This window comes from Aegilops tauschii, chromosome 6, assembly GCF_002575655.3.
Source record: "Aegilops tauschii subsp. strangulata cultivar AL8/78 chromosome 6, Aet v6.0, whole genome shotgun sequence".
Classification (NCBI taxonomy): Eukaryota; Viridiplantae; Streptophyta; class Magnoliopsida; order Poales; family Poaceae; genus Aegilops; species Aegilops tauschii.
Window position 1 is genome coordinate 211,244,175 of NC_053040.3, and position 144,179 is coordinate 211,388,353.

At 44.1% G+C, this 144,179-nt stretch overlaps 2 protein-coding genes across 3 annotated transcripts; both read left to right on the top strand.

The window, feature by feature from the left end:
- The first annotated feature begins 8,678 nt into the window (after positions 1-8,678).
- LOC109772012 (uncharacterized) lies at positions 8,679-83,203 on the top strand. Its single transcript, XM_020330706.2, has 4 exons — positions 8,679-9,432; positions 46,395-46,403; positions 81,673-82,417; positions 83,188-83,203. Exons 1-4 carry the CDS (start codon positions 8,679-8,681, stop codon positions 83,201-83,203), a joined length of 1,524 nt encoding a protein of 507 aa, XP_020186295.2.
- A 10,810-nt stretch (positions 83,204-94,013) lies between these two features.
- On the top strand, positions 94,014-103,754 carry LOC109772007 (serine/threonine protein phosphatase 2A 55 kDa regulatory subunit B beta isoform). 2 transcript variants are annotated; one of them, XM_020330702.3, is made up of 14 exons: positions 94,014-94,365; positions 96,278-96,381; positions 96,460-96,555; positions 97,045-97,164; positions 98,115-98,318; positions 98,493-98,584; positions 100,236-100,354; positions 101,103-101,226; positions 101,384-101,507; positions 102,034-102,102; positions 102,188-102,279; positions 102,375-102,452; positions 102,836-102,903; positions 102,993-103,754. In XM_020330702.3, exons 1-14 carry the CDS (start codon positions 94,017-94,019, stop codon positions 103,127-103,129), a joined length of 1,776 nt encoding a protein of 591 aa, XP_020186291.2. In that variant the 5' UTR covers positions 94,014-94,016; the 3' UTR covers positions 103,130-103,754. The 2 variants fall into 2 exon arrangements, with proteins under 2 accessions (XP_020186291.2, XP_020186292.2); XM_020330703.3 differs by having other exon boundaries at positions 98,115-98,315.
- Positions 103,755-144,179: the final 40,425 nt, after the last annotated feature.

The following is a 144,179-nucleotide window of genomic DNA, read 5'->3' on the forward strand; positions in this document are numbered from 1 at the left end:
AAACCCTAACCCGCGGACGAAGTGGGGGATGAACACCACCCTCTCATTGGGCTTCGGAGTGGGGACGAGCTGCCCCTTGGCCAGAAGTCGGTGGGTGATTTCCTTGGCCAGATAACTGGCCTCCTGAAGCTGGATGATGTCCTTCTCCCTGACGGAGGAGGCCATCCACTTGCCTTGCGCTCTAGATCTGGACATGATTGAGTGCTTTCTTGGGGCGGAAAAGACGAGGACTTGGGCGCTGGAGCTTGAGAATGGATGGGCAGAGAAAGAGAGAAGGTGTGGGTGAAAGAAAGGAATCCTTATCTCCTTATAAAGGCAGTGAATATCAAGCGCCTCCCCACTCGCCTTAAAACTCACCTGTTCCCAAGGGCTGTGTTGACGGCACGGTTGGATTACCCACACCCGTATTGATGAGAATCCCGTAATAAGGGGACACGATCTCTGCTGCGACAAGACGTGCCAATAGAAACCGCATTTTGAAATGTGAAGTGGCAGGCCGAAAAACGGTTCGAAATAATAACTGGGCAGGGATGTGATGTCACGCTACAAAAAGTTGTCAGCGGATTGGACTCGTGAAATATTATACTCTCTGCGGTTGTGCGTGGTACTTGTTTTGTAGAGCCGGACAAGTTCATTGTGTTCGAAGACTGTGTTGGAGTATTCGGAGAAGGAACCCGCCTTGCAATGCCGAAGACAATATGCGCGCCGGACACCTCGTCATTGAAGCCTGGTTCAGGGGCTACTGAGGGAGTCCTGGATTAAGGGGTCCTCGGGCATCCGGACTATGCTACGTGGGCCGGACTGATGGGCTGTGAAGATACAAGACCGAAGACTCTCTCCCGTGTCCGGATGGGACTCTCCTTGGCGTGAAAGGCAAGCTTGGCGTCCTGATATGAAGATTCCTTTCTTTGTAACCGACATTGTACAACCCTAGTCCCCTCCCGTGTCTATATAAACCGGAGGGCTTAGTCCGTAGAGGCAAGAATCATAATTATAGTCATACAGGCTAGACTTTTAGGGTTTTAGCCATTACGATCTCGAGGTAGATCAACTCTTTTAATACTCATATTCATCAAGATCAATCAAGCAGGAAGTAGGGTATTACCTCCGTAGAGAGGGCCTGAACCTGGGTAAACATTGTTTCCCCCGTCTCCTGTTACCATCAACCTCAGAAGCACAGTTCGGGACCCCCTACCCGAGATCCGCCGGTTTTGACACCGACAAGGGGGGCCACCAGGGGGCACAACCCACCTGGGCGCGCCCTGGGGGTTGTGACCTCCTCGGCCCACCTCCGATGCCCATCTTCTGGTATATAGGTCATTTTGACCTAGAAAATATAAGAGGAGGACTTTCGGGACGAAGCGCCGCCGCCTCGAGGCGGAACTTGGGCAGGAGCACTTTTGCCCTCCGGCGGAGCGATTCTGCCGGGGGAACTTCCCTCCCGAAGGGGGAAATCATCGTCATCATCATCACCAACAACTCTCCCATCTTGGGGAGGGCAATCTCCATCAACATCTTCAACAGCACCATCTCATCTCAAACCCTAGTTCATCTCTTGTGTGCAATCTTGTTACCGGAACTATAGATTGGTGCTTGTGGGTGACTAGTAGTGTTGATTACATCTTGTAGTTGATTACTATATGGTTTATTTGGTGGACGATTATATGTTCAGATCCAATATGCTATTTAATACTCCTCTGATCATGAGCATGTTTATCATTTGTGAGTAGTTACTTTTGTTCTTGAGGTCATGGGAGAAATCATGTTGCAAGTAATCATGTGAACTTGTAAAAAACATGCAAAAAACAGCAATTGTCACTTAGCACTATGTCAATAGGTTAGTCCCAAAAAATGATATAAAATGACTATAAAATTATTATAAAACATCCAAGAATGATAATATAACATCATGGAACAATAAAAAATTATAGATACGTTGGAGACATATCAGTTGACATCATATTTAGCAAACAATTTACGAAAAAAGCACCATTAATAAAATGTGAACCACCATTATTCATTAAATATCTAGGGACTCCAAACCTTGGGAAAATAACTTCTTTAAGCCTCTTAATGGAAGTGTTACGATCATCACTACTAGTTGAAATAGCTTCTACCCACTTAGTGACATAATCAACAGCAACCAAAATATGTGTATACCCATTAGAGGAAGGAAAAGGTCTCATATAATCAAATCCCCAAACATCAAATGGTTTAATAACAAGTGAATAATTCATATGCATTTCCTGACATCTACCAATATTTCCAATACTTTGACATTCATCACAAGATAAAAACAAACTTACGAGCATCCTTGAAAAGTGTAGGCCAATAAAAACCAAATTGTAATACCTTGTGTGCAGTTCTGTCTCCCGCACGGTGTCCTCCGTAAACTTTGGAGTGACACTTCTGTAGGATCTGTTCTTGTTCATGCTCAGGTATACAACATCAATAATACCATCTACTCCTTATTTATAAAGATGTGGGTCATCTCAAAAGTAATGGCTTAAATCAAAGAAGATTTCTTTTCTTTTGTTGGTATGTAAAACTAGGTGGTATAAATTTGGCAATAATATAATTAGCATAGTTTGCATACCAAGGAGTATTACGAGAAGCATGTATAACTGCTAGTTGTTCATCGGGAAAGCTATCATCAGTGGGTAGTTGAAAGTGCAACTATCCCTGGGTGGTTTTCGTAATTACTAACAACATATAGCTCATTGAGCTAATGCTATCTCAAGATAAATATTTCAGGAAAGCTCAATGATTGGCATGGCATGGATTAGAAAGTGGACCCCTCAAAATGCTAAGGACACATGTTGGCTCAAGCTCAAGACTCTACATTTTACTTTTAGTGATCCAAGATCACATTGAGTCCATAGGAAAAGCCAATACTATTAAAAGGGGATGAGGTGTTGCTTAATGAGTTACTTGCTCAAAATGCATAGTGATATGCTCCAAAACCCTCAACTACTTTCTCATATCCACATATGTCCCAAACCAAAAGTCAAACCCGGCCCCACCGAAATTTCCTATCCGGCACCACCGAGTTCACTTAACATAGCCACTGCCACAAACCCTAGTCACTTCGGTCTCACCGATAGGGATCTCGGTCTCACCGAGATGGGATTGCAGCCTCTCTGTTTCCCTTCCTAACGTTTTGGTCTAACCTAGATGAGCGATCGGTCCCACCGAGATTGCAATGCAAACTCTCAGTTTCCCCTTCGTAATGTTTCGGTCTAACCGAGATGAGCGAATCGGTCCCACCGAGTTTGCCTGACCAACTCTCTATTTGCTTATTACCAAAATCGGTCCACCGAGTTTGTTTTATCGGTCTCACCGAGATTACGTTATGCCCTAACCCTAATGGAATCGGTCCCACCGATTTTACATGTCGGTCCCACCGAAAATCCTAACGTTCACATTTTGAAATAAATCGGTCTGACCGAGTTTTCTAATTCGGTCCTACCGAGTTTGGTGATTTGCGTGTAACGGTTAGATTTTGTGTGGAGGCTATATATACCCCTCCACCCACTCTTCATTCGTGAGGAGAGCCATCAGAACATGCCTACACTTTCAGCATACATTTTCTGAGAGAGAACCACCAACACTTGTGTTGAGGTCAAGATATTCCATTCCAACCACATAAATCTTGATCTCTAGCCTTCCCCAAGTTGCTTTCCACTCAAACCCTCTTTCCACCAAATCCAATCCTATGAGAGAGAGCTGAGTGTTGGGGAGACTATCATTTGAAGCACAAGAGCAAGGAGTTCATCATCAACACACCATCTATTACCTTTTGGAGAGTGGTGTCTCCTAGATTGGTTAGGTGTCACTTGGGAGCCTCCATCAAGATTGTGCAGTTGAACCACGGAGTTTGTACGGGCAAGGAGATCGCCTACTTCGTGAAGATCTACCCTAGTGAGGCAAGTCCTTCGTGGGCGATGGCCATGGTGGGATAGACAAGGTTGCTTCTTCATGGACCCTTCGTGGGTGGAGCCCTCCATGGACTCGCGCAACCGTTACCCTTCGTGGCTTGAAGTCTCCATCAACGTGGATGTACGATAGCACCACCTATCGGAACCATGGATAAAAAATCTCCGTGTCTACATTGCGTTTGCTCCCTCCAAACTCTTCCCTTTACCTTTATATGCAATTGTTTTACATTCCGCTGCTATACTCTTAGAATTGCATGTATAGGTTGATTACTTGAATTGTGCTAAGTTGCTAAAATCTCCCAAGACTTAAAATTGGGAAAAGGCTAGATTTTTATTTGGTCAAGTAGTCTAATCACCCCCCCTCTAGACATACTTTCGATCCTACAAGTGGTATTAGAGCCTTGGTCTCCATTTGCTCTGATTTCCATAGCTTTTGGTGATCATAGCCTTGGTTTCACAACCTAGGAGAGTATGGCGTCTAGCGAGGGAAATTACCACCGTAGAGGTCCTTACTTTGATGGCACTAATTTTGCTAGTTGGAAGCATAAGATGAAAATGCATATTCTTGGACATAACCCCGCCGTTTGGGCTATTGTGTGTATTGGCTTGCAAGGTGAATTCTTTGATGGGAGAGAACCGAACCGTGAAGCTACCGCGGAAGAGTTGAAGATGCTGCAATACAATGCTCAAGCTTGTGATATTCTCTTCAACGGATTGTGCCCCAAAGAATTCAACAAAATCAGCCGCCTTGAGAATGCAAAGGAAATTTGGGATACTTTGATTGATATGCACGAAGGTACTGACTCCGTCAAGGAATCCAAATTGGATGTGCTTCAAAGTCAACTTGACAAGTTCAAAATGAAGGATGGTGAAGGTGTCGCTGAAATGTACTCTAGGCTTGCTCTCATCACAAATGAGATTGCCGGATTAGGAAGTGAAGAGATGACCGATAGATTCATCATCAAGAAGATCCTAAGAGCCTTGGATGGAAAATATGATACCGTGTGCACATTGATCCAAATGATGCCCAATTACAAAGATCTCAAGCCAACGGAAGTCATTGGAAGAATTGTTGCTCATGATATGTCACTTAAGGATAAGGAAGAGCCCCACAACAAGTCAAGTGGTGCTTACAAAGCCTCATGTGAAGCTCCCACATCATCAAGTGAGAAAAAAACCTTCAATGAAGAATTGAGCTTAATGGTGAAGAACTTTAACAAGTTCTACAAGAGTAGAAGCAAGGAAAGAAGCTCCAAGTCAAGGTCCTACAATGACAAGAGATCTTCAAGTCGTGAACGAAATTGCTACAATTGTGGAAGACCCAGACACTACTCCAATGAGTGTACGGCTCCCTACAAAAGAAGAGAAGATTCTCCCAAAAGAAGAAGTAGAAGAGAAGAATCACCACCTAGAGAGAGAAGGAGTAGAGATGATCGTTATGAGTGAAGACCCTCTTGGAGAAGCAAGGGTTCGGAAAGGAAGGACAAGTCATCAAAGAGCTACACAAAAAGAAGACATCAAGCTCATGTTGGTGAATGGGTATCCGGCTCCGACTCCGACCATCACTCTGAAAGAAGTTATCACTCTGACTCCGAATATACTCAAGATGAAGGTGTTGCCGGTCTAGCTCTTGTGTCAACCAACTCCTATGACATATTTGACTCACCAAATGAAGGAATTGGAAGATGCTTCATGGCCAAAGGTCCAAAGGTAACACACCTCGAGTATGTCGATTTCAATAGTGATGAAGATGATTTGCCAGGAGATGATGATTTACTTGTTGACAACTCTAGTTATGAAAACCATGATGAACTTGCTATTAATCATGTTAATCAAGATAAAACGAATGACGATGATAAGAAGGAGATTGAGCGTCTAACTAAAGAACTAAACACTCTTAAGTTAGATCATGAAACTACCTTGGAAGATCATCGAGAACTTTTAAAGACTCATGAGAAGCTACGCTTTGAAAAGCTCAACCTTGAGCAAGAGCATGAGTTCTTAAAAGAAATCAATGATGATCTTCGCAAAAAAGTTCTTCTTACATTGCCAAGCGTTTACTCTTGTCTACTTACATGCCACAAGTTAAATCTAGCAACAAGAACAAGAAAGATTCTTCCTCTAGTAGTAACAACAATCATGCTAAATCCAATGATGTTGCTTCTAGTAGTTCTCTTGATTCCACTAATGATTCTCTTAGCCAAGTTACACTTGAGCAAGAAAATAGCTTATTGAAGGGAATTATAGAGAAAGGTGTTTACAAGAGCCTTGCCGGATGTAAGCAATTTGAGGAAATTGTACGCAAGCAAGGAAGACACCGGAAGAATCAAGGTGTTGGTTTTGAACGAAAGTTCAACGCCAATGGAGTTGAGTGGAAAGAAGATCAATACCCCAAGACGAAGTTTGTTCCTCAACAACAGAAGTATGATCCTACTTCTTTCCAAGGAACACAAGCTCAAGATGATCTTCCACCACAAGACCACAAGCTAAAAGGCAAGGACAAACTTCAAGAGGAGATTGATGCATTTGAAGAAGCTCCTAAGGCCTTGGTCAAGTGGGTTCCCAAGACTACATCAAGTTCCACTTCATCAAGTACGACTACAACTCCAAGGATTCCCATCAAGATGGTGTGGATCCCGAAGAAGAAGAACTAGAGAGTTCTTGAGGGTGACTCCGCCAACATTCTTCACTCTTATCATTTTGGCAAGGACAAGTGCAAACAATTTCCATATCTTGCACCAGTTCAAGGAGTCACAAACCCTCTTGTTGGTAAGGCAAGGGACAAGGTAACCTAATTCATTCATAGACATCATCTCATGTGAATGTCACTCTATGTCTATGGATATCCTTGTTTGTTCCTTGTGGGACTAACCCGTGTAGGTATTGAAAGTGCAACTGACTCCAAAGGATTGCTCCGAATGATCTACATCAACATTGAGCATCTACATCTTCAACACCTACATGAAGTCATCATTGACAAAACCCAAGGTTAGTTCATCCCTCTTAGGGGGGATATCACATCTAGGGGGTGCTTTACTCTAATCAATTGAGTTAAAGCAAATCTAATGATGTGAACACAACAATGCTTTATGTAAAAGCGGTAACCCCACTTGTGCCTAAACGATGAGTATGACCTATGATCAAATGTTCTCATTTGACTCCTAAGTCAATATACTCATATATAGATGACCTAGTCATCGCCAAATTGCTTGATAGATGCTAAAGTGATTGCGCATGCTTTGTCACATATTTCATTTGCCATCTTATTGTGTGAGCATGTTGGATGCATATTTTACTCATTCGAGGACATCCATTTGTTGCTTTGATTGTTTGGCTCTTTCTCTTTTGCCAAATGGATGGACAAGAATGCCTAAGGACTCCCTCTAGCTATCTATGCTTTTCCCGTCTCAAACTCTATTCATGCTACATCACAAAGTTTGATCAAGTCAGATTCGAACCACTCTGTGTGAGGAGCACTCGGAGTCCCCGATTCGTCATAGACTTAAACTTCCAAAACCTCTTTGTGCATTTCGGTATGACCGAGTCATCCATTTCGGTCACACCGAGATCACTAAGTTGATCTAGGTTTTCAATCTCGGTGCAACCGATTTGAACTTTCGGTCACACCGAGTTGCAGTAACCGCTTGCGATCTGCATCTCGGTGCCACCGAGTTGTTCCACTCGATCACACCGACGGGGTCGGGATATATAAACCCACGGGTGAGATTTTGGAAATTTCTTCGAAACCTCTCAGCCCGCGCGTATCCTACTCTGCCGCCTCGGGTCTCCGGATCGTCTCCTTTTTCGCCGCCAGCGACCTCCCGCCGCTGGTCTCCATCGTTGTCAACGGAATTCTGCCTCTCCATTGTCGCCGTAGCTAACTCCGCCGAACTAGGGTACGAGTTCGTCTCTTTGTGCTATTCCTTTAACTCTGATTCGTAGCACATTGCTTTGCCATGATCATGACCACGTATGCAAACACTCTATCCATTGAAAACATCCTTTAGACTAGATTGGATTTGAAATTTTAGGGTTAGGTCTCCGCCGAACTCATCTCGGACCGACCAAGTTGTAGAAATCGGTCTCAACGATTTGGCTTAGGCCATAGCACTTGCGATTTTCGGTCTGACCGAAAACTACAAATTGGTGTGACCGAGTTTGATTCTCTGTGAAACCCTAGCAGTCTTGGTGCCACCAAACTGTGACTCGGTCTGACCGAGTTCACTAGTTTAGGTTCCAAAAGCTGCTTCGGTATCACCGAGTTTACAAATCGGTAGCTCCAGGATGCTTTCTGTGGAGAACTAAAACTAAGTTTTTAAGTCATCTGTTTTGCAAAATCTCTGCACTTTGTGATACTCATCCACTCTACCTCATCTACATATATTCACAAGGTCTGTTGTCAGTAAGTTTGCAGAAATGTCTGATCAGAGTGACAGTCAGAACAGGTCTGAGGAACATGTGCAGCTGAGTGAGGGTTCAGATCCCTCAAGCACTTCTGATGATGGCAGCAGGAGCACTCCGAGCAACTTGCCAAAGGCAGCCACCAGATCTAGGAAGAAGAGAACCTCGGAATCTGAGGATGAGGATTATGTTTCCACTGAGGAGGAAGTAAGCTCCAAGAAGAAGGTGCTGAAGAAGGAGTACGGCACAGCTGCTGCAACAAATCCAGGCTTAAATAAGAAGGCACCCGCAAGGAGGATCCCAATGTCAAAGCCAAGGAAGGTGGCAACAGGAGAAACAATGAAATTAACCATAGAGTCAGATGATGGTGAAGCAGCAGGTGATGACAAGAAAAAGAAGAGGGCAAGAACCACTACTGCTAAAGTTCTTGGCAAGCCCTCAATGATGAGAGATCCCTCTGAAGAAGAGGAAGAGGAAGAGGATGCTGCACCAGCACCCAAAGCTCAGAAGATTATGGGAGATGCTATAAAGGCAGGGGATGCTCCATCAAAGCCCAAGTCTGCTCCCAAAGCTCAAGCTCAGAAGCCCCCAAAACCCAAGAGGAACACCAGAAGTATACCTACTAAAGAAAAGAACAAGGCCCCAGTGCCTCAAGCTGAAGAAGAGGATGATGATTCACTTGTTTTGAGGAAGTTGAAGCCCAAGATTCCTGATCATAATGATGCTAATCCAGTAGCTGAAGACATGCATATCAGAAAGGATGCTGGACTGAGATTGTGGAGACAGTCTGATCCTTATGCTGTGAGGAGGAGGACAGCAGTTGATTACAGGTTTCACACAAAGGAACAGCAAGACTTTTATGAAACTTTTTTGCTTGACAAGAAGCCCATTGTATGTGACATGAGATGGGTGGATTGGGAATACATCAAGGAAGAAGAAGATCACTTTCCAGGAGTTTATGACAGCTTCAAGGCATGTGGAGTTGACAAATTTGTTGGGCATAAGCTCACCAAATGGAATGATGAGCTGATCATGCAGTTTTACTCCACTGCCCACTTCTATCCAGATGGGAGGATAGTTTGGATGTCAGAAGGTACTAGGTACCAATCCATAGTTGAGGAGTGGGCCAAGCTGATAAATGCCCCTGAAGAACATGAAGATGACTTGGATGTGTATGCCACCAAGAAGAAGGACCACAACACTATGGCAAACATGTACAAGGAGATCCCAGATAAGGCTTTGGAGACTCACAAGCTTGGATCAGTACATTACTTGTTGTCTGGTCTGCCTACCATCAACACAATCCTTAGGCACACTCTGCTACCCAAGTCAGGAGATCAAAAGATGATCAGAGGGCACTCTATCAACCTGCTACAGCTTTTTGATGTCCCTCAGAAGTTCAAGGTTATGAGTCTGATTGTAGAAACAATCAAGAGGATTGCTGCTGACCAGAAGAGAAACTGTGGGTATGCTCCACACAATTCAGGAGCTCATCAACTCCAAGATGGGCACAGGAACATATCTGTTGGATAAGGAGCATCTACCCTTACATCCTAATTTTGAAGACAACACTGTAGTGATGAATGAGGAGGAACCATCATCAGTTCAAGCACAGGAGAAGAGAGCCAAAGCAAAGGCTGAGAAAGCTGCCAAGATGCCCAATGTTGAAGAGGCATCTCAAGTTTTCCTGAAGAGCAAGCAAGATCAACTTGGATATCTGATCCAATCTACACTAAGGATTGAGAAGGGCTTGGCCACCATGACTCAAAACCAGGAGAGTCTGGAGAGGATCATAGAGACAAAATGTTATGATCTTGATCTGAAGGTAACTGAGATTCAAACAGCAGTTGAGAAGCTTCAGGAGGAAGAAGAAGAGAAGAGAGGCAAGGCAACTACTGATGCATTTGAGCGAGTACCTAGAGGACAGAGGTCTGCTGCAGTGCATGTACCTGATACAAGAGCAACAGCATCAGCACCAGCAGCTACAGCTCCAGTGCCACCTCCAGCAGCCACTCCACCAGCTCCAACTACATCAATTGATGCCTTCGTCCTTGGAGTTCTCTCTACACCACCTCCCGAAGACCAAGCCTGAGAGACGCATAGCACTATGCATATTTGAACTTTTTGGTAACTTATTGCCAAAGGGGGAGAAATATGTATAGATCATAGGCCTCGAGAGAGTGTTTTGATTCTTTTCCTTTGGTTGAACTTTTTTCTTGTGTGAGATACTTATTTGATCATGTGTTTGATCATTTGCTACCTTAATGCTTGTTTGGATGATATTATCTGTTATATCTCATATATGATCATTCACTTGCTTGGTGATGAGTGCATGCTTTTAGTTTCTATCATTTTGAGCGCTCCACAAAGATGTATGTGACATGGAAGAGTAACCCATGATCCTAATCGATTGTGCATTTGCATTCAAAAGCAAATTTAAATAATCCACAAATTTAGGGGGGAGCTCTTGCTTACCACATACTTCTCAAAGCGACGATGTTTTTCAATCTTATTATCATTTGTTGGAGCTTTGATCTATATGTTGTCATCAATTACCAAAAAGGGGAAACTGAAAGTGCAACTATCCCTGGGTGGTTTTGGTAATTACTAACAACATATAGCTCATTGAGCTAATGCTATCTCAAGATAAATATTTCAAGAAAGCTCAATGATTGGCATGGCATGGATTAGAAAGTGGACCCCTCAAAATGCTAAGGACACATGTTGGCTCAAGCTCAAGACTCTACATTTTACTTTTAGTGATCCAAGATCACATTGAGTCCATAGGAAAAGCCAATACTATTAAAAGGGGTTGAGGTGTTGCTTAATGAGTTACTTGCTCAAAATGCTTAGTGATATGCTCCAAAACCCTCAACTACTTTCTCATATCCACATATGTCCCAAACCAAAAGTCAAACTCGGCCCCACCAAAATTTCCTATCCGGCACCACCGAGTTCACTTAACATAGCCACTGCCACAAACCCTAGTCACTTCGGTCTCACCGATAGGGATCTCGGTCTCACCAAGATGGGATTGCAGCCTCTCTGTTTCCCTTCATAACGTTTTGGTCTAACCTAGATGAGCGATCGGTCCCACCAAGATTGCGATGCACACTCTCTGTTTCCCCTTCGTAACGTTTTGGTCTAACCGAGATGAGCAAATCGGTCCCACCGAGTTTGCCTGACCAACTCTCTATTTGCTTATTACCAAAATCGATCCCACCGAGTTTGTGTAATCGGTCTCACCGAGATTACGTTATGTCCTAACCCTAATGGAATCGGTCCCACCGAGTTGACATGTCGGTCCCACCAAAAATCCTAACGTTCACATTTTGAACTAAATCGGTCTGACCGAGTTTTCTAATTCGGTCCCACCGAGTTTGGTGATTTGTGTGTAATGGTTAGATTTTGTGTGGAGGCTATATATACCCCTCCACCCACTCTTCATTCGTGAGGAGAGCCATCAAAACATGCCTACACTTTCAGCATACATTTTCTGAGAGAGAACCACCTACACTTGTGTTGAGGTCAAGATATTCCATTCCAACCACATAAATCTTGATCTCTAGCCTTCCCCAAGTTGCTTTCCACTCAAACCCTCTTTCCACCAAATCCAATCCTATGAGAGAGAGCTGAGTGTTGGGGAGACTATCATTTGAAGCACAAGAGCAAGGAGTTCATCATCAACACACCATCTATTACCTTTTGGAGAGTGGTGTCTCCTAGATTGGTTAGGTGTCACTTGGGAGCCTCCGTCAAGATTGTGGAGTTGAACCAAGGAGTTTGTACGGGCAAGGAGATCGCCTACTTCGTGAAGATCTACCCTAGTGAGGCAAGTCCTTCGTGGGCGATGGCCATGGTGGGATAGACAAGGTTGCTTCTTCGTGGACCCTTCATGGGTGGAGCCCTCCGTGGACTCGCTCAACCGTTACCCTTCGTGGGTTGAAGTCTCCATCAACGTGGATGTACGATAGCACCACCTATCGGAACCACGGATAAAAAATCTCCGTGTCTACATTGCGTTTGCTCCCTCCAAACTCCTCCCTTTACCTTCATATGCAATTGTTTTACATTCCGCTGCTATACTCTTAGAATTGCATGTATAGGTTGATTACTTGAATTGTGCTAAGTTGCTAAAATCTGCCAAGACTTAAAATTGGGAAAAGGCTAGATTTTTATTTGGTCAAGTAGTCTAATCACCCCCCCCTCTAGACATACTTTCGATCCTACAGTAGTGGGTCATCAAGAATATTTTGTAACCTAGACAAGTTATCATCTACGGGATTCTCAGCTCCCTTCCTATCAGTAATATGCAAGTCAAATTCTTGTGGCAAAAGAACCCGCCTAATAAGTCTAGGTTTAGCATCTTTCCTTTCCATAAGGTATTTGATCGCAGCATGATTGGTGTGAACAATTACTTTAGAATCAACAATGTAAGATCTGAATTTATCACAAGCAAACACCACTGCTAAGAATTCTTTTTCAGTAGTGGCATAATTTCTTTGGGCACTGTCTAGAGTTTTGCTGGCATAGTGTATAGCATTTAGTTTCTTATCAACTCTTTGTCCTAGAACAGCACCAACAACATAATCACTAGCATCACACATAACTTCAAAAGGCAAGTTCCAATCAGGTGGTTGAACAATAGGCGCAATAGTTAAGGCTTTCTTAAGTGTTTCAAAGGCTTCTACACAACCATCATCAAAAAACAAAATGGAACATATTTTTGCAAGAGATTAGTAAGAGGCCTAGAAATTTTAGAGAAGTCTTTAATAAACCTCCTATAGAAACCAGTGTGACCAAGGAAACTTAGGATACCTTTAATATATTTAGGACATGGCATTTTCTCAATTGCATCAACTTTGGCCTTATCCACTTCAATGCCACGCTCAGAAATTTTATGTCCCAAGACAATACATTCATTCACCATAAAGTGGCACTTCTCCCAATTCAAGACAAGATTAGTTTGTTCACATCTCTGCAGAGCTCGATCATGGTTGCTTAAGCAATTACCAAAAGAAGTTCCTTAAACGGAAAAATCATCCATGAAAACCTCAACAATCTTTTCAGAAAAGCAAGAGAATATAGCAGTCATACATCTCTGAAAGATAGCGAGTGCATTGCATAAACTAAAAGGCATATGTCTATAAGCATAAGTTCCCAAAGGACAAGTAAAAGTGGTTTTCTCTTGGTCGGGTTGTGATACAGGTATTTGAGAGAAACCGGGATATCCATCAAGAAAGCCAAAGTGTGTATGCTTAGACAATCTTTCTAACATTTGATCAATAAAAGGTAATGGGTAACGATCTTTTCTAGTAGCTTTATTTAGTTTTCTAACATCATTTACCATCCTATAACTAGTCACAATTCTTTGTGGAATAAGTTCATTTTTGTCATTAGGAACAACTGTAATGCCTCCTTTCTTAGGGACACAATGAACAAGACTTATCCATCTACTATTAGCTATAGGATAAATTATACCTGCTTCCAGAAGATTTAATATTTCAGTTCTTACCACTTCCCTCATCTTAGGATTTAATCGTCGTTGATGATCAACAACTGGTTTAGCATCAGGCTCCATATTAATTTTATGCTGACATAGAGTGGGACTAATGCCCTTAAGATCATCAAGAGTATATCCAATAGCAGCACGGTACTTCCTTGGAGTTTTTAACAATCTCTTTTCTTCATGCTCTGAAAGGTTAACACAAATATTAAGATGATATATCTTCTTTTCATCAAGATAAGCATATTACAGTTAATTAGGCAATTGTTTTAATTCAAACACACGATCACCTTTAGGTGGAGGAGGACCTCCAAGAGTTTCAATAGGCAAATTTGTCGGATCAAAAGTAGGTCTAGAGGGGGGTGATTAGACTACTTGACCAAATAAAAATCTAGCCTTTTCCAATTTTAAGTCTTGGCGGATTTTAGCAACTTAGCACAAGTCAGGTAATCAACCTACACATGCAATTCTAAGAGTGTAGCAGCGGAAAGTAAAAAACATTGCATATGAAGGTAAAGTGAAGGGTTTGGAGAAGGCAAACGCAATGTAGACACGGATATTTTTGGCGTGGTTCCGATAGGTAGTGCTATCGTACATCCACGTTGATTGAGACTTCAACCCATGAAGAGTAACGGTTGCCTGAGCCCACGGAGGGCTCCACCCACGAAGGGTACACAAAGAAGCAACCTTGTCTATCCCACCATGGCCATCGCCCACGAAGGACTTGCCTCACTTGGGTAATCTTCACGAAGTAGGCGATCTCCTTGCCCTTACAAACTCCTTGGTTCAAATCCACAATCTTGACGGAGGCTCCCAAGTGACACCTAACCAATCTAGGAGACACCACTCTCCAAAAGGTAATAGATGGTGTGTTGATGATGAACCCCTTGCTCTTGTGCTTCAAATGATAGTCTCCCCAACACTCAACTTTCTCTAATAGATTTGGCTATGGTGGAAAGATGATTTGAGTGGAAAGCAACTTGGGGAAGGCTAGAGATCAAGATTCTTGTGGTTGGATTGGAATGTCTTGGTCTCAACACATGAGTAGGTGGTTCTCTCTCGGAAAATGAGTAGTGGAAGTGTAGGCACGTTCTGATGGCTCTCTCTTGAATAGAGAAGGGGGGTGGAGGGGTATATATAGCCTCCACACAAAATCTAACTATTACACACATTTGACCCAACTCGGTCAGACCGAATAGGTGAACTCGGTGAGATCGATTCAGTTCAAAATGTGAACGTTGGGATTCTCAGTGGGACCGACATGATCAACTCGGTGGGATCGATTTACTAGGGTTAGGGCAAAACCTCATCTCGGTGTGACTGATTGCATGAACTCGGTGAGACCAATTTCGGCAATGAGCAAATAGAGAGTTGGTCAGGCAAACTTGGTGGGACCGATCGCTCCTTTCGGTAAGACCAAAACGTTACGAAAAGGGAAACAGAGAGTTTGCATTCGGTGGGACCGATCGCTCATTTCGGTGAGACCGAAATGTTACGAAGGGAAATAGAGAGTTTGCAATCCCATCTCGGTGATACCGAAATCCCTATCGATGAGGCCGAACTGATTGGGGTTTCTGGCTATGGCTATGTCAAAGGAACTCGGTGGTGCCGGATAGATCAAATCGGTGAGGCCGAGATTGACTTTAGGTTTATGACATATTGGGATTTGAGAAAGTGGTTGAGGGCTTTGGAGCATATCACTAAGCATTTTGAGCAAGTAAACCATTAAGCAACACCTCATCCCCTTTTAATAGTATTGACTTTTCCTATGGACTCAATATGATCTTGGATCACTAAAATAGAAATGAAGAGTCTTCAGCTTTTGCCAATATTTGTCCTTAGCATTTTGAGGGGTCCACATCTCTAGTCCATGCCATGCCAATCATTGAACTTTCTGAAATATTCAACTTGAATGGATATTACTTCAGTGAGCTATATGTTGTTATGAATTACCAAAACCACCCGGGGATTAGTTGCACTTTAAATCCCCCCTTTTTCATAATTGATGACAACATATAGATCAAAGCTTAGACAAATGATAATAAGAATGAAATATATCGTCGCTTTGAGAAGTATGTGATAATCAAGAGCTCCCCCTAAATTTGTGCATTATTTAAAATTTGCTTTTGAATGCAAATGCATACAATTGATTAGGATCATGGGTTACTCTTCCATGTCACATACATCTTGGTGGAGCGCTCAAAATGATAGGATATAAATGACATGCACTCATCACCAAGGCAAACATGATTGATCATACATAAGTATTAAGATAACATCATTCAAGCACACATTAAAGCATAATGATCAAACACATGATCATAAGAGTATCTCTCACACAAGCACAAATATGGTAGCAAGCAAATGATCAAACGACAAGTAGCAAGAGAGCCAAACAAAAGCAAAATACACACACTCTCTCTCTCTCTCGAAGCCTATGATCTATACACTATCTCCCCCTTTGGCAACAAGTTACCAAAAAGCTCGAAAATGCATAGTGCTACGCGGGACTCTAAGCATGATCTCCAGGAGCTCCGATGTGCGAAGATGGCGTGAAGAGGACAACATCTGCAAAAGCTTCTGATGATGTCTGAGGAACTGGAGGATTTGCAACTGGATGGGCAACCGAGGCAGTGGTAGCTCTCGTATCACTGGCTGGCACACCTACAGACCTATGTGCTCTAGGCACTCTCTGAAATGCCTCTGTGGTTGGCATGTCACTCCTGTCCTCAAGATCTTCCTGAATCTTCTCAACCAAGGTCTGAATCTCAGTGACCTTCACATCTAAGTCATGCCGCTTTGTCTCAAAGATCCTCTCAAGGCTCTCTTGATTTCGAGTCAGGGTGGCTAGTCCTTTCTCTATTCTCACTATGGCCTCAAGAAGATAGCTGAGCTTGTCCTGCTTGGTCTTGAGATTTACAGCTGAGACATCTGGTATCTTGGAAGTCTTTGCTGCCTTTGCTTTCTCTCGCTTCTCCTGAGCCTCTACAAATGTAGGATGTCATGCATCCATGACAACAACACTGTCCTCAAAGTCTGTCCTCAAGGGAAGGTGCTCTCTGTCTAGTAGATATGTGCATGTTCCCATCTTGGAGTTGATGAGCATCTGAATGTGGGGGGCATATCCACATGACCTCTTCTGATCTGCAGCAGTCCTCTTGATCGTTTCAACAATCAATGTCATCACCTTGAACTTTTCAGGCACATAAAACATATGCAGCAAGTTGATTGAATGACCATGGATCATCCTATGATCCCCAGACTTGGGCAGCAGGGTGTGCCTCAGTATAGTGTTAATGGTGGTCAATCCTGACAGCAGATAGTAGATGGAGCCAAACTTGCGAGTCTCCAAGGCATCATAGGTATTTCCTTGTACATATTAGCCATGGAGTTATGGTCTTTCCTGGGCTTGGCATAGACATATGTATCATCCTCAACCTCTTCAAGGGCATTGATCAATTTGGCACACTCAGCAATGGAGGATTGGTACCTAGTACCTTTTGTCATCCAGACTATCTTGCCATTTGGGTAAAAATGTGCACTGGAATAAAATTGCATCACCATCAGATCATTCCATTTAGTCAATTTCTGACCAACAAAAGTGTCCACTTCATTCATTCTGAAGCTCTCATGAACTCGAGGGAAGTAATCTTCATTGTCATCAATGAACTTCCAGTCAACCCATCTCATGTCACTGACTATGGGCTTCTTGTCTAGAAGAACTGTTTCATAAAAGTCTTGCTGCTCCTTGGTGTGAAACCTGTAATCCACAGCAGTCCTTCTCCTCACAGCATATGGGTCTGCCTGTCTCCATAGTCTGGGACCTGCATCCTTTCTCACTTTCATGTTTTCAGCAATTGGATGATTGTCATCATGATCTGGAATTTTTTGTTTGAGCTTCCTGAGCACTTGCTGCTCCTCATCCTCTTGAACTTCAGGCACTGGGGACTTGTTCTTCTCTGCGGCTGAAATATTTCTTATGGATCTCTTAGGTGTTTTTGGCTTTGGAGCTTGAGTTTGTGAATATGCTTGGGAGCTGTCTTGGGCTTAGATGGTGCAGCCCCAGACTTGATAGCATCCCCCAAGAGTTTCTGAGACTTTGGTGGAGGTGCAGCAGCTTCTTCCTCCTCCTCTTCATCATCCTCAACCAATTCCTTCATCATGGAAGGCTTTCCAATTACTCTGGCCATCTTGACCCTTTCCTTCCTTTTCTTGCCCCCAGCAGCCTCTTCTTCTGTTGATTTCATGGTACCAAGAGTGGAGGCCCTGGCTTTGGACATGGGCTTCCTCTGAGCAAGAGCCTTCTTCTTCATTCCAGGCTTGATGCCAGCAGCAGCAACTTGCTCCTTCTTGATCACTTTCTTCTTGGAAGTGACCTCCTCATCAACCAAAAAATCTTCAGATTCAGATTCAAAGTTTCTCTTCTTCCTCTGCCTAGTTGTAGCCTTAGGCAGATTGCTTGGGGTGCTTCTACTACCCTCATCATAGCTGCTATTTGAGGGACTAGTGCCCTCACTGAGATTCGCATGCTCTTCTGACCTGTTCTGGTTGTCACTGTTGTCTGACATGGCTGACACTGACCCTGTGAATAGATAGGTTGAGATAGAGTAGATGAGCATCACAAAGCACGGCTATTTTGGCAAAAAGTTGAGACAAAAACTTAATTTTAGATTTCTACAGAAAGCATTTCGGAGCTACCGATATGACAAACTCGGTGACACTGAAGCAACTTTAGAGTCTAAAAATGTGAAATCGATTAGACCGAGACACAGTTCGGTGACTCCGAGATGCTAGGGTTTCACATAGAAAGTGAACTCGGTCACACTGATTCGTACACTTCGGTCAGACCGAGTAGTACATGTGCAATGGCCTGGGCCAAATCAGTGAGACCGGATACTCCAAATCGGTCGGTCCGAGATGACTTCGGCGGAAACCTAACCCTAAGTTTTTGCATCAAAACTAATCTAGAGGAAGTTTTGGTTTGATAGAAGGATCTCAATCGTGGCTAGATACATGGCATTGTCCTTTGTGCAAGAATCGGAGTTAAGGAATACACAAAGGGATCGAGTTCATAATCTAACTTGGCAATGAACTCGCTAGAGCGACAACGGCGGTGAAGATTCCTGTTGACGGCAGCGGAGACCAGCGACAGGAGTTCGTTGGCAACAACGGCAATGATCCGGAGATCTGGAGGGGCGGCAGAGCTGGGCAGGCGCGGTTGGAGGTTTGAAGTGATTTCCAAAATTCAACCCGCGTATATACATACCCGGTCACTGTCGGATTAAGTCAAGTGACAAGTTCTCTACAACTGGACATTAACAAATTCCCATCTGCCTCATAACCGTGGGCACGGCTTTCGAAGGAAGGTTGGCTTGACAGGCTTCATTCTGGATGTTGTAATCTCTGTGACCGAGTGGAACCACTCGGTGGCACCGAGATGCCGAATAGCAAGCGGTTACCGCAACTCGGTGAGACCGAACAGTTCTAATCGATTGCACCGAGATGAAAACCTAGATCAACTCAACGAGTTCGGTGAGACCGAAGGGAATGAATCAGTCAGACCGAGATGTCATTGAGAGATTTTGGAAGTTAAGCCCTTGACGGATCGGTTGCTCCGAGTGCTCCTCACCCGGAGGGTCCGAATTCGACTTCATCAAACTTTGTGATGTAGCATGAATAGAGTTTGAGACAAGAAAAGCATAGATAGCTAGAAGGAGTTCTTAGGCATTCTTGTCCATCCATTTGGCAAAAAGAAAAGCCAAACAATCAAAACAACAAATGGATGTCCTCGAATGGGGAAAAATATGCAACCAACATGCTCACACAATAAGATAGCAAATGAAATATGTGACAAAGCATGCACAAACACTCTAGCGTCTATCAAGCAATTGGCGATGACTAGGTCATCTATATATGAGTATATTGACTGAGGAGTCAAATGAGAACATTTGATCGTAGGTCATACTCATCGTTTAAGCACAAGTGGGGTTACCACTTTTACATAAAGCATTGTTGTTTTCACACCATTAGAGTTGCTTTAGCTCAATTCTTAGAGCAAAGCTCCCCCTAGATGTGATATCCCCCCTAAGAGGGATGAACTAACCTTGGGTTTTGTCGATGATGACTTCATGTAGGTGTTGAAGATGTATATGCTCTTCTGGTCAAAAAAAAGATGTAGATGCTCAATGTTGATGTATATCATTTGGAGCAATCCATTGGAGTGAGTTGCACTTTCAATACCTACATGGGTTAGTGCCACAAGGAACATGCAAGGATATCCATAGACATAGAGTGAAATACACATATGATATTGTCCATGAAAGCATTAGGTTACGTTGCCCCTTGTCTTACCAACAAGAGGGCTTGTGACTCCTTGAACTAGTGCAAGATGTGAAAGTTGATTGCACTTGTCATTGCCAAAATGAATATGAGTGAAGTATGTTGGCGGAGTCACCCTCAAGAACTCTCTAGTTCTTCTTTGGGACCCACATCAACTTGTGTAACATCCCAAAATTCTAAATTTTGGAACGTTATATTAAATAAATAGTTTTGATTGATTGTTTGATTGTGGTGTGGTTGCTTGTGTGAACTTGAGTGAAATTTGAAACTTTTTGAAAGTTAAATGAGAGGGAATAAAAGAACTTTCCCAAACTTTCACATTGCATTTCTGATCTCCATGAATTCAAATTCATTTCATCACAAAACCCTGGAGTGAAGATGATATGACTTCTTTCATTTAAATAAATGAAAAGGGTTTTGAAAAGATTTGAATTCCATTTGGAAATATTTTTAAATTCAGAAACTTTAAGCAACTCAATGATTTTCATGAGAGAAGATAAAATGACTTCTTCAAAACATATGAAATATGAGTTGGAAGTTTAAAAGAATCAAATTTAAATTCCTTTTGAAATTATTTTCAATTTGGAGTTATTTGGGTTTTATTCAAATTATTTTTCTCCAAAAATAAATATATGGAAATTAGGGTAAAATGATTCCCTACATTAGAAAATTGGAGAGAAATAAAATTGAAATTATTTGGTATTTTTAAAAATGCTTTTTATGAGGTTTTATTGCAATTGTAGCACTCTTTGCTTTATTTAAATTGTTGTGGATTTTATTTAACGTTAAGAAAATGTTCATGTTGTAGAAAATCTTTTTCTGAAAATTTTGATATATTATATGCCTATAGTATATTTTTATTTTATTTTGTTTTATTTTTTTCTTGTCTGTAAAATTATTTTAAAAAAAAAACTCTTCGGGCCGACCGAACTGGGCCGCGCCCAGCCCAGCGCCGCGCCACCGTCCCAATCTCCGGCTCGGGACAGAGTCCTGAGCGAAGCCGCCGCCGGACTCTCCCCGCCACCTAGCCCCTTCCCCACGCCACCTCGCCCACTCCTATAAATACTCCGCCCCGGGCCCCGTCTCTCCTCCACAACTCGCAGCGCCGCCGCATCCCACAACCGCGGCCGCCACCAGCGTCGAGATCCGCCACCTCACAACCGCGCCCCGCCACCGCCTTCGCGCCGCCCCGTGCAGTCGCCGGAGCCGCCTCGCCTCGCCTCCGCCCGACCCGCCGCTCCTCGTCGACGCCGCCGCCGCAGAAAACCGCCGGGAACCGCCGCCGCCGTCGAACCGCCTACCCCGACCGGTATAAACCGACCGCCCGACCCGGTTTTTTTTCAATTTTTTCTTTTTAATCGGTTTATTTAGTTAGGTTAGTTTAATTAGAGGACGTTCGTCCATTAGTATTCATTAGCAAACAGTTTTCGTCGGATTAGGTTCTGTAGCAAACGTTCATTCATTAGATTTATTCTTTTATTTTAATTTTCGGCCAGGGACCCATCCGTGAATATTTTTATTTACAGATTAGCCCCTGATCTTTTAGCGATCACAACTTTCACACCGTTTATCCAAATCGAACGAAACCAACGCCAATTTCTTTGTTATGATCCCCTTTATCCATTAAAATAACTTAAACATATTTTTGAAAGTTTAAAATTTGGTTTCGAACAGATTTGAATTCAAACTTCTTTTGTTCATAACTCGAGTTTTATATCTCCGATTTAATTGATTCTTTTGCTATTTGAAGCTCTTGACCTAAACTTTCTGATAAGGTCAAATTCACTTAATGTTGGTACTGTTAGAAATTGTTTTCTGTTGCAAGAGTTAATTGCTTGTTTTCAAAGTTTTCCAAGATCTTTTCTTCGATTCCTTTGCATGAGGGCTTATGTATGCAATTGCTTGCTCACGATAGATTGAACGGAGTGTGACGAGTAGAACTATCAGGAGTTATGAGTGTGAATCATCTTCATCAACAGTACAAGGTAAGTTCACACTTTGATCATACTCTTCATACCCAGTTTTTATGCATTAGTTTCAACCCTCAAACATTGCATGAGTAGGATTTTGATAACATGTGGGTATTGGGAAGTAGTTGATGAGGTAGAACCTATTGTCTTATATCAAACCTTGGGTATTTACTGCGATATGCTTATACTGCTATGCTATGCTCGTAGACGTGGTTTGGTTTGAGAGAATTCATGACAGATGTGAGAGTTATTGCCAAACTAAGGTTTAAACTTAAGGTGGCTACTTTAATACACATCTGGGTGGATTGTTTGTGGGCACCTGGGGAATCCAGTGTTGTCCAAGGAGATCACGGGGAACCCGTGTGATCATCCTATGGTTTGCCACCCAGGCTCAAAGGGATCATAAGATTATTCATGCTGGAAACTTCCGTGTGCAGCCACAAGCCATTATGGGCCCTGGCATAGTTGAGTATGTTGTGTGACCTCTTACAGTGGTAGACTAGCAGATGTACGGGATGTAGGTGGTACTGTCTACCCGTCGTAACGAGCTAACGCTTCTGAAAGACTGTGTCTCGGTCATCCATTTCTCAAACATCATGTAGTGCGAGATATTTAACGGAGGAGATCGAGTCTTGTGGGGAAAAGTGCGGAAACCTCTGCAGAGTGTACAAACTAATCATGATTAGCCGTGTCCCCGGTTATGGACATCTTGAGTATCTGGTTCTTGAATTATCATGTTGATCTCATCACTTTACCTAATGAATTTGTTGGGTTGTTAATATTATTTTGGGATTGAGCTGGGGTTACCTTCTCAATATATTTTTAAAAAACTTTGTAGTTAAATAAAATTTATTCCTTTGTTGTAGGGAAAAAATAGCTTTATGCAAAAATTAAACTTAGAGCCTCCACCAGCCAAATATGCATATAGAGATAGACATTCTCATTATTACTCTATGGTGTGAAATTTCCAGTTCATTCAATGTACTGACCTACATGGTTGCAACGTCTCATGTTGCAGGAATCTTATGATGAGTAAGTGATACGTTAGGGTTACGATGCCTGCACTCAACTTTGCCGTTGGCGTTGTTGGGGACTCCACAACCTTGTTGTTACTTCCGCTATATGGATTGAGGTAATAGTATTTATGTTATTTATACATGTGATTTACCTCTGTTATAAATACTCGAGTACTGTGTGTGTCAGCATACTAATCCAGGGATGACACTTAAGCATAGAGACTTGATCCATTCGGGTCTGGTCGCTACAAGATGGTATCAGAGCACATGTTGACTGTAGGACGTGACCCCTAGAAACTAGCAAACCCATAGGAAAGACTTTCTCTAAAACCTTATTTTTCAAAAAGATCTTTTACATCTCTTCTTTTCGGAGCTTTATCAAATATTCCCTTTTAGTTAGACTATACCCTTTCTCCTTTTGACCACACGAAGATTCGACTCATGTGACTACTCTGAGAAGGACAAGATATCGGACAACTAAGACCACTTCGAAATGAAGAGGATTTTACCGTGCATTATAATAATGGAAACTACAACGGTTGAAGACTCCGAAGACTAGGAGAATTTGAAGGCTCTGAAGAATTTCTAGATTGGTATGACCTAGGAAGGCTACCCTTATGGAACTTGCCAGACTATTGAAGCTGTCAATACCCGAAATCAAGGTGTGTCGGAGAAAGACCGGAACATGGAGAGTTAAAACTCAAAGTTTTGTCAAGAAAACCCTAAGGTAGGAGATAACAACTATGGAATGATAACTCATGACAACAACAAGTGCAGAAACACAGCTATCCATGATGATATCGCCCGCTTATGCTATTGTCACCGTGCTAAGCTAAGCATGCATTTCTTTGAAGGATTGGATTACAAAAGGGCTAATGGAGCACCTATCAGCAAAAGATGAAGTCTTAACCTTAGCCGGTGTATCGCCAGGATCTCGAGTATTACATCAAGAATTTTAAGATGGACCTGCAGGAAGCCGTATTTGACAAGGAAGCATTTCGTGAAGAACTCAGGACCCAGAAGATGAAAGTAGCCAAGCTAGAGGAGCAAAACCTCGAGCTACCGGAGATTCGTTAGGAACTGAAGGACAGTAGGACCATGGTTCATGCCAAGGATGTTGAAACCCAGAAGTTTGGAACGCAACTCTTAACGGACATCACGAGAGATTTCGCGTCAACGAAAATGACCTGGCAGAAGAACTTGAGAAGGATAAGCACGATCGGAAGTAGCCATCGGAGACAGGAACAAGACTTGAAGAGTTTGGTGAATTTTTGAAGATTTATTGACCTTTAGAAGACCAAACCCCTGTTATATACTTATGTTAGATGCGACGTTTGTGAGTTGTCATTTGTTTGATGTTTTCCGACAGCCACAAATAAAATTTGTCTTTTCAAAACTTTTGTTTGTATTGTGTGTATCCCTCCCTATCTCTCTTATCTCACCCCAAAACCCTTGGAACCAATAGAGGATGAATGGAGATGAAGTCACCTTTCCGGGACCGATAAGTCAATTGGAGACGGACCGATGGATTCAGAACATGGAAGATCACATGAAGAATAACTCTATGGCCGGAAAGGATATGGCCCAGCATGCTCTTCAGTGCTTGGAAAGAGGTGCTGCTACTTGGTGGATGATGTACCAAACCATCAATGGATGGCAAGGAGTAACCACTTGGAAGGAATTTAAGTTGACTTTGCTTAAGTCTCGTCTTGTGTCCCCGAATTTGAAGCCTTATGGAAATGATATGAAGAAACCCTATGCATGCAAGCTTTGTGGAGAAATAGGACACAACCATAAAGAACACAAGGATGAATGCCCTAATTGTGAAGGAAGTCACCCGGCTGAAGAATGCCCAACTAGGCAGAGTACTTGTTTCTTGTGTGAAGGAACTACCCACTACCCTGCTCAGTGTCACATTTACCCCATGGTACAAAGAACCATCCAGCAAAAGAAAGAAGCTATGAAAGGAGCCCTCATGGAAATTTTGGAAGAATCGGTGATGGAGGAAGAGGTGGAGGACACACCCAAAGAAGAACCAATTAAACCTTGCACCAAGTCATGCTATTCATGTGGAGAAGAAGGACACATCTCCCAAAATTGTCTGAATGGGGACCTAGTAGAATTCCCGAAAGACGAAGTAGAGTATGACCCACAGGAAATAGAAGCCCTGATTGGCACGGAAAAGTCCAGGAAGAGAAATAGATTGGATCCTAGGAAAAACCGAATTTCTACAAAGAAGGACCTAAGTCATATCACATGTTTCAGGTGCAAAGATTCAGGGCACTACTTCAATGATTGCCCAAAAGGGAAGATGAGGACCCTAGGAGGCTATATAATCACAAGGAAACCTCGACACTTGTCAGAAGTAATATGTTCCCGTTGTGATGAAGCGGAGCACTTTGCCAGAGATTGCCCCAAGGAGAAGGAGACTTGTGATAAATAGTTAAGTTGGAGAAAGAAATACAGTAATAGTAGTGGAAACAATTCTTTTATATTGTGGTGTTGAGTTGAGGCATGTAATGGAAATGCAGGAGATTGTAATAATTTGAGAATCAATAAAGTTAGCATCGTTGGTACCAATTTGTATTTTAAGAGTTGTTATTCTATATATGAAGAAAGATTTTGACCATTTTCGAGGATATGAGAAATATGGTCTATGGAAGAATTTGTGCATTTCAAGGGTGGTAGTACCCTGTGAGGACACTTGACCCCTGGAAAAGTTAATGATATTCCACTAAGTGGACTTTGGACAAAATAAGTATGAGTTTTATCTCGATATGTGGAATACCCCAAGAATATGAAGGGATGAAGTACTATTGGATATAAAGGAGGTATAATGTTGGTAATATGGAGCAATTGTAACCCCAGGATGAGTTGAAGCTATAAATGTGATGAGGTGAGCCCATAACCCACAGGCTCCAGGACCTGCCAAGAAGCAAGCACACTCTTGCTGAAGGAAAAACCCTTGAAGAGGATATGCCTTTATCAACAGACGATCTTATAGAAGTTACGCAAAACCTAAGAGTTGTGAAGAAACGATAGATGTTTGTTTAGCTTGCAGAATCAATGGATTTATTCGAACTTGGTTCATCGACAAGAGAAATTCTGCAATGCTTGTGAGGATGACCGAGTGTTAGAATGCGAGATTTGCTAAACCATATACAAGATAATGATTTGGGTGCGGGATGGATTGATCACCATACCGACTTACTCTTATTATTCTCCTTGCTATATGGGATGGTAAATCGTGACATACCCATAGTAGAGCGACGATGATCAAAACCTTGTTTGAACCTTAGAAAGGTATGACAATTTTCCCTTGTACAAGGCAGCTGTTGCCAACCATAGGTCATACGGTGAGAATGAAGCCCAGACCCATTTTCTGCAAGGACCCAGTCAAATTGTTTGATGACCACCATGAGATATCGATAGTTGTTTAGTATTGGCGCCAGACCTATCAGATAAGAAGACCCAGTCTCGGAAGAACCTTACCAAGATGAAAGGACACGAGATTTTGAGGAAAAGAAAGTTTATGCCCCACCGAAAGAGCCCAAAGAAGGAATTATCCTGAAGATCTGAGAAGATCGACACTGCCAACAATAAGGATGTGCGACCTGCGTCTTGATGGAACCGTAACCATGCTTCTAAGGGTGGTAGCACCCCAGACCCCCCTATGACAATCGATGGATTTTGAGGAGACCCCGAACTAACCTATTTCTTGCTAGCCTCTCCGAATCTCGAGGGCAAGATTCATTTTAAGGGTGGTAGGTTTGTAACATCCCAAAATTCTAAATTTTGGAATGTTATATTAAATAAATACTTTTGATTGATTGTTTGATTGTGGTGTGGTTGCTTGTGTGAACTTGAGTGAAATTTGAAACTTTTTGAAAGTTAAATGAGAGGGAATAAAAGGACTTTCCCAAACTTTCACATTGCATTTATGATCTCCATGAATTCAAATTCATTTCATCACAAAACCCTGGAGTGAAGATGATATGACTTCTTCCATTTAAATAAATGAAAAGGGTTTTGAAAAGATTTGAATTCCATTTGGAAATATTTTTAAATTCAGAAACTTTAAGCAACTCAATGATTTTCATGAGAGAAGATAAAATGACTTCTTCAAAACATATGAAATATGAGTTGGAAGTTTAAAAGAATCACATTTAAATTCCTTTTGAAATTATTTTCAATTTGGAGTTATTTGGGTTTTATACATATTATTTTTCTCCAAAAAATAAAACATATGGAAATTAGGGTAAAATGATTCCCTACATTAGAAAATTGGAGAGAAATAAATTTGAAATTATTTGGTATTTTAAAAATGATTTTTATGAGGTTTTATTGCAATTGTAGCACTCTTTGCTTTATTTAAATTGTTGTGGATTTTATTTGACGTTAAAAAAATGTTCATGTTGTAGAAAATCTTTTTCTGAAAATTTTGATATATTATATGCCTATAGTATATTTTTATTTTATATCATCTTATGTTTTTTCTTGTCTGCAAAATTATTTTAAAAAAAACTCTTCGGGCCGACCAAACTGGGTTGCGCCCAGCCCAGCCGGCCCAGCGCCGTGCCACCGTCCCCATCTCCGGCTGAGGACAGAGTCCCGAGCGAAGCCGCCGCCGCCGGCGACCCGTGTCGCCGCCGGACTCTCACCACCGCCTAGCCCCTTCCCCACGCCACCTTGCCCCCCCTCTTATAAATACTCCGCCCCGGGCCCCGTCTCTCTTCCACAACTCGCAGCGTCGCCGCATCCCACTACCACCGCCGCCACCGGCGTTGAGATCCGCCACCGCATAGCCGCGCTCGCCACCGCCTTCGCGCCGCCACGCCGGAGCCGCCTCACTTCGCCTCCGCCCGACCCGCCGCTCCTCGCCGACGCCGCCGCCATGGGAAACCGCCGGGAACCGCCGCTGCGGTCGAACCGCCTACCCCGACCGGTATAAACCGACCGCCTGACCCGGTTTTTTTCGGTTTTTTCTTTTTAATCGGTTTATTTAGTTAGGTTAGTTTAATTAGAGGGCGTTAGTCCGTTAGTATTCGGTAGCGAACAGTTTTCGTCGGATTAGGTTCTGTAGCGAACGTTCGTTCGTTAGATTTATTCTTTTATTTTTATTTTTGTCCAGGGACCCATCCGTGAATATTTTTATTTATAGATTAGCCCCTGAACTTTAAGCGATCACAACTTTACACCGTTTATCCAAATCCAACGGAACCAACGCCAATTTCTTTGCTATGATCCCCTCTATCCAGTAAAACAACTTAAGGATATTTTTGAAAGTTTAAAATTTGGTTTCAAACATATTTGAATTCAAACTTCTTTTGTTCATAACTCGAGTTTTATATCCCCGATTTAATTGATTCTTTTGCTATTTGAAGCTCTTGACCTAAACTTTCTGATAAGGTCAAATTCACTTAATTTTGGTATTGTTAGAAATTGTTTTCTGTTGCAAGAGTTAATTGCTTGTTTTCAAAGTTTTCCAAGATCTTTTCTTCGATTCCTTTGCATGAGGGCTTATGTATGCAATTGCTTGCTCACGATAGATTGAACAGAGTGTGACGAGTAGAACTATCAGGAGTTATGAGTGTGAATCATCTTCATCAACAGTACAAGGTAAGTTCACACTTTGATCATACTCTTCGTACCCAGTTTTTACGCATTAGTTTCAACCCTCAAACATTGCATGAGTAGGATTTTGATAACATGTGGGTATTGGGAAGTAGTTGATGAGGTAGAACCTATTGTCTTATATCAAACCCTGGGTATTTACTGCGATATGCTTATACTGCTATGCTATGCTCGTAGACGTGGTTTGGTTTGAGAGAATTCATGACAGATGTGAGAGTTATTGCCAAACTAAGGTTTAAACTTAAGGTGGCTACTTTAATACACATCTCGGTGGATTGTTTGTGGGCACCTGGGGAATCCAGTGTTGTCCAAGGAGATCACGAGGAACCCGTGTGATCATCCTATGGTTTGCCACCCAAGCTCAAAGGGTTCATAAGATTATTCATGCTGGAAACTTCCGCGTGCACCCACAAGCCATTATGGGCTCTGGCATAGTTGAGTATGTTGTGTGACCTCTTACAGTGGTAGACTAGCAGATGTAGGGGATGTAGGTGGTACTGTCTACCCGTCGTAACGAGCTAACGTTTCTGAAAGACTATGTCTCGGTCATCCGTTTCTCAAACATCCTGCAGTGCGAGATATTTAAAGGAGGAGATCGAGTCTTGTGGGGAAAAGTGCGCAAACCTCTGCAGAGTGTACAAACTAATCATGATTAGCCATGTCCCCGGTTATGGACATCTTGAGTATATGGTTCTTGAATTATCATGTTGATCTCATCACTTTACCTAATGAATTTGTTGGGTTGTTAATATTATTTTGGGATTGAGTTGGGGTTACCTTCTCAATATTTTTTTAACAAACTTTGTAGTTAAATAAAATTTATTCCTTTGTTGTAGGAAAAAATTAGATTTATGCAAAAATTAAACTTAGAGCCTCCACCAGCCAAATATGCATATAGAGATAGACATTCTCATTATTACTCTATGGTGTGAAATTGCCATTACATTCAATGTACTGACCTACATGGCTGCAACTTCTCATGTTCCAGGAATCTTACGACGAGTAAGTGATACGTTAGGGTTACGATGTCTGCACTCAACTTTGTCGTTGGCGTTGTTGGGAACTCCACAACCTTGTTGTTACTTCCGCTATATGGATTGAGGTAATAGTATTTACGTTATTTTATACATGTGATTTACCTCTGTTATAAATCCTCGAGCACTGTGTGTGTCAGCATACCGGTCCAAGGATGACACTTAAGCACAGAGACTTGATCCATTCGGGTCGGGTCGCTACACTTGATGGGGATCCTTGGAGTTGTAGTCGTACTTGATAAAGTAGAACTTGATGAAGTCTTGGGAACCCACTTGACCAAGGCCTTAGGAGCTTCTTCAAATGCATCAATCTCCTCTTGAAGCTTGTCCTTGCCTTTTAGCTTGTGCTCTTGTGGTGGATGATCATCTTTAGCCTGTGTTCCCTTGAAAGAAGTGGGATCATACTTCTCTTATTGAGGAACAGACTTCGTCTTGGGGTATTGATCTTCTTCCCACTCAAGTCCATTGGTATTGAACTTGAGTTCAAAACCAACCCCTTGATTCTTCCGTTGCCTTCCTTGCTTGCGCACAATTTCCTCAAATTGCTTACTTTCGGCAAGGCTCTTGTAGACACCTTTCTCTATAATTCCCTTCAATAAGCTATTTTCTTGCTCAAGTGTAACTTGGCTAAGAGAATCATTAGTGGAATCAAGTGAACTACTAGAAGCAACAATATTGGATTTAAAATGATTATTGTTACTACTAGAATCAATCTCATTTGTGATGAGAGCAAGCCTAGAGTACATTTCAGCGACACCTTCACCATCCTTCATTTTGAACTTGTCACGTTGACTTTGAAGCACATCCAATTTGGATTCCTTGACGGACTCGGTACCTTCATGCATATCAACCGAAGTATCCCAAATTTCCTATGCATTCTCAAGGCGGCTGATTTTGTTGAATTCTTCGGGGCACAATCCATTGAAGAGGATATCGCAAGCTTGAGCGTTGTATTGCAACATCTTCAATTCTCCCGCAGTTGCTTCACGGTTCGGTTCTCTTCCATCTTTGAAGAATTCACCTTGCAAACCAATACACACAATGGCCCAAACGGCGGGGTTATGTCTAAGAATATGCATTTTCATCTTATGCTTCCAACTAGCAAAATTAGTACTAGATGCCATACTCTCCTAGGTTTGTGAAACCAAGGCTATGATCACAAAAGCTATGGAAATCAAGGAAAATGGAGACCAACGCTCTGATACAACTTGTAGGATCGAAAGTAGGTGTAGAGGGGGGTGATTAGACTACTTGACCAAATAAAAATCTAGCCTTTTCCCAATTTTAAGTCTTGGCAGATTTTAGCAACTTAGCACAAGTCAAGTAATCAACTTACACCTGCAATTCTAAGAGTGTAGCAGCGAAAAGTAAAACATTGCATATGAAGGTAAAGGGAAGGGTTCGGAGAAGGCAAACGCAATGTAGACACGGAGATTTTTGGCGTGGTTCAGATAGGTGGTGCTATCGTACATCCACGTTGATGGAGACTTCAACCCACGAAGGGTAACGGTTGCGCGAGTCGATGGAGGGCTCCACCCACGAAGGGTCCACGAAGAAGCAACCTTGTCTATCCCACCATGGCCATCTCCCACAAAGGACTTGCCTCACTTGGGTAGATCTTCACGAAGTAGGTGATCTCCTTGCCATTACAAACTCCTTGGTTCAACTCCACAATCTTGACGGAGTCTCCCAAGTGACACCTAACCAATCTAGGAGACAGCACTCTCCAAAAGGTAATAGATGGTGTGTTGATGATGAACTCCTTGCTCTTGTGCCTCAAATGATAGTCTCCCCAACACTCAACTTTCTCTCATAGATTTGGCTATGGTGGAAAGATGATTTGAGTGGAAAGCAACTTGGGGAAGGCTAGAGATCAAGATTCTTGTGGTTGGATTGGAATGTCTTGGTGTCAACACATGAGTAGGTGGTTCTCTCTCAGAAAATGAGTAGTGGAAGTGTAGGCACGTTCTGATGGCTCTCTATTGAATAGAGAAGGGGTGGAGGGGTATATATAGCCTCCACACAAAATAAAATCTAACCGTTACACACATTTGACCCAACTCGGTCAGACCGAATAGGTGAACTCGGTGAGACCGATTCAATTCAAAATGTGAACGTTAGGATTCTCGGTGGGACCGACATGATCAACTCGGTGGGACCGGTGTGCTAGGGTTAGGGCAAAACCTCATCTCGGTGTGACCGATTGCATGAACTCAGTGAGACCGATTTCATCAATGAGCAAACAAGAGAGTTGGTCAGGCAAACTCGGTGGGACCGACCGCTCCTTTCGGTAAGACCGAAATGTTGTGAAAAGGGAAACAGAGAGTTTGCATTGCGAACTCGGTGGGACCAATTGTTCATTTCGGTGGGACCTAAATGTTACGAAGGGAAACAGAAAGTTTGCAATCCCATCTCGGTGAGACCGAAATCCTTATCGGTGAGACCGAACTGATTAGGGTTTCTGGCTATGGCTATGTCAAAGGAATTCGGTGGCGCCGGATAGATCAAATCGGTGAGGTGAGATTGACTTTACGTTTAGGACATATTGGGATTCCAGAAAGTGGTTGAGAGCTTTGGAGCATATCACTAAGCATTTTGAGCAAGTAGACCATTAAGCAACACCTCGTCCCCTTTTAATAGTATTAGCTTTTCCTATGGACTCAATGTGATCTTGGATCACTAAAATAGAGATGAAGAGTCTTGAGCTTTTGCCAATATTTGTCCTTAGCATTTGGAGGGGTCCACATCTCTAGTCCATGTCATGCCAATCATTGAACTTTCTGGAATATTCAACTTGAATGGATATTAGTCCAATGAGCTATATGTTGTTATGAATTACCAAAACCACCAGGTTAGTTGCACTTTCAAAATTGTGTTTAAGAATAGGTTGTTGATCAAAGAACATCTTATCTATTTCATTTCTTTCATTCAAGTTCATATCATTTTCATGGCGTAGCAAATATTATTCTAACGGATCAGTAGGAGGTACGACAATAGAAGCAAGACCAATAATTTCATCTTTACTAGGCAATTCTTTATTATGAGGTTGTCTACGAAACTTAGAGAAATTAAACTCATGAAATATATCACCAAAGTTAACACTGAAAGTCTCTTTAACGCATTCAATCTAAGCATTAATAGTGTTCAAGAAAGGTCTACCAAATATTATGGGATAAAAATCATCTTGTGGAGAACCAAGAACTAGAAAATCAGTAGGATGTTTTATTTTCCCACACAAGACTTTAACATCTCTAACAATCCCAAGTGGTGTAATAGTGACTCTATTAGCAGGCTTGATAGTAACATCAATGTCTTATATTTCAGCAGGAGCAATATCATTCATAATTTCTTGATTAAGGTAAACGAGATACCACTCACACGATCGCCCAAATCACATAAGCCATGATAACAATGATCTCCTATTTTAACAGAGACAACAAGCATGCCAACAACGGGTTTATGCTTATCTTTATCATCAGGTTTAACAATTCTAGCAGCTTATTCACCCCATAAATAAATAACATGCCCATCAATATTATCAACCAAGAGATCTTTAACCATAGCAACATTAGGTTCAACTTTAATTTGTTCAGAGGGTCTAGGTACTTTAATATTACTTTTGTTAACCACGGTTGAAATCCTAGCATGTTCCTTTATCCTAACAGGGAATGGTGGTTTCTCTATATAAGTAGTAGGCACAACTGAATCAACATTGTAGATGATAGTTTCTTCTTCATCCACATAAATTAGGTGCATATCATGATGTAACGTTCCATCTCCTGCATAAGGATTAGCTAGCAGTTTTCTCTATCATACCCGAGGAATCTCATAATAAATATTTTCAGTAGGTGTAGTAGGTTGAGGAGCAACTCTTTGTGCTTCCGGTCGAGGTGAAGATACCCCGAACAAACCCCTCAAAGGATGATTTTCCATAGTAACAAGTGACAGTAAATTTCAGCACATAATGTAAATTTTTCCTTACCAAATTCCACTCACCAGAAGCACTACACTCCTCGGCAATGGTGCCAGAAAAGATCCTCGATGACCCACAAGTATAGGGGATCTACCGTAGTCCTTTCGATAAGTAAGAGTGTCGAACCCAACGAGGAGCAGAAGGAAACGACAAGCGGTTTTCAACAAGGTATTTTCTGCATGTACTAAAATTATCGGTAACAGATATTTTGATAGCAAGGTAATTTGTAACAAGCAAGTAATATTAATGGTAACAATAGTGCAGCAAGGTAGCCCAATCCTTTTTGTAGCAAAGGACAAGCCGGAACGGTCTCTAATAATAAGTGATACGTCCATTTTGCATCATGTTTTCCTACTGTTATTTATGATGTTTTTATGCATAATAATGCTTTTTCGAGTAATTCTAATACCTTTTCTCTCATAATATGCAAGGTTCACACAAAGAGGGAGAATTCTAGCAGCTGGAAATCTGGACCTGGAAAAGGTATGTCAGGCCACTTATTCTGCACAACTCCAAACAAGCTGAAACTTCACGAGGATTTTTATGGAATAAATAAGAAATACTGGAGCAGCTAAGTACCGGAGAGGGCCACCCTGGTGAGCACAAGACACCAGGGCGTGCCTAGGCCTCCAGGCATGCCCTGGTAGGTTGTGCTCATCCAGGCCCACCTTCGGTGCCCATCTTCTGGTATATAAGTCAATTTGCCTAGAAAAAATAAGGAGAGGACTTTCGAGACGGAGCGTCGCCATCTCGAGGCAGAACTTGGGCAGGAGCACTTTTGCCCTCCGGTGGAGCGATTCTGGCGGGGGAACTCCCCCCCCCCCCCCGAGGGGGAAATCATCGTCATCATCATCACCAACAACTCTCCCATCTTGAAGAGGGTAATATCCATCAACATCTTCAACAGCACCATCTCATCTCAAACCCTAGTTCATCTCTTCTGTTCAATCTTTGTACCGGAACTATAGATTGGTGCTTGTGGGTGACTAGTAGTGTTGATTACATCTTGTAGTTGATTACTATATGGTTTATTTGGTGGAAGATTATATGTTCAGATCCAATATGCTATTTAATACCCCTCTGATCTTGAGCATGATTATCATATGTGAGTAGTTACTTTTGTTCTTGAGGTCACGGGAGAAATCATGTTGCAAGTAATCATGTGAACTTGATATGTGTTTGATATTTTGATAGTATGTATATTGTTATTCCCTTAGTGGTGTCATGTGAACGTCGACTACATGACACTTCACCATATTTGGGCCTAAGGGAATGCATTGTGGAGTAGTTATTAGATGATGGGTTGCGAGAGTGACAGAAGCTTAAACCCTAGTTTATGCGTTATTTCGTAAGGGACCGATTGGATCCAAAAGTTTAATGCTATGGTCAGAATTTATTCTTAATACTTTTCTCGTAGTTGCGGATGCTTGTGAGGGGGTGATACGTCTCCAACGTATCTATAATTTTTTATTGTTCCATGCTATTATATTATCATTCTTGGATGTTTTATAGTCATTTTATATCATTTTTTGGTACTAACCTATTGACATAGTGCCAAGTGCTAGTTGTTGTTTTTTGCATGTTTTTTACATCGCAGGAAATCAATACCAAACGGAGTCCAAACGCAGCAAAACTTTTTGTGGATTTTTTTGGACCAGAAGACAACCAGTGGGCCGAAGAAGCACCTAGGGGGTGCTACCAGGGGAGCACAACCCACCAGGGCGCGCCTAGGCCTCCTGGACCGCCTCTTTACTCTATAAATACCCCAATATTCCAGAAACCCTAGGGGAGTCGACGAAATTCAATTCCAGCGGCCGCTGAGTCCAGAACCACCAGATACAATCTAGACACCATCATGGAGGGGTTCACCACTTCCATTGGTGCCTCCTCGATGATGCGTGACCTTCGGGTCCGTAGTTAGTAGCTAGATAGCTTCCTCTCTCTCATTTGATTCTCAATACAATGGTCTCTTGGAGATCCATATGATGTAATTCTTTTTGCGGTGTTGAAAGCACATGTGCTCCCTGGGTGGTTTTGGTAATTAATGTCAACATATCTCTTGTTGGACTAATGTTTTTATCTAGTATATTTTAGATAAGTTCAACAAATGGAGTGGCATGGACAAGAGGATGTGGAACCCCTACAAGATGCTAAGAACAAAGGATTGGCAAAAGCTCAAAAGCTCAAGACTCTACGTTTTCATTTTAGTGATCCAAGATCACATTGAGTCCTTAGGAAAGTCAATACTATTAAAAAGGGATGAGGTGTTTCTTAATGGCTTGCTTGCTCAAAGTGCTTAGTGATATGCTCCAAAGCCCTAAACCACTTTCTCATATCCACATATGTCCCAAACCAAATGTCAAACTCAGCCCTACCGATTTGATCTATCCGGAGCCACCGAGTTCACTTGACATAGCCACTACCAGAAACCCTAATCAGTTTGATCTCACCAATGGGATCTCAGTCTCACGGAGATGGGCTTGCAAACTCTCTGGTTCCTGTTGCAATAATTTTGGTCTTACCGAGATTTGTAATCGGTCTCACCGAGTTTGCTTGACCAACTCTCTGGTTAGCTCATTACCAAAATCGGTCCCACCGAGTTTGTGTAATCGGTCAAACCGAGATGAGGTTTTACCCTAACCCTAGCACATCGGTCCCACCGAGTTGATCATATTGGTCCCACCAAAAATCCTAACATTCACATTTTGAACCAAATCGGTCTGACCGAGTTTCTCGATTCGGTCCCACCGAGTTTCGTGATTTGTGTGTAACGGTTAGATTTTGTGTGGAGGCTATATATACCCCCTCCACCCACTCTTCATTCGAAAGGAGAGCCATCAGAACGTGCCTACACTTCCAGCATTCATTTTCTGAGAGAGAACCACCTACTCATGTGTTGAGACCAAGATATTCCATTCCAACCACAAGAATATTGATCTCTAGCCTTCCCCAAGTTGCTTTTCACTCAAATCATCTTTCCATCAAATCCAAATCCGTGGGAGAGAGTTGAGTGTTGGGGAGACTATCATTTGAAGCACAAGAGCAAGGAGTTCATCATCAACACACCATCCATTACCTTTTGGAGAGTGGTGTCTCCTAGATTGGTTAGGTATCACTTGGGAGCCTCCGACAATATTGTGGAGTTGAACCAATGAGTTTGTAAGGGCAAGGAAATCGCCTACTTCGTGAAGATCTACCCTAGTGAGGAAAGTCCTTCGTGGGCGATTGCCATGGTGGGATAGACAAGGTTGCTTCTTCATGGACCCTTCGTGGGTGGAGCCCTCCGTGGACTCGCGCAACCGTTACCCTTCGTGGGTTGAAGTCTCCATCAACGTGGATGTACGATAGCACCACCTATCATAACCATGCCAAAAATCTCCGTGTCTCCAATAGCGTTTGCACAATCCAATCCCATCCCTTTACATTCTTGCAACTTGCATGCTTTACTTTCTACTGCTCATATACTCTTGCCATGCTTGCTTGAAATGTATTGTGAATGTTTAAACTTGTGCTAAAACTCTACCTTAACTTGAAGAAAATAAAAATTGCTACTTTTACTTGTTAAGAGTCTATTCACCCCCCCCCCTCTAGACACCTCTTCTCGATCCTTTCAATTGGTATCAGAGCATTGGTCTCCATTGCTTTGGTTTAATCACCATTGGAGGAAGATGGATCAGTCTACGTTGGGGAGTCTTAGACATAGAGTGCCTATACTTGATGGAGAGTTCTTTCATGAGTGGAAGAATGAGATGCTTGTGATTTTCAATGAATATCATTTGAAAAAGTACATTACTAGCCCTTGTGCACCTCATGTTGATCCTTTGCATCCTACCCTTGATGAATCTATTGACATGATCCGCAACCTTAGAACTGTTAATCTTATCACTAAAGGTTTGCCTAGAAATTTGCTTGGTTGCTTGCCTACTCTTGATTGTGCCTACACCATATGGAGATTTCTTGAGGAACGATTTCCAAACTATTTCTTGCAAAACTTAAATGAAATTCTTCATAAGTCTATTGCCTTAAGTAAGATGAGTTCCAATGATCCTAAGTTTGGTGATTGTCTATTTGAGCTTACTAACCTCATGCGTGCCAAAGGAGATGTTGGAATCATTAGCAATATCATCTCCGAAGCCATTAGGATTCATAAAGATGGTTATTGTGATGATCATTTATCTAATGAATCACTCTCTCTAGGAATTGATTCATCACAAGACGATGTTGAACATGGATACTATGATGAGGATGATGATAGTGACTTTGATCTCGATGAGTCTATGAGACACTTTGGTCTTATGGCTAATCTTCACGGCTACATGGCTGGAGGAAAGGAATGGGTCCTTGATAGTGGATGTACCGATCACATGACCGGAGATAAGGATATGTTTCGTGAGCTTGCTGAAAACGGCGCCCCTCGAAAGTATGTCACCTTTGGTGAGAACTCGAAGGGTAAGGTGGTTGGCCTTGGTAAGGTGGCCATCTCACATGATAGCTCCATACAAAATGTTATGCGTGTTGAATCTCTTGGCTACAATTTACTTTCTGTATCTAGACTTGCTGACTTTGGCTTCAATGTCCTATTTACTTAAGTAGATTGCCAAGTGTTTTGTAGAGATAATCATAATATGGTCTTTATCGGTATACGTAGAGGTGATCTATATATTGTTGATTTCACTAAAAAGGCTCAACCTAGAACTTGCTTAATTGCTAAATCTTCCAAAGGTTGGTTGTGCCATAGAAGGTTAGGTCATGTGGGCATGCGAAATCTTGATAAGCTTATTAAAGGTGATCATATCCTTGGAGTAAAAAATGTTATATTTGACAAGGATAGATTGTGCAGTGCTTGTCAAGCAGGAAAACAAGTTGGAGGAAGTCACCCTGTGAAGAACATCATGACCACGAGAAGACCGCTCGAGCTACTTCATATGGATCTCTTTGGTCCCAATGCCTATAAAAGTCTCGGTGGTAACTCATTTGGTCTAGTCATAGTCGATGATTTTTCAAGATTTACGTGGGTGTTCTTTCTTGATGATAAATCGCAGGTCCAAAAGATCTTCAAGAACTTCGCTAGGAAGGCCCAAAATCAATTTGAAGTGAAGATCAAGAAGGTTCGGAGCGACAACGGAACGGAGTTCAAGAACGCAAATGTGGATACCTTTCTTGATGAAGAAGGGATTTCACACGAGTTCTCGGCTACGTACATGCCTCAACAAAATGGAGTTGTTGAGAGGAAGAACTGGACTCTTATTGAGATGGCAAGAATGATGCTTGATGAGTACAAGACGCCAAAACACTTTTGGGCGAAAGCGGTTGAGACGGCTTGTCATGCAACAAATCGCTTGTATCTTCACAAGCTACTCGGCAAGACGGCATACGAGCTTCTCACCGGTAACAAACCCCAAGTTGGATACTTCGGGTATTCGTCTCAAAGTTCTACATTCTTGATAAGCATCGTTGTTCTAAATTTGCTCCTAAATCTCATGAGGGTTTCCTACTTGGTTATGGCTCAAACTCTCACACTTACCGTGTCTACAACAATTTCACCCAAAAGGTTGAAGAAACGGTAGATGTGAAGTTTGATGAATCTAACGGCTCGCAAGTAGAGCAATTGCCAATTGATGTAGGAGACAAAGACCCTTCGAAAGCAATCCAAGACTTGTCTATTGGCAAGATTCATCCAATAGAGGTAAAGGAGAGTACCTCGTCCATCCAAGTGGAAGCTTCTACCTCACGTCAAGTGAACCAAGAGTTGACATGGAAGCATCCACAAGTGGGACACACCAAGATGAAGAAAACGAGGAAGTACACCAAGATGAACCTCATCAACCTCCTTCTCCACCACGACAAGAGAGTGACAACGCCAACAATTAAGAAGGCCAAGAAGAAGAACAAGATGATGAAGAAGATGTTCCACCCCGACCCAAGCAAAAGCTCTCACGAGTTCGAGCAAGAGTCTCAAGAGACTATCCCGTCGAACAAATCTTCAATGATATCCAAACCGGGAGAATCACTCACTCTAAAACTCGTTTGGCTAATTTTTGTGAACATTATTCATTCATCTGTAGCATTGAACCTATGAAGGTTGAAGAAGCATTGGAAGATCCGAATTGGATAAATGCCATGCATGAAGAGCTACATAACTTCAAGAGGAACTAAGTGTGGACATTGGTCGAGAAGCCCGACAACAATAACAACAACATCATCGGTACCAAATGGGTGTTTCGCAACAAGCAAGACGAAGATGGACAAGTCGTTCGCAACAAAGCACGTCTCATTGCCCAAGGCTACACTCAAGTCGAAGGTATGGACTATGGTGAGACATATGCCCCCGTTGCAAGACTTGAGTCATTCGCATCTTACTTGCCTATGCTAATCACCATGATATCACCTTGTACCAAATGGACATTAAAAGTACTTTTCTAAATGGTGAAAAATTGAGGAGGAAGTTTATGTTAAACAACCTCCCGGCTTTGTTAATCCTAAGAAACTCGATCATGTTTACAAACTTCACAAAGCTCTTTATGGTCTTAAACAAGCTCCTAGAACGTGGTATAAATGCTTGACCAAGTTCCTTATTGAGAAAGGCTTTGAGATTGGAAAGATTGATTCTACTCTTTTTACTAAAAGGGTTAATGGTGAATTATTTGTGTGCCAAATTTATGTTGATGATATTATATTTGGTTCGACTAACCCTCATTTTAGTGAAAAGTTTGGAAAGCTAATGTCGGAGAAGTTTGAGATGTCTATAATGAGTGAACTCAAGTTCTTTCTTGGGTTGCAAATCAAGCAAACTAAGGAGGGTACCTTTATTTCCCAAACAAAGTATACCAAGGACTTATTCAAGAAGTTCAACATGCAAGAAAGCAAAGGTATGAAAACGCCCATGCCTACTAGTGGACATCTTGACTTGACTAAGGATCGCAAGCCGGTTGACCAAAAGGTTTACCGCTCTATGATTGGTTCATTATTGTATCTATGTGCCTCCCGTCCCAACATTATGCTAAGTGTGTGCATGTGTGCACGATATCAAGCGCCCCCCAAAGAATGTCATCTTAAGGCTGTGAAAAGGATAGTGAGATACTTAATCCATACACCAATTTGGTATCCTAAGAGGTCTTCTTTTGATCTTGTTGGCTACTCCGATTCGGACTATGCCGGTGACAAGGTTGATAGAAAGTCCACTTCGGGTACTTATCAATTTCTTGGTAGATCTCTTGTGTCTTGGTCCTCCAAGAAACAAAACTTGGTATCCTTATCCACCGCCGAAGCGGAATACATTGCCGCCAGTTCATGTTGTGCTCAATTACTTTGGATGACCCAAACTCTTAAAGATTATGGGATCTATGTGAAACATGTTCCATTGCTTTGTGACAATGAAAGTTCTATTAAGATTGCTCATAATCCCGTTCAACATTCTCGAACTAAGCATATTTAAGTTCATCATCATTTCATTAGAGATCACGTTGCTAAAGGGGACATTGATCTTAAGCATGTTCGTACCAATAAGCAATTGGCAGATATATTCACCAACCCGCTTGATGAGAAAGTATTTTGCCGTTTGAGAGGTGAATTGAACATCATTGATGCCTCAAACTTGGAGTAGAAACTCCATTTGGATACATGCAAGGCATGAGCCTTTGACTAATCCTTGATATTTTTCTTATGATGATGATCATATGTCTTGGATATATTTGCACCCTTGCATGCTATCTAACCCTTGTAGGTACTTGGGAGAATCTAAATCTATGAGATTGCAAATCATTCACATCTTGAGCAATCTCTACATCACCAAGTCTATACAACATGGTGGTTGAAGACAAGGAAGCATGAAACCTTTCAACATATCCTTTGACAAAATCTTTATATCAAATTTCATTTGGTATCAAATTCATGGTTGTCAATTTGGATACACAAGTGCTCTTCCTTGCAATACTAACCCATATAGGTAGATGAACTCAAACTACAAGTAGTGCTCCCAATCATTGATGAGCTACATCAACCTTGAGCATCCCACATAAGTTCAAGTACTTGATCAAGATCAACACCACCACCCAAGGTATGTTATTCCATCTTAGAGAAGCTTTACCCCAAGTCATCGGTCAAAGCAGCTCAACAAGATGTGAATACATCAAAATGCTTAAACAAAAAATGGTAACCCCATTTTGAGCTTAAACGATGAGTATGACCTATGATCAAGTGTTCTCACTTGACTCCTAAGTCAATATACTCTAACATAGGTGACTTTGCCGCCGACCATTTCTAGATGAAGTTCTCTAGTGTTTCTCCGTGTTCTTGCATATTTGTTCCTCTTCATCTAGATTTTTTTTCTTTTCTATGTTTTGTGCTGCATTCCCTGCATCTAATTCATAGCAAATCGTTCAGTTAATTCCTTACAAATTTTGTGAGATCCTATTTGCCTAGTGAGCTGAAGTGACAAAATGTTGTCTCTGTGTTGAACTCGGACACATCGGATTGCTACTTTCGGTCAAACCGAACCATTTCGATGCTACCGAAGTAAACAACTCGGTGCTACCGATTTCAGTGATGAGCAGACACTTTGTCATTTGCATCCTGCATATTTGTTCCAGCTCCACTCAATGATTCTTGTCCTCTACCAGCATCACATTCTATATGCTACTTTGCTCTGTGACTCAAGGACCAAACCTATTTTGGCTCACAATCCAAAAGATCCCTTCTTGGAAATTGATGTCAAAGGGGGAGAGAGAGATCACATCAAAGCTTAATCACTTCAAAAAGGGGGAGAGTACCTCAAAGGGGGAGAAATCACATCAGAGCCCCAGATGCTTGGTATTCAAGAGGAGAGAAGTCACATGTCTTTAGAGGGGAAAGACATGTTAGTTTGTGTTATGTTTCTGTGTGATCTGATTTGTTTTGCTCTGATTTTCTTTTCCCTATATTCTCCCATTATCCAATATAAGATTCAGGGGGAGAAAGACTTCTAGGGAAGGAAATCTTTGAATTCATTGCATATCTTTACCTTTGGGGACATGTCTATATCCAATAGGAGTACCTAGTACTCATTCTCTACATGTCATCCCAGTCTTGGTACTCTTGTGGTTTGCAGTTCTTGCTCTGTTTAGTAGATGTATCTGTGTTATCTAACCTTGTTTACTCAGGTTCATCTCTTCCTAAGCCAGCTTAAGACCACAACATAGTATATGCATCAAATTCATGTGCATGATGATCTCTTGCTGATGTACATATTGTTTGCAAGAAGGAATCATGAACATGAAGTTACAATTTCTATATTCACATCATTTGCTCTGATGCATATAGCCAAGATACATGTAACTCATTGCTTGCTTTGTCATGCTTATGCACTCACCTGCTCTTATACTCTATATTTACATGATTGCATACATGTAGGGGGAGCCTATGCATGTTACATGTCTTTCCAAAGCTTTACCTGCTATTCTTTATATCTCTATCTAAAGCTTTGATGTATGTTGTCATCAATTACCAAAAGGGGGAGATTGAAAGCACAAGTGCTCCCTGGGTGGTTTTGGTAATTAATGTCAATATATCTATTGTTGGACTAATGTTTTTATCTAGTATATTTCAGATAATTTCAACAAATGGAGTGGCGTGGACAAGAGGGCGTGGAAACCCTACAAGATGCTAAGAACAAAGGATTGGCAAAAGCTCAAAAGCTCAAGACTCTACATTTTCATTTTAGTGACCCAAGATCACATTGAGTCCTTAGGAAAGCCAATACTATTAAAAGGGGATGAGGTGTTGCTTAATGGCTTGCTTGCTCAAAGTGCTTAGTGATATGCTCCAAAGCCCTCAACCACTTTCTCATATCCACATATGTCCCAAACCAAATGTCAAACTCAGCCCTACCGATTTGATCTATCCGGAGCCACCGAGCTTGACATAGCCACTACCAGAAACCCTAATCAGTTTGGTCTCACCGATGGGATCTCGGTCTCACCAAGATGGGCTTGCAAACTCTCTGGTTCCTGTTGCAATAATTTCGGTCTTACCGAGATTTGTAATCGGTCTCACCGAGTTTGCTTGACCAACTCTCTGGTTAGCTCATTACCAAAATCGGTCCCACAGAGATTGTGTAATCAGTCAAACCGAGATGAGGTTTTACCCTAACCCTAGCACATCGGTCCCACCGAGTTGATCATATCGGTCCCACCAAAAACCCTAACGTTCACATTTTGAACCAAATCGGTCTGACCGAGTTTCTCGATTCGGTCCCACCAAGTTTGGTGAATTGTGTGTAACGGTTAGATTTTGTGTGGAGGCTATATATACCCCTCCACCCTTCCTTCATTCGTGAGGAGAGCCATCAGAACATGCCTACACTTCCAGCATACATTTTCTGAGAGAGAACCACGTACTCATGTGTTGAGGTCAAGATATTCCATTCCAACCACATGAATCTTGATCTCCAGCCTTCTCCAAGTTGCTTTCCACTCAAATCATCTTTCCACCAAATCCAAATCTGTGAGAGAGAGTTGAGTGTTGGGGAGACTATCATTTGAAGCACAAGAGCAAGGAGTTCATCATCAACACACCTTCTATTACCTTTTGGAGAGTGGTGTCTCCTAGGTTGGTTAGGTGTCACTTGCGAGCCTCCGACAAGATTGTCGAGTTGAACCAAGGAGTTTGTAAGGGAAAGGAGATCGCCTACTTCATGAAGATCTACCCTAGTGAGGCAAGTCCTTCGTGGGCGATGGCCATGGTGGGATAGACAAGGTTGCTTCTTCGTGGACCCTTCGTAGGTGGATCCCTCCGTGGACTCGCGCAACCGTTACCCTTCGTGGGTTTAAGTCTCCATCAAGGTGGATGTACGATAGCACCACCTTTGGGAACCATGCCAAAAATCTCCGTGTCTCCAATTGCGTTTGCACACTCCAATCCCATCCCTTTACATTCGTGCAACTTGCATGCTTTACTTTCCGCTGCTCATATACTCTTGCCATGCTTGCTTGAAATGTATTGTGAATGTTTCAAATTGTGCTTAAACTCTACCTTAACTCGAAGAAATTAAAAATTGCTACTTTTACTTGTTAAGATTCTATTCACCTCCCCTCTAGACACCTCTTCTCGATCCTTTCAGGTGTGTTTGTTGGGATCGGATGAACTTTGAGTTTATGATCAAATCTATCTTTTTATCCATGGAAGTTATTTGAATCTTTTTTGATCTCTTATATCCATGATTGCTTATAGACTCGTATTTCTTCTCCGATATTTGGGTTTTGTTTGGCCAACTTGATCTATTTATCTTGCAATGGGAAGAGGTGCTTTGTAGTGGGTTCGATCTTACGGTGCTTGATCCCAGTGACAGAAGGGGAACCGACACGTATGTATCATTGCTACTAAGGATAAAACGATGGGGTCTATTTCTACATAAATAGATCTTGTCTACATCATGTTATCGCTCTTATTGCATTACTCCGTTTCTCCACGAATTTAATACACTAGATGCATGCTGGATAGTGGTTGATGTGTGGAGTAATAGCAGTAGATGCAGGCAGGAGTCGGTCTACTAATCTTGGACGTGATGCCTATATAATGATCATTGTGAAGGAAATATGCCCTAGAGGCAATAATAAAGTTGTTATTTATATTTCCTTATATCATGATAAATGTTTATTATTCATGCTAGAATTGTATTACCCGGAAACTTAGTACATGTGTGAATACATGGACAAAACAGAGTGTCCCTAGTATGCCTCTACTTGACTAGCTCGTTAATCAAAGATGGTTAAGTTTCCTAACCATAGACATGTGTTGTCATTTGATAAACGGGATCACATCATTAGAGAATGATGTGATGGACAAGACCCATCCGTTAGCTTAGCATTATGATCGTTTAGTTTTATTTCTATTGCTTTCTTCATGACTTATACATGTTCCTCTGACTATGAGATTATGCAACTCCCGAATACCGGAGGAACACTTTGTGTGCTATCAAACTTCACAACGTAACTGGGTGATTATAAAGATGCTCTACAGGTGTCTCCGAAGGTGTTTTTTGAGTTGGCATAGATCAAGATTAGGATTTGTCACTCCGTATATCGGAGAGGTATCTCTGGGCCCTCTCGGTAATGCACATCACTATAAGCCTTGCAAGCAACGTGACTAATGAGTTAGTTGCAGGATGATGCATTACGGAACGAGTAAAGAGACTTGCCGGTAACGAGATTGAACTAGGTATGATGATAGCGACGATCGAATCTCGGGCAAGTAACATACCGATGACAAAGGGAATAACATAGGTTGTTATGCGGTTTGACCGATAAGATCTTCGTAGAATATGTAGGAGCCAATATGAGCATCCAGGTTCTGCTATAAGTTATTGTCCGGAGATGTGTCTCGGTCATGTCACATAGTTCTCGAACCCGTAAGGTCTGCACGCTTAACGTTCGATGACGATTTGTATTATCAGTTGTGTGTTTTGGTGACCGAAGTTTGTTCGGAGTCTCGGATGAAATCACGGACATGACGAGGAGTCTCGAAATGGTCGAGAGGTAAAGATTCATATATTGGAAGGTTATATTCGGACATCGGAATGGTTCTGAGTGATTCGGGTATTTTATCGGAGTACCGAGGGGTTACCGGACCCCTCCCCCCCCCCCCCCGGGAAATCATGGGCCTTATGGGACATGGGAGAGAAGAGGTGACATCCCACAAGGGGGAGGCGCCCCCCCCCCCCAAGGGGAGTCAGAATAGGAAGGGGAGGGGCGCGGCCCCCCTTTCCCTCTTCCTCTCCTCTCCTTCCCTCTTTCCCCCTCCATTGGAAGGAAAAGGTGGGGGCGAATCCTACTTGGACTAGGAGTCCAAGTAGGACTCCCCCCTTGGCGCGCCCCTCCTAGGCCGCCGGCTTCCTCCTCCCCCCCCCCCCTTGTATACGGGGGCGGGGGGCACCCCAAAGGCACACCAAGAGTTCTGTTAGCCATGTGCGGTGCCCCCTCCACAGTTTACTCCTCCGGTCATAGCGTCGTAGTGCTTAGGCGAAGCCCTGCACGGATCACATCACCATCATCGTCGCCACGCTGTCGTGCTGACAGAACTCTCCCTCAACCCTCTACTGGATCAAGAGTTCGAGGGACGTCATCGAGCTGAACGTGTGCTGAACACGGAGGTGCCGTACGTTCGGTACTTGGATCGGTTGAATCATGAAGACATTCGACTACATCAACCGCGTTAATCTAACGTTTACGCTTTCGGTCTACGAGGGTACGTGGACACACTCTCCCCGTCTCGTTGCTATGCATCTCCAAGATAGATCTTGCATGATCGTAGGAAATTTTTGAAATTGTATGTTACGTTCCCTAACAGTGGCATCAGAGCCAGGTCTATGCGTAGATGATATGCATGAGTAGAACACAAAGAGTTGTGGGCGATAATAGTCATACTGCTTACCACCAACGTCTTGCTTTGATTCGGCGGTATTGTTGGATGAAGCAGCCTGGACCGACATTACATGACCGCGTTCATGAGACTAGTTCTACCGATGTGCTTCGCACACAGGTGGCTTGCGGGTGTCTGTTTCTCCAACTTTAGTTGAATCGAGTTTGACTATGGCTGGTCCTTGTTTAAGGTTAAAACAGCACACTTGACGAAAAATCGTTGTGGTTTTGATGCGTAAGTAAGAACGGTTCTTGCTAGAAGCCCGTAGCAGCCACGTAAAACTTGCAACAACAAAGTAGAGGACGTCTAACTTGTTTTTGCAGGGCATGTTGTGATGTGATATGGTCAAGACGTGATGAGATATAAATTGTTGTATGAGATGATCATGTTTTGTAAAAGTTATCGGCAACTGGCAGGAGCCTTATGGTTGTCGCTTTATTGTATGAAATGCAATCGCCATGTAATTGCTTTACTTTATCACTAAGCGGTAGCGATAGTCGTAGAAGAAATAGTTGGCGAGACGACGACGACGCTATGATGTAGATCAAGGTGTCAAGCCGGTGAAAATGGAGATCATGACGGTGCTTTGGAGATGGAGATCAAAGGCACAAGATGATGATGGCCATATCATGTCACATATTTTGATTGCATGTGATGTTTATCCTTTATGTATCTTATTTTGCTTAGTACGGCAGTAGCATTATAAGATGATCCCTCACTAAATTTCAAGGAACGAGTGTTCTCCCTGAGTATGCACTGTTGCAACAGTTCCTCGTGCCGATACACCACGTGATGATCGGGTGTGATAAGCTCTACGTTCACATATAACGGGTGCAAGTCAGTTTTGCACATGCAGAATACTTGGGTTAAACTTGACGAGCCTAGCATATGCAGATATGGCCTCGGAACACTAAGACCGAAAGGTTGAACGTGAATCATATAGTAGATATGATCAACATAGAGATGTTCACCATTGAAAACTACTCCATCTAACGTGATGATCGGACATGGTTTAGTTGATATGGATCACGTGATCATTTAGATGACTAGAGGGATGTCTATCTAAGTGGGAGTTCTTAAGTAATATGATTAATTGAACTTTCATTTATCATGAACCTAGTACCTGATAGTTTTTGCATATCTATGTTGTTGTAGATCAATGGCCCGTGCTACCGTTCCCTCGAATTTTAATGCATTCCTAGAGAAAGCTAAGTTGAAAGATGATGGTAGTAACTATACGGACTGGGTCCGTAACTTGAGGATTATCCTCATTGCTGCATAGAAGAATTATGTCCCGGAAGCACAGCTAGGTGCAAGACCCGCTGCAGGAGCAACTCCGGACGTTATGAACGTTTGGCAGAGCAAAGCTGATGACTACTCGATAGTTCAGTTTTCCATGCTTTACGGCTTAGAATCGGGACTTCAACGACGTTTTGAATGTCATGGAGCATATGAGATGTTCCAGGAGTTGAAGTTAATATTTCAATCAAATGCCTGAATTGAGAGATATGAAGTCTCCAATAAGTTCTATAGCTCCAAAATGGAGGAGAATAGTTCTGTCAGTGAACATCTACTCAGAATGTCTGGGTACCACAACCACTTGACTCAACTAGGAGTTAATCTTCCTGATGATAGTGTCATTGACAGAGTTCTTCAATCACTGCCACCAAGCTACAAAAGCTTCATGATGAACTATAATATGCAAGGGATGGATAAGACAATTCTTGAGCTCTTCACAATGCTAAAGGCCGCGGAGGTAGAAATCAAGAAGGAGCATCAAGTGTTGATGGTTAACAAGACCACTAGTTTCAAGAAGAAGAGCAAAGGGAAGAAGGGGAACTTCAAGAAGAATGGCAAGAAAGTTGCTGCTCAAATGAAGAAGCCCAAGTCTGGACCTAAGCCTGAGACTGAGTGCTTCTACTGCAAAGGGACTGGTCACTGGAAGCGGAACTACCCCAAGTATTTGGCGGATAAGAAGGATGGCAAAGTGAAAGGTATATTTGATATACATGTTATTGATGTGTATCTTACTAATGCTCGTAGTAGCGCATGGGTATTTGATATTGGTTCTGTTGCTCATATTTGCAACTTGAAACAAGGGCTACGGATTAAACGAAGATTGGCTAAGGACGAGGTGACGATGCGCGTGGGAAATGGTTCTAAAGTCGATGTGATCGCCGTCGGCACGCTACCTCTACATCTACCTTCAGGATTAGTTTTAGACCTGAATAATTGTTATTTGGTGCCAGCGTTGAGCATGAACATTATATCTGGATCTTGTTTGATGCGAGACGGTTATTCATTTAAATCAGAGAATAATGGTTGTTCTATTTATATGAATAATATCTTTTATGGTCATGCACCCTTGATGAGTGGTCTATTTTTGTTGAATCTCGATTGTAGTGATACACATATTCATAATATTAAAGCCAAAAGGTGCAAAGTTAATAATGATAGTGCAACTTATTTGTGACACCGTTGTTTAGGTCATATTGGTGTAAAACGCATAAAAAACTCCATGTTGATGGGCTTTTGGAATCACTTGATTATGAATCACTTAATGCTTGCGAACCATGCCTCATGGGCAAGATGACTAAGACTCCGTTCTCCAGAACAATGGAGCGAGCAACTGACTTATTGGAAATAATACATACTGATGTATGCGGTCCGATGAGTGTTGAGGCTTGCGGCGGGTATCGTTATTTTCTGACCTTCACAAATGATTTGAGCAGATATGGGTATATCTACTTAATGAAACATAAGTCTGAAACATTTGAAAAGTTCAAGGAATTTCAGAGTGAAGTGGAAAATCATCTTAACAAGAAAATAAAGTTTCTACGATCTGATCGTGGAGGTGAATATTTGAGTTATGAGTTTGGTCTTCATTCTAAACAATGTGGAATAGTTTCGCAACTCACGCCACCTGGAACACCACAGCGTAATGGTGTGTCCGAACGTCGTAACTGTACTTTATTAGATATGGTGTGATATATGATGTCTCTTACCGATTTACCACTATCGTTTTGGGGTTATGCTTTAGAGACGGCTGCATTCACGTTAAATAGGGCACCATCTAAATCCGTTGAGACGACACCATATGAACTATGGTTTAGCAAGAAACCTAAGCTGTCATTTCTTAAAGTTTGGGGTTGCGATGCTTATGTGAAAAAGCTTCAACCTGATAAGCTCGAACCCAAATCGGAGAAATGTGTCTTCATAGGATACCCAAATGAGACTGTTGGTACACCTTCTTGTTGGAAATATGCCCTAGAGGCAATAATAAAATGGTTATTAGTATATTTCCTTATTCATGATAATTGTCTATTGTTCATGCTATAATTGTGTTATCCGGAAATCATAATACATGTGTGAATACATAGACCACAACATGTCCCTAGTGAGCCTCTAGTTGACTAGTTCGTTGATCAACAGATAGTCATGGTTTCCTGACTATGGACATTGGATGTCATTGATAACGGGATCACATCATTAGGAGAATAATGTGATGGACAAGACCCAATCCTAAGCATAGCACAAGATCGTGTAGTTCGTTTGCTAGAGCTTTTCCAAATGTCAAGTATCATTTCCTTAGACCATGAGATTGTGCAACTCCCGGATACCATAGGAGTGCTTTGGGTGTGCCAAACGTCACAACGTAACTGGGTGGCTATAAAGGTGCACTACGGGTATCTCCGAAAGTGTCTATTGGGTTGGCACGAATCGAGACTGGGATTTGTCACTCCGTATGACGCAGAGGTATCTCTGGGCCCACTCGGTAATGCATCATCATAATGAGCTCAATGTGACCAAGTGTTTGGTCACGGGATCATGCATTACGGTATGAGTAAAGTGACTTGCCGGTAACGAGATTGAACAAGGTATTGGGATACCGACGATCGAATCTCGGGCAAGTAACGTACCGATTGATAAAGGGAATTGTATACGGGATTGATTGAATCCTCGACATCGTGGTTCATCCGATGAGATCATCGTGGAACATGTGGGAGCCAACATGGGTATCCAGATCCCGCTGTTGGTTATTGACCGGAGAGTCGTCTCGGTCATGTCTGCATGTCTCCTGAACCCGTAGGGTCTACACACTTAAGGTTCGGTGACGCTAGGGTTGTAGAGATATTAGTATGCGGAAATCCGAAAGTTGTTCGGAGTCCCGGATGAGATCCCGGACGTCACGAGGAGTTCCGGAATGGTCCGGAGGTGAAAGTTTCGGGAGTCACCGGTATTGTACTGGGACCACCGGAAGGGTCCCGGGGGTCCACCGGGTGGGGCCACCTATCCCGGAGGGCCCCATGGGCTGAAGTGGGAGGGGAACTAGCCCGTGGTGGGCTGGTGCGCCCTCCCTTGGGCCTCCCCCTGCGCCTAGGGTTGGAAACCCTAGGGGTGGGGGCGCCCCACTTGGCTTGGGGGGCAAGCCACCCCCTTGGCCGCCGCCCCCCTTGGAGATTGGATCTCCTAGGGCCGGCGCCCCCCCCCCAGGGCCCTATATAAAGAGGGGGGAGGGAGGGCAGCCGCACCCAAGCCCCTGGCGCCTCCCTCTCCCTCCCGTGACACCTCTCCCTCTCGCTGAGCTTGGCGAAGCCCTGCCGAGATCCCCGCTGCTTCCACCACCACGCCGTCGTGCTGCTGGATCTCCATCAACCTCTCCCTTCCCCTTGCTAGATCAAGAAGGAGGAGACGTCTTCCCCAACCGTACGTGTGTTGAACGCGGAGGTGCCGTCCGTTCGGTGCTCGGTCATCGGTGATTTGGATCACGACGAGTATGACTCCATCAACCCCGTTCACTTGAACGCTTCCGCTCGCGATCTACAAGGGTATGTAGATGCACTCTTTTCCCTCCCGTTGCTAGAAGACTCCATAGATTGTTCTTGGTGATGCGTAGAATTTTTTTAATTTCTGCAACGATCTCCAACAGTGGCATCATGAGCCAGGTCTATGCGTAGTTTCTATGCGCGAGTAGAACACAAAGCAGTTGTGGGCGTCGATATTGTCAATTTACTTGCCGTTACTAGTCTTATCTTGATTCGGCGGCATCATGGGATGAAGCGGCCCGGACCGACCTTACACGTACGCTTACGTGAGACAGGTTCCACCGACTGACATGCACTAGTTGCATAAGGTGGCTAGCGGGTGTCTGTCTCTCCCACTTTAGTCGGATCGGATTCGATGAAAAGGGTCCTTATGAAGGGTAAATAGAAATTGGCATATCACGTTGTGGTTTTGGCGTAGGTAAGAAACGTTCTTGCTAAGAAACCTATAGCAGCCACGTAAAAAAATTTGCAACAACAATTAGAGGACGTCTAACTTGTTTTTGCAGCATATGCCGTGTGATGTGATATGGCCAAAAGGATGTGATGAATGATATATGTGATGTATGAGATTGATCATGTTCTTGTAATAGGAATCACGACTTGCATGTCGATGAGTATGACAACCGGCAGGAGCCATAGGAGTTGTCTTAATTTATTTATGACCTGCGTGTCAACATATAACGTCATGTAATTACTTTACTTTATTGCTAAACCGTTAGCCATAGTAGTAGAAGTAATAAATGATGAGACAACTTCATGAAGACACGATGATGGAGATCATGATGATGGAGATCATGGTGTCATGCTGGTGACGACGATGATCATGGCGCCCCGAAGATGGAGATCAAAAGGAGCAAAATGATATTGGCCATATCATGTCACTATTTGATTGCATGTGATGTTTATCATGTTTTACATCTTATTTGCTTAGAACGACGGTAGCTTAAATAAGATGATCCCTCGCAATAATTTCAAGAAAGTGTTCCCCCTAACTGTGCACCGTTGCGAAGGTTCGTTGTTTCGAAGCACCATGTGATGATCGGGTGTGATAGATTCTAACGTTCGAATACAACGGGTGTAAGCCAGATTTACACACGCAATACACTTAGGTTGACTTGACGAGCCTAGCATGTACAGACATGGCCTCGGAACACGGAAGACCGAAAGGTCGAGCATGAGTCGTATAGAAGATACGATCAACATGAAGATGTTCACCGATGTTGACTAGTCCGTCTCATGTGATGATCGGACACGGCCTAGTTGACTCGGATCATGTTTCACTTAGATGACTAGAGGGATGTCTATCTGAGTGGGAGTTCATTGAATAATTTGATTAGATGAACTTAATTATCATGAACTTAGTCTAAAATCTTTACAATATGTCTTGTAGATCAAATGGCCCACGCTAATGTTGCCCTCAACTTCAACGCGTTCCTAGAGAAAACCAAACTGAAAGATGATGGCAGCAACTATACGGACTGGGTCCGGAACCTGAGGATCATCCTCATAGCTGCCAAGAAAGATTATGTCCTAGAAGCACCGCTAGGTGACGCACCCATCCCAGAGAACCCAGACGTTATGAACGCTTGGCAGCAGCGTGCTGATGATTACTCCCTCGTTCAGTGTGGCATGCTTTACAGCTTAGAACTGGGGCTCCAAAAGCGTTTTGAGCAACACGGAGCATATGAGATGTTCGAAGAGCTGAAAATGGTTTTCCAAGCTCATGCCCGGGTCGAGAGATATGAAGTCTCCGACAAGTTCTTCAGTTGTAAGATGGAGGAAAATAGTTCTGTCAGTGAGCACATACTCAAAATGTCTGGGTTACACAACCGCTTGACTCAGCTGGGAGTTAATCTCCCGGATGACGCGGTCATTGACAGAATCCTTCAGTCGCTTCCACCGAGCTACAAGAGCTTTGTGATGAACTTCAATATGCAGGGGATGGAAAAGACCATTCCTGAGGTATATTCAATGCTGAAATCAGCGGAGGTGGAGATCAAAAAGGAACATCAAGTGTTGATGGTGAAAAAACCACTAAGTTCAAGAAAGGCAAGGGTAAGAAGAACTTCAAGAAGGACGGCAAGGGAGTTGCCGCGCCCGGTAAGCCAGTTGCCGGGAAGAAGCCAAAGAATGGACCCAAGCCTGAGACTGAGTGCTTTTATTGCAAGGGAAGTGGTCACTGGAAGCGGAACTGCCCCCAGTACTTGGCGGACAAGAAGGCCGGCAACTCCAAAGGTATATGTGATATACATGTTATTGATGTGTACCTTACCAGCACTCGTAGTAGCTCCTGGGTATTTGATACCGGTGCGGTTGCTCATATTTGTAACTCAAAGTAGGAGCTGCGGAATAAACGGAAACTGGCAAAGGACGAGGTGACGATGCGCGTCGGGAATGGTTCCAAGGTCGATGTGATCGCCGTCGGCACGCTACCTCTACATTTACCTACAGGATTAGTTTTAAACCTCAATAATTGTTATTTAGTGCCAGCTTTGAGCATGAACATTGTATCAGGATCTCGTTTAATTCGAGATGGCTACTCATTTAAATCCGAGAATAATGGTTGTTCTATTTATATGAGAGATATGTTTTATGGTCATGCCCCGCTGGTTAATGGTTTATTCTTAATGAATCTCGAACGTAGTGTTACACATATTCATAGTGTGACTACCAAAAGATGTAAGGTTGATAATGATAGTCCCACATACTTGTGGCACTGCCGTCTTGGTCACATTGGTGTCAAACGCATGAAGAAGCTCCATGCAGATGGACTTTTGGAGTCTCTTGATTACGAATCATTTGACACGTGCGAACCATGCCTCATGGGTAAGATGACCAAGACTCCGTTCTTCGGAACAATGGAGCGAGCAACCAACTTATTGGAAATCATACATACTGATGTGTGCGGTCCAATGAGTGTTGAGGCTCGCGGTGGCTATCGTTATGTTCTCACTCTCACTGATGACTTGAGTAGATATGGGTATGTCTACCTAATGAAACACAAGTCTGAGACCTTTGAAAAGTTCAAGGAATTTCAAGTGAGGTTGAGAATCAACGTGACAGGAAAATAAAATTCTTACGATCAGATCGTGGAGGGGAATATTTGAGTCACGAATTTGGCACACACTTAAGGAAATGTGGAATAGTTTCACAACTCACGCTGCCTGGAACACCTCAGCGAAATGGTGTGTCCGAACGTCGTAATCGCACTCTATTGGATATGGTGCGATCTATGATGTCTCTTACCGATCTACCGCTCTCATTTTGGGGCTATGCTTTAGAGACTGCCGCATTCACTTTAAATAGCGCTCCATCGAAATCCGTTGAGACGACAACGTATGAATTATGGTTTGGGAAGAAACCTAAGCTGTCGTTTCTAAAAGTTTGGGGATGCGATGCTTATGTCAAGAAACTTCAACCTGAAAAGCTCGAACCCAAGTCGGAGAAATGCGTCTTCATAGGATACCCTAAGGAAACCATTGGGTATACCTTCTACCTCAGATCCGAAGGCAAGATCTTTGTTGCTAAGAACGGATCCTTTCTGGAGAAAGAGTTTCTCTCGAAAGAAGTAAGTGGGAGGAAGGTAGAGCTTGATGAAGTACTGCTTCTTGAAGCGGAAAGTAGCGCAGCTCAGGAAAATGTTCCTATGGTGCATGCACCGACTAGAGAGGAAGTTAATGATGATGATGATCAAGGTACTTCGGATCAAGCTCCTACTGAACTTCGTAGGTCCACAAGGACACGTTCCGCACCAGAGTGGTACGGCAACCCTGTCTTGGAAATCATGTTGTTAGACAACGGTGAACCTTCGAACTATGAAGAAGCAATGGCGGGCCCAGATTCCGACAAATGGCTAGAAGCCATGAAATCCGAGATAGGATCCATGTATGAAAACGAAGTATGGACTTTGACTGACTTGCCCGATGATCGGCGAGCCATAGAAAATAAATGGATCTTTAAGAAGAAGACAGACGCGGATGGTAATGTGGCCATCTATAAGGCTCGACTTGTCGCTAAGGGTTATCGACAAGTTCAAGGGGTTGACTACGATGAGACTTTCTCACCCGTAGCAAAGCTGAAGTCCGTCCGAATCATGTTAGCAATTGCCGCATTCTATGATTATGAGATATGGCAAATGGACGTCGAAACGGCATTCCTTAACGGCTTTCTTAAGGAAGAATTGTATATGATGCAGCCGGAAGGTTTTTTCGATCCTAAGAATGCTAACAAGGTATGCAAGCTCCAGCGCTCCATCTATGGGCTGGTGCAAGCATCTCGGAGTTGGAACATTCGATTTGATGAGATGATCAAAGCGTTTGGGTTTACACAGACTTATGGAGAAGCCTGTGTTTACAAGAAAGTGAGTGGGAGCTCTGTAGCATTTCTCATATTATATGTGGATGACATACTGTTGATGGGAAATGATATAGAATTCTTGGGAAGCATAAAGGCCTACTTGAACAAGTGTTTTTCAATGAAGGACCTTGGAGAAGCTGCTTATATATTAGGCATCAAGATCTATAGAGATAGATCAAGACGCCTCATTGGTCTTTCACAAAGTACGTACCTTGACAAGATATTGAAGAAGTTCAATATGGATCAGTCCAAGAAGGGGTTCTTGCCTGTATTGCAAGGTGTGCAATTGAGCACGGCTCAATGCCCGACCACGGCAGAAGATAGAGAAAAGATGAGTGTCGTCCCCTATGCCTCGGCCATAGGGTCTATTATGTATGCCATGCTGTGTACCAGACCTGATGTAAACCTTGCCGTAAGTTTGGTAGGAAGGTACCAAAGTAATCCCGGCATGGAACACTGGACAGCGGTCAAGAATATCCTGAAGTACCTGAAGAGGACTAAGGATATGTTTCTCGTTTATGGAGGTGACGAAGAGCTCGTCGTAAAGGGTTACGTCGATGCTAGCTTCGACACAGATCTGGATGACTCTAAGTCACAAACCGGATACGTGTATATTTTGAATGGTGGGGCAGTAAGCTGGTGCAGTTGCAAGCAAAGCGTTGTGGCGGGATCTACATGTGAAGCGGAATATATGGCAGCCTCAGAGGCAGCACAAGAAGCAATCTGGGTGAAGGAGTTCATTACCGACCTAGGAGTTATTCCCAATGCGTCGGGCCCGATGACTCTCTTCTGTGACAACACTGGAGCTGTTGCCCTTGCCAAGGAGCCCAGGTTTCACAGGAAGACCAGGCATATCAAGCGTCGCTTCAACTCCATTCGTGAAAATGTTCAAAATGGAGACATAGATATTTGTAAAGTACATACGGACCTGAATGTAGCAGATCCGTTGACTAAACCTCTCCCTAGAGCAAAACATGATCAACACCAGAACTCTATGGGTGTTCGATTCATCACAATGTAACTAGATTATTGACTCTAGTGCAAGTGGGAGACTGTTGGAAATATGCCCTAGAGGCAATAATAAAATGGTTATTATTATATTTCCTTGTTCATGATAATTGTCTATTGTTCATGCTATAATTGTGTTATCCGGAAATCGTAATACATGTGTGAATACATAGACCACAACATGTCCCTAGTGAGCCTCTAGTTGACTAGTTCGTTGATCAACAGATAGTCATGGTTTCCTGACTATGGACATTGGATGTCATTGATAACGGGATCACATCATTAGGAGAATAATGTGATGGACAAGACCCAATCCTAAGCATAGCACAAGATCGTGTAGTTCGTTTGCTAGAGCTTTTCCAAATGTCAAGTATCATTTCCTTAGACCATGAGATTGTGCAACTCCCGGATACCATAGGAGTGCTTTGGGTGTGCCAAACGTCACAACGTAACTGGGTGGCTATAAAGGTGCACTACGGGTATCTCCGAAAGTGTCTGTTGGGTTGGCACGAATCGAGACTGGGATTTGTCACTCCGTATGATGGAGAGGTATCTCTGGGCTCACTCGGTAATGCATCATCATAATGAGCTCAATGTGACCAAGTGTTTGGTCACGGGATCATGCATTACAGTACGAGTAAAGTGACTTGCCGGTAACGAGATTGAACAAGGTATTGGGATACCGACGATCGAATCTCGGGCAAGTAATGTACCGATTGACAAAGGGAATTGTATACGGGATTGATTGGATCCTCGACATCGTGGTTCATCCGATGAGATCATCGTGGAACATGTGGGAGCCAACATGGGTATCCAGATCCCGCTGTTGATTATTGACCGGAGAGTCGTCTCGGTCATGTCTGCATGTCTCCCGAACCCGTAGGGTCTACACACTTAAGGTTCGGTGATGCTAGGGTTGTAGAGATATTAGTATGCAGAAATTTGAAAGTTGTTCGGAGTCCCGGATGAGATCCCGGACGTCACGAGGAGTTCCGGAATGGTCCGGAGGTGAAGAATTGTATATAGGAAGTCCAGTTTCGGCCACCGGGAAAGTTTTGGGAGTCACCGGTATTGTACCGGGACCACCGGAAGGGTCCCGGGGGTCCACCGAGTGGGGCCACCTATCCCGGAGGGGCCCATGGGCTGAAGTGGGAGGGGAACCAGCCCGTTGTGGGCTGGTGCGCCCCCCTTGGGCCTCCCCCTACGCCTAGGGTTGGAAACCCTAGGGGTGGGGGCGCCCCACTTGGCTTGGGGGGCAAGCCACCCCCTTGGCCGCCGCCCCCCCTTGGAGATTGGATCTCCTAGGGCCGGCGCCCCCCCCCCCCAGGGCCCTATATAAAGAGGGGGGAGGGAGGGCAGCCGCACCCAAGCCCCTGGCGCCTCCCTCTCCCTCCCGTGACACCTCTCCCTCTCGCTGAGCTTGGCGAAGCCCTGCCGAGATCCCCGCTGCTTCCACCACCACGCCGTCGTGCTGCTGGATCTCCATCAACCTCTCCCTTCCCCTTGCTGGATCAAGAAGGAGGAGACGTCTTCCCCAACCGTACGTGTGTTGAACGCGGAGGTGCCGTCCGTTCGGCGCTCGGTCATCGGTGATTTGGATCACGACGAGTACGACTCCATCAACCCCGTTCACTTGAACGCTTCCGCTCGCGATCTACAAGGGTATGTAGATGCACTCTTTTCCCTCTCGTTGCTAGAAGACTCCATAGATTGTTCTTGGTGATGCGTAGAAATTTTTTAATTTCTGCAACGATCTCCAACACTTCTATCACAGATCCGAAGGCAAGATATTCGTTGCTAAGAATGGATCCTTTCTAGAGAAGGGAGTTTCTCTCGAAAGAAGTGAGTGGGAGGAAAGTAGAACATGATGAGGTAATTGTACCTTCTCCCGAATTGGAAAGTAGTTCATCACAGAAATCAGTTCAAGTGATTCCTACACCAATTAGTGAGGAAGCTAATGAAGATGATCATGAAACTTCAGATCAAGTTACTACCGAACCTCGTAGGTCAACTAGAGTACGGTCCGCACCAGAGTGGTATGGTAATCCTGTTCTGGAGGTCATGTTACTTGAGCATGACGAACCTACGAACTATGAGGAAGCGATGATGAGCCCAGATTCTGCGAAATGGCTTGAGGCCATGAAATCTGAGATGGGATCCATGTACGAGAATAAAGTGTGGACTTTGGTTGACTTGCCCGATAATTGGCAAGCCATAGAGAATAAATGGATCTTCAAGAAGAAGACTGACGCTTACGGTAATGTTACTGTTTACAAAGCTCGACTTGTTGCGAAAGGTTTTTGACAAGTTCAAGGAGTTGACTACGATGAGACTTTCTCACCCGTAGCGATGCTTAAGTCTGTCCGAATCATGTTAGCAATTGTTGCATTTTATGATTATGAAATTTAGCAAATAGATGTCAAAACTGCATTCCTTAATGGATATCTTAAAGAAGAGTTGTATATGATGCAACCAGAGGGTTTTATCGATCCTAAAGGTGCTAACAAAGTGTGCAAGCTCCAACAATCCATTTATGGAATTGTGCAAGCCTCTTGGAGTTGGAATATACACTTTGATAGTGCGATCAAAGCATATGGTTTTATACGGACTTTTGAAGAAGCCTGTATTTACAAGAAAGTGAGTGGGAGCTCTATAGCATCTCTAATATTATATGTGGATGAAATATTATTGATTGGAAATAATACAGAATTTCTGGATAGCATAAAAGGATACTTGAATAAGAATTTTTCAATGAAAGACCTCGGTGAAGCTGCTTATATATTGGGCATCAAGATCTATAGAGATAGATCAAGATGCTTAATTGCACTTTCACAAAGCACATACCTTGATAAAGTTTTGAAGAAGTTCAAAATGGATCAGTCAAAGAAAGGGTTCTTGCCTGTGTTACAAGGTGGGAAGTTGAGTCAGACTCAATGCCTGACCACTACAGAAGATAGAGAGAAAATGAAGGTCATTCCCTATGCCTCAGCCATAGGTTCTATCATGTATGCACTACTGTGTACCAGACCTGATGTGTGCCTTGCTATAAGTTTAGCAGGGAGGTACCAAAGTAATCCAGGAGTGGATCACTGGACAGCGGTCAAGAACATCCTGAAATACCTGAAAAGGACTAAGGATATGTTTCTCGTTTATGGAGGTGGCAAAGAGCTTGTCGTAAATGGTTACGTCGATGCAAGTTTTTACACTGATCCGAATGACTCTAAGTCACAAACCGGATACGTATTTATATTGAATGGTGGAGCTATAAGTTGGTGCAGTTCCAAGCAGAGCGTCGTGGCGGGATCTACGTGTGAAGCGGAGTACATAGCTGCTTCGGAAGCAGCAAATGAAGGAGACTGGATGAAGGAGTTCATATCCGATCTAGGTGTTATACCTAGTGCATCGAGTCCAATGAAAATCTTTTTTCACAATACTGGAGCAATTGCCTTGGCGAAGGAATCCAGATTTCACAAGAGAACCAAACACATCAAGAGACGCTTCAATTCCATCCGCGATCAAGTCAAGGAGGGAGACATAGAGATTTGCAAAATACATACGGATCTGAATGTTGCAGACCCGTTGACTAAGCCTCTTCCACGAGCAAAACATGATCAGCACTAAGACTCCATGGGTGTTAGAATCATTGCTATGTAATCTAGATTATTGACTCTAGTGCAAGTGGGAGACTGAAGGAAATATGCCCTAGAGGCAATAATAAAGTTGTTATTTATATTTCCTTATATCATGATAAATGTTTATTATTCATGCTAGAATTGTATTAACCAGAAACTTAGTACATGTGTGAACACATAGACAAAACAGATTGTCCCTAATATGCCTCTACTTGACTAGCTCATTAATCAAAGATGGTTAAGTTTCCTAACCATAGACATGTGTTGTCATTTGATAAACGGGGTCACATCATTAGAGAATGATGTGATGGACAAGACCCATCCGTTAGCTTAGCATTATGATCGTTTAGTTGTATTGCTATTGCTTTCTTCATGACTTATACATATTCCTCTGATTATGCGATTATGCAACTCCCGAATACCGGAGGAACACTTTGTGTGCTATCAAACGTCACAACATAACTGGGTGATTATAAAGATGTTTTTTGAGTTGGCATAGATCAAGATTAGGATTTGTCACTCCGTATATCGGAGAGGTATCTCTGGGCCCTCTCAGTAATGCACATCACTATAAGCCTTGCAAGCAATGTGATTAATGAGTTATTTGCGGTATGATGCATTACGGAACGAGTAAAGAGACTTGTCGGTAACGAGATTGAACTAGGTATGATGATACCGATGATCGAATATTGGGCAAGTAACATACTGATGACAAAGGGAATGACGTATGTTGTTATGCGGTTTGACCGATAAAGATCTTTGTAGAATATGTAGGAGCCAATATGAGCATTCAGGTTCCGCTATTGGTTATTGACCGGAGATGTGTCTCGGTCATGTCTACATAGTTCTCGAACCCGTAGGGTCCGCACGCTTAACGTTCAATGACGATTTGTATTATGAGTTGTGTGTTTTGATGACCGAAGTTTGTTCGGAGTCCCGGATGAGATCACGGACATGAGGAGGAGTCTCGAAATGGTCGAGAGGTAAAGATTCAAATATTGGAAGGTTATATTCGGACATCGGAATGGTTCCGAGTGATTCGGTATTTTATCGGAGTCCCGAGGGGTTACCAGACCCCCCCCCCCGGGGGGGGGGGAATCATTTGCCTTATGGGCCATGGCAGAGAAGAGGTGACGGCCCACAAGGGGGAGCCCCCCCCCCCAAGGGGAGTCCGAATAGGAAGGGGAGGAGCGCGGCCCCCCTTTCCGTCTTCCTCTCCTCTCCTTCCCTCTTTCCCCCTCCGTTTGAAGGAGAAGATGGGGGGTGCCGAATCCTACTTGGGCTAGGAGTCCAAGTAGGACCCCCCCTTGGCGCGCCCTTCCTAGGCCGCCAGCATCCTCCTCCCCCCCTTTATATACGGGGGCGGGGGGCACCCCAAAAGCACACCAAGAGTTCTCTTAGCCGTGTGCGATGCCCCCCTCCACAGTTTACTCCTCCGGTCATAGCGTCGTAGTGCTTAGGCGAAGCCCTGCGCGGATCACATCACCATCACCATCGCAACACCGTCGTGCTAACGGAACTCTCCCTCGACCCTCTACTAGATCAAGAGTTCGAGGGACGTCATCGAGCTGAACGTGTGCTGAACACGGAGGTGCCGTACGTTCGGTACTTGGATCGGTTGAATCATGAAGACATTCGACTACATCAACCGCGTTAATCTAATGCTTCCGCTTTCGGTCTACGAGGGTACGTGGACACACTCTCCCTGTCTCGTTGCTATGCATCTCCTAGATAGATCTTGCGTGATCGTAGGAATTTTTTTTAAATTGCATGTTACGTTCCCCAACAGTGGCATCAGAGCCAGGTCAATGCGTAGATGATATGCACGAGTAGAACACAAAGAGTTGTGGGCAATAATATTCATACTGCTTACCACCAACGTCTTACTTTGATTCGGCAGTATTGTTGGATGAAGCGTCCCGGACCGACATTACATGACCGTGTTCATGAGACTGGTTCTACCGACGTGCTTCGCACACAGGTGGCTTGCGGGTGTCTGTTTCTCCAACTTTAGTTGAATCGAGTTTGACTACGGCCGGTCCTTGTTGAAGGTTAAAACAGCACACTTGACGAAAAATGGTTGTGGTTTTGATGCGTAGGTAAGAACGGTTCTTGCTAGAAGCCCGTAGCAGCCACGTAAAACTTGCAACAACAAAGTAGAGGACGTCTAACTTGTTTTTGCAGGGCATGTTGTGATGTGATATGGTCAAGACATGATCAGATATAAATTGTTTTATGAGATGGTCATGTTTTGTAGAAGTTATCGGCAACTGGCAGGAGCCTTATGGTTGTCACTTTATTGTATGAAATGCAATTGCCATGTAATTGCTTTACTTTATCACTAAGCGGTAGCGATAGTCGTAGAAGAAATAGTTGGCGAGACGACAACGACGCTACGATGGAGATCAAGGTGTCAAGCCGGTGACAATGGATATCATGACGGTGCTTTGGAGATGGAGATCAAAGGCACGAGATGATGATGGCCATATCATGTCACATATTTTGATTGCATGTGATGTTTATCCTTTATGCATCTTATTTTGCTTAGTACGGCAGTAGCATTATAAGATGATCCCTCACCATCACCGTCGCTACGATGTCATGCTGACGGAACTCTCCCTCGACCCTCTACTGGATCAAGAGTTCGAGGGACGTCATTGAGCTGAACGTGTACTGAACACGGAGGTGTCGTACATTCAGTACTTGGATCGGTTGAATCGTGAAGACGTTCGACTACATCAACCACGTTAATCTAACGCTTCCTCTTTCGTCTACGAGGGTACTGGACACACTCTCCCCGTCTCGTTGCTATGCATCTCCTAGATAGATCTTGCGTGATCGTAGGAATTTTTTTGAAATTGCATGCTACGTTCCCCAACACATTGCCTAGATATCGTCATGATTATTTGAAGTTCTATCAATTGCCCAATAGTGATTTGTTTACCCACCATTTGCTATTTTTCTCGAGAGAAGCCACTAGTAAAACCTACGGCCCCGGGGTCTCTTTCTCATATTATTTGCCTTTGCGGTCTATTTTCCTTTGCTTTTATTTTCAGATCTATTAAAACAAAAATACAAAAATACCTTGCTGCAATTTATTCTTATTTATTTTATTTGGCATCCGATCTATCAATTTACTACAATTTATTCACGCCCGTTTGCCAATTTCTGGCACCGTTACCCGAAAGGGATTGACAACCCCTTTAATACGTTGGGTTGCGAGTATTTGTTATTTGTGTGCAGGTGCCATTTACGTATTGTTCCTTGGTTCTCCTACTGGTTCGATAACCTTGGTCTCATCACTGAGGGAAATACCTACCGTCGTTGTGCTGCATCATCCCTTCCTATTTGGGGAAATACCGACGTAGCTTCAAGCCGCATCAAAAGGAATTTCTGGCGCCGTTGCCGGGGAGGATCTTCAACATATACCAGGTTCCTAATCACAATCTCATCTCCTCGCAATTTACATTATTTGTCATTTGCCTCTTCTTTTCCTCTCCCCCACTTCACAAAATTTGCCGTTTTATTTGCCTTCTTTTTTGTTCGCCTTTTTCTCATCAGATCTCTTGTTTGCTTGTGTTGCCATGTGCCTTCTATTTGCTTGCATCTTCGCTTGCTAAAAAACTATTGATATGGATCCTCATCCACTTGCTAATCTTTTTAAAAGATCCAATTATCATGAACCAATTGCTAGTGAATTGAGTTCGCTAGATTATCTTTATGAAGTTTTGCTTGAGATTTGTGAATCTGAAAATTGTGACGAAGTGTTAAAAGAAGAAATTTATAAAGTGGTTCATGATAGCTCCTTGAATCAAAAGCATGATTGCAATAATATTATTATAAGCTCTGTTAATGTCAATGATGTGCAAAACCCCAAGCTTGGGGATGCTTGTTTTGTCATGTCCACTACTTATTGCAATGATCATGATTGGGGTGATGATGATTCTTATGATCTTGATAGTTTATTTAAGCCTTATGGTGAATATGTTTGCAATAATATTGAAAGTGGGTTCGGAAGAGTGTCAACTCTAGGTTAAAATAATCCCACATATTTGGAGAGTGTTCAATCTTATGAAATTTTTGATAAAAGTGGGTTCGGAGAGGTCATGACTTTAGTTGATGTTAATCCCACTATCTTGGAAGATTATAAAACTTTTATGCATGTGGATCATGAAGAGAATATTTTATATGATAGCTATATTGTTGAATTTGATTATGATCCTACATGTAATTATTTTCACAGAGGGAAATATGGTTGTAGAAATTTTCATGTTACTACCTCTCGTTATGTTGAGATTGCTATTGTTTCTTTCTTCTTCCTTGCATATGCTAGATATTTCTTGCCTTGATGATTTGTTTGCTTATAAAATTCCGATGCATAAGAAGTATGTTAGACTTAAATATGTTTGTCATATATTTCATGATGCTCTCTTTGTGTTTCAATTCTTATTTTTCGTGTGAGCATCGTTGAAATCTTATGCCTAGCTAAGGGTGTGAAACAATAGCGCTTGTTGGGAGGCAACCCAATGAAATAAAATTTATTTTTCTTTTTGCTTTCTGTTCTTGAGTGTTAGCACAATTATGCTACTATTATGATTGTGTTTTTTGTGTTTTAGTTAGTGTTTGTGCCAAGTAGAGCCATTAGGATCATCTTGGGTGATAGTTGTTTGATCTTGCTGAAAAACAGAAACGTTCGCGCTCACAAAAACAATTCTCATTTTTAACTACAGCGTGATAAAACGCCAATTATTTTTTGCAGAAGATTAATATACAAATTGATCACGTGGTCCTAATTTTTTCAGAATTTTTGGAGTTTCAGAAGTACGCGAAATTTCCAGATTACTACAGACTGTTCTGTTTTTGGCAGATTCTGTTTTCTTTGCGTTGTGTGCTTGTTTTGATGATTCTATGGTTTTCTTTGATGAATGTTTGCCATAGAAAAGTTGGAATACAGTAGATATAATGCAAGAATAAAATATGAATTGGCTTGCTACAGTACTTATAGTAGTGATTTGATTTCTTATACTAACGGATCTCACGAAGGTTTTGTTGAGTTTTGTGTGATTGAAGTTTTCAAGTTTTGGGTTATCTTACGATGGATGAAGGAATGAGGAGTAAGAAGATCCTACTTGGGGATGCCCTAGCATCCCAAGCTATTACCCAAAGAGAGCAAGCAACTAAGCTTGGGGATGCCCCGAGTGGCATCCCTTCTTTCTTCTAACGACCATCGGTATTTTACTCGAAGCTATATTTTTATTCGTCACATACTATGTGTTTTGCTTGGAGTGTCTTGTATGATATGAGTCTTTGCTTGTTTTATTTTGTGTCTTAAGTCTTGATTCCTTGCTAGACACACCTATTTGAGAGAGCCAAAATTATTTCATGACTTGTTAGAATTGCTCTCTATGCTTCACTTTAATTTTTATGAGCTATGGACTTGCTCTAGTGCTTCACTTATATCCTTTTGAGCACGGTATGCTTTAGTATTTTTGAAGAAATGCTCTCTTGCTTCACTTAGATTTATTTGAGACTTAGTAAAATTTTCAAGAGATTCTCTCTTGCTTCACTTAAATTAATTTGAGAGAAAGAAATATTATGCTCATGATCTTCATTTATATTTGTTTGAGCTTTCCAAAAGCAACATATGAAAATTAGTTCCAAAGTGATAGATATCCAAGAAGGATATAATAAAAACTTTCATGAAGATCATTGGACAAAATAAACTTGATTCTTAGTAATAGTTCTGAGATATGATGATGTAATATGTGAGTCATCTTGATGAGTAATTATGCTTTAGTAAGAATATTGGTGTTAAGGTTTGTGATTCCCTATGCAAGCATGAAAGTCAATAATTATGCAATGAAATTATATCCTACTTGTGGTGCATTATTCGGTGTTAATTATGCATAATGCTCGCTTATGAGATTATTCATTTCTTGGTTGGTCGCTTCTCAATCTTTTGCTAGCCTTCATTTTGCACCAAGTATGATCACTACTTGTGCATCCAAAATCCTTTAAACCAGTTTTGCCACATGAGTCCGCTATACCTACCAATATGCGGTATTCTTTTGCCGCTCTAAGAAAATTTGTATGTGCCATCTCTAATATTCAAAATAAATTTCTCTTTTGTATGCTTGAACCGCTCGCGAGGCGGTGAGGGGTGGCTAATATTTTCCATGCTAGATGTGTTATTCTCATGATGAGTGTTTATTCACTTGTCACTGCACGAGAGTAAGGCAAAGGTATTACGGATGCCCAGTCCCAAAATGAAAAATGAATTTACTTTATGTTGTCAAATAATGAATTCCTTGGAAAGTGTTGGTACGGAAGGCACCCGTGGATACGGTTAACCATGGAAAGTGAAAGTATGGTGGAAAAAGGAATAAACTTTAATTTCTGTTTGGGAACCGCCTATGATATATCTAGCATGGAAAGTGTTGGGAACTCTAAGTCGTTTTTGTTGGTGGGAAAAGTATGCCTCTCAAAATGTTGTTATCTCTCAGTTTTCGCTTTGAGCTCTGGCACCTCTTCAAATCCCTACTTTCCTCCACGAAGGGCCTTTCTTTTACTTCATGCAATTTTTATTTTTGAATTTGAGTCTCCATGTTCTCTTATAAAGCACAAACTAGGGGGCACTATGATCGTACTTGAGCATTGGGTGTAGTTATATGTGAGTGTGTTTCATGAATGGATCAATGATTGAGCATGATGGGCTAGGGATAGCTTATTTTAGCGTGGATATTTTGAAAGACATGGTTGCTTGTCGATATGCTTGAGTATTTAAGTTATCATGTCAAAACTAGACTATTGCTTTGAACTATATAAAAGTCCAAATGTCCATGCCATAAAGAAAAGAATATGAGATGACATGTTAGGCAGCATTCCACATCAAAAATTCCATTTTATCATTTACCTACTCAAGGACGAGTAGGAATTAAGCTTGGGGATGCTGATACGTCTCCAACGTATCTATAATTTTTTATTGTTCCATGCTGTTATATTATCATTCTTGGATGATTTATAATCATTTTGTAGTAATTTTATATCATATTTTGGTACTAACCTATTGACATAGTGTGTAACGCCCACGATGCGGCTATATCTCCCATGTGTCGAGGCACGACTTAGAGGCATAACTGCATTGTGGTTTGGTCGCAAGAAGGGTCATCTTCACACAATCCCATGTAATGAACAAGAATGGGATAACGAGAGTTGGCTTACAATCGCCACTTCACACAATACATAATTATAATTCATACATCATCCAAAATACACACATAGACCGACTACGGTCAAGATCCATATGAAAATAAGATAACCCCAAATGCCAGATCCCCGATCGTCCCAACTGGGCTCCACTACTGATCATCAGGAAAAGACACATAGTAACGACCACGTTCCTCATCGAACTCCCACTTGATGTCGATCTCATCAACTGCACCTGCAACTGTTTTGGTAGAATCTGTGAGTCACGAGGACTCAGCAATCTCACACCCGCGAGATCAAGACTATTTAAGGTTGTAGGAAATGAAGGTGAAATGAGGTGGAGCTGCAGCAGGCACTAAGCACATATGGTGGCTAACATACGCAAATGAGAGCGAGAAGAGGAACAACGGAATGGTCGTCATCTAGTAATGACCAAGAAGTGATCCTGAACTCCTACTTACGTTCATGCATAACTCAAACCGTGTTCACTTCCCGGACTCCGCCGAGAAGAGACCATCACGGCTACACACACGGGTGATGTATTTTAATTAAGTCAAGTGACAAGTTCTCTACAACCGGTCATTAACAAATTCCCATCTGCCTCATAACCGCGGGCACGGCTTTCAAAAGATAATACCCTGCAGGGGTGTCCCAACTTAGCCCATCATAAGCTCTCACGGTCAACGAAGGATAAACCTTCTCCCGGAAAGACCCGATCAATCTCGGAATCCCGGTTTACAAGACATTTCGACAATGGTAAAACAAGACCAGCAAAGCCGCCCGATGTGCCGACAAATCCCGATAGGAGCTGCACATATCTCGTTCTCAGGGCACAACGGATGAGCCAGACGTTGGGTTGGCATAGACCCTGGTTGCCCAGGGGGCGCCGGACATCGCTCGGTTTGGGCCAGCACTCGAAGGAGCACTGGTCCGGGGGTTTAAATAAAGATGACCCTCGGGCTCGCGAAAACCCGGGGGAAAAAGGCTTAGGTGGCAAATGGTAAAACCAAGGTTGGGCCTTGCTGCAGGAGTTTTATTCAAGGCGAACTGTCAAGGGGGTCCCATAAATCACCCAACCGCGTAAGGAACGCAAACTCAAGGAATATAATACCGGTATGACAGAAACTAGGGCGGCAAGAGTGGAACAAAACACCAGGCATAAGGCCGAGCCTTCCACCCTTTACCCAATATATAGATGCATTAATTAAATAAGAGATATTGTGATATCTCAACATATCCATGTTCCAACATGGAACAAACTTCAACTTCACCTGCAACTAGCAACGCTATAAGAAGGGCTGAGCAAAAGCGGTAACTTAGCCAAACAACGGTTTGCTAGGAAAGGATGGTTAGAGGCTGACATGGCAATATGGGAGGCATGATATAGCAAGTGGTAGGTAGCGCAGCATGGCAATAGAACGAACAACTAGCAAAGCAAAGATAGAAGTGATTTCGAGGGTATGGTCATCTTGCCTGCAAGGTTCTCAGAGTTGTCGAAAACTTGATCCTCGTAAGCGTACTCAACAGGTTCCTCGTTCACGAACTCGTCTCCCGGCTCTACCCACAACAAGAACACAAGCAACGGAACCACAATCAATCACGGGAAATGCACAAGCAACATGATGCAATACATGAATGATATGCAAGATATGATATGCGATGCATATGCGTGCTCCGGAAGGAAAATGATGAACAAGGCATTAACTTGGCAAACCAAGCATGCCACTGGAAAGATGAGATGATTTCGGTCGAAATCGATATAAAGATCACCGGAAACGGATGCACGGTTTGCAAATGGCAAGCAAAAGAAGAATGACACGAATCTGCGATTAACAGCATGATAGCACTTAGAATGCAACAAGTAACAATGCTACAGCACAACAACGTAGCAACAAAGCATATGGCAGTAATCTACAGGAGATGCTTGACAAAAGATGAACACTGAGCTACGGCTAGTTCACACCACAGCAGGTCCAAACAGGCATGGCAAAAGTGCAAAAGATAACAGGTTCACGGACTTAGTGAAATTACTGGACATGCCTGAAACAGCATCAGCTAGCAATGTTCAGATCAAGAAAACAACATGCTACAGAAACTTAACATAGGAAAACAAGGCGTGGCAGTATTCTACTAAATGCATAAGACAAAAGTCTCTTACTGTCCATAAGCCAAAAAGGAACAGAAGATATGATGGCAACCATGTAAACATAGCAAGTTTCGTTAACAGGTTTCAGACTTAGCATAAAATAGAGCATGGCAGAAACAGTAATATGAAGGCATCTTGGTGAGCTTGAAGCACTCACCACAAAGCAATGCATGACAAAACAAGCATACCTACAGCAAGATGGCATGTTTATAAAGCTATCCATGGCAAGAGCAATTACATAGCATGTATGAAACAACTACAACAACCTTGGCAAAATTAAATAACACGTAAACAATCTGCCAGAAATATTTTATAGCAAAAGTAGAGCAAGATTGAGTCATGCTACGGCACTCCACAATTGCAAACAAGGGCATTAATGGATCACTTACAACAATAGCTACAAAACATCCTTACTGAACATCTCCAAAATAAGCATGGATCTCTCTGTAGCCACATGGATACATAGCAACAAAATAACAGCAGTCACAGACAGAAAAACTACCAAGTCTCTGAAATCAGAAACATTACGGAGCCTAGTTTGCATGCTTGTGCTAGTCACCACCAAGATCACAAAAATACATGGCATACACCTCTGTAAAGATGGCATGGCATACAACAAAACACATGTAGAGCTCATGCCAATAAGATGCACAGATTAAATGCGACAAAAATAACAAATCCATAAGTTCTGATAAGTAACAGCAGATAACAGCAACTAGCACTCTTGCACCAGAGATTTGGGCATCAAGATGGACTCAAATGAACATGGTGCAATGGAACAAAATGAAGAGCATAACGAGACGAACATTTCGATATATTACACGCACGAAACGGAGCTATATGCAGAGAGTTATGATGCGATGAACATAGCAATATACTGTAAAAATATAAGGACAGGATTTTCGGGGAGAGGAGAAAAAGTGAACCCGAGGCTCTCTGGATCCAGATCGGGCGGTGGTTGCTCGAGCTCGGGCCGCCGGAGTGCTCGCCGGAGGGAGGGCGACGGCGACCGGTAGGGAAGAAGAGGAGGACGGCCGGGCGGCGACCGGAGCAGGAGGCGGCGGCGGCGCGGCGCTGGAGGCGGCGGGGTCCGGCGACGGCGAGGCGGCGGCGCGGCGGGAGCGGCGGCCGCGGAGGGCTCGGGCGCGGGCGACGGGGCTGGAGGAGCGGGCTCGGGGGGGCCTCGCACGGGCTCCTGCGGGCTGGCGGCGATGTGGGCGCGGGGCGCCACGTGGCGGCGTCCCGTTGGCTGCGGGCGTCGGTGGAGAAACGTCCGGCCGGCGGCGGACGTGTCCGGCGGCGCGGAGGAGCGGGTTAGGGTTTTGGACTGCGAATGTATTTCGGGAGGGGAGGTGTATATATAGGTAGAGGGAGCTAGGAGACTCCAAACGGAGTGCGGTTTTCGCCCACACGATCGTGAACGAACGACCTAGAGCATGGAAGTGACTTAGATGGGTTTTGGGCCGCTAAGAGGGGGGGTTTTGCTGCACACACAAATGGACTTTGCGGTTACCCGGTTAACCGTTGGAGTACCAAACGACCTCCAAATGGAACGAAACTTGACCAGTGGTCTCCCGGTGGTATACCAAGGCCACTTGACAAGCCTCGGTCCATTCCGAGAATGTTCAACACCCGCTCATGAAAAGAAACAAGAGGGGTGCGCCGGAGGAGGTGGGAGTGCCGGATTGCAAAACGGACAATGGGGAAAATGCTCGGATACATGAGACGAACACGTATGCAAATGCAATGCACATGATGACATGATATGAGATGCATGACATGAACAAAATGTAAAACGAAAGACAAAACCCGACCATGAAGGGAATATCATAACACATAGCCGAAAATGGCAAGAGTTGGAGTTACAAATATGGAAAGTTACATCCGGGGTGTTACATAGTGCCAGTTGCTGTTTTTACATCGCAGGAAATCAATACCAAACGGAGTCCAAATGCAGTGAAACTTTTTGTGGATTTTTTTGGACCAGAAGATAACCAATGGGCCGAAGAAGCACCTGGGGGTGCTCTGAGGGGAGCACAACCTACCAGGGCGCGCCAGGAGGCCCAGGCGTGCCCTGGTGGGTTGTGCCCACCTCGGGTGCCCCCTGGACCGCCTCTTTACTCTATAAATTCCCCAATATTCCAGAAACCCTAGGGGAGTCTACGAAAATCAATTCCAGCCGCCGCAAAGTCTAGAACCACCAGATCCAATCTAAACACCATCACGGAGGGGTTCACCACTTCCATTGGTGCCTCTCCGATGATGCGTGAGTAGTTCTTTGTAGACCTTCGGGTCCGTAGTTAGTAGCTAGCTGGCTTCCTCTCTCTCATTTGATTCTCAATACAATGGTCTCTTGGAGATCCATATGATGTAACTCTTTTTGCGGTGTGTTTGTTGGGATCGGATGAACTTTGAGTTTATGATCAGATCTATCTTTTTATCCATGAAAGTTATTTGAATCTTCTTTGATCTCTTATATGCATGATTGCTTATAGCCTCATATTTCTTCTCCGATATTTGGGTTAATTTGGCCAACTTGATCTATTTATCGTGCAATGGGAAGAGGTGCTTTGTAGTGGGTTCGATCTTACGGTGCTTGATCCCAGTGACAGAAGGGGAACCGACACGTATGTATCGTTGCTACTAAGGATAAAACGATGGGGTCTACTTCTACATAAATAGATCTTGTCTACATCATGTCATCGTTCTTATTGCATTACTCCGTTTCTCCACGAACTTAATACACTAGATGCATGCTGGATAGTGGTCGATGTGTGGAGTAATAGTAGTAGATGTAGGCAGGAGTCGGTCTACTAATATTGGACGTGATGCCTATATAATGATCATTGCCTAGATATCGTCATGATTATTTGAAGTTCTATCAATTGCCCAACAGTAATTTGTTTACCCACCGTTTGCTATTTTTCTCGAGAGAAGCCACTAGTGAAACCTATGGCCCCCGGGTCTCTTTCTCATATTATTTGCCTTTGCGGTCTATTTTCCTTTGCTTTTATTTTCAGATCTATTAAACCAAAAATACAAAAATACCTTGCTGCAATTTATTCTTATTTATTTTATTTGGCGTTCGATCTATCAATCTACTGCAATTTATTCATGTCCGTTTGCCAATTCCCGGCGCCGTTACCCGAAAGGGATTGACAACCCCTTTAATACGTCGGGTCGTGAGTATTTGTTATTTGTGTGCAGGTGACGTTTACGTATTGTTGCTTGGTTATCCTACTGGTTCGATAACCTTGGTCTCATCACTGAGGGAAATACCTACCATCGCTGTGCTGCATCATCCCTTCCTCTTTGGGGAAATACCGGCGTAGCTTCAAGCCGCATCAGGGGGTTAATCATAAGTAGGAGGCTTTTTCAAGTAAGAACAACACCTAAGCACCGGTCCACCCACATATCAAATTATCAAAGTAGCGAACACGAATTGAACCAACATGATGAAAGTGACTAGATGAAATTCCCGTGTACCCTCAAGAACGCTTTTCTTATTATAAGAGACCGTTTTGGCCTGTCCTTTGCCTCAAAAGGATTGGGCTACCTTGCTGCACTTTTGCTACTATTATCGTTAATTGCTCGTCACAAATTATCTTGCTATCAAACTACTCTGTTACTTATAATTTCAGCACTTGCAGACATTACCTTGCTGAAAACCACTTGTCATTTCCTTCTGCTCCTCGTTGGGTTCGACACTCTTACTTATCGAAAAGGCTAAAATTGATCCCCTATACTTGTGGGTCATCAAGGCCATTTTCTGGCGCCGTTTCCGGGGAGTGAAGCGCTCTTGGTAAGTGGAAATTGGTAAGGAAAAATTATTACTACGTGCTGAAATTTATTGTCACTCGTTACTATGGAGAACAATCCTTTGAGGAGTTTGTTCGGGGTATCTTCACCTCGACTGGAACCACAATTAGCTACCCCTCAACCTACTACACCTACTGAAAATATTGAATATGAAATTCCTTCGGGTATGATAGAACAACTGCTGGCTAATCCTTATGCAGGAGATGGAACCAAACATCCTGGTATGCACTTGATATATGTGGAAGAAATTTGTGGATTGTTTAAGCTTGCAGGTTTACCCGGAGATGAAGTTAAGAAGAAGGTTTTCCCTTTATCTTTGAAGGGAAAAGCATTGGCATGGTATGGGCTATGCGATGATATTGGATCTTGGAATTGGAATCGATTGAAATTGGAGTTTCACCAAAAAAAGTTATCCTGTGCATCTAGTTCATCGTGATCGGAATTATATATATAATTTTTGGCCTCGTGAAGGAGAAAGTATCGCTCTAGCTTGGGGGAGGCTTAAGTCAATGTTACATTCATGCCCCAATCATGAGCTCTCAAGAGAAATTATTATTCATAATTTTTATGCTCGGCTTTCTCATGATGATCAATCCATGCTCGATACTTCTTGTACTTGTTCTTTTATGAAGAAGACTATTGAATTCTGGTGGGATCTTTTGGAAAGAATTAAACGCAACTCCGAAGATTGGGAACTCGACGAAGGTAAAGAGTCAGGTATTAAGCTTAAGTTTGATTGTGTCAAATCTTTTATGAATACCGGTGCTCTTCTAAAGTTTAGCACTAAATATGGATTTGATTTTGAGATAGTAGCCTCCTTTTGTGAATCATTTGCTACTCATGTTGATCTCCCTAAGGAGAAGTGGTTTAAATATACCCACCTATTAAAGAAGAAATTAAAGAACCGGTACTAGCTAAAGAGGAAACCATAATTTATAATGTTGACCCAGTTGTTCCTACTGCTTATATTGAGAAACCACCTTTCCCTGTTAGGATAAAGAAACATGCTAAAGTTCCAATTGTGGTTAACAAAAGTTATATTAGAACACCTAAACCTGATGAACAAATCAAAGTAGAACCTAGTGTTGCTATGGTTAAGGATCTCCTGGAAGAAGATATAGATGGGCATGTTATTTACTTCTGTAATGAAGCCACTAGAATTGCCAAACCTGGTAAAGAGGAAAAACATAGACCCATTGTTGGCATGCCCGTTGTCTCAGTTAAAATAGGAGAACATTGTTATCATGGTTTATGTGACATAGGTTCTAGCGTGAGTGCTATCCCCTTTACCTTATATCAAGAAATTATGAATGACATAGCACCCGCCGAAATAGAAGAAATAGATGCTAATATTAAACTTGCTAATAGAGACACCATCACACCACTTGGGATTGTTAGAGATGTTGAAGTCTTGTGTGGGAAAATAAAATACCCCACTGATTTTCTTGTTCTTGGTTCCCCACAAGATGATTTTTGTCCCATTATCTTTGGTGGACCTTTCTTGAACAACGTTAATGCTAAAATAGATTGTGAGAAACAAACTGTCGGCGTTAGCTTTGGTGATGAGTCTCATGAGTTTAATTTTTCCAAGTTTAGTAGAAAGCTTCATGAAAAAGAATTGCCTAATAAGGATGAAATAATTGGTCTTGCTTCTATTGTTGTGCCTCCTACTGATCCTTTAGAATAATATTTGCTAGACCATGGAAATGATTTACATATGCATGAAAGAAATGAAATAGATAAGATTTTCTTTGAACAACGTCCTCTGCTTAAACACAATTTGCCTATTGAAACTCTAGGAGGTCCTCCTCCACCTAAAGGTGATCCTGTGTTTGAATTAAACAATTGCCGGATACTTTGAAATATGCTTATCTTGGTGAGAAGAAGATATATCCCGTTATTATTAGTGCTAACCTTTCAGAACATGAAGAAGAAAGATTATTGAAAGTTCTAAGGAAGCACCGAGCTACTATTGGATATACTCTTGATGATTTAAAGGGAATTAGTCCCACTCTATGTCAGCACAAGATCAATATGGAACCTGATGCTAAACTCGTCGTTGACCACCGACGTCGGTTAAATCCGAAGATGAAAGAAGTGGTAAGAACGGAAATATTAAAACTTCTGGAAGAGGTATAATCTATCCTATAGCTGATAGTAGATGGGTAAGTCCTGTTCATTGTGCCCCTAAGAAAGGAGGTATTACTGTTGTTCCTAATGATAAGAATGAACTTATTCCACAAAGAATTGTTACATGCTATAGAATGGTAATTGATTTTAGTTAATTAAACAAAGCAACTAGAAAAGATCATTAACCTTTGCCTTTTATCGATCAAATGCTAGAAAGATTATCTAAGCACACACATTTTTGCTTCCTTGATGGATACTCTGGTTTTTCACAAATACCTGTTTCTCAACCTGATCAAGAAAAGACCACTTTCACTTGTCCCTTTGGAACTTATGCTTACAGACGCATGCCTTTTGGTTTATGCAATGCACCTGCTACCTTTCAAAGATGTATGACTGCTATATTCTCTGACTTTTGTGAAAAGATTGCTGAGGTTTTCATGGATGACTTCTCTGTTTATGGGAAGTCTTTTGATGATTGTTTAAGCAATCTTGATCGAGTTTTGCAGAGATGTGAACAAACAAATCTTGTCTTGAATTGGGAGAAGTGCCACTTCATGGTTAATGAAGGTATTGTCTTGGGTTATAAAATTTCTGAAAGAGGTATTGAAGTGGACAAAGCTAAGGTTGATGCAATTGAGAAAATGCCATGTCCTAAAGATATCAAAGGGATTCGTAGTTTCTTAGGTCATGCTGGTTTCTATAGGAGATTTATCAAAGACTTCTCTAAAATTTCTAGGCCTCTTACAAATCTTTTGCAAAAGGATGTTGCTTTTGTTTTTGATGATGATTGTTTAGAAGCCTTCGAAACACTCAAGAAAGCCTTAGTTTCTACACCTATTGTTCAACCACCTGATTGGAACCTTGTTGAGGATATAACCATTAGAGTCAACTGCCCAGGAGGGGCCGGGTTACGTTATAATGATCATCCCGTGAAGCCCAGTACCAAGCTTGAGGACGGCGGGACAGTAATGGGCTTAAGACCCGGAGATGGCTTAAGGCCCGTAGTGATAAACCGCCGTTATGGTGAAACTTGTAGTGTAAGGTAAGAATAGTTAAGAGTCCGAGCCGGACACTGTTATAAGCCGGCCGGGACTCGGAGAGCCGCTGGGCGTCAACCTCTCTATATAAAGGGACGACCCGGCGGCGGTTCAGGGACAAGTAAGATCAAATCGATAACCAGGCAGGGCGGTTTAGCTCCTGGTCGTCGAAACCCTAATCAATACAACCTCAACTGGACGTAGGCTTTTACCTTCACTGTAAGGGGCCGAACCAGTATAATCCTCGTGTCATTTGTCCCGCTTAACCCCTTTAAGCTTCCTAGCTGCGATGGCTCCACGACTAAGTCCTTGCACGAGGACATCTGCCGTGACAATTCCACGACAGTTGGCGCCCACCGTGGGGCTGGTGCACGGTGGATTTGAGTTCTTGAAGGGCAGCTTCGAAGGGCTCAAGGGATACGCTGTGGGCCGGATGACCAAGAGTCGTCGCGGCAAGCTCTACATTGACGATGCAAAATGGGGCCCCGACGCCGGCTCAATCGAGTACGGGTACCGGGTCCCCTTCGGCGGAATCCATGTCTTTATTGGCATGATTGGTGAGCCGGGCCTTGAGCCGGACCTCTGCGCCGATCTCATTGAGACGGCTCAGCGTGCACGACCCGCCCGAACTCTGCCTGCCTTGAAGCATGCTTTCGTGGGATGCGTCCATGGAGGACTCTCTGAAAGATCTGGATCTGGCGAGGAGACGGCCGCTCGCTCTGACGGCGAGTCATCCACAGAGGAGACCGACTCGTTATACCAACTTCAAGATGGCAGGCTCAGGGGTTGTTCCGATGGCGACAGTATTCCGGACCCCTTCGAGCCGCCGAGCCGGGTTGGAATCTTCATGGCTGGCGCACAACCTGTTCAAAGCCCCGCCGCCGGGGCAGGAAGCCCTGTGCCCTCGCCGGCTCAGGTGCTGATGGATCTCACAGACAAGATGACGGCCCTGTTAACCGCTACGGTCGCCCCAACGGATCAAGCTCAGCATGACGCGGAGGTGGCACAGTTAAAGTTGGATCTAGCAAAAGCCAAGGAGGATCTGACGGCGGAAGGGATCAGGATGGCTGCGGAGAGGGCGGCTCTCGACGCCCAGACTCAGCTGATTCAGGCACAGTCTTTCTGGCTCACGATGGATCAGAACGCGTCCAATGAGGTCATGAGAAGGAGGCATCAAAAGGCCCAATCTCGACTCCCTCCGGTTTACGATCCTCGAAACCTCTTCAACACGCCTGGTGCAGGGCCCAGTAACCCGCCAGAGATCACGACGCTCGGGGCTGGAACGTCAATTCAGCCCCAAGTGATGGGGCCTCCCCGGGTGAACGCTGCCCCGCCTCAGTACGTACCAATACCACCGGGTCATTATGCCAACCCGTTGGAAAACATGGTCGCCGCGGCGGCGCGACTGGCGACTCTCCAACGGCGGTTGAAACCCGCCGGGTCAGAGAACTCCTTCAGACGGCTCTGGCGCAGCAGGAGGCATTTTCTTATAGCCGGGACAGGATTCATTCAACCCCTCGTCCAGGCCGGAGCCCGAGTTATAGCATACACATGGTCTCAGCGACCGGCTCAAGCAATGTCCGACGCCATGACTTGCCTCCTGGCCACGGCCCGGCTCATAACGGAGCCTTTCACGCGGTAGACCAAGATAGAGCACGGCAAGAGGTGGAGCAGGCGCCTCAGTTGACGGCTTACCAGCCACCCCCGGCTTATCCGACGGCTTCTGTCGATGCGGGTATACCTACGAGGACTGGAGGTGTCCCTTGTCTGGTGGCGGCTCTCCGCAATGAACGTCTGCCCAAGGATTTCAAAGGGCCTTGGAAGGTGCCTAATTACACGGCTGATTTACAACCCGGAGCATGGATCGAGAGTTATGAGATGGCCATGGAGTTGCTGGAGGTCAGTGAAGCGGCAATGGCCAAGTACTTCACCATGATGTTAGATGGGACTGCCCGCACTTGGTTGAAAGGACTGCCGCCTAACTCTATCAGGTCTTGGGCTGAGCTAAAATCCAGGTTCATCCAAAACTTTAAAGATACATGTAGGCAATCTATGTCAATTGTGGATTTGACTAACTGCAAGCAGCAAGAGGGTGAGTCTACAACCCATTGGGTTCACCGGGTCAAGGAGATAATACATTCATCTGATAAGATGGATGCCGGCTCTGCAGTCTTAATGTTGGAGCAGAATTGTCGTTTTGCGCCCCTGAAGATGAAGCTCGGGCGGCTCAAGCGCGACTGCAATGATATGGGTACGCTGATGGCGGCTCTGGTCAAGTACGCCGATTCTGATAGTACCAAGGATCCCGCGTCGGATGATGAAAGGGCAGGGAAGGGAAAACAGAATGGCAATGGCAAGGGCCCCCAGCATAACCCGGCGAACCAGGGAGGTAACAAGCGTAAGGCTGATGGCAGTATGGAGTTTATGGCCAACGCCAATTCACAGGGTAACAACCACCGGCGTAAGGGGAGACCACCTCCCCGAGCCGGCGGGTCAGGCCCGACGCTTGAACAGTTGTTGAATGAGCCTTTCCCAAGGCATGGCTCTAGGGAAAAGCCGGCCACTCATTTATGGAAGGACTGCGCAATCATGAAGGCCTTTAAAAATTCCAATGCTTTCAATGGAAACAGTGGCCCGGGCGGCGGCTCAGGTGGTGGCGGCTTTCATGGCCCGGGCAGCGGTTCAAATTCCAATTCTCAGAATGTTCAAGGGGGCTTTAATCAACAGCCCGGCCAGGGTCATCAGCAGCAGCAGGGGGGATACCAAACCAATCCAAAGCAGCTCAATGGTGGACAGTATCATGTGTTTACCACCAGTCTGTGCAAGCGAGATCAGAAGCTTCATAAAAGGGCTGTGAATGCTGTTGAGCCGGCGGTTCCACGCTATTTAAGATGGTCTGAGCAGCCGATTGTGTGGAGTAGGGAAGATCACCCTCCCCAGGTTGATAATCCGGGTCACCTGGCCCTGGTGGTGGCTCCTCAGGTGGGGGGATATAAATTCACTAAAGTGCTCATGGACGGAGGCAGCAGCATCAACATCCTCTATTATGAGACCTTCCGTCGTATGGGGTTGATTGATAAGAACCTCATCCAGTCCAATACTGTTTTCCATGGTGTGGTGCCTGGTAAGTCGGCATATCCAGTTGGTAAGATCGAGCTGGAAGTGGCTTTTGGAGATGAGTACAACTACAGGGCGGAAAAATTAACCTTTGAGGTGGTTAAGATAAGAAGTCTGTATCATGCTTTATTTGGGCGGCCGGCTTACGCCAAGTTCATGGCACGGCCGTGTTACGTGTATTTGCAGCTCAAGATGCCGGGTCACAATGGGACCATTACGGTTCATGGCAGCCGAAAGATAGCCTTGGAGTGTGAGGAAGGTGACGCGGCTTACGCGGAATCTGTTTGTGCCACAGAGGAGTTGAAGTTTTACAAGGACAATGTTGACCCGGCAGATATGACGTTTTTGAAAAAGCCAACCACGGAGCATGAGCCGGTAATGAAATTTAAATCAGCTGATGAGACTAAACTTGTTGACTTTGTTCCAGGTGACTCATCTCAGCAGTTCAGCATCAGTGCCAATCTGGATCCGAAATAGGAAGGCGCGCTCATCGAGTTCATCCGTGAGAACAGGGACATCTTTGCGTGGAAACCTTCTGACATGCCAGGTGTACCTAGAGAACTCACTGAGCACACTCTCAACATTGATCCGAGATTTAAGCCGGTCAGGCAATTCCTCCGGCGGTTTAATGAGGAGAGGCGGAAAGCCATCGGTGAGGAAGTAGCCCGACTCTTGGCGGCCGGGTTTATTGTTGAAGATTTTCATCTAGAATGGTTAGCTAACCCGGTGCTCGTGCTCAAGAAGAACGGCACCTGGCAGATGTGTGTGGACTACACGGATTTAAACAAGGCTTGTCCGGCTGATCCTTTTGCTCTCCCCCGTATTGATCAGATTATTGATGCTACGGCGGGTTGTGAGCGCTTAAGTTTTTTGGATGCTTATTCTGGATACCATCAGATTAAAATGGCAGTTAAGGACCAGGAGAAGATGGCATTCATCACTCCCTTTGGAGCCTTCTGTTATGTGTCTATGCCTTTTGGACTCAAGAGTGCACAGGCGACTTACCAGCGTTGTGTGCAGAATTGTCTTCATAACCAGATTGGGCGCAACGTTCATGCCTATGTGGATGATATTGTGGTTAAGTCCAGGGAGAAGGAGACCTTGGTAGATGATCTTAAAGAAACCTTTGACAATCTCCGGGTTTACAAGATGATGCTTAACCCGGCCAAGTGTGTTTTTGGTGTTCCCGCAGGCAAGCTCTTGGGTTTTCTGGTTTCTCACAGAGGCATTGAAGCTAACCCGGAAAAGATCAAAGCAATCACCTCTCTGGCTAAGCCGGCGTGCATAAACGACGTCCAGCGTCTGGCGGTCCGCATCGCTGCCTTGAGCCGGTTTATAAGCCGTTTGGGTGAAAAGGCCATGCCACTGTACCAGTTGATGAAGAAAACAGATGACTTTATCTGGAATGATGCTGCTAATGCTGCTTTTGAGGATTTGAAGAGACAGCTGGCTGAGCCCCCAGTCCTTGCTGCTCTTGTTGACAAGGATCCCTTATTGCTGTATGTAGCCGCTAACACACGAGCTGTCAGTGTGGCTGTGGTGGTGGAGCGTAAGGAAGCAGGTAAGGAGTATCCGGTTCAGCGGCCGGTTTACTACGTCAGCGAAGTACTCATTGAGTCCAAGCAACGGTATCCACATTGGCAGAAGCTTGTTTATGGGGTATTCATGGCAAGCTGGAAGCTTAAGCATTATTTCCAGGGTCACCCTATCACTGTGGTTAGTTCTGCTCCCCTGGGAGATATCATCCAAAACAGAGAAGCCACAGGAAGAGTGGCTAAGTGGGCTATAGAACTTGGGCCTCATGGTCTGAAATACGTGCCACGCACTGCTATCAAATCTCAAGCATTGGTGGATTTCATCAACGATTGGACAGAGCTGCAGGTGCCTGAAGAGAAGCCGGATAATACATACTGGACTATTCACTTCGACGGGTCTAGGCAATTGGAAGGCTCGGGGGCTGGAGTTGTATTAACTTCCCCTCGAGGTGACAAGTTTTGCTATGTGCTACGGTTGATGTTTCCCTGTACTAACAATGCGGCTGAGTACGAGGCCTTGCTCCATGGTCTTCGGATGGCTAAGGAGATGAGCTTGAGCCGGGTAAGGTGCTTTGGCGACTCAGATTTAGTGGCCCAACAAGTGTCAGGCAAGTGGGATTCCAAGGACCCTCTCATGGCGGCTTATCGCCGCGAAGTTGATGCCATTGCCGGACATTTTCAGGGTTACCAAGTAGAGCACATCGATCGCAGGAAGAACGAGGCGGCTGATGCGTTAAGCCGGCTGGGCTCTCAGCGAAAGCCGGTGCCGCCTAATACTTTCTTGGACATTTTGCATAACCCTTCTGTTAAGTTGCCTACAGAGGAAGACTTGGCTGTTCCTGACCCGGAGGCACAGTTGGTGGCGGCTCTCCACATTACCCCAGACTGGACAATACCATACTTGGCTTACATGACCCGGGGAGAATTGCCTGAGGATGAAACTTTGGCCAGACAAATAACCCGGCGGTCTAAGTCAATGATAATTATCAATGGCGAGCTGCATCGTCGCAGTGTCACTGGAACTTTCCAGCGTTGTGTTTCCCCTGAGGAAGGTCAAGAAATTTTACGTGAAATTCATGAGGGGGATTGTGGCCATCATGCCGGCTCAAAATCCCTTGTGGCCAAGGCTTTTCGTCATGGTTTTTATTGGCTGACGGCACATGCTGATGTAGAGGATTTGGTCAGTAAATGTGACGGTTGCCAGAGGTTCTCGCGACGGGCTCATGTGCCGGCTCAAGAATTGAGGATGATTCCAATTACTTGGCCATTTGCGGTCTGGGGGCTTGATATGGTTGGGCCTTTTAAAAGATCCAAGGATAAGAAGACCCACCTCTTGGTGGCGGTCGACAAGTTCACAAAGTGGGTTGAAGCAGAGCCAGTTAGTAAGTGTGACGCAGCCACAACGGTTCAGTTCATGAAGAAGGTGATATTTCGCTTTGGTTTTCCACACAGCATTATAACTGACAATGGTACCAATCTGTCTAAAGGCGCCATGGAGGAGTTTTGTCAACAAGAGCATATTCGGCTTGATGTTTCATCAGTGGCTCACCCTCAATCCAATGGTCAAGCTGAGAGAGCCAATCAGGAAATCTTGAAGGGCATCAAGCCCCGGCTTTTGGTCCCTTTGCAACGGACGCCGGGTTGTTGGGTGGAGGAGTTACCCTTCGTGTTATGGAGCATCAATACTACTCCTAACAGGTCTACGGGTTACACGCCTTTCTTCATGGTTTATGGAGCGGAGGCGGTCCTCCCTAGCGACATCCGTCATGACTCGCCTCGAGTGGCGGCTTATGTTGAGGCGGATAATGAGCGGGCGCGCCAAGATGCTCTTGACTTGTTGGACGAACAGCGTGATGTGGCAGCAGCTCGCTCGGCGATTTACCAACAAGACCTGCGCCGCTATCACAGCCGCCGGGTTAAGTCCAAGGTCTTCCAGGAAGGTGATCTGGTGCTCCGGCTCATCCAAGATCAAACAGATGCACACAAGTTATCCCCGCCTTGGGAAGGGCCCTTTTTGGTCAGCAAGAACTTGTACAACGGGTCATACTACCTTATCGATGTTCGGGAGCACAAAGATTCACGTAAGTCGGAGGAAGAGACCCGTTGGCCGTGGAACATAGCCCAGCTTCGGCCTTATTACACTTGAGCCACCGGCTCTCATAATGTACATATTTCTATAGCCATGTATATATTATGATAAATAATAAAGCAGGACCTCTGTCCTTTTCTCCTCCAAAGGTAAATGTGTTATTTCCATTACAACATTACATGGTCACTTGGAGGTGGATCCGGCTTACGATCGTATTCGAATCTAGCCGTTAACAATATGATCACCTGGGGGCTTCCTGTTCAAACATAGGTCGTATTCGAACCAAAGAGAACATAGCTGTCGATACCCACTTGATTGGCAAATTGCCGAGCTCATTGGGGAGTTTTTCTTGATCATATTTGAATCATGGCTCAACCCCCTTTGGGAACCGACGTGGATCGTATTCAAATCAGCATCGTTAAACAACTCTTAAGGTCATTTGGGGGCTTCCTGTTCAAACATGGGTCGTATCCGAAACCAAGAGAACATAGCTGTCGGTACCCTCTTGATAGGCAACGCCAAAGCCACTGGGGGCTATATGATCGCATTCGAATCTTAAGCTTAACCCCTTTGGGACGGTTCTCTGGTCGTATTCGAACCAGAAGCCCCTAAGTTTTGATCTTTTGGTTTGCAACAAGTTCTCTTGATCATATCAACAGTGTGCAAGGGCGGTTCTTACTCTGTCGGCTTAACTTTGATTAATAATGTTGATAGCACACAATAGGCATTATAGGTGCTGATGAACCGGAGTTGCGTTCTCAACCTCATTATTTGGGTTACATAAGCCGAAGGTGTACTTGCAAGGCTTGCAGGTATGCTATTGTGGTTATCCCGAAGATATGATTGAGAGCCGGTCTTTTATGACCTTGGTTTATATTCCGGGTTATATGTAAGATATATGACTCTCCATGCGGTAAGCCGTCTAGAGACTTGTGATTTATTTTTCTATACAGAATAATTAAAGACAGTTCTTCAAGCTTAAGGAAAGTAAATGATCAAACATAATCCGGAGGAACATGAAAGAGCAGCTTCAACGGAGTTAAGCGCTGCACACGTGCACGATGGCACGACAAAATTAACTATTTTTCCTACTCTATTACAGGACTCCCCGAGTCCAAAAGGTGAGGCATTGTTTATAAGGCGTAACCATGAGCTGCCTAAGTAGTCAAGGTGCTTGTTGGGTTGAAGCTTCCGGCTCATCCCTCTCCGCTCCTCCGGCTGTTTCCATGACCTGGAAGGTTGATGATTTCCAGTCAATGCCGCTCAAAGCTTCAAATTGAGCCTCATCATCAATTAACCCGGCCGGGTCAACTTCTGGGCGAAGGTATGCTTACGAGTCGGAGGGATCGGGCTGACTGCTTCATAGCGTGGAGTTGGGATCCTCTGATTCTCCGTGTCATAGCCCGGCTGATACTTGGTAAGGTCTGTGTCATTCCCAATCAAGGTGGCCACCGGGCGAACGCTCTTCACACAGGCGGCAAAGTCTTTCTGGTCAAAGGGGGTGCCGTCTTCCTTCAGGCTGGGATATCCAAGAGCGATGTCGGCCGGGTCTAGCTCCGGTAGAAACGCCTTGGCCCGGCTCAGAGCAGCTATGGCTCCGGCTCTTGCAGAAGCCCGTCTCAGCTCTTGGAAGCGTTGAGGAAGTACGGCAAGCCGCCTGAGTACATCTGCGAGGTGAGTGGGAAATTCATTGGACAGAGCCACAACGGCTAAAGCACGTTGTGACCCGGTGTAAAGTTGCTCCACCAAAGTGTAAACCGCCTTCAGCTTGGTCAGCACGTTCTGGTTGAGGTTGGAACTCCTGGGACCTGCATTACAAAGTCAGGTGAGCTGATGGCAATGGTGGGACTTATTAGACGTAAATGATGTAAACTTGTTAAAAGCTTACAGAGTAACTTACCGAAGATTGCGGCGACCATCTGCGATACATGGCGTTTTAAGCCGGAGAGTTCGGCGGTTCTTTCAGTAAGAGCAGCCTCCGCTTGTTCAGCCCGGCTGAGCAGGGCAGTCTTCTCATCGGCCCAGGCTTTTCTTTCTGTTTCAAATTTTTTCTTCAGTTTTTCTTGGGCAGAGACACTGAACTCAAACTTGGCATTGGCCTTCTGGGTCTCCTTTTCCTGAGTCTTCAGGCGGGTCTTCAGATCAGAGATTTCCGACTCAAGTTTTTTGCAGGCAGCCTGTACAAGTTCCGGGTTACAGTTTGAGTGATTAATCATGCAATATTTAAAGTCCCAAGCACTTTGCAAGCAAAGGCCGTTTCCCAGAAGAGCTTTGATTTTGTTGATGGTGGGGATAAGTGGTTGACGCTCAGCTTGAGACAATTTGTCTGGCAGGGGGTGGTTTGACTCCAGATGCAGGGCGCGAAAGCCGGGCAGAGGGTTCTCATCAGCCGGAGAAGTATCCTGGCAGTAGAACCATGTCTGATTCTAGTCCTTTGGGTGGCTTGGCGGCTCAGCATAAGGAAAGAGACAATCCCTCCGTCGTTGAATTGATATTCCACCAAGTTCCAAGCTAGGCCCGTTGGCGCATTCATTCTGGCGGTTCAGGTAAAATAACTCCCTAAAGAGTAGCAGGCTGGGTTCCTCTCCAAGATATACCTCACAGAACACTTGAAAGTTACAAATGTTCGACACGGAATTGGGTCCAATGTCTTGAGGTCGCAGATCGAAAAAGTTCAGAACATCTCTGAAGAATTTTGAGCCAGGAGGAGCAAAGCCTCGGCTCATGTGGTCAGCAAATACAACAACCTCTCCATCTTTTGGTTGAGGTCTCTCTTCGGACGGGTCAGGCGCACGGTAGGACATGACCTCCTTTTTGGGCAGGTAACCCGTTTTTACGAAGTCATCTAAGGTGCTTTCAGTAACGTTGGACCTCACCCAGTTGCACGTAATGGGTGCCTTGGGAGCCTTGGGCGGCATTGTGGAAAATGGAAGCCTATGACAAAGAAAAATTTCCGGTTCAAATTTAAGCCGGAGAAAAATTTCAGTTCAGTATTCAGGACGGCGGTTCATGAAGGGGCCTAATGATATATGACTAATTGTGTCAGGTTATTTAAGCCGCCATGGGTATTATAAGCAATTTAAGTTATTCAACTCTATTATGAGTAAGCTGGAAATTTCACAGAGCATGGCCTCTTTTAAGCCGGCGATATGAACCGCCATGGCTCACAGGGGCAGTTTTTGTCTAAGTGTTGCACAAACAAGTTTCACAGATTGCAGGGATTATTTGGGATCAAACGGTCGTTTAGAAAGGAAAATTTCTAGACCTAAAAACTGGCACAGAGAAGTTCATAAGTTCTAATGAGGTCTTTTTGCAAGCAAGAGGGATCTGCTAGTATGGGAAATGGGTGCGAAACCACTACCGCAGGAGTTCTATCCTACTTTCCGGATCAAAAGAGGCCGCGGTGGAAGAACTGTGAAGAACTCGAGATGAACTACGAAGAACAGGGGAGAACGACAGAACCCTAATGCGAATCTACTGTATGGAGTGGCAAGAACTTACTGGCGCTGATGAGCTGCGGAGGTTGCTGCCGTTTCTCTGGACCAGTTCAGGGTGATGCAGCGGCCGAGGTTGAGGAAGACAAGGGGCGCGGCGGCGGCGGCGGAGCTCGAGCTCTGGGGCGTCAGAGGAGGAAGACGAGGGATCGAGAAGTGACGAAGGCCTATGGGCCGGGCCTATTTATAAGGGACGGCTCATAAATGGGCGCGAGAAATGAGGAGGCTGGAGACATGATTATCTTGTCGCAGAAACGCCTCGATTCTCGGAATGGTTATTAAGATAAGATCCGTTGGGATATGACAGAATAAAAAATGAGTTTAATGGAAGATGACGTCATGGCGGGTTACCAGGAATCCAGAAGATGACGTCATGGCGGGTTATAACCTTCGCACAAGCAGAAGCCGGACGATTTTCTCTCAAAGGGATTGAAGATTGACATGAACCGGTTCAAATCAATCTGGGGCCTAATGTTGAGGATATAACCATTAGAGTCACCCGCCCAGGAGGGGTCGGGTTACGTTATAATGATCATCCCGTGAAGCCCAGTACCAAGCTTGAGGACGGCGGGACAGTAATGGGCTTAAGACCCGGAGATGGCTTAAGGCCCGTAGTGATAAACCGCCGTTATGGTGAAACTTGTAGTGTAAGGCAAGAATAGTTAAGAGTCCGAGCCGGACACTGTTATAAGCCGGCCGGGACTCGGAGAGCCGCTGGGCGTCAACCTCTCTATATAAAGGGACGACCCGGCGGCGGTTCAGGGACAAATAAGATCAAATCGATAACCAGGCAGGGCGGTTTAGCTCCTGGTCGTCGAAACCCTAATCAATACAACCTCAACTGGACGTAGGCTTTTACCTTCACTGTAAGGGGCCGAACCAGTATAATCCTCGTGTCCTTTGTCCCGCTTAACCCCTTTAAGCTTCCTAGCTGCGATGGCTCCACGACTAAGTCCTTGCACGAGTACACCTGCCGTGACAATTCCACGACAAACCTGCCTTTTGAAATTATGTGTGATGCTAGTGATTATGTTGTTAGTGTTGTTCTAGGACAAAGAGTTGATAAGAAACTAAATGTTATTCATTATGCTAGTAAAACTCTAGACAGCGCTCAAAGAAATTATGCTACTACTGAAAAAGAATTTCTAGTAGTGGTGTTTGCTTGTGATAAATTTAGATCTTACATTGTTGATTCAAAAGTAATTGTTCACACCGACCATGCTGCTATTAAATATCTTATGGAAAAGAAAGATGCTAAACCTAGACTTATTTGATGGGTTCTCTTGCTACAAGAATTTGACCTACATATCACTGATAGAAAAGGAGCAGAGAACCCCGTGGCTGATAATTTGTCTAGGCTTGAAAATGTGCTTGATGACCCACTACCTATTGATGATAGTTTTCCTGATGAGCAATTAGCTGCAATAAATGTTTCTCATAACACTCATTGGTATGCTGACTATGCTAATTACATTGTTGCTAAATATTTACCACCTAGTTGTACATACCAACAAAAGAAAAAAAAATCTTCTATGATTTAAGACATTACTTTTGGGATAACCCACATATTTATAAAGAAGGAGTAGATGGTATTATTAGGCGTTGTGTACCTGAGCATGAACAGGGACAAATCCAGTGGAAATGTCACTCCGAGTCTTATGGAGGGCATCATGCGGGAGACAGAACTGCTCACAAGGTATTACAGTCTGGATTTTATTCGCCTACTCTTTTCAAGGATGCTCGTAAGTTCGTCTTATGTTGTGATGAATGTCAAAGAATAGGTAACATCAGTAAGCATCAAGAAATGCCTATGAATTATTGATTTGTTGTTGAACCATTTGATGTTTGGGGTTTTGATTACACTGGACCTTTTCCTTCCTCTAATGGGTATACACATATTTTGGTTGTTGTTGATTATGTTACTAAGTGGGTAGAAGCTATTCCAACTAGTAGTGCTGATCACAACACCTCTATTAAAATGCTTAAGGAAGTTATTTTCCCAAGGTTTGGAGTCCCTAGATATTTAATGACTGATGGTGGTTCGCACTTTATTCATGGTGCTTTCCGTAAAATGCTTGCCAAGTATGATGTTAACCATAGAATTGCATCACCCTATCATCCTCAGTCTAGTGGTCAAGTTGAACTTAGCAATAGAGAAATAAAATTTATTTTGCAAAAGACTGTCAATAGGTCCCGAAAGAATTGGTCTAAAAAATTAGATGATGCACTTTGGGCTTATAGAACAACATATAAAAATCCTATGGGTATGTCTCCTTATAAAATGGTTTATGGAAAAGCCTGTCATTTGCCTCTTGAGTTAGAACATAAAGCATATTGGGCAATCAAAGAACTCAACTATGATTTTAAACTTGCCGGTGAAAAGAGGTTATTTGATATTAGCTCATTAGATGAATGGAGAACCCAAGCTTATGAAAATGCCAAGTTATTTAAAAAAAAGTTAAAAGATGGCATGATAAAAGAATCCAAAAGTGTGAGTTCAAAGTTGGAGAATATGTTATTTTGTACAACTCTCGTTTCAGATTCTTTGCAGGAAAACTCCTCTCCAAATGGGAAGGACCCTATGTTATTGAGGAGGTTTATCGGCCTGGAGCTATCAAAATAAATAGTGCTGACGGTACTAACCCGAAGGTTGTTAATGGGCAACGAATAAAACATTATATCTCAGGTACGCCCATTAATGTTGAAAGTAATATTATCCAAACTATGACACCTTAAGAACACATAAAAGAGTCCTTCCGGAACACTCCAGAATCGTGAAAAAGAGGAGGTACGTGATACGGTAAGTAAACGGAATCCGAAAAATCCGCAAAAATATTTTTTGTCAGTTTTGGAAAAAAATAGGAAATAAGAAACTACCGGGAAGCACACCCTGGTGGGCACAAGACACCAGGGTGCGCCTGGCCAGGCCCGCCCAAGTGGGTTGTGCCCACCTCGGGTACCTTCCGGACTCCGTTTTTCTATAGCTTGCTTGTTTCCCAAGATAAAAAATCTTTATATACCCCCCGAACCTATTAACCACCGTATCGCGGAGAAATCTTCTGTTCTCTTTTCTCGCTGTTTTCGGGCAGGTCTGTTGAGCCAGGCATCATGTCTTCTTCTTCCTCCAACAATGTGGAAGAGGATGCTTGGTTGATGAAGATCCAACTGAAGAGAGAAGAGCCCATAGAAGCCGTCAAAGGGAACAAGAGCAAGGAGGCTACCGGAGATCAAGCACCGGTGGTTGAGCAAGCCTGGCCTGCTGAGAAGAAGAAGAAGAAGTCCTTAAACCTTACTATGCTCATCTTAACTCGACTGAGATTGAAGCCTTTTGAATCATCGAAACAGTTCGTGTGCAAAATAAATATCTCACTCGTGAAAATATTCTGCATCAAGAGCACATCATCTTCCTCCGGAGCGTCATCCGTAGATTGGAGAATCTCTTGACCGTGAAGGACATGATTGCCTCTACTCCATCACCACCGCCTTCTTCATCACCAAAAGAAAACTGAGTATCGGGTATGGGCACTCCCCTTGGCTTTCGCCAAGCTTGGGGGAGGTGCCTCAGTATCGTATCATACCACTAACTTTTGCCTTTACTTATCTTAGTTCGATCCATAGTTATCTTTTGCTTTAGATAAATAAAAGTTTAGTTCGATCATTTCTTTTCGAGAGTTTGCTTAGTGATCTATCCTTGTAATTGTGTGCGAGTTATATAATAAAATTTAGTTTGAGTTTTGCTTTATTTACTTTCATGTTCCAATAAAAAGAAAGGAAATAAATAAAAAGATCATATGCTAATCTTATGATAGGTGATGACCACATGAGGAAAAGTATAAGTAGAAAATTTTATTGGAGATTGACAAACATAGCATTGGTCAATGATGCAAATCATGAAAGAATTAATAAGGGAAGAGAAGATTCACATATAAATACACTATCCTGGAAATCTTTTGTGATTGTGTACCTCCATCAAAATATTATATGCCAAAAATGTTGACGTTGGACAAGGAAGGCACCGTAATGATTTATGTTTGTTTGTATTCACATAGAAATTATATTGTCATAGATCCTTCAACATGTGGTGCTTGCCCCCTGTCTTTGCTAGCCAAAAACTCCGCACTAAGTAGAGATACTACTTGTGCATCCAAAACCCTTAAACCCAAATCTTATTTTCAAGGGTCCACCATACCTACCTAAGGATTGAGTAAGATCCCTTAAGTAAGTTGTCATCGGTGCAATAAGGCAATAAAAATTGCTTCTAAAAGTGTGAGATCATTTAGTGTAAGATAAAATTGAGCGTTGTACGAACTTGTGATGGTGAAGAATAAAAGCGACAGACTGCATAATAAAGGTTGCCATCACAAGAGGCAATACAACGTGACATTCTTTTGCATTAAGGGGCTGAGCATACAAACAAATAAGCGCATGACAACCTCTTATTCCCTTTGCGAAGAGCCTATCTTTTACTTTTATGTCTTTACTTTTATGCAAGAGTCAAAGTTTTTCTCTTTATTCCTTTTTATTTTTGTCCTTTGGCAAGCATCATGTGGTGAGGAAAGATCTAGGCACATATGTCCAGTTGAATATGGCTAGCATGAGTTATTATTGTTGACATCACCCTTGAGGTGAATACGTTGGGAGGCGAAACTATAAGCCCCTATCTTTCTATGTGTCCGGTTGAAACGTTCTGCTCATGTGTATGTGGTGAGTGTTAGCAATCATAGAAGACTATATGATGGTTGAGTATGTGGACTTGCCTAAAGGCTCCGATACTCGACCCTTCCTAAAAAGATGATGAATTATAGTTGCAAAGTTGACTGAGAACATAGTTTGTTGGTTTCTAATAGAGTTTATGCTTTATACTTTGATAGTGTGATGAATTGTTACTTATTCATGAGAAGTCTATGATAAAAGTTTTATGTTAAAGCTTGTTGTTGTTATAATAATTCACATGATGCTTTTATGTCCGTATTTTGTTTTTATCGACGCCTCTCTATGATTGCACTTTCACTAACCCTCTTATATACTGCTCCATGGCCTCCCTCCTTCTTACAAACAACAAAACCAATCTCATTAGACCTCTTTAAGTTAGTGTGCAGAGAAGACATGGCCCATTTGTGGGATGAGAGGCAAGCCTCTTCCTAGGAGGAGGACCGTGGACTTGAAGGCCACGATTCACCTCGTGGTTCGAAGAGGGAGAGGGCATGTCATATTGAGGGCGACGATTCTCCATCAGAGGAGGAACCAGATGAGGTGACCTTCGAAGATGAAGAGGAGGAGGAAGAAGAGGCGAACAAGACACTGAAAGCGATGCCCATCGAACCGGTAAAACTTATTAGCACCGGTGATCACCTCCACTTTGTCGAGAACACTCCAACCATTATGGCAAGTTGTGGCTTTCGCCGCTGCACTATCCATGAACCGTTGGAGGATTCACAATAGGAGAAGCCCAAGGCACACGGGAAAGTTCATCGTGGGAGTTGGCATTATCGTCAACCCATGAAGAAAAGTTTCTCGCAGATTCCAACTACGCCTTGATCCTCATCCACGCTCGATCCAAGATCATGTCCGCCAACTTGAGAAACATGCTAATAGTTCAAAAATTCAATGTGACCTTTGATTTTTCTCATTTTGAGGGGTCACCATCCTTTGTTTTCACCTAGTAGCGTTGGATTTAAAATAAACTCCACATAAATTTTAGTGCCCTTAATTGTTTTGGTGCTAGCCACCAAAAATGATAGGGGGCTCTAGAAGCACGTTTTACTTATGCCAATATAAATAGCAGGCAGGGTCGTGACACCTATTTAACAGCGCCCTTTGACTTGTATTCGACCACTTAACGCCTTACATATGAAACAAGCGCGACCCATCGACTAGCGCAAAATGGATAAACTTGCGCTAGCACCGTCAAAAAAACCACCTTTGTCGCAGCCGCCATGCTTGCGCACCAAGCCACATGAGAGCGCTTGAAGCCACCACTACGCCTCGACCGTCGGGGGCAGCCTGACAGTCCCTACAGTGTGGGACTATCTAGCAACCATTTGGAACGATCAATACATGGGCCCACCGGCGGCCTCAGGCGCCACGCTTCGCTCAATGAACGGAGGTGGTGAAGCTAGAATTATAAGGAGAGATACTACCTTCGTCTAGGTGAATAAGTCATTCGCGTAGTTTTAGGTCATCGATTTGATGAATTAAATATGTGTTATATATCATGAAAAGTATATCACTAGATTTGTACACGGATGTAGTTTTTAAATATATATATTTTGTTACATATAATACATATTTAGATAGTTAAATCGTCAACCTAGAACTACGCGAACGACTTATTCACCGAGACGGAGGTAGTAAATGTTTTCATGTAACAAGGAAAACTGCACGGCAAATTAGTACTTTTTGGGGGACCAAACGCGAAATGCCTCCTCCCCGCAGACAGGAAAGGCAGAAAAGCGCGAGCAATACAGGGGCGCAGGGGCCGCCTGGAACTCGCTCTCCACATCATTTGGCTGCAGCACCTCACCTCGTCTCTACCCCTCGATCTCCGTCGCCGTCTTCCCCCATTCTCCCAGGACCGACCATCCTCACCTCCCGATCTACCCCGCCGACGCCGCCGAGATCCTCGTTCCATGGTGTCGTGACGGCGGCGGCGCTCATGGACCCCAAGTCCCCCGACGACCGCCCGGAGGCGGCGGCGCCACAGCCGCTAGAGTGGCGGTTCGCGCAGGTCTTCGGCGAGCGCGGTGCCGGCGAGGACGTGCAGGAAGGTAAGGCGGCCGCAGCTCCCGTGCTTTCCCTACTCGTGTGGCGCCTCGCGAGATCTACCCAGTTTCGCTGGTGGGGGTTTGACGCCGCCGCGACCCCTGAAGGCCGCGCATTTCACTCAAGGGATGCGGGGATCTCCTAGATTCGGGCGGTGGCGCCCTTTGCCAATCGAGGCTGAGGCTTCGCCGTGATTTGGGTTCCAAGCGTTGTACTTCTTGCATCGTGTTTCTCGGCGATCTAGTACGGTTCGTGGCTAAATGTCCAACAATTTATTACGGGCGGTCGGGTGTTTAGCTAAACCTCGTCGCGTGCGGGAATCAGTCACATCATGCAGTAGGCCTTGCTGCTTGGATGTGCCTCTCGTAGGATTGATTCTTGTTGCAGGGAGGCTTTGGACGTGGTAGCTGGTAATGTTGTTAGGCATCGTTGCCTCCATGCCGGTGAGTCGAGTTGACGGTAGGAAACTAGGAATGCTTGGTGGATTTGCTTAGGGTATTTATTGGCGCTTTACAGCATGGCATGTGGGTGGCGTGTTCAAAGTCCAAAACTTTTTGTGTGATGAACTGATGACATGTGGGGATCGTGGGTGCGCTATTGTTTTCTAGGCCCTGGGATGTCTGCACAATAAATTTACGAGCTTTGGCAGATGAACTGGGCGCAAACGATGTGTACTGGATGCTTCTGAGCCGTGAGTGAGTGTGGTGTCCTTTTGTGACTAAGCCATACCATAATATCTTCAGCCTTTGGCATCGGGGTACGCAGGGTTCATAAGCAGGTCTAGTTTGTACAGCATAAAGAATGTTACAGCTTCTACCTTTTTATGCCTTTTGCGGAACAGCGAGGTATATCTTTTTATGCCTTTTGTAACAGATCATACATAGGCCCTATGTTGCCATTTGTAGGGTTGTTAAAAATTGACCATACTGGTATCCCAAATTGTACCTATATTTTCAAGATATAGACACGACACACAATTTCAGTCTTTGACATGCATTCCTTTGAGGTCAATGTTGCAGTCGTTCAGTTCAGTTTGGTACATCTTGCTCTAATTTTAGCCATAGTTTTCCATGAGCAGCCTTACATCACTATCACGACCTAAGGCCGCGCTTGGTTTGTCGTTTCTCCACCGAATTCATTTTACACCTGTAACCACTTCCATCCGTATTAAACTGGGTACCCATAAAAACTGGACGGAAAGAAAACGGAGCGTGGGAGGTGTGTGTATTATTTTTCCAGGTGGAGGCACAAAATGGCCCTTTTTTCTGGATCTAAACAACCAACCAAGCGGGTGTTTCCGAGAAGCACGTATTCATTTTCCGCCTGGATGTTTTACACCCGTAATCATCCATGAAACGATGAACCAAGCGTGGCCTAAGGATCTGTAGACAACCCGTTTGTACGTAATATGACGCAGTTCTGATATTCTGGTTAATTGTTACCAAAACAAGCTCTCGCTCCACTTTTCAACGAATTGCTACCACAAAACTAGAAGTCCTACAAAATCCAGCCCTGTTGATCTAACCCAGTTACCCGGTACATGTTTAACATGTTTCCAATACCTGCTATTAAGGAGCTCTTTTTGTAGAATACACTCCAATTCTTTGCAGTGATGGAGAAATTGATCACTTGCCAAAAGATAACCAAGCATAATTTTTTCCCAGCAGCATCCATGATGTTTGGTTCCTTTATAGGAATGTTCAAAACACATAAACTTGTTTGGATGCTTAGTCCTAGATTTACCATCTGTGTATAGAGTTAACATATGGTAATTCATCTCTTCAATCTGAATTGTCTGATACATGTGGTTCCGTTCATTTTACTAGACGGTTGTGTCAATTGACTTTAATATGATTTTCTTGGTTTACTGTAGTCTGCCAAGTCATATTTATATTTTTACTAAATTTGTTGTTTCAGTTGACATCATTTCTGCAATTGAGTTTGACAAATCTGGTGATCATCTTGCCACTGGAGATAGGGGTGGACGCGTAGTTTTGTTTGAAAGAACTGATGCCAGGGGTGTAAGTACCGCACCATCCAAGTATTGTTGCTTTCTTGCTTAAATCTATTGTGCCCATAAACTAAAGCTATATATGCAGAATGCCAGTCGGACAGAGCTTGAGAGACAAGATTATTCGGTGCCCAGGCATCCTGAGTTCCGCTATAAAACTGAATTTCAGAGTCATGAACCTGAGGTATGCTACTTTGGGTCCTTGGCCGTAAATTACCATGTTCTATATGTCTCCAGCATCTTAGGTCCCATGCAGTTTGGAGTTTTTTTTACAAGGAAATATCCAATCTGACTGCATGTTTTCATTTTGTGTTATATCTCTGGAGATCTTGTGCCCCAGAGAGACTGGAGTTAAAAGTTTGTGACAGAACTTGGATGAAATCATACCATGTCTGCATAATGTGTTTCCCCCACTTTGTACGGTAGACATAGGAAATTGTCATCATACACATTTAGAATGTGTGCAGTCCTTTTATGTTTTGATGTCCAGTACACATTTTGTAGTACACATTTTGTAAAGTATTTCTTAGTTTTAGTTGCAGAATAAGCTTGCCAGCAGAAAAGCAACATAAATCATTTATACTGCTATTGCATGTTATCTTCTAAATGAAACTATTGCTTAGTAATATCCTTGAAATGTGATTTTTCCTGATCTTATATGTAATTTATGTAGTTCGATTACCTAAAGAGTTTGGAAATAGAGGAAAAAATCAACAAGATCAAGTGGGGCCAAACAGCCAACAATGCTCTCTTTATCTTGTCTACAAATGACAAAACAATCAAGTACTGGAAGGTATGTATAAATCAAGTACTGATCATCAGAAGCTTGCTCGATTTATTTCTTCTGGTCATGAGATTTTTCCTTCACTAGTGTTTCTCTAGCCATGTCATGCTTGGAAGATGTATCCATTGCTTAATGTACTCCCTCCGTCCCATAATATAAGATGTTATTACATCGGATATGTGAGTATATTGGATGTAATAATGTCTTATATTATGGGACGGAGGGAGTACCAAATACTGTTGGGCACCTTAGGGTGGATTTACAGTAAGCCTATTTTTTCCATTTATGCTGGCTTGTTTGATCAAGATAAATATTGTTTTATACTTATGATTGTTTACAAATACAAATGAGGTATTCAATTTCTTCTTTACACTGTTAATAATTCTCAATCCCATCGCTTGCCTTTTTGTATAGAGTTCATTGGTACTTGTCAAACCAGTAACCGTGTACATGCAATGCATGTTAATATTAGGCAATGTTTTTTCTGAGTGGATATTAGGCAATATATTAATTGCCTCAGACACTAATATTGGCAAGATCTTAATTGTACGTTGATATTAGGTAGTATATAATCAATTAGTTGACGCTGATGTTGATATTAGGTATACTATTAATCAGGGGAGGGTGCTAAACACATTTAGTGCTAAACACCGGGTCAACGTAGACCATTGGATAGACGTGGTTGACCGTGTGAGATATGTTGGATCTCCGCAACTCGCTCCCTTTATATTGGTATAGATGTCTGGGCAATCAATTCGACATGTATTACTGCTTTGTTATATCTGCAGCCGCACGACAAGAAACTGAATACAAATGAAGTATTCAATTTCTTCTTTACATTGTTAATAATTCTCAATACCATTGCTTGCCTTTTTATATAAAAAGTTCATTCGCACTTGCCAAATACAAGGGCAGTCGGTGTGATATTGGTGCCTTACTGCTTTGTCATATATCTGCAGGTGCAAGACAAAAAAGTGAAACGAATTTCAGTAATGAATTTGGATACTTCCCAGAGTGCAGACAATGGGACAACTTCTAGTTCGAGTACCAGTAGCTCTAGAGGTCTTCCTAATGGAGGATCCTCAGAAAAGTCATACAATTGTGCAAACAACGATCTGCCATTCCCTCCTGGGGGATATGCTTCATTGCGTTTGCCTGTGGTAGTTGTACTTAACCCACTTTATCCAACATCTGTAGTTATGTACATTCAGCAGTAATGCATGCATTTAAAATAAGTACAGTATCTTTTTTCATGATAAGACACTTGTAAGCTTTCTGGCAAATTGTATGTAAGTTGCAATTAACAAATCTGTAAGTTTCATTTACTTCGTTTGCAGGTTACAGGCCAAGAGTTAAACCCTGTTGCTAGATGCCGGCGTGTATATGCACACGCCCATGATTACCATATCAATTCCATTTCAAATAATAGGTTAGCTTCCTGTTGAGTTATAGATGTCTGGTCAAATTGTAAGATTTTGTAACTTGTTTTACTTGCTCTTGACTTTACATTGCTTACATATCCCCTTCACTTGGTCTTATTATTTTGTTACCCTTTCTATTTTCTGTCTCTTTTCTCTGTTTAATGTGGAAACTACTCCCACCGTATTTCTCATATTCTTTCCCAATTTAGAAAGCTGCCTAAGCTTTCTCTGTGTTATCGAGCGAGAGTTTATTGTTCTCATGACTATTGTGTACACACAAATTATACTCTTTCATGGTGCTTTAACCTTTATTTATCATTGTTTTCTTATGAGTTGACCACCTGCCTCTTAGTATTGTTGCACAGTTTCATTTCATAGATGTTCACCATGTTGTGCTTTAGTTTTCCTTCTGAAGTTCTGGCTAGTATATTGTGTCATGTTTTTCCTTCATCTCCATGTCCTCTACAAGTTGTTCTGTCATCTTACAGAGTAATCCATACTTGGCCATTAGGGCATGATTATTGATGCCTGGGTCGCTTGTTATTTTTACATTATGTAGGTAATGTTGTCGCATACTAGGCCTAGGGAGAGGCTGTCGCCCCTGTGAGGCAAGATAGAACTATTCTTCTAATTCTTGCTCGCTTTATTCCTTGTAGGGGTTCCTCTTTTTGTAGAGGCCTAACAATCTAATCTAAGTAACAAATCATGGACATTATCTCTAATTGGCTTATGGCTCAAGCTAAAAGACATATCCCTAATTTAAAGATAAATTTCCGAACTGAGAGATCATGGGGACCCTTTCCCTAACTTGGTGCTCGGCAGGCCATGTACGACGTACATAACAAATGCACACTCTGTCTTGTTGTCAAATATTAGTTTAACAGAGCAGCAGAAGTAAGATATAAGTTATGTTTTGCCTAAGAGATCACTACCTTTCTGTTTCGTGCATTTCTTGAGAAATTGTGATATGGCCTACTAGCTCCATCCTGGTTTATTGGCCCCCTTTGTAATTTGTGTCAAATTTTGACCAAAGATATAACTGACAAAATGTTAATGCATGCCAACAAAAATTATATCCTTGGATTCGTATTTGAACATAGTTTTCAGTGATATAATTTTTGGTGACATGCATGAACATTTTGTTAGTTGAATCTATGGTCAAAATTTGACATGAAATTCAATGGGGACCGATAAACCAGGACGGAGGTAGTAAAAGGTTATCATGATTTAACCCTAAGAAACATGCCATTTTTATAGCATATAAACTTGTCCTGTGGCAACACTGGCCATCACTTTGGGTAATGCGTACTATCTGGCATGTAATCCAGAAGTCTGAGAAGTTGATACTGCTAGATACATGATATATAAGCTGTTTATACCTGTTTGTATTACCCCTTATTGTGAAGGGTTTCCTTCAGATGTGCCATGTGCATGTACTCTATGTATTGGTGTCTACAGACACAATCAAAGGATGTTCATATGGTAAAATATGTTATGGTTAACAGGGGGCCACTATATTTAAATTCCGTTTGCCCTTTGGATGACTTGATATGATTGGCTTTCTGCAACTAATATATTTATATGCCTTGGTTGATTTATGAATGACACAATGCACGTGCATTATGCTGATATCTTGTTCTCATGTTGTTTTGCTTCAAGTGATGGCGAGACATTCATATCAGCAGATGATCTGCGAATTAATCTGTGGAATTTGGAAATCAACAGTCAGAGCTTTAACATTGTTGATGTGAAGCCTGCAAACATGGAGGATCTAACTGGTAAGCTTGCCAGTCCAATAAGAACTATTTGGTTAATTTATATGTTAAGCATGCAGTGTTATCTAACTGGTGGACGAAATATAATTCTCTATTAGCGGGGTAAGATGCGTAAATATAAACATGATCAGGTAATTTTACCTTTTGTTTAAATCACAGACCTTTTTACCTTGCAAGCGTTGCCGCGCTGCAGGAGTTACCTTCTATGCAGGGCCTCCAAGTTTTCTTCATAGTCCCTTTTCCTTTCCAAAAAATAAAATAAATCATCTGTATGGCCTATTGTTGGAACTTGGATCAACAAGCATGCATTGTGGATAAGGAAGATGGGATGAAAGGCAATTCCTATGCTTTCACCTACCAAATTCTTGATGATTTGTCACTCTGTAGCTATATGTTGGCATCCTAGCTAGCAATTCCTTGTGATTAATAGTCTGCAGCTTTCATGTGATTTCTAGAAATACAGATCACAGTAGTTTTTGCTGTATAGGAAACCACAAGTAAATAAAAAACAAAGTGGTCTGCATCAGCTGTTGCTGCTCAGATACAAAGCTATCTTATCTTGAATTTGTGATTTCCCAATATTTTCTCTTGGTTCATAGTGCAATACCTTTGGTCTTTGTTGTTAATTTTAAATATCCGTATGTGATTATTTTTTAATGTCTGATATGATTCCTGTCACGTCAGTTATTTATTCCTCTTCCTTTTCCCTGTGGTAATATGCATCACTTGTTATATTTCTGTGAAATTTCAGAGGTGATTACATGTGCGGAGTTCCATCCAACTCACTGTAATACACTAGCCTATAGTAGCTCAAAGGGCGCTATCAGGCTTATTGACCTGCGGCAATCAGCACTGTGTGACAACCATTCTAAACTGTTAGTAATCACCCCTTGCACTTCCTGATGTAACAGTTATCCTTGTTTAGAGGGCAATTCTCAATAGAGTTTGAAGGATTACAAACATTTCGAGTTGAATTATTCAATTAAACTTTGCACAAACTATTTTCTAATTCATTGGTACCATCTTGTACAGATTTGAGGAGCATGAAGCACCTGGATCAAAATCCTTTTTTACGGAGATAATTGCATCCGTTTCAGATATAAAGTTTGCAAGGGATGGACGGCATATTCTTAGTCGTGATTATATGACTCTCAAGGTTTGTAACTGATCTATCTACGATCTACTCATTGAGTCTTTCTGGCCTTTTGCTCTCGTGTAAATTGAATGCAAAAGTTGTCTGAAGAAATCAAACTATTGATTTGATATTAATATCTTGTTGACGTGTTCATCTTGCACTGGTCTTTGAGGCATACTGCTTTCATTCTTTATGTTATGGATAAGCTGCATTAAATTGATGGTTGTCTGCATCAACTATTATTCCGTTTCTAAGTAACTTTAAAATACAGGGTTAGAACATTTTCTTTGGACTTTGTATAAGTAAACAATAGCTTATTGTAAAGTTCCGATTTTCACTCTGACTGGCTAGTAACATGGAAATCTGAAATCTTCTTGGTAAATTTTGTATGTCATGCTGTTGATTCCAACATTTCTGCATGATATATTGAAGTAAATGAATATTGGAATTTCTGGGTTGTGGATCCTTTTGTTTTCAGTTTGCTTTCTTAGATAAAAAGTGATTTGCTGCTTGTATCTTTAGTTCAATATCCTTTTTTTCCCTTCAGTTATGGGATCTCAACATGGATTCAGGCCCAGTAGCAACTTTCCAAGTTCATGAACATTTAAGGCCTAAGGTGAATTTTTTCATCCGAATGATAGCAAAGTAGCAACGTCAAGACCTTTTATGTTCTAATGATGTGTTGATCTCATCTGTTGTAGCTTTGCGATCTATATGAAAACGATTCAATCTTTGACAAATTTGAATGTTGTTTGAGTGGGGATGGTCATCGTCTTGCTACTGGCTCTTACAGGTATTATCATTATGAGCTATAAAAGGTGGTAGCCATTGTTGAATTTGTAACTCATGTATGCTAACTTGTACTCTTCTTGTTGTGCTATACTGTAGTAATTTATTCCGTGTTTTTGGTTGTACTTCTGGAAATACCGAGGCAACCACTTTAGAAGCAAGCAGAAACCCTATGAGGTATGCCATATCTTCTGATTTATTTATTTATTTATGTTTATATTGTTATGAACGGTTAGACTGTACTTGGACATGGGCTAGTCCAATTTGTGCATAATTCATAAGCACCTTGCATCCGACATAATTCTATGCTTCACTTAGTTCAATATGCCACTGCCTATTCTCCTGCTATTCTGGAGCTACCTAGATTTCTTCTATATGTTTCATTTATGATCCGCATGCCAAGTTGGTGGGATTACCAAATACTCGACATAGGTGAACAGTGACCAATTAGTAGTAGGTATAAACACAACAATGTTCACCGACCCACACTCCTAACATAAATTATGTTTTCTAAACCTGGCTAATTATTTCTTCGTTTGTTGGGATTGAAAACCGTATAGGCGTCAGGTTGCTAATCCAACAAGGCCTACAAGAACGCTGACCTCTTTGACCCGTGCTGTGAGGAGAGGTAAGTGTCTCTTGTATCATAGATTTGATTATTTCTGTCACATAGGTAGAGTAGATTGACCTACTTCTCCTTGTGCAAATGTTGCACAGGGGGTGAAAATGCAGGAGCCGATGGCAATGGGAATTCTAATGACTTCTCAACAAAGTTACTCCATCTTGCGTGGCACCCAACTGAGAATTCCATTGCGTGTGCTGCTGGGAATAGCTTGTACATGTATTATGCATAGGGAATGTGCTAGAGAAGATTCACTGTTTTTGGTTTGTTCAATGTGAAAGCTTGGGCCTTGCACATGCAACCAGGGAAATGGTGCAGGACATTGTCGTCAATTCCGTGATTGGGGTCGAAAGAGGCGGTTGGCACCCACGGGATGGATATCCTTCAACTCCAAGCATAGCAGACTATTTCCTTCTGATTCTTTAGTAAATGTGAAACACAAATTCTAATCGCACCAAAGTTTTTGGGTCCCAAGATATGATTGTAGCTGCATGTGTAGCCAAAACACCAGCAGTTGGAGGACAGAGCAGAAGATAGCAAGGCTGATTCTAATTTCACTTGGTCACAGGAAATATCTGCTTACGGTGGATGTAAGAAATTTGCTTCTCTTCAAATGTAATGTAATGTCGCCTAGCCAGGGTTAACCATCTGCTGTCACCAACGGTGAAACATCTGTGGACATAAATTATGACTTGTAGTTCTCCCCCCTTGTTCTATTTGTTGGTGGTCCAAACTTACAATAAGTTTGCAGGCGTGACTCAACTCCTGCTGCATGTGATCGGCTGTGACCTAAGTTGTATATGCTACATTTTGCCATGCAAAACTCACAACTAATGATATGAATTCTTGAGTATTCATGTCTGGCTTGTGCAATATATATGCATTTTTGCAATCCTCTTTAGATTATGCATCAATTTTATTACAGTGTAATGCCAGGACACTCTGATTAGCTCCTTGCCAGAAGAATATTTGATTTTTTTCTCTAGGTACACACTTCGCTTGATTCGTAGTATTGGAATTCTTATATAGTACTGACCTAAACGTTCTTATATACTCCCTCCGGACCCAACTTTGTATTAACTTCATACTAAAGTTAGTACAAAGTTGAGTCATCTATTTTGGAACGGAGGAAGTATAAGCTTACAGAGGGAGTAATTTTTTTTCACCATGTTTTTTCTCTTTATGTATGTTGTTTATTCAGTTTTGCTAAAACACATCTAGATGTGCCCTAAGTGTTGCACATCTAAGTCATATACCATTAATTTTACATGAAGATTCGTGTAGACATTTTCTTTTGCCTTTTTTCTTTTTCTTTGTAGTGTGATTTGGTCGTTTAGATGTGCAATAACTAGGGCAAACCCTTGTTTATTTATAGGATTGGAATCTTTAGGATGTTTTTCCTGAGGATAGTGACACACTGTGTTTTGGAGTAAATTGCCATCCACTGAGATTTGTTCCACAATATATATGCATAATTTAGAGATTTTGGTGGAGGGAGGCACAAGTGGAAGTCTCGGCAATATGCATAATTTGGGGATTTTGGTGGAGGCATGTTTCCGGTATTCAACCGGATGGGCTTGGCGATGTTCAGCCAAATGGGCGTATCACTGCTGGCCCAGCCGAGTGATCCTTTGGAGAGAGGACTCGGGTCGTCAGACCTTGTTGCCCTTCAACTTGTTGCGCCTAAGAGCATCTTCAACAGCCGTGCGGCACGCTAAAAAATTGTTTACAACATTGTAGTCGTGAGTTTTTGCACGGCGAAGAGCACTTGCTTCAGCAGCCATTACAAAGTATAGCGCACGCGAGCAGCTCCAGCAGCCGCTGCAAAAAAACTGCGAGCGCGCTCTAGCACAAACAACATATGCACTTCAAACACAACCAACACAAACAAAATAAATCAACAATAAATAATTTTATTATTACAACTCAAACAAATAGTTTATCTAGCAATACAACAAATAGTTCAACAATACAACATCAAACATACAAATCATGATGCTCTTTGTCGGTCATTCTATGCCCATCATTTCTCGATGAGATCCTTCTAAAGATCATCATGCGTTTCGGCACGTTGAATGACATGATAGGAGGCAGCAAATCGGGCCACCCCCGCAACCCTCCGCCGCACACGCATGGGATGTCCCAAGAGCTCATACTGAGGGTAGTATAAATCTTGGCCACTCTCATTCTCGATGATCATGTTGTGCATGATCACACAAGCGTGCATATTGTACCAAAACATCTTTTGATCCTAAAATCTAGCCAGTCCTCTCACAATGGCAAACTGGGCTTGCAAAATCCCAAAAGCTCTCTCCACATCTTTCCTAGCCGTCGCCTGAGCATTGTGGAAATCAAGATTTTTCTTACCTTTCGGTTTTTTCAACGGCTTCACAATGTTTGCCACTTTGGGTAGATGCCATCCGCAAGATAGTAGCCATAGTTGTATGTATGGCCATTTGCTACAAACTGCACCGGTGGCAGTTCATCATTAGCAATCTTGTTCATGAGTGGTGACCGGTTAACAACGTTGATATCATTCAAAGATCCAGGCATTTCAAAAAAAGCATGCCAAATCCAAGTCTCTTGATCGGCACCGCTTCAAGGATTATAGTGAAACCCTTTTTTTGGCCGTGGAATTGGCCATGCCATGCCTTAGGACAGTTCTTCCAACTCCAATACATGCAATCTATTGAGCCAAGCATACCTGGGAACCAGAGAGCTTTGTTCATCTCCAAAAGCCTTGCGCCGTCTTCAGCATTGGGAGATTTCAAATACCCCTGGCCAAACACTTGCACAATTTTGATTGCGAAGCGCTTGACACACATGATGGCTTGACTCTCACCCATGGCCAAGTGGTCACCAACTAGATCAGCCGGAATACCGTATGCCAACATACGCAAAGCGGCTGTCACTACCTTTTGAAAGGTGCTATGCCCGAGCTCTCCGGCGGCATTCCTCCTTTGCTGAAAAACCCGATCATGGCTCGCCAGTTTCTCTGCAATGCGCCTGAACAACTCGGTGCTCATCCTAAACCGGCGCCGGAAGTACGACTTGGGATACACGGAATTATCCACAAAATAGTGCCTCATCAATCTCTTGTCGGCTCTCTCCAAATTTTCTGCCAACCCATAACTGAACCACCGTGCTTCGGTTTTTTGTTGATGTGCATAGCTAGGATCATTGCAAGATCCCCGTCCTCTTCAATATCAAATTCTTCTTCGGAAGAATCATATGACGAACTCATCTACAATGTTCAATTTAAACTAGGCTATAAAAACTACAAACAACATGCACCAAATCCATGTAAAAAATGTGAAGTTGAAGCAATACATACCTTGCAAGTGTTTTGTCGAACACCTTGTGGGCGCCGAGCGGCAGTGGGCGGCCGGGCGCTCTTCGTCGGAGGAATGGCGCGCGCGAGGGGCGGCGGCGACTGGAGGGAGACGAAGGAAGCAGCGGCGACGCGGGCATAGCCGGAATGGTCGCCGGAAGAAATGGGGTGGTGCGAGCGGCGGCGCCAGCGCTGGGTCGGGGTACGTGGAAGTTGCGAGCGGGCGCTCCAGTGTGCAGCGCGCGGGAGAGGGCGCAGCAAATAAACGACGCGTGATGGGGTTTCGGACCGCGCGCTGAACTGTTTATGCCACGCGCGCGGTTTTTGCGCCTCCGCTGGAGCTCCCGGAGCAGTTGTGCGCGCGTAAAAAGCCTAAAATTTCCAGCGTGGCGCTTATATAGCGCGGCTGTTGGAGATGCTCAAATTCGACAGATGGCCCTACTCCCGGGGATCCCACCGTCACACCCGAACCTCTGGTATAATTCCTATGTTTTTCTATGTATAAATACTCCCGATGTGATGCAATTTCCTGTAGGTTTACAATCATGTACTTTCTTCATCCCGAATTACTTATCTTAAATTGACACGAATAGAGGTAATATGATTCAATAGAATGACACTCTAATTTTGCATTTTTCTTATTTTTCTTTTCTTTTTTGGGAATCCTAGAATCCGATGAATCAAAGAATCCAAGAAGCCTTCAGAATTTTATTACTCTCCCTCCGTATTATAATACTCTCTATGTGAAGAAATATAAAAGCATTGAGATAACTACTAGTAGTTTAGTAGTTTTTTTTCAAGCACACGCAAGAGCATTGCGCGCTTTTTCATTTAAGGAAGAAGAGAGGTCATTTACAGAGTAATTACATGCGCCTGGGAATGCAGTCCACACATCAAGGCTGTTACAAGCTATGTTACATCTCGCGCCAGCCCACCTAGTTTGGCTCTAATCCACATTTGAAACTCGCTTTGGATATTGCTAACTACCACATGCGGCATGAGAGCACTTTTCTCAAAAAACCTCCTGTTACGCTCAAGCCAGATGAATCGGAGCACAAGACAGACCATGATGTTAACTTTGCGACAACTTCTACTGGAAACCGCATTGCTTAGCGCTGGCCACCACTCCTTGATAGTGTCGGTTGGGGTTGGTGTTCTTCTATGCAAGCGCCATGGGAGTAGAATGTTATACCAAACTTCCCTGGCAAAGGAGCAACCGAGCAGCATGTGATTCAGGTTCTCATCCTCTTGTGAACAAAGCATGCAGTAGTCCGGGTGCTCAAGCTGCCGCCTTGCAAGGCGATCTGTAGTCCAAAGCCGATCATGGAGGGCCAGCCAGACAAAGATCTTTGTTTCTAAAGATGCCCATGATGTCCACAGCTCCGCAGCACCAGGAAGAAACTCACGGCCTAAGAAGAAGAGGTGATAAGCACTACTTGCTGAATATAATCCATCTGTCGTTTGCCTCCATCTGAATGAGTCTGGCTGCTCCGACAAGCTCTGTCCGGTGATAAGAGGCCAGATTTTTAGGACGTCCGCAATGGCATGAATGTCGAGGTTCCAGCGCAGGTCATTGATCCACGCCCCATTTGGCAGACAGTCTGCAACAAATCTCTGCAGGGCGACAGGCCGAACAAACTTCAGCAGGGACGGGGCGAGCCGCTGAAGACTAGCACCGTTAATCCACGGGTCTGTCCAAAATCTGATGTTGTTGCCATTCCCAAACAAGCAATGTAATCCAGCACTGAAAACGCTGGCAACCTCAGCAGGCAGTTTAATGCCAAGACCTTGCGACGGCTTCTCGTCAGCAACCTTCTCGAACCAGCGCCATTTGAGAAGCAGGGCCTGATTCAGTAACCTGAGGTTGTGGATCCCGAGTCCATCATAAACTTTAGGCGAGCAAACGAGGAAGGTGGCTCACCTTAGGAAAATGACAAGGAAGGTGGCTATTAGCAGGTCTACCACGCGTGTAGTTGATGACTCTTGAGGCTTGGACGGAAGCATTCGTATTCAGCTAGTATCTGCGTACGGACACCCGCAAAAAAAGAAAGAAAGCTATCTGCGTACGGGTTCGGTGCTAGAGTGCACGAGTACAAGTCGAGGCACGTCTACACACGGTACGGCAGGCGAGCTGGGCGTTCGGTAATTTCTTCAGAATCTGATGGCCCAGTAACCAATATTGACCATGAATCCATGATGCCTGTAATATTGACCATGAATCCTTGACAACTTGAGCATCTACGGCCAGACTTGATAAATCCGGCCCATAAACGCCCGCGGGCATAACCGGGTACCCCGCATATTTGCCATTTTGCAACCATGTATCTCATATCCGGCGCTTTATATTCATACTACCCATGTACAAGTTGATCTATCTTACATGATCAAACGACGGACAATCAAATTGAACTGCAAAGGAATACAAGATCGGCTGCAAACGGACAGAACATACTTCACCACATCCAAAAAATCATAGTTCGTCCACGGACAAGTTCATAATCTTCTACGACTAAAAATGATATAAACATTGAGGGGAGAGGGGGGGGGGAGGGGAACCACCACTTCCTCGCTGGGCCTTTGCCCTTCCGGTCGACAGCGCAACTGTAGGCGCCTGCGGCTGGTGGAGGGTCTTTGTCGTCGGACGACGAGGTGCAGTTGTCGCCGCCGTCGGAGTCGGAGTAAGAGAAGACGATGAGCCCCTTCATCTGACGGACCGTCCTGTCCAGCTCCCCGCTTCAGCCTTGCCACCCGAGCCTTCTCAGCTGCTGCCTCCTTCGCCTCGCGCTCCGACTGCTCAATAGCTAGCCGGAGCGCCTTGGCGTTCTTTCGTCGGAGGCGGCGAGCGTCCGTCTTCGCAGCGTGAGGGCGTAGCTGTACACCCAGGCGAGGAGACGCACGTTCTTGTCGGTGTCCGGCTCCGTCCCGCGGCAGTGGCGGCGCGCGGACTGCTCCGCCGCCTTCCTCTTCCGTGCATGCTGCCTTCCTCAGACTCCGGAGTGCGCCTGCGGGAGCACCCAGCGCTAGCCGCGTGCAACAGTGGCCGGCGGGGGAAGGAGTCGACGCGGGACTGATGCGGACTGTGCTGGCCGGGTGCCGCTGCGGGCGGGCTGGGAGGGTCCAGCTCCGGCGTCCGCGCTGCGCCGGCGCGGGAGGTGTGGTCACGCTCCAGATCAGGAGCTGCCGCCGGTGTCCACCTTGGACCGCTCAAGCGCAATGTAGAGGGCCATCTCCTCCTCGTAGTCGACCTCCGAGCCGGAGTCGCATCCGGAGCTGCTCATCGTTGTGGATGGGATCGGAAAGGGTGAGGGAGAGGAGTGGACGAAGCGAGAGAAAGGGACAAAGCGAGCTAGGATTTGAGCTCGCCGCCCAGATTGGGGTTTTTTGTGGGGTCCGTGGTGGGCCGTGCTTATTAGGCAGACGCGCCCAGGAGTTCCCGGGCCGTCCCATACCCCCCTATATTTGGGCTGGGTATGAGGGGTGCCGGTCAGATCGTTTGTCCGCAGTTTGAGAGGTCGAATTGGGTCGATTTTTTTGTGACCGATCACTGACTGGACGGCTTGCCCAGGCATTTGAGACGGGTATGAGAGGCTGATGTCTACTACACAACCTTCTTTTTGTAGACGTTGTTGGGCCTCCAAGTGCAGAGGTTTGTAGGACAGTAGCAAATTTCCCTCAAGTGGATGACCTAAGGTTTATCAATCCGTAGGAGGCATAGGATGAAGATGGTCTCTCTCAAACAACCCTGCGACCAAATAACAAAGAGTCTCTTGTGTCCCCAACATACCAAATACAATGGTAAATTATATAGGTGCACTAGTTCGGCGAAGAGATGGTGATACAAGTGCAATATGGATGCTAGATATAGGTTTTTGTAATCTGAAAATATAAAAACAACAAGGTAACTAATGATAAAAGTGAGCACAAATGGTATTGCAATGCTTCGAAATAAGGCCTTACTTTCACTAGTGCAAGTTCTCTCAACAATAATAACATAATTAGATCATATAACTATCCCTCAACATGCAACAAAGAGTCACTCCAAAGTCACTAATAGCGGAGAACAAACGAAGAGATTACTATCGGGTACGAAACCACCTCAAAGTTATCCTTTCTGATCGATCTATTCAAGAGTCCGTAGTAAAATAACACGAAGCTATTCTTTCCGCGATCTATCCTAGAATTCGTACTAGAATAACACCTTAAGACACAAATCAAGCAAAACCCCAATGTCACCTAGATACTCCAATGTCACCACAAGTATCCGCGGGTATGATTATATGATATGCATCACCCAATCTCAGATTCATCTATTCAACCAACACAAAGAACTTCAAAGAGTGCCCCGAAGTTTCTACCGGAGAGTCAAGATGAAAACGTGTGCCAACCCCTATGCATAAGTTCACAAGGTCACAGAACTCGCAAAGTTGATCACCAAAACATACATCAAGTGGATCACGTGAATATCCCATTGTCACCACAGATAAGCACATGCAAGACATACATCTAGTGTTCTCAAATCCTTAAAGACTAAATTCGATAAGATAACTTCAAAGAGAAAACTCAATCCATTACAAGAGATAGAGGGGGAGAAACATCATAAGATCCAACTATAATAGCAAAGCTCGCGATACATCAAGATCGTGCCACATCAAGAACACGAGAGAGAGAGAGAGATCAAACACATAGCTACTGGTACATACCCTCAGCCCTGAGGGCGAACTACTCCCTCCTCGTCATGGAGAGCACTGGGATGATGAAGATGGCCACTGGTGATGGATCCCCCCTCCGGCAAGGTGCCGGAACAGGGTCCCGATTGGTTTTTGGTGGCTACAGAGGCTTGCGGCGGCGGAACTCCCGATCTAGGTTATTTTCTGGAGGTTTCTGTATTTATATGAATTTTTGGCGTTGGTCTCACATTAGGGGGGGTCTCCGAGTCATCCACGAGGCAGGGGGCGAGCCCAGGGGGGTAGGGCGCGCCCTCCACCCTCGTGGACGGCTCGGGACTCTTCTGGCCCAACTATTTTACTCCGGGGGCTTCTTTTGGTCCATAAAAATCATTAAAAATTGGCACGTCAATTGGACTTCGTTTGGTATTCCTTTTCTGTAAAACTCAAAAACATGGAAAAAACAGAAACTGGCACTGGGCTCTAGGTTAATAGGCTAGTCCCAAAAATCATATAAAATAGCATATAAATGCATATAAAACATCCAAGATGGATAATATAATAACATGGAACAATAAAAAATTATAGATACGTTGGAGACGTATCAAGCATCCCCAAGCTTAATTCCTGCTCGTCCTCAAGTAGGTAAATGATAAAAAGAGAATTTTTGATGTGGAATGCTACCTAACATATTTATCAATGTAATCTTCTTTATTGTGGCAAGAATATTGAGATCCGAAAGATTCAAGACAAAAGTTTAATATTGACATAAAAATAATAATACTTCAAGCATACTAACAAAGTAATCATGTCTTCTCAAAATAACATGGCCAAAGAAAGTTCATCCCTACAAAATCATATAGTCTGGCTATGCTCCATCTTCATCACACAAAATATTTAAATCATGCACAACCCCGATGACAAGCCAAGCAATTGTTTCATACTTTTGATGTTCTCAAACTTTTTCAATCTTCACGCAATACATGAGCGTGAGCCATGGATATAGCACTATAGGTTGAATAGAATGATGGTTGTGGAGAAGACAAAAAGGAGAAGATAGTCTCACATCAACTTGGCGTATCAACGGGCTATGGAGATGCCCATCGATAGATATCAATGTGAGTGAGTAGGGATTGCCATGCAACGGATGCACTAGAGTTATAAGTGTATAAAAGTTCAACAAAAGAAACTAAGTGGGTGTGCATCCAACTTGCTTGCTCACGAAGACCTAGGGCATTTTGAGGAAGCCCATCATTGCAATATACAATCCAAGTTCTATAATGAAAATTCCCACTACTATATGAAAGTGACAAAAGAGGAGACTCTCTATCATGAAGATCATGGTGCTACTTTGAAGCATAAGTGTGGAAAAAGGATAGTAACATTGCCCCTTCTCTCTTTTTCTCTCAATTTTTTTATTTTTTATTTTTATTTGGGCCTTTTCTCTTTTTTATGGCCTCTTTTTTCCTCCTTTTTTTATTTTTAGTCCGGAGTCTCATCCCTACTTGTGGTGGAATCATAGTCTCCATCATCCTTTCCTCACTGGGACAATGCTCTAATAATGATGATTATCACACTTTTATTTACTTACTACTCAAGGATTACAACTCGATACTTAGAACAAAATATGACTCTATATGAGTGCCTCCGGCGGTGTACCGGGATGTGCAATGAATCAAGAGTGACATGTATGAAAGAATTATGAAGGTGGCTTTTCCACAAATATGATGTCAACTACATGATCATGCAAAGCAATATGACAATGATGAAGCGTGTCATAATAAACGGAACGGTGGAAAGTTGTATGGCAATATATCTCGGAATGGCTATGGAAATGCCATAATAGGTAGTTATGGTGGCTGTTTTGAGGAAAGGTATATGGTGGGTGTATGGTACCGGCGAAAGTTGTGCGGCACAAGAGAGGCTAGCAATGGTGGAAGTGTGAGAGTGCGCATAATCCATGGACTCAACATTAGTCATAAAGACCTCACATACTTATTGCAAAATCTATTTGTTATCGAAACGAAGTACTACGCGCATGCTCCTAGCGGGATAGATTGGTAGAAAAAGACCATTGCTCGTCCCTGACCGCCACTCATAAGGAAGACAATCAATAAATAAATCATGCTCCAACTTCGTTACATAACGGTTCACCATACGTACATGCTACGGGACTCACAAACCTTAACACAAGTATTTCTCAAATTCACAACTACTCACTAGCATGACTCTAATATCACCATCTTCATATCTCAAAACAATCATAAGGAATCAAACCTCACATAGTATTCGATGCACTTTATGTGAAAGTTTTTATTATATCCCTCTTGGATGCCCATCATATTAGGACTAAATTCATAACCAAAGCAAATTACCATGCTATTCTAAAGACTCTCAAAATAATATAAGTGAAGCATGAGAGTTCATCAATTTCTTCAAAATAAAACTACCGTCGTGCTCTAAAAAGATATAAGTGAAGCACTAGAGCAAATGACAAACTACTCCAAAAGATATAAGTGAAGATCAATGAGTAGTTGAATAATTATGTAACTATGTGAAGACTCTCTAACATTTAAGAATTTCAGATCTTGGGATATTATTTAAACAACAATAAAAACAAAATAAAATAAAATGATGCTCCAAGCAAAACATATATCATGTGGTGAATAAAAATATAGCTCCAAGTAAGGTTACCGATGAATGAAGACGAAAGAGGGGATGCCTTCCGGGGCATCTCCAAGCTTAGGCTCTTGGTTGTCCTTGAATATTACCTTGGGGAGCCTTGGGCATCCTCAATCTTAGGCTCTTTCCACTCCTTATTCCATAGTCCATCGAATCTTTACCCAAAACTTGAAAACTTCACAACACAAAACTCAACAGAAAACTCGTAAGCTCCGTTAGTATAATAAAATAAAACCACCACTTAGGTACTGTTGTGAACTCATTCTAAATTCATATTGGTGTAATATATACTGTATTCCAACTTCTCTATGGTTCATACCCTCCGATACTACTCATAGATTCATCAAAATAAGCAAACAACACATAGGAAACAGAATCTGTCAAAAACAGAACAGTCTGTAGCAATCTGATTTGTTCGAATACTTCTGGAACTCCAAAATTCGGAAAAACTAGGAAAACCTGGGTTATTTGTGTATTGATCTTCTGCAAAAATAATTAGCATTTTATCGCATTCTGGTGAATTTTAACAATTATTTTCGTGAGCACAAAGTTTCTGTCTTTTTCAGCAAGATCAAACAACTATTATCCAAGAAGATCCTATTGGTTCTACTTGGCGCAAACACTAATTAAAATATAAAACCACATCTAACCAGAGGCTAGATAGATTATTTATTACTAAACAGGAGCAAAAAGCAAAGAACAAAAATAAAAATTGGGTTGCCTCCCAACAAGCGCTAACGTTTAACGCCCCTAGCTAGGCATGATGATTCCAATGATGCTCACATAAAAGATAAGAATTGAAACATAAAGAGAGCATCATGAAGAATATGAATAGCACATTTAAGTCTAACCCACTTACTATGCATAGCGATTTTGTAAGCAAACAATTTATGGGAACAAGAATCAACTAGCATAGGAAAGCAAAACAAGCATAACTTCAAAATTTTAAGCACATAGAGAGGAAACTTGATATTATTGCAATTCCTACAAGCATATATTCCCCCCTCATAATAATTTTCAGTAGCATCATGAATGAATTCAACAATAATACCATCACATAAAGCATTATTCTCATGATGCACAAGCATAGAAATTTTATTACTCTCCACATAAGAAAATTTCTTCTCATGAATAGAAGTGGGAGCAAACTCAACAAAATAACTATCATGTGATTGAAAATTAAAATCAAGATGACAAGTATCATGGTTATCATTATTATTTATATCATACATGTCATCACAATAATCATCATAGATAGGAGGCATGCTTTCATCATAGTAAATTTGCTCATCAAAACTTGGGGGACAAAAAAATCATCTTCATCAAACATAGCATCCCCAAGCTTGTGGCTTTGCATATCATTAGCATCATGGATATTCAAAGAATTCATACTAACAACATTGCAATCATGCTCATCATTCAAATATTTAGTGCCAAACATTTAATGCATTCTTCTTCTAACACTTGAGCACAATTTTCCTTTCCATCATTTTCATGAAAGATATTAAAAAGATGAAGCATATGAGGCAACCTCAATTCCATTTTTTTGTAGTTTTCTTTTATAGACTAAACTAGTGATAAAACAAGAAACAAAAAGATTCGATTGCAAGATCTAAAGATATACCTTCAAGCACTCACTCCCCAGCAACGGTGCCAGAAAAGAGCTTGATGTCTACTACACAACCTTCTTATTGTAGACGTTGTTGGGCCTCCAAGTGCAGAGGTTTGTAGGACAGTAGCAAATTTCCCTCAAGTGGATTACCTAAGGTTTATCAATCCGTAGGCGGCGTAGGATGAATATGGTCTCTCTCAAACAACCCTGCAACCAAATAACAAAGAGTCTCTTGTGTCCCCAACACACCCAATACAACGATAAATTGTATAGGTGCACTAGTTCGGCGAAGAGATGGTGATACAAGTGCAATATGGATGGTAGATATAGGTTTTTGTAATCTGAAAATATAAAAACAGCAAGGTAACTAATGATAAAAGTGAGCACAAATGGTATTGCAATGCTTTGAAACAAGGCCTAGGGTTCATACTTTCACTAGTGCAAGTTCTCTCAACAATAATAACATAGTTAGATCATATAACTATCCCTCAACATGCAACAAAGAGTCACTCCAAAGTCACTAATAGCAGAGAACAAACGAAGAGATTATTGTAGGGTACGAAACCACCTCAAAGTTATCCTTTCTGATCGATCTATTCAAGAGTACTAGTAAAATAACACGAAGCTATTCTTTCCGTTCGATCTATCCTAGAGTTCGTACTAGAATAACACCTTAAGACACAAATCAACCAAAACCCTAATGTCACCTAGATACTCCAATGTCACCACAAGTATCCGCAGGTATGATTATACGATATGCATCACACAATCTCAGATTCATCTATTCAACCAACACACAGAACTTCAAAGAGTGCCCCGAAGTTTCTACCAGAGAGTCAAGACAAAAACGTGTGCCAACCCCTATGCATAAGTTCACAAGGTCACAAAACTCGCAAGTTGATCGCCAAAACATACATCAAGTGGATCACGTGAATATCCCATTGTCACCACAGATAAGCACATGCAAGACATACATCTAGTGTTCTCAAATCCTTAAAGACTCAATCCGATAAGATAACTTCAAAGGGAAAACTCAATCCATTACAAGAGATAGAGGGGGAGAAACATCATAAGATCCAACTATAATAGCAAAGCTCACGATACATCAAGATCGTGCCACATCAAGAACACGAGAGAGAGAGATCAAACACATAGCTACTGGTACATACCCTCAGCCCCGAGGGTGAACTACTCCCTCCTCGTCATGGAGAGCGCCGGGATGATGAAGACGGCCACCGGTGATGGATCCCCCCTCCGGCAGGGTGCCGGAACAGGGTCCCGATTGGTTTTTGGTGGCTACAGAGGCTTGCGGCGGCGGAACTCCCGATCTAGGTTATTTTCTGGAGGTTTATGTATTTATAGGAATTTTTGGCGTTGGTCTCATGTCAGGGGGGTCTCCGAGTCATCCACGAGGCAGGGGGGCGAGCCCGGGGGGTAGGGCGCACCCTCCACCCTCGTGGACGGCTCGGGACTCTTCTGGCCCAACTATTTTACCCCGGGGGCTTCTTTTGGTCCATAAAAAATCATCGAAAATTGGCACGTCAATTGGACTCCGTTTGGTATTCCTTTTCTGTAAAACTCGAAAACAAGGAAAAAACAGAAACTGGCACTGGGCTCTAGGTTAATAGGTTAGTCCCAAAAATCATATAAAATAGCATATAAATGCATATAAAACATCCAAGATGGATAATATAATAGCACGGAACAATAAAAAATTATAGATATGTTGGAGACGTATCAGAGGCCCAATTGTAGATGCTCTTTGGTTCTGCATGTGACTTTACGATTGACATTGCCATGCCGTCCACCCCTCCCCTCCCCATTTCGCCATAGACCCACAAACCATGGCCACTTTTTGTTTCTTTGGAGAAAAGACACCCAAACAAGGGCATCTTACATCCTATGATTATTGAGGAAATCAGTAATCACTACATTTAGAAGAGAATAAGACACAAAGCAAACAATAAAGTTACATCGAAAAGCATATTGACCATTTTCTTCCTCCAATTGCACGGTGTCCGCCCGAGATCGAAAGTTGTATTGAACCGGTTGTAAGGGAAAGGGACACATGCAAACACCATTGTCATACCAGGTTTCAAAGACCAAAATTTATCATTCAATCTAGTAACCGCTAAAGAAACATCAATAGGGGATCATCCCACGTAACACATGCTTGCAATCCTTCAGCACCACCCAGATAGGTGGAGAATCCAAGGTATGCAACATAACAAATTGGAATACAAAATCAAAAGAAGAGGTCGAAGACGCCACTCCAAGAGCCAGCCAGCAACAGATAATCAACAATGGCATAGAGTTAAGAAGCTCATAGTTCAGCATTACTAAAATGGGAGAAATGGTTTAGGAAGGGGAAACTACCTCATTCTTTTTTTTGAAACAAGGCAAAAGACTTGCCATTTTCATTGATTAAGAAGAAGGTTTAGACATAAGCCGCGAGGCGGCAAAAAGAAAAAGGTCTACTCTCGTGACACAACAGTACTAAGCTGCTTGGCTCCCGCCAAAGACCAAAGATGGGCCTCCTCTTTGATTTTTGCGATAACTATGGAGGTCGGGGCGGAGACATGTTAAAAAAATTCTTGCATTGCGCTCCTTCCAAATTTCCCACGAGACAAGCATCATCAAGGAGGCGATGGCCTTCCTGCAGCCACCTCTAACATTAACCGCCTTGAGCCACCAATCTCTAGCTGAGTCTTCAAGACGCCAAATAATTGGCGAGGAGTCAAGGATGCCAAGACAAGTGCAACTCTCGGTCCAAATCCAGACAGTGAGCCTACATTGGAATAGGAGGTGAGCAGTAGATTCTTGCACTTGCTTGCAGAGAGGGCAGAAATTGCAGCTTGGTCAGCCTCGCTGCAGTAAACGATCGGCTGCGCAAACACAATTTTGGAAGATCAACCAAGCAAAAAGTTTTCATTTTGGTGGAGCCCACATCTTCCAGATTGTAGCATTCATTGGACAAAAGGAGAGACTGTCAAATTGCACCATGTAAGTTGAGGAGGCGGAGTACTCGCCACTGTTTGTGAACTTCCAAGTTATGGTGTCTTGGCTTCCCTAGTTGAGGGTTACATCAGCAAGCATCTCCCACAGGGTTGCAAATTCCTGAATATGGGCCAAGGTTAGCCCCTGCTGAGTGTCAATCTGGCGGATCCAAAGGTTGTTGTCAAGAGCTTTCCTGACCAGGCATGATTTCTTTTTTGACAACACAAAAATCTTTGGCGCAATGTCTTTAGGCCGGAGGCCGTCCAACCATGGAGATTCCCAGAACTTAGCTTTGTTTCCATCTCCGATGCACACCCGTGTGGCAACGGCGAAGAGATATTTGTTGTTGCTAGTACAACGCATTCTTGAGCCAGACCAAATCTTAGGTGGATCATCCCATTTGTAGCAGAGCCAATGCAAGCGTAGGGCGGTCGCAAATTTCCGGAGGTTGAGCACTCCTAGTCCACCATCAATCTTGGGCTTGCAGATGGGGTCGGAATTAACCTTGCACTTTTCGCCGGTCACCTTATCACAACTCGCCCAAAGGTAGGCACGCCGCAGGCTATCAATATTCTTCATCAGTTCAACCATAAGGTCAAGAGGCGTGAGGTGGTAAATGGCAATGGCAGTGAGCATAGCCTTGACCAAAACAATGCGCCCCGGCGTAGCCACATGCATAGTCGACCAAGGTGGAAGCTTTCCCGCCACCTTGTCCTCCAAATACTGAAAGTGGATACGCTTTAGTCTTGTGACCGACAACGGAAGACCAAGATATCGCATGGGGAAGGTAGTCTGGACCGCTAGGAAGGCCTGCAAAATGTCATCAAGGTCGATGTTGCCGCAACGAATGGGCGCCACAAGGCTTTTGGCACAGTTGGTGACCAAGCCGGTAACCTCCCCAAAGGAGCTCAGAGTCAAAGCCAAGAACTGAATATTTTCCTTGATGGGCACGAAAAAGATAGCAGCATCATCTACATACAAGGATGCACGGATGGGCCAACCACGAAGAGGATGCTGCAGGCCTTGATCGGTAGCCTTGGCGAGGATGTGATGGAGGGGGTCAATAGCAAGGACAAAAAGCAGAGGGGAGAGGGGATCCCCCTGCCGAAGACCACACCGATGCTTAATTGGATCACCAGTAACACCGTTTAGCAAAACTCTAGATGAGGCCGTAGATAGGAGGGTGGAGACCCAGTCTCGAAACTGGTGGTGACGAAGTAAATTCATCAAATAATACCATCTAACATAGTCAAAGGCTTTTTTGATGTCAAGCTTGAGTAGCAAGGATGGAGCTTTATTGCGGTGCAGCCAACGAGCCAAGTTGCGGACGTACATAAAGTTACCATGGATACTACTTTTCTTGATGAAAACACTTTGAGTATTGGAAACGAGGTTGGGCATGTGAAGAGCAAGGCAAGTGGCCATCATCTTAGCCATGACCTTTGCAACAATATGAATAAGACTTATGGGCCTAAAGTCAGAGATGTCCTTCTCCCCATCTTCTTTGGGAATGAGAGAAATGTTGGCAGAGTTTGAGCCAATGAAGGTTGGAGACGCGGAGGGCAAAAAGTTGTTGATCACTTGCATAAATTTAGGTTTTACAATATCACAACATTCCTTGAAGAAAGCAGCAGTGAAGCCATCCGGACCCGGGGCCTTGTCGCTAGGGAGATCATAGATTGCACCAAAACTTCCTCCTCCATGAACGGGGCATCTAAATCCGAGAGGTCACAAGTTGAAGGGGGGATGCAAGACCAATTGAAGTCCTTGAAGCGTGGGGGGCCTTTACCAATGGCTCTAGCAAAGTGAGATGCACAATATCTTTCTTGTCATCGTGATTTGTGACCCATCCACTGTTATGCTTGAGGCAGTGGATAAAATTCTTTCTTCTTCGATGGTTGATCTGGAGGTGGAAGAAGCAAGTGTTAGCATCTCCCTCTTTGAGCAAGGTGATTCGCGAGGACTGTCTCTTTTGGGCCCTTTCCAGAACAGCCAAGGCCACGACCTTTCTTTTAAGCTCTCTTGTGAGGTCACGCTCACCAGAGCTAAGGGGCCTCTCCTCTTGTGCCATGTCCAGCCGAAGGATGATCTCAAGGTCCATATGGAGTTGAACTTTGTGATTAGAGAAGATACTTCAGCTCCATGTCAAAAGGCGCTGACTTGTTTTTTAAGTTTGTGGAACAACCCATGATAGGGCTCGGAATGGTTCACTCTTTCATCCCAAGCATATTACATTGTCTTCTTGAAGTTCGGCATTTTGGTCCAAATTTTTTCAAATCTGAATGTTTTGGGTCTCGTCGGCCCCTTGTCACTAGCGAGAAGGAGTGGGTAATGGGCAGAGAGCGAGGATGAAAGCGCATGAAGGAAGTCATTCAATTCACACGATTTGAGAACCTAGGAATAGCCCATCAACATCTTACATAGTTTTGATTTGTTTGATTGTATCACATGAAAAATAAAGAATGGTTTGAGTGGATGTTATAATCTCTATAGAATGTAGTATATATGGATTCTTAGAAGAAAAATAAAATAAAATCTCACAAGGTTCAATCGTAAGAATCAAACGACTGATATAGGAAAAAAATCCAAAGAATTCTAATCCTCTAAGGAGCTGCTATCTCCGCTCGCTAAAATTCATCTCCGCTCTAAAAACGCAAGCCAAACGAAGTAGCTCAACGATGTCCTTGATGGAAATATGCCCTAGAGGCAATAATAAAGTTGTTATTATTATATTTCCTTATTCATGATAAAGTTTTATTATTCATGCTAGAATTGTATTGATCGGAAACTTAAATACATGTGTGGATACATAAACAAATACCGTGTCCCTAGTGAGCCTCTACTAGACTAGATCATTGATTAAAGATGGTTAAGGTTTCCTAACCATGGACATGTGTTGTCACTTGATAACGAGATCACATCATTAGGAGAATGATGTGATGGACAAGACCCATCCATTAGCTTAACATATGATTGTTCAGTTTATTGCTACTGCTTTCTTAATGTCAAATACATATTCCTTCGACCATGAGATCATGCAACTCCCGGATACCGGAGGAATGCCTTGTGTGCTATAAAACGTCACAACATAACTGGGTGATCATAAAGATGCTCTACAGGTATCTTGTGATGGAAATATGCCCTAGAGGCAATAATAAAATGGTTATTATTATATTTCCTTAGTCATGATAAAGGTTTATTATTCATGCTAGAATTGTATTGACCGAAAACTTAAATACATGTGTGGATACATAAACAAATACCGTGTCCCTAGTAAGCCTGTACTAGACTAGCTCGTTGATCAAGAGATGGTTAAGGTTTCCTAACCATAGACATGTGTTTTCACTTGATAACAGGATCACATCATTAGGAGAATGATGTGATGGACAAGACCCATCCATTAGCTTAGCATATGATCGTTCAGTTTATTGCTATTGCTTTCTTAATGTCAGATACATATTCCTTTGACCATGAGATCATGCAACTCCTAGATACCGGAGGAATACCTTGTGTGCTATCAAACATCACAACGTAACTGGGTGATCACAAAGATGCTCCACAGGTATCTCTGAAGGTGTCTGTTGAGCTGGCATGGATCGAGATTAGGATTTGTCACTCCGTGTATCAAAGAGGTATCTCTAGGCCCTCTTGGTAATACACATCACAAGAAGCTTGCAACAAATTGACCAAGGAGTTAGTTACGAGATGATGTATTATGGAACGAGTAAAGAGACTTGTTAGTAACGAGATTGAACTACGTAAGAAGATACCGACAATCGAATCTCAGGCAAGTAACATATCGACAGACAAAGGGAATTACATATGTCGTCATAAGGTTCGACCGATAAAGATCTTCATAGAATATGTAGGAACCAATATGGGCATCCAGGTTCCGCTATTGGTTATTGACCGGAGAGGTCTCTCGGTCATGTCTACATAGTTCTCAAACCAGTAGGGTCCGAACGCTTAAAGTTCATTGACGATATAGTATTATATGAGTTATGTGAGTTGATGACCGAATGTTGTTCGGAGTCCCGGATGAGATCACAGACATGATGAGGAGCTCCGGAATGGTCCGGAGGTAAAGATTGATATATAGGACGATGCTATTTGGTTACCAGAAAGATTTCGTAATATATCGGGTAGTCATCGGATCACCAGAACGGGTTCCGGGAAGCCCTGGGAGGCTATGTGGGCTTAATGGGCCAAAGGAGGAAGACACCAGCCCACAAGGGGTTGGTGCGCCCCTCTCCCTGGCCGCCAGCCCTAGGGTAAGGAAAGGGGGAGGGTTGGCCCCTCCTGCCTTTCCCTCCTCATGAGAGAAAGGAAAGGGGGGGGGCACCTCCCCCTGCCTTCCTCCTGCGCACAAATAAGGAAAGGGAGGGGGGGGGGGGGCGGCTAGGGCAGGAGCCCAAGGAGGATTCGGCCTCCTTGGGGGTGCCTCCTGGCTGCCTCCCCTCTCCCCGACCTATATATATGGGCGCCACACAATACTACGGCAATCTCTTACACTACAATACACTTCCGTGTTGATACGTGTTTGTCACAGTAGGTCACGTTTTCTGTCATGCATGTACATCCATGATGATTTTATGATAGAATCAAGATAGTCATACCTGTGCTGTCGAGAGAAAACTGTGGACTTCATTGTAGTTACCACGCCCTAATTAGTTGAGCATTAAACCAAACGCGTCTAAAGTCTCTCTGGTGATGGAAATGCATGAGAATGAAGCGCGCCCTATAAATTGTGATGGAGGGAGGAGTAGTATGAAGGTGCAAAACCAAGTACGCGTATGGCCAGTCGGTCAGCGCACTTCCTCTTGGCATATCACTGACATGTGGGGCCGGAGTGTGAGCAAACCAATCTCAATTGACGGCAAAATGGCCAACCCGCCGTTCCTTGAGAGAGACGAGGAGCAAGAACACACAGACGTGCTCGCACGGAGGCCAAGATATATTCAAGCATGGTTGATCGATATCATCATTACATGTTCGATGTTTTTAATACTACTATTGGGCTGCCGTTTTTCGCACTTCTCCTGAATTAATGTGTACTTTATCATAGATTAAAATAAAATAAGAGTACAGACACTCCACCATGCGGTTCTAGTAGTAGTACTACTCGTACTACTAAACCTTGCGCTTGGCTCTTCGCCTCTTCGTGAAGTCGAACAATGATGGTACTACAGTGTATGCCTCTAGCAATCTGACACCGAATGAACTGCTGCATGTCCACCGCCTGGGCGAGGGTAGGTTGCATTAGTCAAAAGCTTCTCCACGTCCTACGAGCCACCAGGCTTGAGGTAGATGGAATGGGCATAAGCGAGCTTCACCTTGTCCTGCAAGCTTCTCCTTGTTCTGCGAGTTGACGGGACACACCAAAAAGTAGTGCTAGTCCATACTCCCTCCTTTCCGGTTAATATCGCTTAATCTTTTTTGCGGGTAAATGAGAGAGCTTTATTCATGTATAAGCATTCTTAGGACAATCAGCCAAGAGACTGGTCACTAGGAAGCGAGGTACCCCGCAAAAAAGAAGAAGGAAGCGAGGTGTTTCATCAAGCCAGCTCTCGGTCACATTCAAAGTGCAGCAAGCACGGTTCGCACAAAGATGCGCCGCAAGGTGTGCTGACCTGTTTACATGCTGAATAACAAAAAAGAGAAAATATTACCGAGCGCTCCTATTTGTAACAGGATATGAGCCAGAATTAAGCGAGAATTGTGGCGAGTGTTCCATGCAATCAACTTCCATTATCACATGCGAGAACCCTCGAAGAGAACCAAATGTGTTGAAGATTGCTTTATCACATTTTAAAATAAAATAAGAGTGCAGACGCTCCTCCATCCAGTTCCTAGTAGTAGTACATACCTCTATAGTAGTCGTACTAGTACTAGTAAACTTTACGCTTGGCTGTTCGCCTCTTCGGGAAGTCGAACAATAATGGTACCAGTACAGTGTATGCTTCTGGCAATCTGTCACCGAATTAATTGTTGCGCGTCCACCGCCTGAGCGAGGGAGAGCTTGCATTAGTCAAAAGTTTCTCCTTGTCCCGCGAGCCACCGCGCACAAGCTTCTCCCGTCCTGCAAGCTTCTCCTCATTCGGCAAGTTGACGGGACACAACAAAGTAATGCTAGTCCATACTGCCTCCTTTCCGCTTAATATGGCTTAATTTCAAACGAGATAAATACACCGTCTGTCACTATATATTTGTAAAAATACGGTCAGTGGACTTCATAATACGCTCATTGCGGTCAATATATACATTTTCCGGTGTTTATACGGTCACTAGGTCACCCTGGTTGAGTATGTGTGTGCATGCACGTGTAGGTTGAGCACTTGAGCGTGACCGTGTGTGTTCCGTCGTGTGCTTGGACATGCATGCATTAGGGCGTCGTGCGCGTTTTTGCGTCCATGTGTACGTGTGACTGTTGCATGCATGGACGAGGTTGTAGTCCCTCACATTCACATTTTCATAAGTCAATGCTTTGTCAAAATGTTGCATGCAAGGTTTAATCATTCATTGTTCATGCATGCATTCCCGATATTAATACATTGGTAAAGACAATTTCTTGAGAAAAACGATCCCATGAATTGAGTACAAAGGGGACTAATAAGCCAGGACGGAGGGGGTACTAGTAGTGAACCGGAAGGAGGGAGTAGGTACTAGTAGTACTACGTAACAAAGTGCAGTAACAAAATTCCTCTATGCGCATCCTGTCTACGTGTCATGCAAGACAATAGAGATAAGTACAAGTGAGACTCAGGAACGGTCATACATGTAGGGGGAGTACGTGTAGGGGCCACTCGGGAGCAGTCAAACATACAGGAAGCTAGTCGGAAGAAGCAACCATCATTTCACTCTTGAATGACACGTACACAATATAAAATGGTTGATATGGAGAGAAAAGAAAACCGCTCCACTATATATACACTAGCAGGAGCCTAAGCTACAAGCCTGCTTGCTTGGGTTGCTCTCTTCACAAGCATAGAACGACGGTGGCCACACCGCTGGTCACAGATCCGGCCTAATCCCGCCGCTGGGGGAAGGGGACGATGTTCTGCGTAGACGCGGTCGACATTGGCGAGGGAGAAAACCCACTGTCGGTGAGTCCCAATCGGGGGTCCCCGCGGTATGGGCTGATGCCGCCTCCCAACCGCCCTTCTAGCTACAGCCCGACGTCCCAGGTACAACTTCCTTTTGGAGCTGGCTTGCTCCACTGCCGCAGCTCCCCATGTAACTCCATCTCCATGTGGATCTTTCTCTACTTCTACCGGCTTCTAGTTGTGATGAGTTTATGTCTCATGAACTAGTGCCAGTACTATTATTCTAATCACACTTCTTCAATATCTTTGCCAACAGGGATGCTCAGCTCGATTTTAGTGGAACTGCACAAAAGCATCGTATGATCCGAGGGTGCCAGCTGTTGGGGATATGACTATTGGATATGACCCGCCCAGGAGGGGACGGGTTATCCAGATGGCGGTCCATTTAAGACAAAGCCCATGAGTATGTTGAATATGGCGGTTCGTGAAGGAGGCCTGTTAAAGGGCCCAAACTGAGAGACGGCTTAAGGCCCATGAGTATAAACCGCCATGTATCTGTAACTTGTATTATAAGGCATGTAAGATAAGTCACCGAGCCGGACATGTTTTATGAGCCGACCGGGACTCTGTAGGCCGCAGGGCGTCAACCCATGTATATAAGGGGACGACCCGGCAGCGGCTTAGGGTAAGAAAACAACAGATCGAGAGCCAGGCAAAGCGTATTTGCTCCCTGGTAATCGAAACCCTAGCAATACCACCTCAAACGGGACTAGGCCTTTACCTTCACCGCAAGGGGCCGAACCAGTATAAACTCCTCGTGTCCTTTGTCCCGTTTAACCCCTTTAAGCTAACCTCGTCGTAATGGCTCCACAACTAAGTCCTTCCATGAGGACGTCTGCCGTGACACTTTCACGACAGTTGGCGCCCACCATGGGGCCAGCGCACGGTGGTTTTGAGTTTTTCAAGGGCAGCTTCGAAGGGATCAAGGGATACGCTGCGGGCCGGATGACCAAGAGTCATCGCGGCAAGCTCTACATCAACGACGCAGGCTGGGGTCCCGGGGCCGGCTCAATTGAGTACGGCTACCGGGTCCCCTTCGGCGGAATCCACGTCTTTATCGGCAAGATCGGCGAACCGGGCCCTGAGCCGGACATCTACACCGACATTGTCGAGGCGGCTCAGTGTGCACGACCCGCCCGAGTTAATCCCGCCATAAAGCGTGCCTTTGTTGGATGTATCCATGGGGCTAAATTGGAAGGCTCTGTGTCTGGCGGTGAGACGGCCATCTACTCTGGTGATGAGTCTTCCACGTGCGAGACCAACTCGATGTATCAACTACAAGACGGACGGCTTGGGGGCTGTTCCAATGGTGATAGTATTCCGGACCCCCATGAGCCGCCGAACAGGGTGGCGATCTTCATGGCTGGCACTCAGCCGGTTGTTCGTTCGACAGCCACTGCGGCCATGACTTCCAGTGCAGCGGCGGTGACAGTGGTGGGTGCTGGCGGTTCAGCACGCCCGCCAGCTCAAGTTTTAACAGAACTATTAGACGCTCTGGCGACTCTGATGGAGGTTGATGTAACCCTAGACAACCAGGAATAGCATAAGGCAGAAGTGGCTAAATTGCATGATGAGATTGCGCAAGCTAAGACGGACTTGGCAGCGGAAAACGCCAGGATGGCTGCAGAACGTGCCGTTTTGAACGCCCAAGCGCAGCGGATTCAAGCAGATTCGTACCGACTTATGGTGGATCAGAACGCTTCAAACGAAGTCTTGAGGAGAAAGCACCGGAGTCGCCTGCCCTCGGTTTATGAGTCGAGGGACCTCTTTAACACACCCGGGGCGGGGTCCAGTAACCCGCCGATGGTGAATCAGACGGCTGAAGCACGAGGGGGTGGAACGGCGGGTCAGACGCGCGTGGCAGGCTCTCCGCATATGAATAACACCTCACCTCAGCATGTGGTGACACCGCCGGGTCATTACTCCACCCCTCTAGATAACATGATTGCTGCAGCTACGCGATTGGCGGCTCTGCCAGTCGAGGGCGAGACTCCAGCGGTGGTTGAAACCAGAAGGGCCAGGGAGCTTCTTCAAACGGCTTTGGTACAACAGCAGGCTTATTCCTATAGTTGTGACCGGATTCATTCGACCCCTTGTCCAAGCCGGAGCTACATCAGGCATATTGACTCGCCAGCAATCTCGAGTACTAAGCAGCGTCGTAACCAACCTCATGGACTTGACCTGGCGTGCAATGGTGCTAATGCACAGGATTTGGTGGATCAGGGCAGAGCGCGCTGGGAGGCCGAGCTGGCGGCTTAGCTGGCGGCTCATCAGCACGCGCCGGTTTACCCGACGGCTTCAGTTGAGGCGGGTCTAACTTCTAGAGCTTTCGGTGTGCCGCGTCTAACGGCGGCTCTACGGAACGAGCGTTTGCCCAAGGACTTCAAAGGCCCTCGCAAGGTGCCCAATTACACAGCAGATCAGCCCCCTGAGGCTTGGGTGGAGAGTTATGAGATGGCCATGGAGATGCTGGATGTTAGCGAGGCTGCATACGCTAAGTATTTCACCATGATGCTGGAAGGGACGGCTCGTACCTGGTTGAAGGGGTTGCCGGCTAACTCCATCGGGTCATGGGCAGAGCTGAAAGCCCGGTTTATCCAGAATTTCAAAGATACCTGCAAGCAGCCCATGTCGATCGTGGATTTGGTTTCTTGTGTTCAGGCTGAGGGCGAGTCAACGACCAGCTGGATGCGCCGGGTCTCGACTATCATACATTCTTCAGATAACATCAATGTCGGCTCAGCGGTTCTAATGTTGGAGAAAAATTGTCGTTTTATTCCACTCAAGCAGAAGCTTGGGCGGCTTAAGGGTCATTGCAATGATATGGGGGAGATTATGGTGGCTCTTGTTAAGTATGCCAACTCTGATGGTACCAAGGACCTCGACTCTGAGGATGAAAGATTGGTAAAGGGAAAGAAGAGTAGCGGCATGAAGGGGCAGCAGTACAACTCTACCAATCAGGGCGGCAATGGTAAGCGCAAGGCTGATGATTTTGTGGCTAACACCGGTGCGCGTAGTTATAACCAGCATCGTAAGGGACCGCCGGCTCAAGGGACAAGGTTTGACCTTGATGCAGTATTAAATCAGCCATGTCCAAAACACGGAACGGATGAGAAGCCGGCTACTCATTTGTGGAAAGATTGCAGCATAATGAGAAGCTTTAGGGAGTCCATCCAACACAACCATGGCCCGAACGGCGGTTCAGGGTCCAGCTCTCATGGTCCGGGTCGTGGAGGCGGTGGTTCAAATTCCGGATTTCAAGGCCACAACAACCAAGGTAATTACAACCAGCAGAATAATCAGGGGAATCAGCAACAACAACAGTCTGGTTATCAGAGCAACCCGAAGCAATTGAATAGTGGGCAGTATCACGTCTTCACCACCACTCTGTGTAAGCGCGATCAGAAGCTTCACAAGAGGGCAGTGAATGCTGTTGAGCCGGCAGTGCCATGTTATTTACGGTGGTCAGAACAACCTATTGTGTGGAGTCGTGAGGATCATCCGCCCCGGGTTGATAATCCGGGTCACCTGGCTCTGGTGGTGCCGCCTCAGGTTGGGGGCTATAAATTTACTAAGGTACTCATGGATGGCGGTAGCAGCATTAACATACTTTATTATGAGACCTTTCGCCGCATGGGACTGACGGACAAGAATCTTAAGCCGTCAAACACTGTTTTTCATGGTGTGGTGCCAGGTAAGTCAGCCTACCCAGTGGGTAAGATATCTTTGGAAGTTGCCTTTGGAGATGAGCATGATTCCAGGTCTGAGACTTTAACCTTCGAAGTGGTCAAGATCAAGAGCCCTTATCATGCTCTGTTTGGGCGGCCGGCTTATGCTAAGTTCATGGCGAAGTCTTGTTATGTTTATTTACAGCTTAAGATGCCGGGTTACAAGGGCACCATCACCGTGCACGGGAGTCGAAAGGTGGCTTTGGAGTGTGAAGAAGGTGATGCCGCTTATGCTAAATCAGTTTGTGCAACGGAGGAGCTGAAATTTTACAAGGATAATGTTGACCCAGCAGACATGACGTCCTTGAAAAAACCAACCACAGAGCACGATCCTTCGTTAAAGTTTAAGTCGGCAGACGACACTAAATTGGTTGACTTCGTTCCTGGCGACTCATCTAAACAGTTCAGCATCAGTGCCAATCTGGATCCGAAATAGGAAAGCGCGCTCATCGAGTTCATCCGTGAGAACCGGGACATCTTTGCATGGAAGCCTTCAGACATGCCGGGTGTACCAAGGGAACTCGCTGAGCACACTCTTAATATTGATCCAAAGTTTAAGCTGGTCAAGCAATTTCTTCATCGATTTAATGAGGGGAGGCGGAAGGCCATTGGTGAAGAGGTGGCCTAGCTCTTAGCGGTCGGGTTTATCGTTTAAGTTTTTCATCCTGAGTGGTTGGCTAACCCGGTGTTGGTGCTTAAGAAGAATGGCACTTGGCGAATGTGTGTGGATTACACGGACTTAAACAAGGCTTGTCCGGCTGATCCGTTTGCTCTCCCTTGTACTGATCAAATCATTGATGCTATGGCGGGTTGTGAGCGTTTGAGTTTTTTGGATGCTTATTCTGGTTATCATCAGATCAAGATGGCAGTTAAGGACCAGGAGAAGACAGCTTTCATTACTCCATTTGGAGCCTTCTTCTATGTGTCTATGCCTTTTGGGCTCTAGAGTGCCCAGGCAACTTATCAGCGGTGTGTGCAGAATTGCCTTCATAATCAGATTGGGCGAAATGTTCATGCTTATGTAGATGACATTGTGGTGAAATCCAGGAAGAAGGAAACCCTGATTGATGATTTGAAGGAAACATTTGACAATCTCCGGGTCTACAAGATGATGCTTAACCCGGCCAAGTGTGTTTTTGATGTACCAGCAGGCAAGCTCTTGGGCTTTCTGGTTTCTAACAGAGGCATTGAAGCTAACTCGGAGAAGATCAAAGCCATTACTTCGTTGGCTAAGCTGGCGTGTGTTAATGATGTTGAGCGTCTGGCGGGTCGTATTGATGCTCTAAGCCGGTTTATAAGCCGATTAGGTGAGAAGGCTATTCCTCTTTATCAGATGATGAAGAAAACAGATCATTTTGTTTGGAGTGATGCTGCTAATCAAGCGTTTGAGGATCTGAAGAAACAGTTGGCTGAGCCGCCCGTTCTTGCTGCCCCTATTGATAAGGAGCCTCTGTTGTTATATGTGGCTGCTAATAGCCGGGCTGTCAGTGTAGCTATTGTGGTGGAAAGGAAAGAGGCAAGCAAGGAATACCCGGTTCAACGGCCGGTTTACTATTATCAGTGAGGTGCTTATTGAGTCCAAGCAGAGATATCCACACTGGCAGAAGCTTGCGTATGGGGTTTTCATGGCAAGCCGGAAGCTCAAGCAATATTTTCAGGGTCATCCCATTACTGTGGTTAGCTATGCTCCTTTAGGAGACATCATCCAAAACAGGGAAGCCACAGGCCGGGTTGCTAAATGGGCCATTAAGCTTGGACCTCATGGTTTAAAGTATGTGCCTCGTACGACCATCAAGTCCCAAGCACTTGTGGATTTCATCAATGATTGGACAGAGTTGCAGACACCTGAGGAAAAGCTAGATAACACATATTGGACTATTCACTTTGATGGATCCAGGCAGTTGGAGGGCTCGGGGGCTGGAGTTGTCTTGACTTCCCCACGAGGTGATAAATTTTCTTATGTTCTCCGGCTAATGTTCCCTTGTACTAACAATGCAGCTGAATATGAGGCCCTGCTCCATGGTCTTCGTATGGCTAAAGAGATGAATTTAAGCCGGGTGAGGTGTTTTGGCGATTCAGATCGGGTAGCCCAACAAGTCTCTGGCACCTGGGACTCTAAGGATCCACTCATGGAGGCTTATCGCCGAGAGGTTGATGCTATTGCGGGTCATTTCAAGGGTTATCAAGTTGAGCATATTGATCACAGGAAGAATGAGGCGGCTGATACTTTAAGCCGGTTAGGGTCTCAGCGTAAGCCGGTGCCACCTAACACGTTCCTGGATATTTTGCTTAACCCTTCTGTCAAATTGCCTACAGAGGAGGATCTTGCTGTCCCTGACCCGAAAGCACAATTGGCGGCGGCTCTTCATGCTATTCCTGATTGGACGGTTCCGTATTTGGCTTACATGACCCGGGGTGAGTTGCTAGAGGATGAGATCTTGGCCAGACAGATAACCCGGTGTTCTAAGTCAATGTCAGTTGTCAATGAGGAGTTGCACCATCGCAGTGTCACATGTGCGTTTCAGCGTTGCTTCTCTCCTGAAGAAGGTTGTGAGATTCTACGGGAGATTCACGAAGGAGATTGTGGTCATCATGCCGCTTCTAAATCTCTTGTAGCCAAAGCTTTTCATCATGGGTTGTATTGGTTGACGGCTCATGCTGATGCTGAGGATTTGGTAAGCAAGTGTGATGGTTGTCAGAAATTTTCACGACGAGCTCATGTGCCGGCTCAAGAATTGAGGATGATTCCAATTACTTGGCCGTTTGCAACTTGGGGGCTTGATATGGTTGGGCTTTTAAGAGGTCCAAGGATAAGAAGACCCACCTTTTGGTGGCGGTCGATAAGTTTACTAAGTGGGTTGAAGCAGAGCCGGTTAGTAAGTGTGATGCAGCAACAATGGTTCAATTCATGAAGAAGGTGATCTTCCGTTTTGGCTTTCCACACAACATTATAACAGATAATGGTACTAATCTCTCTAAAGGCGTCATGAAAGCATTTTGTCAACGGGAGCATATCCGGCTTGATGTTTCCTCTGTGGCTCATCCTTAGTCCAATGGTCAAGCAGAATGAGCAAATCAAGAAATTCTACGAGGTATCAAGCCCCGACTTATGGTTCCTTTGCAGAGAACGCTGGGTTGTTGGGTAGAGGAGTTACCCTCAGTGTTATGGAGTATCAATACAAACCCCAATAGATCAATGGGTTACACACCTTTCTTCATGGTTTATGGAGCAGAGGCGGTTCTCCCTAGTGACATCCGTCACGATTCAACCCGGGTGGCGGCTTACGTTGAGGCTGACAATGAAAAGGCACGTCAAGATGCACTTGACCTATTGGATGAGGAGCGTGATCTCGTGGCAGCTCGTTCGATGATTTATCAGCAAGACCTACGTCGTTATCACAGCCGCCGAGTCAAAACCAGAACCTTTCAAGAAGGCGACTTAGTGCTCCGGCTCATCCAGGACCAAAAGGATATGCATAAATTATCGCCGCCTTGGGAAGGACCTTTTGTGGTCAGCAAGAATCTACATAATGGGTCATACTATCTTATTGACGTTCGAGACCACAAGGACTCATGCAAGTCGGAGGAGGAGACCCGTTGGCCGTGGAATATAGCTCATCTTCGGCCCTACTATACTTGAGCCACCGGCTCTCATGATGTACATAGTTACTCGATGTATATATTATAAGCAGTATAATAAAGCCGGCATCCCTGATAATTCAGGGCCTCTGTCATTTCACTTCCTCGAAGCCGAGTCTTTATCATCATATTCATTTAAGAGGCTCGACGCCCAAACTTCAGGGATCAAAGGGAGTTGGATGCACAACACGGCTCAAACATAGGTCCCTGATGAGCACGACTTGTCAGTATGTCACTTGGGGGCTTCCTGTTCAAACATAGGCGTATTCGACCAAAGAGAACATAGCGTTACTACCCTCTTGACCAGGTTATATGTCCAAACATAGGCGTATTCGACCAAAGAGGACATAACCTTTCCGGGTCATCCTACATGTATACCAGCTGCTTCAACTCCATCGGGTAATCCCGATTGACTCGTCGAACTCTTAACGATCAATCTTTACGGCATATTCGACCAAGATCTGAGCTTGTTAAGGTTCAAACGGTGGCTTGTCATGCGAGAGCATCGTTTACAGATAGTCAGGATAGATCCAGGCTTCATAAGCCGCCTTCCTTGAAACTTGGATAAGTCGGCCCGTGATGTATGCTGTTACTCTGACCCCGCGTACTCCTGATAAGTCTTTGAGCAAGACCTGACTTTATCTGGGTTCAAATGTCGATTGGGTACTGTGGGTCAGGCTCACGGAAAGCATGGACCTTCCAGTGGCTCAGGCTAGTTTCATCGAAGAAGACACTTTGGCTTGGCAGCCTACAAAGCCTCACATTTCTTTTGATTTCTTCTTGATATTCTTTATATGGTTTTTTCTTTGCCTTCTGGTTTTTACAAGTCGGGCCCAGCTATCCTATTTACGGCTCATATTTGAAGCATATTTTGGGTTTCTACAACCCGTTAGGAGGGCAGAACTCTAAGTCGCCAGAGTATAATGAATCTTATGTTAAGAGTTATAGCTCTAACACCTCTGATTGCACGAAGCTGGTAAGCCGACAATTTAAGCATATACTACAGCCGCCAAGGCATTTGTATTTTCTTTGTTTGCAGGACAATCATCAATCGGATTGGCATAAGTTAACTGTTGTCATAAGCATAAGGTGATATTTTCTCACAATGGAGATCAGCAGTTTTGCGCAAAAAGCAGAAACGTGCACGATGGCACAACAGATTCAAGTTTTTACTACCCTATTACATGGCTCCATGAGCCGAATGAGATCAAGTATTTCTTCAAGGATCAAGTATATAAACCACCCGGCGGTTCAATCTTCTTGGCCTTGCTGGCTGGAGGCCTCTGGGTCATCCCTTTCCAGTTCTTCGTCCTCCTCCGCCGTCTGAAAATTTGGTGATGACCAATCGATGCCAGACAAAGCTTGAAATTCAGCCTCGTCATCTGTAAGATCAGACGGCTCAACTTCAGGGGCAAAAGTGTGCTTACGGATTGGGGGGATTAAGTCCATCACTCTATACGCTGGGGTCGGCATGTTCTGGTTCTCCTTGTTATAAGCCGGATGGTACTTTGAAAGGTCTGAGTCATTGGCAATCATAGTCTCCATGGGACGTATCTCTTACGCGCAAGCAGAGAAGTCCTTCTGATCAAATGGCATGCCATCTTCTTTCAAGCTTGGATAACCAGTGGCTACCTCAGACGGGTCAAGCTCTGGTACCCATGCCTTGGCCCGGCTCAAAGCTGTCACAACACCGGCTCTTGCAGAAGAATGCTTCATTTCATCAATCCTGGCTGGTAGCACGGAGAGCCTTTTCAAGACATCTATCAACAATGTTTGTTGGGGATATTACTACTGGGTGTAAACCGGCGCCGGAGAGGCCAGGTTATCCCCATAATGAATTATTATACTTGAAGCCCATGAAGATGAAGATGATGGCGCTTTGTGAAGGCCCAGGGCCCAAAGGCGGATTAAGGCCTGTAGTGGTAAACCGACATTGATATATAACTTGTGTTGTAAGATAGAAAGAGTAGAGACCGAGCCGGACACGTTTATGAGCCGGCCTCAGGACCCTGTAAACCGACGAGCGTCAACCCATGTATATAAGGGGACGACCCGGTGGCGGTTTAAGGATAACAGACAACAACTCGAGACCCAGGCAAAGCGTATTCGCTCCCTGGTCATCGAAACCCTAGCAATCCCACAACAACTGGATCATAGGCTTTTACCTTCACCACAAGGGGCCGAACCAGTATAAACTCTCTGCGTCCCTTGTCCACTTTAACCCCTTTAAGCTAACCCATCGCGATGGCTCCACGACTAAGTCCTTTCTCTAGGACATCTGCCGTGACAAAACCACGACAGTTGGCGCCCACCGTGGGGCTATCGCACGATGGTTTTGAGTTCTTAGAGGGCATCTTTGAAGGTCTCAAGGGTTACGTTATGGGCCGGATGACCAAGAGTCGTCGCGGCAAACTATACATCGACGACGCAGGCTGGGGCCCCGAGGTCGGCTCAATCGAGTACGGGTACCGGGTCCCCTTCGGCGGCATCCATGTTTTCATTGGCAAGATCGGCGAACCGGGCCCTGAGCCGGACATCTGCACCGACATCATCGAGACGGCTCAGCGTGCGAGATCTGCCCGGGTTAAGCCTGTCATGAAGCGTGCCTTCGTGGGAGTCATCCACGGAGTGTAATCTGATGATAGATCGGAATCGGGTGGTGAAACCGTCGTTTATTCCGGCGACGAGTCATCGACCGGAGAGACCGAGTCATTGTACCAACTGCAAGATGGCCGGATTGGGGGCTGTTCCGACGGTGACAGTATTCCGGACCCCTTTGATCTGCCAAACCGGGTTGCGATCTTCATGGCCGGGACACAGCCAGCGCTCCACTCTTCGACCGCGGTGGCGATGATTTCCGGATCAGTAGGAGCGACAGCGGCCGGGGCAGGAGGCCCTGTGCGACCGCCGGCTCAGGTTTTATCTGATTTATTTGATGCCTTGGCAGCACTGATGGCGGAGGTTAATCCGTCGAATCAAGATGAGCATAATGCGGAAATTGCGAAGGTGAAAGATCAGATAACCCAGGCCAAGGCCGACCTGGCAGCTGAGGATACCAGGATGGCTGCGGAACGGGCCGCATTGGATGCACAGGCTTACCGGCTTATGCTGGATCAGAGCGCGTCAAACGATGTCATGAGGAGAAGGTACCGATCTCACCTACCGCCGGTTTATGAGGCCAAGAACCTCTTTAATACCCCAGGAGCGGGGACCAGTAACCCGCCAGCGGTAAACCGGGCGGAGGCACCTGGAACGGGTGCTCCGGTTCAGCCACGTCCGACTGATCCGCCTCGTCAGAACAATGTTTTGTCACAGCACGTCCCAACACCACCGGGTCATTACTCTAACCCGATGGATAACATTGTCGCTGCTGCTTCGCGACTGGCAGCCCTCCCGATCGAAGGCGAGTCCCCAGTAGCGGTTGAGACGCGGCGGGATAGGGAGCTCCTTCAGACAGCTTTGACTCAGCAGCAGGCTTATTCATATAGTCGCGAAAGGATCCATTCTACTCCTCGCCCAAGCCGGAGTTACAGCAGGCATATCGATGAACCGGCCGTATCGAGCAGCGCGCGAAACCGTAATCCGCCTCGTGGCCATAACCCCGCGGGTGGCGGTGGTGATGCTCAGGATGTGGTGGATCGTGCTAGGGCACGTTGAGAGGCCGAGTTAGCGGCGCAGCATGAAGCTCGCCAACTTACTCCGGTTCGTCCAACCACATCGGTGGAACCAGGGGTTACTTCCAGCTCTTTGGGAGTACCGTGTCTCGTCCCAGCGCTGCGCAACGTGCGTCTGCCCAAGGATTTCAAGGGCCCACGTAAGGTGCCAAATCACACCGCCGATTTATCCCCCGAGTCATGGGTTGAAAGCTATGAGATGGCAATGGAGATGCTGGATGTGGACGATGCGGCGTGTGCTAAATACTTCACCATGATGCTGGAGGGGACAACCCGCACTTGGTTGAAGAACTTACCGACTAACTCTATTGGATCATGGGCCGAATTAAGGGCCCGATTTATCCAGAATTTCAAGGAAACATGCAAGCAGCCCATGTCGATCGTAGACTTAGCTACCTGTGTCCAAGAGGAAGGAGAATCAACAACCCGTTGGGTGCGTCGGGTCTCAGAGATTTTGCATTCATCGGACCGCATCAACACTGATACATCAGTCTTGATATTGGAAGGCAATTTCCGGTTTGCACCTCTGAAGTTGAAGTTGGGACGGCTCAAACGTCATTGTAATGACATGGGAACACTCATGGCAGCTCTGGTAAAGTACGCCGACTCTGATAGTACCAAGGACCCCGAGTCTGATGATGACAAGACAGGGAAGGGAAAGAAGAGCGGCAACACCAAGGGGCAGCAGCATAACCCGGCGGGTCATGGAAACGGCGGTAAGCGTAAAGCGGATAACAGCCTAGATTTTGTGGCTAACACCAACACGCAGGACAAAGGCCAGCGGCGTAAGGGTAAACCGCCCCAGCGTGGTAGAGGGCCAAGTCCTAATCCGGAGCGCCTGTCTTATCTGTTAAACCAACCTTGCCCAAAGCATGGGACGAAGGACCAACCGTCCACGCACCTCTGGAAAGATTGTTATATCATGCAGGAGTTCAAAAATTCTGACTTTTTTCGGTATGATCACGGACCGGGCGGCGGTTCAGGCCCTGGATCTCATGGGCCGGGTTACGGTGGAGGCAGTTCCGGTTCAGGTTTTCACGACAATCAAAGCGGGCATGGTAATCAAGGCAATAAGGGCAACCAAGGTAGTTATAATCATCAGGGCAATCAGCAGCAACAGCAGCAGTCGGGTTACCAAAGCAACCCGAAGCAATTGAATAGTGGGCAATACCATATCTTCACCACTAGTCTATGCAAGCGCGATAAGAAGCTTCATAAAAGGGCAGTGAATTCCGTTGAACCGGCGGTGCCCCGTTACTTGCGCTGGTCTGAGCAGCCGATCGTGTGGAGTAGAGAGGATCATCCACCCCGGGTTGATAATCCGGGTCATCTGGCATTGGTGGTGGCGCCTCAGGTTGGAGGTTATAAGTTCACTAAGGTACTCATGGATGGGGGGAGTAGTATCAATATCCTTTATTATGAAACCTTCCGTCGCATGGGGTTAACAGATAAAAATCTTAAGCCGTCCAATACGGTCTTCCATGGTGTAGTGCCTGGTAAATCGGCATATCCTGTTGGTAAGATAGCTCTGGAGGTGGCTTTTGGAGATGAGCATGACTCGAGATCAGAGACACTAACCTTTGAAGTGGTGAAAATTAAGAGCCCGTATCATGCCTTGTTTGGACGGCCGGCTTATGCTAAGTTCATGGCAAGGCCCTGCTATGTCTATTTGCAGCTCAAAATGCCAGGTCATAAGGGTACCATCACGGTTCATGGAAGCCGTAAGATCGCCTTGGAATGTGAAGAAGGTGATGCGGCATATGCTGAGTCGGTTTGTGCAACAGAGGAGTTGAAGTTCTATAAGGACAATGTTGATCCGGCGGATATGAATTCTTTGAAAAAGCCAACTACAGAGCATGATCCGGCATTGAAGTTTAAATCGGCTGATGAGACTAAGCTGGTTGATTTTGTTCCAGGCGATTCATCCAAGCAGTTCAACATCAACGTTAACTTGGATCTGAAATAGGAAAGCACGCTTATCGAGTTCATCCGTGAGAACCGGGACATCTTCGCGTGGAAGCCTTCTGACATGCCAGGTGTACCGAGGGAACTCGCTGAGCACGCTCTTAATGTTGATCCCAAGTATAAACCGGTCAAACAGTTTCTTCGCCTGTTCAATGAAGAAAGGTGCAAGGCAATTGGTGAATAGGTGGCCAGGCTTTTGGCGGCTGGGTTTATTGTTGAAGTATTTCATCCTGAGTGGTTGGCTAATCCGGTGCTGGTACTTAAGAAGAACGACACTTGGCGTATGTGTGTGGATTACACATATTTGAACAAGGCTTGTCCAGCAGATCCTTTTGCCCTCCCTCGTATCGATCAAATCATTGATGCTACGGCGGGTTGCGAGTGTTTGAGTTTTCTGGATGCTTATTCTGGTTACCATCAGATCAAAATGGCAGTTAAGGACCAGGAGAAGACATCTTTCATAACTCCCCTTGGAGCCTTCTGCTATGTACCTATGCCTTTTGGGCTCAAAAGTGCCCAGGCGACTTATCAGCGCTATGTGCAAAATTGTCTTCATGATCAGATCGGCCGCAATGTTCATGCCTATGTGGATGATATTGTGGTAAAATCCAGAAAAGAGGAGACATTGATTGAGGACTTGAAGGAGACCTTTGACAACCTCCGGGTTTATAAAATGATGCTTAATCCGGCCAAGTGTGTCTTTGGTGTACCGGCAGGCAAGCTCTTGGGCTTTCTGGTGTCTAACAGGGGCATTGAAGCTAATCCGGAGAAGATCAAGGCTATAACTTCTTTGGCTAAACCGAAGTGCATCAATGACGTCCAACGACTGGCAGGCCGGATTGCCGCCTTGAGCCGGTTTATCAGTCGCCTCGGTGAGAAGGCCATCCCTTTATACCAGATGCTGAAAAAGAAAGATAACTTCATTTGGAGTGACGCCGCCAATGAAGCGTTTGAGGACTTAAAGCGGCAGCTAGCTGAACCGCCTATCCTTGCTGCTCCTGTTGATAAGCAGCCTTTGTTGTTATATGTGGCTGCTAATGCCCGGGCTGTCAGCGTGGCTATTGTGGTGGAACGCAAGGAGGCTGGGAAGGAATATCCGGTCCAACGGCCGGTTTATTACATCAGTGAAGTACTTATTGAGTCCAAGCAGCGGTACCCGGATTGGCAGAAGCTGGTGTACGGGGTTTTCATGGCAAGCCGGAAGCTTAAGCAATATTTTCAGGGTCATCCCATCACTGTGGTCAGTCTGCTCCTTTGGGGGATATAATCCAGAACAGGGAGGCAACTGGCCAGATTGCCAAGTGGGCTATTGAGCTTGGGCCTCATGGGCTAAAATATGTGCCTCGGATGACGATCAAATCTCAGGCATTTGTGGACTTCATCAATGACTGGACAGAGTTACAGGCACCAGAAGAGAAGCCGGATCATACTTATTGGACTATTCATTTTGATGGGTCCAGGCAATCAGAGGGCTCGGGGGCTGGAGTCGTATTAACTTCCCCACGAGGTGATAAGTTTTGTTATGTTCTCTGTTTAATGTTCCCTTGTACTAACAATGCAGCAGAATATGAGGCCTTACTCCACGGTCTTCGGATGGCTAATGAGATGAATTTAAGCCGGGTTAAGTACTTCGGTGATCCGGACCTGGTGGCTCAACAAGTGTCTGGTACTTGGCATTCCAAGGACCCACTCATGGCAGCATATCGTCGAGAGGTGGATATTGTTGCAGGTCACTTCAAAGGTTATCAGGTCGATCATGTGGACTGGCGGAAGAACGAAGCGGCGGACGCTTTGAGCCGTTTGGGTTCCCAACGTAAACCGGTTCCACCCAATGTGTTCCTGGATGTGCTGCATAATCCGCCTGTCAAGCTCCCTGGTGAAGAGGATTTGGCTGTTCCTGATCCGGAGGCTCAGTTGGTGGCGGCTCTTCATGTTATCCCGGATTGGACGGTTCCATATTTGGCGTATATGAACCGGGGCGAGTTACCAGAGGATGAAACTTCGGCCAGGCAGATAATCCGGCGGTCGAAGTCCATGACTATTATCAATGGAGAGTTACATCATTGCAGTGTGACAGGGGCGTTTCAGCGTTGTGTATCTCCTGAAGAAGGCCGCAAAATTTTGCAAGAGATCCACGAAGGATATTGTGGTCATCACGCCGGTTCAAAATCACTGGTAGCCAAGGCGTTTCGTCACGGTTTCTATTGGCTGACGGCTCATGCTGATGCTGAGGACTTGGTCAAAAGATGTGATGGATGTCAAAAATTCTCACGACGCGCTCATGTGCCGGCTCAAGAGTTGAGGATGATTCCAATCACTTGGCCGTTTGCAACTTGGGGCTAGATATGGTCGGGCCCTTTAAAAGATCGAAGGATAAGAAGACCCACCTATTGGTGGCAGTTGACAAGTTCACTAAATGGGTGGAGGCAGAGCCAGTCAGTAAGTGTGATGCAGCTACGGCGGTTCAATTCATCAAGAAGGTGATTTTCTGGTTTGGCTTTCCACACAGCATTATAACAGATAATGGCACCAATCTGTCCAAAGGTGCTATGAAGGAGTTCTGTCAACATGAGCACATCCGGCTTGACGTATCATTAGTGGCTCATCCCAGTCTAATGCTCAAGCGGAGAGGGCCAATCAAGAGATCTTGATAGGCATCAAGCCCCGGCTTATGGTTCCTTTGAAGCGGACGCCGGGTTGTTGGGTGGAGGATTTACCTTCTATGTTGTGGAGTATCAATACCACGCCTAACAGATCCACGGGTTACACGCCCTTTTTCATGGTTTACGGAGCGGAGGCGGTTCTCCCTAGTGACATCCGTCATGATTCGCCCCGTGAGGCGGCGTACGTCGAAGCTGACAATGAGAAGGCACGATAAGAAGCACTTGACCTGTTAGATGAGGAAAGAGACATTGCAGCAGCCCGTTCGGCGATTTCTCAGCAAGATCTGCGGCGTTATCACAGCCGCCGGGTTAGAACCAGAACTTTTCAAGAAGGCGATCTGGTGCTCCGACTCATCCAGGATCAGACAGATATGCACAAGTTATCCCCACCTTGGGAAGGACCTTTTGTGGTCAGCAAGAATCTGCATAACGGGTCATACTACCTTATTGATGTTCGAGAGCACAAAGACTCACGTAAATCGGAGGAGGAGACTCACCGGCCGTGGAATATCGCTCATCTTCGGCCCTACTATACCTGAGCTATAGGCTCTTCTTATGTACATAGTTATGACCATGTATACATTATGATCAATATAATAAACCGGAGCCTCAGCTAAAGCGGGGTATCTGTTGTTTTCTTATATCATGTGTGGTTACATGGGGGCTTCTGTTCATAAAGCGGCATCCGGTTTACACCTTGATTCAGCTTATAAAGCTTTATAGACAAATCACTTGGGGGCTTGGTTGTACTTAAACCATAGCTACACCTCTTGATCGGCGTAATGCCACTAGAAAAATCACTTGGGGGCTTGGTCGTATTCGAACCATAGTCACACCTCTTGATCAGCTCAAAGCCAAATTACTCCGGGGCCAAAGAGAGTGTTGCAAAAGAACAACTCAAACATAGGCACCCACTGAGCACAACTCAAAATATTGCTTGGGGATTCTTTGCTATCGAAAATGAACAAAGAATCTACACTTGTAATAGGCTATTAAGCCACGGCTTGGAAGCCTGGTGTATACACCTAAAACCCCGGGTTAGCCTGCCTTTTTTAAGTAAGTCACTCCGTCCAGGTAAACCTGGTATGACCCGTCGAACTATGACAAGTCAATCTATATGAGACCCTGAACTTGTCAAAGTTAAAATGACGATTGGTTAAGGATTGAGGACCATCTTAAAAGGCTTTGTGAAATGGTTTAACTCAGTGGCCTGGCAGCCCGTGAAAAGCCTCGAATTTGGAGCCTGGCAGACCGTGAAAAGCCTCGACTACAAGTTTTCATTTGCTTTTTGCCAAGTTTTTCTCTCTTTTGATAAGACTTATGATGTTTTTTGATAAACCGGTGTTCATCAACCCGGCTAGGCTGTCAACTACAAGTTGTCAGTATGTAATCACTTATAACTCGGAGTTTCTTAACCCGGTCTGGTTTCAACTCTAAGTTGCCAGCAGTGAATAAACTGGTGTTTATCATAACCTAGCACGGTTTTATCATAAACTGGCATGGTATGAAAGGAGTTATCATTACTCAAGATTGGGGTTATCACCCTCACTACCAACGTTGGTCAGCCAACGTTGTGATTCAAGGTCACAGGAATAGATCGCTACGGATTATGAACATAATATGTCTTAAGCATGGCGGATTAACAAGTGTCAGGCACGAATAAATATGCACGAAGGCATAACAGACCAAGTGTTTTAACTAGCCTATTACACGACGTTTCAGTGCCCAAAAGGATAATTGTTTCTCAATAAGCATTGCAGCATGTGGAAGACTAAACCGGCCTTCGGATCATGATTCGTCTCCAGCTTGACCTGACGGCCGCGGATCATCTTGCACCGGTTCATCCTCTTCGTCTCTACCTAGCGGCTGGAAGTCAATAGTTGTCCAATCGATCCCAGTTAGGGCTTGGAACATAGCTTCGTCGCTTATAAGGGTGGACGGTTCAATGTCAGGGGCATAAGTGTGCTTACGAATTGGTGGGATGAGATTTTGAACCTCAGGAGTTGGTACGGCAACCCGTTTGTTGTTAATGTCATAACTTGCCTGATAATGTGAAAGATCAGCTTCTTCAGCTAATTGGCAAGCCAGCGGACGTACTTCCCGGTTTATGGCTCGGAGGTCCTCATTGCCAAATTCTGATCCGTCTTCTTTCAAGCTCGGATAGCCTTTGCTGACATCTTCCGGATCAAGATCGGGCACCCATGCTTTTGCCCGGGTTAGCGCGGTCAGAGCACCAGCTCTTGCAGCAGATCTCTTTAATTCTTCTACTCGGGCAGGCAGCATTGACAGCCTTTCTAAGGTCTTATTGATTAAAGTTGGGGGCGGTTTGTTGTGAGAAGCGGTGCAGATAATCTGTTGCGCGCCGGTATATAACTGCTCTATAAGAGTATAGGCAGCCTTCAGCTTCTTCTATACATCAGAGCTCAGATGGTTATGCGAGTTCCTGTATCGTTCCAAACATCAGTAAATCGGCAATGAATGATATGATGAGGAGTTAAAGATGGGAGGCTTACCGAACACAGCAGTAGTCATAGCATGTACTTGCCGCTTTACACTAGTCAGCTCGTCTACCACCGGTTTAAGAGCTACTTCTGCGTCCTCGGCTCTTTTCTGCAAAGCGGATTTTTCTGTGTTCCAATCCGCCCGCTCCTTGTTGAAACTCTCCTTTAGCTTTTCCATAGCGGCTAAAGCGCTAGTCAGCTCATCTTTTGCCTTGGAAGTTTCGGCTTGCTGGGACTTGATATTTTCTTGCAGATCGGCGGTTTGAGATTCCTTTTTGCTCAGCTCAGCCTATAAGAAACAGACATATTATGAGTTGACGGTATATATTTGAAGTACCAAGCACATAACAAGTTATGCACCTGATACTTGGGGGCTAATGCATATTTGCTTGTTCTCAAAAATTTCTACAAGTCCCAAGTACAATACAAGTATTACTCTTGGCACTTGGGGGCTAATGTATGTTTGCTCAAAATACTGACATGGAAATTCTTTTAAAAGCCCCGGTTCATCTTTATCAAGTTAAACCGGCCCTTGGGGGCTACACCAGTGAAAGATATAGTATTGCAAATATAAAGTTATTACTAAGTCCCGATTTGGATTGATATCATAAACCGTCACTTGGGGGCTACTGGAGTGGATATTTGGAGTTTAAAAGAGAAACATTTATGCAGAGTTGAGCATTAGTTACCTCGTATCGCTCTTTAATCAAGTTTACCAAACCG

Coding starts and splice junctions, on each gene's coding strand:
- LOC109772012 (XM_020330706.2), top strand. CDS start 8,679: ATGAAATTAACCATAGAGTCAGATGATGGTGAAGCAGCAGGTGATGAC.
- LOC109772007 (XM_020330702.3), top strand. CDS start 94,017: ATGCCTCCTCCCCGCAGACAGGAAAGGCAGAAAAGCGCGAGCAATACA. Junction 96,556..97,044: donor TTCAGAGTCATGAACCTGAG/GTATGCTACTTT, acceptor TAATTTATGTAG/TTCGATTACCTAAAGAGTTT. Junction 102,280..102,374: donor CTTGCTACTGGCTCTTACAG/GTATTATCATTA, acceptor GCTATACTGTAG/TAATTTATTCCGTGTTTTTG.